Source organism: Biomphalaria glabrata, unplaced genomic scaffold (genome assembly GCF_947242115.1).
Source record: "Biomphalaria glabrata unplaced genomic scaffold, xgBioGlab47.1 scaffold_25, whole genome shotgun sequence".
Lineage (NCBI taxonomy): Eukaryota > Metazoa > Mollusca > Gastropoda > Planorbidae > Biomphalaria > Biomphalaria glabrata.
In genome coordinates this window covers 24,039-168,217 of record NW_026602917.1, presented here as the reverse complement: position 1 = coordinate 168,217, position 144,179 = coordinate 24,039, and the positions used below count along the sequence as shown (strand labels likewise).

Genomic DNA, 144,179 nt, shown 5'->3' with positions numbered 1-144,179 from the left:
CTTTCAGAGTATTTTATTAAATTTTGTTTTTGTATTTGAAGATTATGGTTCAGTGTTTTATGTATGATTGCTACTTTACTTTTGAGCCTTCTGTCCTGAAGACTTTCTAAATTTAGTGATTTTACTAAAGGTGTTACTCTAGTCAAATGTGAATATTTGTTTGTTATGAATCGCACTGCTCTATTTTGTGTCTGTTCTAGTTTCTTAATGTTTTCTTGAGTTGTGGGGTCCCAAACGGAGGATGCATATTCTATTATTGGCCTAACCAAAGTTTTAAATAACATTTTAGTTTTATGTTCTTATTTGATTTATAGAAATTTCTTTTAATAAATCCTAATGCTTTGTTTGATTTTTTTGTAGTTTCATCAATATGTGGATTCCATGACAGTTTTTCATTTATTATAACACCTAGGTATTTTGCATTTTTAGTCTGTGTTACTGGTTTGCCATGAATAAGATAAGTGGAATTAATTTGTTTTAGTTTTTTTGTTACTCTTAACAACTGACATTTTTCTGGGTGGAAAGACATGCTCCAATTTGATTCCCATTTCTGTAATTCATCTAATTCTCTTTGTAAAATATCTGTGTCTTGTGTTGTTTTTATTGTTCTATATATTATGCAATCGTCTGCAAATAATCTGACTTTTGTTCCTGAAGTAATGCAATTTGGTAAATCATTTATGTAAATTAAAAATAGTAGTGGACCCAAGACTGTTCCTTGAGGTACACCTGAGTTTACTATTATCGGTGTTGATTTAGAGCCATTTATTATTACAGTTTGTTCTCTCCCTATCAGAAAGTCCTTAATCCACTGATGCAGTGGACCATTAATGCCGAAATATTTTAATTTTTTAAGCAAACTATGGTGGTGAACTTTGTCAAAAGCCTTAGAAAAATCTAGTAAGATAGCATCTATTTGTTCACTATTATATTAAGCCAATCCTACACCCATACTACTTGTATACATAAAATTGGGTGGATCTAGAATTTTAGATCTAGATAGACTAGATTTTTATTAAAATTCTAGATCTTTTCTATTAAGTAATAAAAACCTTTAAAATGTATTTTAATATGGATGAAGCTGAACAGAAAGGATTGGAAAATAGTCGATGCCAACGCAGAGGCTCTTGTTCTCGTATGAGCCATAGTTGTCTATTGACTGAAGGTGGTGGAGATAATTCAACAAGATGATTTACAATGTAATTCAAGAGATCTGTCTAGGTTAGTTCATTATTTTTCTTGAAGATTTCTATGATCAAGTCTAGATTTTCTAGATCTAGCATCATATACAATAATTTCTAGAGATCTAGTGCTAAGTCCTATACATATGGGATCTAGATCTAATCAAGATCTATCTAAAATCAGAATAAAAATATGGAATGTCACACTAGATTTAGAATAGAATAGCAAAGTTTTACCAATATCTAGATTTTTAGTCCAGTAAATCAACTTATATAGATCAAAATATAAATTAAATTCACCTTTATCTATCCCTTAGTCTGATGGACTGTTAAGGCACCACACAAGGTTTGTCGACCATTCTTTTCCTCACCATCTTTTGAATGACTAATTCCTGAGAATAGTAAACCGTTATTGTTAAAGAATATACAGGTAATCAGTGCTTTTTTGTAAAGAAATAGGTGCCGGAGCTCAGTGATGGATTGCCTTTTAACAACTAATAAATAAATAATAAACTTTAAAATACAAAAGTAACTTTTTCGCTGCATTGAAAAAAGTGCCGGTACGCTGTACCAGTGCTTACTGTAATGCTGCTGACCTGAAAAATTGTAGTTAAACTAAATAATACAGTAATATTAAGCCCATACTAATTAGTCTTAGATATATAGATCTAGAAATTATATTGACATTGTGTAGATCTAGTCAATCTAGATTTCAAAGCAAAGAAAACAGAAGAACGGTAGACCATAAGGCAAAGACGATAGGATTGACATGGACCAAGCTGAAGAAATCCAGAATATTTATTGAAAATTTTAAGTTAGATCTAGACTAATAATCTAGAATACTAGGACTATAGTAATCTATACATTCTTTTCTAGACTCTACTAGACAAGCTCTAATGATGATTCTAATATTAAATATGTAGATCTAGAGCAGTGGTTCCCAAATTTTTTTGTCTCGTAGACCCCTTGCCATGTTTTCTGCTTTTCGGTAAAACCCCTGCTTAACTTATATTTTTTTTTTTTGTATTTTTTTTTTTAGATAAATTTTTTTTAATTTTTATTTTTATTTATTTTTTTATTTTTTTTAGATAATTTTTTTTTTTTTTTTTAATTTTTTTTTTTTTTGAGAATTGACTTTCCCGGTACTGACTTCACTGTAGACCAGTGGTTCCCAAACTTTTCTAAAAAAATTTTTATAATTTTTTTAAAAATTTTTTTTATTTTTTTTTTTTCCAAGAATTGACTATCTTGGGACTAACTTCACTGTAGACCAGAGGTTCCCAAAATTTTAGTAAAATTTTTTATTTTTTTTTGTTGTTTTTTTTTATAAAAAAAATTTTTTTTTAATTTTTTTTTTTCAATTTTTTTTTTTAGATAAATTTTTTTTTTGTAATTTCTTTAGATAAATTTTGTTTTAAATTTTTTTTTTTTTTTCTGAGAATTCACTATCCCAGGACTGATTTCACTGTAGACCAGTGGTTCCCAAACATTCAGTAAATTTTTTTTTTTTTTTTTTAGTAAATTTTTTTTTTTTTTTTTATAAAATTTTTTTTTTTAATTTTTTTTTTTTTTTTTTTAGTAAATTTTTTTTTTTTTTTCTTTTTTTTTTTTTTTAAATTTTTTTAGATAAATTTTGTTTTAAATTTTTTTTTTTTTTTTTTTTTTGAGAATTCACTATTGCGGGACTGACTTCACTGTAGACCAGTGGTTCCCAAACTTTTTTGTTTCGTAGACCCCTTGCCATATTTTCTGCTTTTTGGTAGACCCCCTGCTTATTTTATATTGCTTTTTTTTTTCAATTTATTTGAAAACTAATTTCTAATTTTAGTGAGTTGAAGAGTAAAATGCAATTTAAAAATACATATAAGTATTAAATAATAACTCATTTTTATTGATAAAATTCAAATTTAACCAATTTAATATGTATTGCTGGAATCATCAAACACACTGGAAATGTTTTTTTACCCAGGCTTATCATCTGTTCCAATGGATGTCATGTTTCATACATTCTATAAAGAAGACATTCAAACAATAAATATTAATTAATTAATTTGTTTTAAGTATCATTGTAAAAATTTTCGCAAAGAGTTTCTCGTGTATCTTTCACGTGTCCGCCGAACTGTTTTCACTAAAGGGGAAGGGACGAAGGCGAGTAACTGGCGCCTTAGCCGGTAGGCTTCAAGCAGAAGAGCTCATTAGCCACATAGCAGAAGGAAAACTGAATTTAAAAATCTGCTGCCTTGCAACTATTCCCAAACATGAGAAAGCTGTCGTGGGTCAACCCTGAGGAAAAATAAGGAGCTGGCAACCCCTAGGCAGTTTACAGCACACAGCGCTACACCCCATCAGAGCCTGTGACGCCACTGGTTCCAAACTGATCCCAAACTGTATATATTTCCTTTGCAAAGAATCACATAAGAAGCTTTTAATTTGATAACTCATGCCACCGATGTGCCCTTGAACTGTATTTTTGTTTAAAGAAATTCTTTTAATAATATCAGATGTAGGTGTGTGTAAAACAGTTTTCACAACTACAACGGCTGGTAAAATCAATGTTTTACCTATGTTTCCATATTTTGCTATAAGTAAAGAGATATTGTAAGATGCTCACAAACCAACATCTTCTCTCTATATATATGATGTTGAAGTGAGATTGTGTGGGTCTATTCTTAACTTTATCTTTGAGTGCTAGAAAATTTTTAAATCTTTATCTATTTTGTTAGGGTGACATTGTCTCAGATGATCCTCTAGCAATTGGTTTCGTATCATTATTTTAAAAAAGTCACTTAGGCACTTTGACAAGGAAGGAATGAATCCCAGTTTTAAATAATCAATGCTGGACAGTGTACATTTCTTTTCGTTAAACATTTGTTACATGCAGACAAAATTAAAATTTTTAAATAAGTATTGAGAAGATTCTTTGGTTTGATTAGCAGGATATATATTTAAATGATTTACCAAGATAAAAATCATATATTACTGTATAAAATAATTACATTAAATGAATGTAAAATTAAAAAAAGAGTGATTAAGTCCCTTAATGTAATTAACACCATTTTTTTTACAAAATACATTAAATTCTTACCATTACCTATCAATCAGTCTGTTGAACCATCGGGGCACCACACAAGATCTGTCAACAGCCCTTCTATATTCCTCTCTGTTCTTAGCCCTGGATAAACCATTTCATGGCAGACCTGCCCATTCTTTCATGTCTTCACATTGCTCTCTGTCTTTCATTCTTCATCCTGGAACTCAATGGTCAAAGGAGCATAACCCTGGTATTATTTTCTGGAAATAAAAAAAGACTGATTTAGTCCCTTAATGTAATTAACACAATTTTTTTTTAAAAATACATTAAATTCTTACCATTACCAATCAATTAGTCTGTTGAACCATGGGGGCACCACACAAGATCTGTCAACAGCCCTTCTATATTCCTCTCTGTACTTAGCCCTGGATAAACCATTTCTTGGCAGACCTGCCCATTCTTTGATGTCTTTCCATCTCTCTGTCTTCCTTCTTTGTACACAAATGGGGAAAAAATGGACCATAATTCTTAAAAAAGAAATTTAATATCATTAAATAAAATTTAATTTAATTTCTAATTATTAATAAAATATCTTACCAGAATGCTAGCCACAATTTCTAAAACTATGACCAGTGCCTTATTTAAATCTTGAATTATATTTCTAGTCTAGGAGTTCCAATCAATTTTGTTGTATACAAAGGCCATGATACTGATTATAGGAATATGCCAGATGTCTGTTTCAGCATCTGAGTAAATAAATTAATGAAACTCCTATGACTCTAAGTTAGGGTAATGTCATCTTTCATATCTGTATTAAAAAAACACAAAAAAAAACAAAAAAAAACTGGACATACATTCCTCATTATCAGTTCCCATCCTGTTTGTCATTTAAATATTTTGGACATTCCTTTTACATTCCAGCCAAGATCTTGCAGCGGACAGTAGAAAATGGCAGTTTGAACTTCAGATCATTGTGTCAACCGTCTCGTGCAAACCACAAAACCAGGCAGTGTAATCAAGATCTACCTAAGAATGAAAAATACTATCAGATACAATTTCACATTACATCTAAAAAAGGATAGCTATATTTAACTTGATCTAGTAGAAGATGTACAACTATCATACCCATATAATGTAGATTAACAAACTGATTCAAGATAAATACTATTATCTTCTTATCTTATATAATACAGACATTACTTCAAAAAAGAAGATGATTACGTCCTACGCGTCAAACATTTAGTCATGCATATTAACCAATGACTTAAATTCTGCCAAGTCACTGGTTTTCCTGGCTAGCTCAGGCAACCCATTCCATGCTCTAATAGCACTAGGGAAGAAGGAGTATTTGTACAAATTTGTCCTAGCATATGGGACGAGGAATGTGCCTTTATCTTTGTGTCTTTCAGAGTATTTTATTAAATTTTGTTTTTGTATTTGAAGATTATGGTTCAGTGTTTTATGTATGATTGCTACTTTACTTTTGAGCCTTCTGTCCTGAAGACTTTCTAAATTTAGTGATTTTACTAAAGGTGTTACTCTAGTCAAATGTGAATATTTGTTTGTTATGAATCGCACTGCTCTATTTTGTGTCTGTTCTAGTTTCTTAATGTTTTCTTGAGTTGTGGGGTCCCAAACGGAGGATGCATATTCTATTATTGGCCTAACCAAAGTTTTAAATAACATTTTAGTTTTATGTTCTTATTTGATTTATAGAAATTTCTTTTAATAAATCCTAATGCTTTGTTTGATTTTTTTGTAGTTTCATCAATATGTGGATTCCATGACAGTTTTTCATTTATTATAACACCTAGGTATTTTGCATTTTTAGTCTGTGTTACTGGTTTGCCATGAATAAGATAAGTGGAATTAATTTGTTTTAGTTTTTTTGTTACTCTTAACAACTGACATTTTTCTGGGTGGAAAGACATGCTCCAATTTGATTCCCATTTCTGTAATTCATCTAATTCTCTTTGTAAAATATCTGTGTCTTGTGTTGTTTTTATTGTTCTATATATTATGCAATCGTCTGCAAATAATCTGACTTTTGTTCCTGAAGTAATGCAATTTGGTAAATCATTTATGTAAATTAAAAATAGTAGTGGACCCAAGACTGTTCCTTGAGGTACACCTGAGTTTACTATTATCGGTGTTGATTTAGAGCCATTTATTATTACAGTTTGTTCTCTCCCTATCAGAAAGTCCTTAATCCACTGATGCAGTGGACCATTAATGCCGAAATATTTTAATTTTTTAAGCAAACTATGGTGGTGAACTTTGTCAAAAGCCTTAGAAAAATCTAGTAAGATAGCATCTATTTGTTCACTATTATATTAAGCCAATCCTACACCCATACTACTTGTATACATAAAATTGGGTGGATCTAGAATTTTAGATCTAGATAGACTAGATTTTTATTAAAATTCTAGATCTTTTCTATTAAGTAATAAAAACCTTTAAAATGTATTTTAATATGGATGAAGCTGAACAGAAAGGATTGGAAAATAGTCGATGCCAACGCAGAGGCTCTTGTTCTCGTATGAGCCATAGTTGTCTATTGACTGAAGGTGGTGGAGATAATTCAACAAGATGATTTACAATGTAATTCAAGAGATCTGTCTAGGTTAGTTCATTATTTTTCTTGAAGATTTCTATGATCAAGTCTAGATTTTCTAGATCTAGCATCATATACAATAATTTCTAGAGATCTAGTGCTAAGTCCTATACATATGGGATCTAGATCTAATCAAGATCTATCTAAAATCAGAATAAAAATATGGAATGTCACACTAGATTTAGAATAGAATAGCAAAGTTTTACCAATATCTAGATTTTTAGTCCAGTAAATCAACTTATATAGATCAAAATATAAATTAAATTCACCTTTATCTATCCCTTAGTCTGATGGACTGTTAAGGCACCACACAAGGTTTGTCGACCATTCTTTTCCTCACCATCTTTTGAATGACTAATTCCTGAGAATAGTAAACCGTTATTGTTAAAGAATATACAGGTAATCAGTGCTTTTTTGTAAAGAAATAGGTGCCGGAGCTCAGTGATGGATTGCCTTTTAACAACTAATAAATAAATAATAAACTTTAAAATACAAAAGTAACTTTTTCGCTGCATTGAAAAAAGTGCCGGTACGCTGTACCAGTGCTTACTGTAATGCTGCTGACCTGAAAAATTGTAGTTAAACTAAATAATACAGTAATATTAAGCCCATACTAATTAGTCTTAGATATATAGATCTAGAAATTATATTGACATTGTGTAGATCTAGTCAATCTAGATTTCAAAGCAAAGAAAACAGAAGAACGGTAGACCATAAGGCAAAGACGATAGGATTGACATGGACCAAGCTGAAGAAATCCAGAATATTTATTGAAAATTTTAAGTTAGATCTAGACTAATAATCTAGAATACTAGGACTATAGTAATCTATACATTCTTTTCTAGACTCTACTAGACAAGCTCTAATGATGATTCTAATATTAAATATGTAGATCTAGAGCAGTGGTTCCCAAATTTTTTTGTCTCGTAGACCCCTTGCCATGTTTTCTGCTTTTCGGTAAAACCCCTGCTTAACTTATATTTTTTTTTTTTGTATTTTTTTTTTTAGATAAATTTTTTTTAATTTTTATTTTTATTTATTTTTTTATTTTTTTTAGATAATTTTTTTTTTTTTTTTTAATTTTTTTTTTTTTTGAGAATTGACTTTCCCGGTACTGACTTCACTGTAGACCAGTGGTTCCCAAACATTTTTAAAAAAATTTTTATAATTTTTTTAAAAATTTTTTTTATTTTTTTTTTTTCCAAGAATTGACTATCTTGGGACTAACTTCACTGTAGACCAGAGGTTCCCAAAATTTTAGTAAAATTTTTTATTTTTTTTTGTTGTTTTTTTTTATAAAAAAAATTTTTTTTTAATTTTTTTTTTTCAATTTTTTTTTTTAGATAAATTTTTTTTTTGTAATTTCTTTAGATAAATTTTGTTTTAAATTTTTTTTTTTTTTTTGAGAATTCACTATCCCAGGACTGATTTCACTGTAGACCAGTGGTTCCCAAACATTCAGTAAATTTTTTTTTTTTTTTTTTAGTAAATTTTTTTTTTTTTTTTTATAAAATTTTTTTTTTTAATTTTTTTTTTTTTTTTTAGTAAATTTTTTTTTTTTTTCTTTTTTTTTTTTTTTTAAATTTTTTTAGATAAATTTTGTTTTAAATTTTTTTTTTTTTTTTTTTTTTGAGAATTCACTATTGCGGGACTGACTTCACTGTAGACCAGTGGTTCCCAAACTTTTTTGTTTCGTAGACCCCTTGCCATATTTTCTGCTTTTTGGTAGACCCCCTGCTTATTTTATATTGCTTTTTTTTTTCAATTTATTTGAAAACTAATTTCTAATTTTAGTGAGTTGAAGAGTAAAATGCAATTTAAAAATACATATAAGTATTAAATAATAACTCATTTTTATTGATAAAATTCAAATTTAACCAATTTAATATGTATTGCTGGAATCATCAAACACACTGGAAATGTTTTTTTACCCAGGCTTATCATCTGTTCCTATGGATGTCATGTTTCATACATTCTATAAAGAAGACATTCAAACAATAAATATTAATTAATTAATTTGTTTTAAGTATCATTGTAAAAATTTTCGCAAAGAGTTTCTCGTGTATCTTTCACGTGTCCGCCGAACTGTTTTCACTAAAGGGGAAGGGACGAAGGCGAGTAACTGGCGCCTTAGCCGGTAGGCTTCAAGCAGGAAGAGCTCATTAGCCACATAGCAGAAGGAAAACTGAATTTAAAAATCTGCTGCCTTGCAACTATTCCCAAACATGGGAAAGCTGTCGTGGGTCAACCCTGAGGAAAAATAAGGAGCTGGCAACCCCTAGGCAGTTTACAGCACACAGCGCTACACCCCATCAGAGCCTGTGACGCCACTGGTTCCAAACTGATCCCAAACTGTATATATTTCCTTTGCAAAGAATCACATAAGAAGCTTTTAATTTGATAACTCATGCCACCGATGTGCCCTTGAACTGTATTTTTGTTTAAAGAAATTCTTTTAATAATATCAGATGTAGGTGTGTGTAAAACAGTTTTCACAACTACAACGGCTGGTAAAATCAATGTTTTACCTATGTTTCCATATTTTGCTATAAGTAAAGAGATATTGTAAGATGCTCACAAACCAACATCTTCTCTATATATATATGATGTTGAAGTGAGATTGTGTGGGTCTATTCTTAACTTTATCTTTGAGTGCTAGAAAATTTTTAAATCTTTATCTATTTTGTTAGGGTGACATTGTCTCAGATGATCCTCTAGCAATTGGTTTCGTATCATTATTTTAAAAAAGTCACTTAGGCACTTTGACAAGGAAGGAATGAATCCCAGTTTTAAATAATCAATGCTGGACAGTGTACATTTCTTTTCGTTAAACATTTGTTACATGCAGACAAAATTAAAATTTTTAAATAAGTATTGAGAAGATTCTTTGGTTTGATTAGCAGGATATATATTTAAATGATTTACCAAGATAAAAATCATATATTACTGTATAAAATAATTACATTAAATGAATGTAAAAATTAAAAAAAGAGTGATTAAGTCCCTTAATGTAATTAACACCATTTTTTTTACAAAATACATTAAATTCTTACCATTACCTATCAATCAGTCTGTTGAACCATGGGGGCACCACACAAGATCTGTCAACAGCCCTTCTATATTCCTCTCTGTACTTAGCCCTGGATAAACCATTTCATGGCAGACCTGCCCATTCTTTCATGTCTTCACATTGCTCTCTGTCTTTCATTCTTCATCCTGGAACTCAATGGTCAAAGGAGCATAACCCTGGTATTATTTTCTGGAAATAAAAAAAGACTGATTTAGTCCCTTAATGTAATTAACACAATTTTTTTTTAAAAATACATTAAATTCTTACCATTACCAATCAATTAGTCTGTTGAACCATGGGGGCACCACACAAGATCTGTCAACAGCCCTTCTATATTCCTCTCTGTACTTAGCCCTGGATAAACCATTTCTTGGCAGACCTGCCCATTCTTTGATGTCTTTCCATCTCTCTGTCTTCCTTCTTTGTACACAAATGGGGAAAAAATGGACCATAATTCTTAAAAAAGAAATTTAATATCATTAAATAAAATTTAATTTAATTTCTAATTATTAATAAAATATCTTACCAGAATGCTAGCCACACTTTCTAAAACTATGACCAGTGCCTTATTTAAATCTTGAATTATATTTCTAGTCTAGGAGTTCCAATCAATTTTGTTGTATACAAAGGCCATGATACTGATTATAGGAATATGCCAGATGTCTGTTTCAGCATCTGAGTAAATAAATTAATGAAACTCCTATGACTCTAAGTTAGGGTAATGTCATCTTTCATATCTGTATTAAAAAAACACAAAAAAAAACAAAAAAAAACTGGACATACATTCCTCATTATCAGTTCCCATCCTGTTTGTCATTTAAATATTTTGGACATTCCTTTTACATTCCAGCCAAGATCTTGCAGCGGACAGTAGAAAATGGCAGTTTGAACTTCAGATCATTGTGTCAACCGTCTCGTGCAAACCACAAAACCAGGCAGTGTAATCAAGATCTACCTAAGAATGAAAAATACTATCAGATACAATTTCACATTACATCTAAAAAAGGATAGCTATATTTAACTTGATCTAGTAGAAGATGTACAACTATCATACCCATATAATGTAGATTAACAAACTGATTCAAGATAAATACTATTATCTTCTTATCTTATATAATACAGACATTACTTCAAAAAAGAAGATGATTACGTCCTACGCGTCAAACATTTAGTCATGCATATTAACCAATGACTTAAATTCTGCCAAGTCACTGGTTTTCCTGGCTAGCTCAGGCAACCCATTCCATGCTCTAATAGCACTAGGGAAGAAGGAGTATTTGTACAAATTTGTCCTAGCATATGGGACGAGGAATGTGCCTTTATCTTTGTGTCTTTCAGAGTATTTTATTAAATTTTGTTTTTGTATTTGAAGATTATGGTTCAGTGTTTTATGTATGATTGCTACTTTACTTTTGAGCCTTCTGTCCTGAAGACTTTCTAAATTTAGTGATTTTACTAAAGGTGTTACTCTAGTCAAATGTGAATATTTGTTTGTTATGAATCGCACTGCTCTATTTTGTGTCTGTTCTAGTTTCTTAATGTTTTCTTGAGTTGTGGGGTCCCAAACAGAGGATGCATATTCTATTATTGGCCTAACCAAAGTTTTAAATAACATTTTAGTTTTATGTTCTTATTTGATTTATAGAAATTTCTTTTAATAAATCCTAATGCTTTGTTTGATTTTTTTGTAGTTTCATCAATATGTGGATTCCATGACAGTTTTTCATTTATTATAACACCTAGGTATTTTGCATTTTTAGTCTGTGTTACTGGTTTGCCATGAATAAGATAAGTGGAATTAATTTGTTTTAGTTTTTTTGTTACTCTTAACAACTGACATTTTTCTGGGTGGAAAGACATGCTCCAATTTGATTCCCATTTCTGTAATTCATCTAATTCTCTTTGTAAAATATCTGTGTCTTGTGTTGTTTTTATTGTTCTATATATTATGCAATCGTCTGCAAATAATCTGACTTTTGTTCCTGAAGTAATGCAATTTGGTAAATCATTTATGTAAATTAAAAATAGTAGTGGACCCAAGACTGTTCCTTGAGGTACACCTGAGTTTACTATTATCGGTGTTGATTTAGAGCCATTTATTATTACAGTTTGTTCTCTCCCTATCAGAAAGTCCTTAATCCACTGATGCAGTGGACCATTAATGCCGAAATATTTTAATTTTTTAAGCAAACTATGGTGGTGAACTTTGTCAAAAGCCTTAGAAAAATCTAGTAAGATAGCATCTATTTGTTCACTATTATATTAAGCCAATCCTACACCCATACTACTTGTATACATAAAATTGGGTGGATCTAGAATTTTAGATCTAGATAGACTAGATTTTTATTAAAATTCTAGATCTTTTCTATTAAGTAATAAAAACCTTTAAAATGTATTTTAATATGGATGAAGCTGAACAGAAAGGATTGGAAAATAGTCGATGCCAACGCAGAGGCTCTTGTTCTCGTATGAGCCATAGTTGTCTATTGACTGAAGGTGGTGGAGATAATTCAACAAGATGATTTACAATGTAATTCAAGAGATCTGTCTAGGTTAGTTCATTATTTTTCTTGAAGATTTCTATGATCAAGTCTAGATTTTCTAGATCTAGCATCATATACAATAATTTCTAGAGATCTAGTGCTAAGTCCTATACATATGGGATCTAGATCTAATCAAGATCTATCTAAAATCAGAATAAAAATATGGAATGTCACACTAGATTTAGAATAGAATAGCAAAGTTTTACCAATATCTAGATTTTTAGTCCAGTAAATCAACTTATATAGATCAAAATATAAATTAAATTCACCTTTATCTATCCCTTAGTCTGATGGACTGTTAAGGCACCACACAAGGTTTGTCGACCATTCTTTTCCTCACCATCTTTTGAATGACTAATTCCTGAGAATAGTAAACCGTTATTGTTAAAGAATATACAGGTAATCAGTGCTTTTTTGTAAAGAAATAGGTGCCGGAGCTCAGTGATGGATTGCCTTTTAACAACTAATAAATAAATAATAAACTTTAAAATACAAAAGTAACTTTTTCGCTGCATTGAAAAAAGTGCCGGTACGCTGTACCAGTGCTTACTGTAATGCTGCTGACCTGAAAAATTGTAGTTAAACTAAATAATACAGTAATATTAAGCCCATACTAATTAGTCTTAGATATATAGATCTAGAAATTATATTGACATTGTGTAGATCTAGTCAATCTAGATTTCAAAGCAAAGAAAACAGAAGAACGGTAGACCATAAGGCAAAGACGATAGGATTGACATGGACCAAGCTGAAGAAATCCAGAATATTTATTGAAAATTTTAAGTTAGATCTAGACTAATAATCTAGAATACTAGGACTATAGTAATCTATACATTCTTTTCTAGACTCTACTAGACAAGCTCTAATGATGATTCTAATATTAAATATGTAGATCTAGAGCAGTGGTTCCCAAATTTTTTTGTCTCGTAGACCCCTTGCCATGTTTTCTGCTTTTCGGTAAAACCCCTGCTTAACTTATATTTTTTTTTTTTGTATTTTTTTTTTTAGATAAATTTTTTTTAATTTTTATTTTTATTTATTTTTTTATTTTTTTTAGATAATTTTTTTTTTTTTTTTTAATTTTTTTTTTTTTTGAGAATTGACTTTCCCGGTACTGACTTCACTGTAGACCAGTGGTTCCCAAACATTTTTAAAAAAATTTTTATAATTTTTTTAAAAATTTTTTTTATTTTTTTTTTTTCCAAGAATTGACTATCTTGGGACTAACTTCACTGTAGACCAGAGGTTCCCAAAATTTTAGTAAAATTTTTTATTTTTTTTTGTTGTTTTTTTTTATAAAAAAAATTTTTTTTTAATTTTTTTTTTTCAATTTTTTTTTTTAGATAAATTTTTTTTTTGTAATTTCTTTAGATAAATTTTGTTTTAAATTTTTTTTTTTTTTTTGAGAATTCACTATCCCAGGACTGATTTCACTGTAGACCAGTGGTTCCCAAACATTCAGTAAATTTTTTTTTTTTTTTTTTAGTAAATTTTTTTTTTTTTTTTTATAAAATTTTTTTTTTTAATTTTTTTTTTTTTTTTTAGTAAATTTTTTTTTTTTTTCTTTTTTTTTTTTTTTTAAATTTTTTTAGATAAATTTTGTTTTAAATTTTTTTTTTTTTTTTTTTTTGAGAATTCACTATTGCGGGACTGACTTCACTGTAGACCAGTGGTTCCCAAACTTTTTTGTTTCGTAGACCCCTTGCCATATTTTCTGCTTTTTGGTAGACCCCCTGCTTATTTTATATTGCTTTTTTTTTTCAATTTATTTGAAAACTAATTTCTAATTTTAGTGAGTTGAAGAGTAAAATGCAATTTAAAAATACATATAAGTATTAAATAATAACTCATTTTTATTGATAAAATTCAAATTTAACCAATTTAATATGTATTGCTGGAATCATCAAACACACTGGAAATGTTTTTTTACCCAGGCTTATCATCTGTTCCTATGGATGTCATGTTTCATACATTCTATAAAGAAGACATTCAAACAATAAATATTAATTAATTAATTTGTTTTAAGTATCATTGTAAAAATTTTCGCAAAGAGTTTCTCGTGTATCTTTCACGTGTCCGCCGAACTGTTTTCACTAAAGGGGAAGGGACGAAGGCGAGTAACTGGCGCCTTAGCCGGTAGGCTTCAAGCAGGAAGAGCTCATTAGCCACATAGCAGAAGGAAAACTGAATTTAAAAATCTGCTGCCTTGCAACTATTCCCAAACATGGGAAAGCTGTCGTGGGTCAACCCTGAGGAAAAATAAGGAGCTGGCAACCCCTAGGCAGTTTACAGCACACAGCGCTACACCCCATCAGAGCCTGTGACGCCACTGGTTCCAAACTGATCCCAAACTGTATATATTTCCTTTGCAAAGAATCACATAAGAAGCTTTTAATTTGATAACTCATGCCACCGATGTGCCCTTGAACTGTATTTTTGTTTAAAGAAATTCTTTTAATAATATCAGATGTAGGTGTGTGTAAAACAGTTTTCACAACTACAACGGCTGGTAAAATCAATGTTTTACCTATGTTTCCATATTTTGCTATAAGTAAAGAGATATTGTAAGATGCTCACAAACCAACATCTTCTCTATATATATATGATGTTGAAGTGAGATTGTGTGGGTCTATTCTTAACTTTATCTTTGAGTGCTAGAAAATTTTTAAATCTTTATCTATTTTGTTAGGGTGACATTGTCTCAGATGATCCTCTAGCAATTGGTTTCGTATCATTATTTTAAAAAAGTCACTTAGGCACTTTGACAAGGAAGGAATGAATCCCAGTTTTAAATAATCAATGCTGGACAGTGTACATTTCTTTTCGTTAAACATTTGTTACATGCAGACAAAATTAAAATTTTTAAATAAGTATTGAGAAGATTCTTTGGTTTGATTAGCAGGATATATATTTAAATGATTTACCAAGATAAAAATCATATATTACTGTATAAAATAATTACATTAAATGAATGTAAAAATTAAAAAAAGAGTGATTAAGTCCCTTAATGTAATTAACACCATTTTTTTTACAAAATACATTAAATTCTTACCATTACCTATCAATCAGTCTGTTGAACCATGGGGGCACCACACAAGATCTGTCAACAGCCCTTCTATATTCCTCTCTGTACTTAGCCCTGGATAAACCATTTCATGGCAGACCTGCCCATTCTTTCATGTCTTCACATTGCTCTCTGTCTTTCATTCTTCATCCTGGAACTCAATGGTCAAAGGAGCATAACCCTGGTATTATTTTCTGGAAATAAAAAAAGACTGATTTAGTCCCTTAATGTAATTAACACAATTTTTTTTTAAAAATACATTAAATTCTTACCATTACCAATCAATTAGTCTGTTGAACCATGGGGGCACCACACAAGATCTGTCAACAGCCCTTCTATATTCCTCTCTGTACTTAGCCCTGGATAAACCATTTCTTGGCAGACCTGCCCATTCTTTGATGTCTTTCCATCTCTCTGTCTTCCTTCTTTGTACACAAATGGGGAAAAAATGGACCATAATTCTTAAAAAAGAAATTTAATATCATTAAATAAAATTTAATTTAATTTCTAATTATTAATAAAATATCTTACCAGAATGCTAGCCACACTTTCTAAAACTATGACCAGTGCCTTATTTAAATCTTGAATTATATTTCTAGTCTAGGAGTTCCAATCAATTTTGTTGTATACAAAGGCCATGATACTGATTATAGGAATATGCCAGATGTCTGTTTCAGCATCTGAGTAAATAAATTAATGAAACTCCTATGACTCTAAGTTAGGGTAATGTCATCTTTCATATCTGTATTAAAAAAACACAAAAAAAAACAAAAAAAAACTGGACATACATTCCTCATTATCAGTTCCCATCCTGTTTGTCATTTAAATATTTTGGACATTCCTTTTACATTCCAGCCAAGATCTTGCAGCGGACAGTAGAAAATGGCAGTTTGAACTTCAGATCATTGTGTCAACCGTCTCGTGCAAACCACAAAACCAGGCAGTGTAATCAAGATCTACCTAAGAATGAAAAATACTATCAGATACAATTTCACATTACATCTAAAAAAGGATAGCTATATTTAACTTGATCTAGTAGAAGATGTACAACTATCATACCCATATAATGTAGATTAACAAACTGATTCAAGATAAATACTATTATCTTCTTATCTTATATAATACAGACATTACTTCAAAAAAGAAGATGATTACGTCCTACGCGTCAAACATTTAGTCATGCATATTAACCAATGACTTAAATTCTGCCAAGTCACTGGTTTTCCTGGCTAGCTCAGGCAACCCATTCCATGCTCTAATAGCACTAGGGAAGAAGGAGTATTTGTACAAATTTGTCCTAGCATATGGGACGAGGAATGTGCCTTTATCTTTGTGTCTTTCAGAGTATTTTATTAAATTTTGTTTTTGTATTTGAAGATTATGGTTCAGTGTTTTATGTATGATTGCTACTTTACTTTTGAGCCTTCTGTCCTGAAGACTTTCTAAATTTAGTGATTTTACTAAAGGTGTTACTCTAGTCAAATGTGAATATTCGTTTGTTATGAATCGCACTGCTCTATTTTGTGTCTGTTCTAGTTTCTTAATGTTTTCTTGAGTTGTGGGGTCCCAAACGGAGGATGCATATTCTATTATTGGCCTAACCAAAGTTTTAAATAACATTTTAGTTTTATGTTCTTATTTGATTTATAGAAATTTCTTTTAATAAATCCTAATGCTTTGTTTGATTTTTTTGTAGTTTCATCAATATGTGGATTCCATGACAGTTTTTCATTTATTATAACACCTAGGTATTTTGCGTTTTTAGTCTGTGTTACTGGTTTGCCATGAATAAGATAAGTGGAATTAATTTGTTTTAGTTTTTTTGTTACTCTTAACAACTGACATTTTTCTGGGTGGAAAGACATGCTCCAATTTGATTCCCATTTCTGTAATTCATCTAATTCTCTTTGTAAAATATCTGTGTCTTGTGTTGTTTTTATTGTTCTATATATTATGCAATCGTCTGCAAATAATCTGACTTTTGTTCCTGAAGTAATGCAATTTGGTAAATCATTTATGTAAATTAAAAATAGTAGTGGACCCAAGACTGTTCCTTGAGGTACACCTGAGTTTACTATTATCGGTGTTGATTTAGAGCCATTTATTATTACAGTTTGTTCTCTCCCTATCAGAAAGTCCTTAATCCACTGATGCAGTGGACCATTAATGCCGAAATATTTTAATTTTTTAAGCAAACTATGGTGGTGAACTTTGTCAAAAGCCTTAGAAAAATCTAGTAAGATAGCATCTATTTGTTCACTATTATATTAAGCCAATCCTACACCCATACTACTTGTATACATAAAATTGGGTGGATCTAGAATTTTAGATCTAGATAGACTAGATTTTTATTAAAATTCTAGATCTTTTCTATTAAGTAATAAAAACCTTTAAAATGTATTTTAATATGGATGAAGCTGAACAGAAAGGATTGGAAAATAGTCGATGCCAACGCAGAGGCTCTTGTTCTCGTATGAGCCATAGTTGTCTATTGACTGAAGGTGGTGGAGATAATTCAACAAGATGATTTACAATGTAATTCAAGAGATCTGTCTAGGTTAGTTCATTATTTTTCTTGAAGATTTCTATGATCAAGTCTAGATTTTCTAGATCTAGCATCATATACAATAATTTCTAGAGATCTAGTGCTAAGTCCTATACATATGGGATCTAGATCTAATCAAGATCTATCTAAAATCAGAATAAAAATATGGAATGTCACACTAGATTTAGAATAGAATAGCAAAGTTTTACCAATATCTAGATTTTTAGTCCAGTAAATCAACTTATATAGATCAAAATATAAATTAAATTCACCTTTATCTATCCCTTAGTCTGATGGACTGTTAAGGCACCACACAAGGTTTGTCGACCATTCTTTTCCTCACCATCTTTTGAATGACTAATTCCTGAGAATAGTAAACCGTTATTGTTAAAGAATATACAGGTAATCAGTGCTTTTTTGTAAAGAAATAGGTGCCGGAGCTCAGTGATGGATTGCCTTTTAACAACTAATAAATAAATAATAAACTTTAAAATACAAAAGTAACTTTTTCGCTGCATTGAAAAAAGTGCCGGTACGCTGTACCAGTGCTTACTGTAATGCTGCTGACCTGAAAAATTGTAGTTAAACTAAATAATACAGTAATATTAAGCCCATACTAATTAGTCTTAGATATATAGATCTAGAAATTATATTGACATTGTGTAGATCTAGTCAATCTAGATTTCAAAGCAAAGAAAACAGAAGAACGGTAGACCATAAGGCAAAGACGATAGGATTGACATGGACCAAGCTGAAGAAATCCAGAATATTTATTGAAAATTTTAAGTTAGATCTAGACTAATAATCTAGAATACTAGGACTATAGTAATCTATACATTCTTTTCTAGACTCTACTAGACAAGCTCTAATGATGATTCTAATATTAAATATGTAGATCTAGAGCAGTGGTTCCCAAATTTTTTTGTCTCGTAGACCCCTTGCCATGTTTTCTGCTTTTCGGTAAAACCCCTGCTTAACTTATATTTTTTTTTTTTGTATTTTTTTTTTTAGATAAATTTTTTTTAATTTTTATTTTTATTTATTTTTTTATTTTTTTTAGATAATTTTTTTTTTTTTTTTTAATTTTTTTTTTTTTTGAGAATTGACTTTCCCGGTACTGACTTCACTGTAGACCAGTGGTTCCCAAACTTTTATAAAAAAATTTTTATAATTTTTTTAAAAATTTTTTTTATTTTTTTTTTCAGAGAATTGACTATCTTGGGACTAACTTCACTGTAGACCAGTGGTTCCCAAATTTTTAGTAAAATTTTTTTTTTTTTTTGTTGTTTTTTTTATAAAAAAAAAATTTTTTTAATTTTTTTTTTTTCAATTTTTTTTTTTAGATAAATTTTTTTTTGTAATTTCTTTAGATAAATTTTGTTTTAAATTTTTTTTTTTTTTTTTGAGAATTCACTATCCCAGGACTGATTTCACTGTAGACCAGTGGTTCCCAAACATTCAGTAAATTTTTTTTTTTTTTTTTTTTTTTTAGTTAATTTTTTTTTTTTTTATTTATAAAATTTTTTTTTTTTTTTTTAGTAAATTTTTTTTTTTTCTTTTTTTTTTTTTTTTTTTTAAATTTTTTTAGATAAATTTTGTTTTAAATTTTTTTTTTTTTTTTTTTTGAGAATTCACTATTGCGGGACTGACTTTACTGTAGACCAGTGGTTCCCAAACTTTTTTGTTTCGTAGACCCCTTGCCATGTTTTCTGCTTTTTGGTAGACCCCCTGCTTAACTTATATTGCTTTTTTTTTTCAATTTATTTGAAAACTAATTTCTAATTTTAGTGAGTTGAAGAGTAAAATGCAATTTAAAAATACATATAAGTATTAAATAATAACTCATTTTTATTGATAAAATTCAAATTTAACCAATTTAATATGTATTGCTGGAATCATCAAACACACTGGAAATGTTTTTTTACCCAGGCTTATCATCTGTTCCTATGGATGTCATGTTTCATACATTCTATAAAGAAGACATTCAAACAATAAATATTAATTAATTAATTTGTTTTAAGTATCATTGTAAAAATTTTCGCAAAGAGTTTCTCGTGTATCTTTCACGTGTCCGCCGAACTGTTTTCACTAAAGGGGAAGGGACGAAGGCGAGTAACTGGCGCCTTAGCCGGTAGGCTTCAAGCAGGAAGAGCTCGTTAGCCACATAGCAGAAGGAAAACTGAATTTAAAAATCTGCTGCCTTGCAACTATTCCCAAACATGGGAAAGCTGTCGTGGGTCAACCCTGAGGAAAAATAAGGAGCTGGCAACCCCTAGGCAGTTTACAGCACACAGCGCTACACCCCATCAGAGCCTGTGACGCCACTGGTTCCAAACTGATCCCAAACTGTATATATTTCCTTTGCAAAGAATCACATAAGAAGCTTTTAATTTGATAACTCATGCCACCGATGTGCCCTTGAACTGTATTTTTGTTTAAAGAAATTCTTTTAATAATATCAGATGTAGGTGTGTGTAAAACAGTTTTCACAACTACAACGGCTGGTAAAATCAATGTTTTACCTATGTTTCCATATTTTGCTATAAGTAAAGAGATATTGTAAGATGCTCACAAACCAACATCTTCTCTCTATATATATGATGTTGAAGTGAGATTGTGTGGGTCTATTCTTAACTTTATCTTTGAGTGCTAGAAAATTTTTAAATCTTTATCTATTTTGTTAGGGTGACATTGTCTCAGATGATCCTCTAGCAATTGGTTTCGTATCATTATTTTAAAAAAGTCACTTAGGCACTTTGACAAGGAAGGAATGAATCCCAGTTTTAAATAATCAATGCTGGACAGTGTACATTTCTTTTCGTTAAACATTTGTTACATGCAGACAAAATTAAAATTTTTAAATAAGTATTGAGAAGATTCTTTGGTTTGATTAGCAGGATATATATTTAAATGATTTACCAAGATAAAAATCATATATTACTGTATAAAATAATTACATTAAATGAATGTAAAATTAAAAAAAGAGTGATTAAGTCCCTTAATGTAATTAACACCATTTTTTTTACAAAATACATTAAATTCTTACCATTACCTATCAATCAGTCTGTTGAACCATCGGGGCACCACACAAGATCTGTCAACAGCCCTTCTATATTCCTCTCTGTTCTTAGCCCTGGATAAACCATTTCATGGCAGACCTGCCCATTCTTTCATGTCTTCACATTGCTCTCTGTCTTTCATTCTTCATCCTGGAACTCAATGGTCAAAGGAGCATAACCCTGGTATTATTTTCTGGAAATAAAAAAAGACTGATTTAGTCCCTTAATGTAATTAACACAATTTTTTTTTTAAAATACATTAAATTCTTACCATTACCAATCAATTAGTCTGTTGAACCATGGGGGCACCACACAAGATCTGTCAACAGCCCTTCTATATTCCTCTCTGTACTTAGCCCTGGATAAACCATTTCTTGGCAGACCTGCCCATTCTTTGATGTCTTTCCATCTCTCTGTCTTCCTTCTTTGTACACAAATGGGGAAAAAATGGACCATAATTCTTAAAAAAGAAATTTAATATCATTAAATAAAATTTAATTTAATTTCTAATTATTAATAAAATATCTTACCAGAATGCTAGCCACAATTTCTAAAACTATGACCAGTGCCTTATTTAAATCTTGAATTATATTTCTAGTCTAGGAGTTCCAATCAATTTTGTTGTATACAAAGGCCATGATACTGATTATAGGAATATGCCAGATGTCTGTTTCAGCATCTGAGTAAATAAATTAATGAAACTCCTATGACTCTAAGTTAGGGTAATGTCATCTTTCATATCTGTATTAAAAAAACACAAAAAAAAAACAAAAAAAAAACTGGACATACATTCCTCATTATCAGTTCCCATCCTGTTTGTCATTTAAATATTTTGGACATTCCTTTTACATTCCAGCCAAGATCTTGCAGCGGACAGTAGAAAATGACAGTTTGAACTTCAGATCATTGTGTCAACCGTCTCGTGCAAACCACAAAACCAGGCAGTGTAATCAAGATCTACCTAAGAATGAAAAATACTATCAGATACAATTTCACATTACATCTAAAAAAGGATAGCTATATTTAACTTGATCTAGTAGAAGATGTACAACTATCATACCCATATAATGTAGATTAACAAACTGATTCAAGATAAATACTATTATCTTCTTATCTTATATAATACAGACGTTACTTCAAAAAAGAAGATGATTACGTCCTACGCGTCAAACATTTAGTCATGCATATTAACCAATGACTTAAATTCTGCCAAGTCACTGGTTTTCCTGGCTAGCTCAGGCAACCCATTCCATGCTCTAATAGCACTAGGGAAGAAGGAGTATTTGTACAAATTTGTCCTAGCATATGGGATGAGGAATGTGCCTTTATCTTTGTGTCTTTCAGAGTATTTTATTAAATTTTGTTTTTGTATTTGAAGATTATGGTTCAGTGTTTTATGTATGATTGCTACTTTACTTTTGAGCCTTCTGTCCTGAAGACTTTCTAAATTTAGTGATTTTACTAAAGGTGTTACTCTAGTCAAATGTGAATATTCGTTTGTTATGAATCGCACTGCTCTATTTTGTGTCTGTTCTAGTTTCTTAATGTTTTCTTGAGTTGTGGGGTCCCAAACGGAGGATGCATATTCTATTATTGGCCTAACCAAAGTTTTAAATAACATTTTAGTTTTATGTTCTTATTTGATTTATAGAAATTTCTTTTAATAAATCCTAATGCTTTGTTTGATTTTTTTGTAGTTTCATCAATATGTGGATTCCATGACAGTTTTTCATTTATTATAACACCTAGGTATTTTGCGTTTTTAGTCTGTGTTACTGGTTTGCCATGAATAAGATAAGTGGAATTAATTTGTTTTAGTTTTTTTGTTACTCTTAACAACTGACATTTTTCTGGGTGGAAAGACATGCTCCAATTTGATTCCCATTTCTGTAATTCATCTAATTCTCTTTGTAAAATATCTGTGTCTTGTGTTGTTTTTATTGTTCTATATATTATGCAATCGTCTGCAAATAATCTGACTTTTGTTCCTGAAGTAATGCAATTTGGTAAATCATTTATGTAAATTAAAAATAGTAGTGGACCCAAGACTGTTCCTTGAGGTACACCTGAGTTTACTATTATCGGTGTTGATTTAGAGCCATTTATTATTACAGTTTGTTCTCTCCCTATCAGAAAGTCCTTAATCCACTGATGCAGTGGACCATTAATGCCGAAATATTTTAATTTTTTAAGCAAACTATGGTGGTGAACTTTGTCAAAAGCCTTAGAAAAATCTAGTAAGATAGCATCTATTTGTTCACTATTATATTAAGCCAATCCTACACCCATACTACTTGTATACATAAAATTGGGTGGATCTAGAATTTTAGATCTAGATAGACTAGATTTTTATTAAAATTCTAGATCTTTTCTATTAAGTAATAAAAACCTTTAAAATGTATTTTAATATGGATGAAGCTGAACAGAAAGGATTGGAAAATAGTCGATGCCAACGCAGAGGCTCTTGTTCTCGTATGAGCCATAGTTGTCTATTGACTGAAGGTGGTGGAGATAATTCAACAAGATGATTTACAATGTAATTCAAGAGATCTGTCTAGGTTAGTTCATTATTTTTCTTGAAGATTTCTATGATCAAGTCTAGATTTTCTAGATCTAGCATCATATACAATAATTTCTAGAGATCTAGTGCTAAGTCCTATACATATGGGATCTAGATCTAATCAAGATCTATCTAAAATCAGAATAAAAAATATGGAATGTCACACTAGATTTAGAATAGAATAGCAAAGTTTTACCAATATCTAGATTTTTAGTCCAGTAAATCAACTTATATAGATCAAAATATAAATTAAATTCACCTTTATCTATCCCTTAGTCTGATGGACTGTTAAGGCACCACACAAGGTTTGTCGACCATTCTTTTCCTCACCGTCTTTTGAATGACTAATTCCTGAGAATAGTAAACCGTTATTGTTAAAGAATATACAGGTAATCAGTGCTTTTTTGTAAAGAAATAGGTGCCGGAGCTCAGTGATGGATTGCCTTTTAACAACTAATAAATAAATAATAAACTTTAAAATACAAAAGTAACTTTTTCGCTGCATTGAAAAAAGTGCCGGTACGCTGTACCAGTGCTTACTGTAATGCTGCTGACCTGAAAAATTGTAGTTAAACTAAATAATACAGTAATATTAAGCCCATACTAATTAGTCTTAGATATATAGATCTAGAAATTATATTGACATTGTGTAGATCTAGTCAATCTAGATTTCAAAGCAAAGAAAACAGAAGAACGGTAGACCATAAGGCAAAGACGATAGGATTGACATGGACCAAGCTGAAGAAATCCAGAATATTTATTGAAAATTTTAAGTTAGATCTAGACTAATAATCTAGAATACTAGGACTATAGTAATCTATACATTCTTTTCTAGACTCTACTAGACAAACTCTAATGATAATTCTAATATTAAATATGTAGATCTAGAGCAGTGGTTCCCAAATTTTTTTGTCTCGTAGACCCCTTGCCATGTTTTCTGCTTTTCGGTAAAACCCCTGCTTAACTTATATTTTTTTTTTTTGTATTTTTTTTTTTTAGATAATTTTTTTTAAATTTTTATTTTTATTTATTTTTTTTATTTTTTTTAGATAATTTTTTTTTTTTTTTTTTAATTTTTTTTTTTTTCCGAGAATTGACTTTCCCGGTACTGACTTCACTGTAGACCAGTGGTTCCCAAACTTTTATAAAAAAATTTTTATAATTTTTTAAAAATTTTTTTTTATTTTTTTTTTCAGAGAATTGACTATCTTGGGACTAACTTCACTGTAGACCAGTGGTTCCCAAAATTTTAGTAAAATTTTTTTTTTTTTTGTTGTTGTTTTTTTTATAAAAAAAAATTTTTTTTTAATTTTTTTTTTTCAATTTTTTTTTTTAGATAAATTTTTTTTTTGGTAATTTCTATAGATAAATTTTGTTTTAAATTTTTTTTTTTTTTTGAGAATTCACTATCCCAGGACTGATTTCACTGTAGACCAGTGGTTCCCAAACATTCAGTAAATTTTTTTTTTTTTTTTTTTTTTATAAAATTTTTTTTTTAATTTTTTTTTTTTAATTTTTATTTATTTTTTTTTTTTTTTTTTAGTAAATTTTTTTTTTTTTTTTTTTATAAAATTTTTTTTTTAATTTTTTTTTTTTTTTTTTTAGTAAATTTTTTTTTTTCTTTTTTTTTTTTTTTTTAAATTTTTTTAGATAAATTTTGTTTTAAATTTTGAGAATTCACTATTGCGGGACTGACTTCACTGTAGACCAGTGGTTCCCAAACTTTTTTGTTTTGTAGACCCCTTGCCATGTTTTCTGCTTTTTGGTAGACCCCCTGCTTATTTTATATTGCTTTTTTTTTTCAATTTATTTGAAAACTAATTTCTAATTTTAGTGAGTTGAAGAGTAAAATGCAATTTAAAAATACATATAAGTATTAAATAATAACTCATTTTTATTGATAAAATTCAAATTTAACCAATTTAATATGTATTGCTGGAATCATCAAACACACTGGAAATGTTTTTTTACCCAGGCTTATCATCTGTTCCTATGGATTTCATGTTTCATACATTCTATAAAGAAGACATTCAAACAATAAATATTAATTAATTAATTTGTTTTAAGTATCATTGTAAAAATTTTCACAAAGAGTTTCTCGTGTATCTTTCACGTGTCCGCCGAACTGTTTTCACTAAAGGGGAAGGGACGAAGGTGAGTAACTGGCGCCTTAGCCGGTAGGCTTCAAGCAGGAAGAGCTCATTAGCCACATAGCAGAAGGAAAACTGAATTTAAAAATCTGCTGCCTTGCAACTATTCCCAAACATGGGAAAGCTGTCGTGGGTCAACCCTGAGGAAAAATAAGGAGCTGGCAACCCCTAGGCAGTTTACAGCACACAGCGCTACACCCCATCAGAGCCTGTGACGCCACTGGTTCCAAACTGATCCCAAACTGTATATATTTCCTTTGCAAAGAATCACATAAGAAGCTTTTAATTTGATAACTCATGCCACCGATGTGCCCTTGAACTGTATTTTTGTTTAAAGAAATTCTTTTAATAATATCAGATGTAGGTGTGTGTAAAACAGTTTTCACAACTACAACGGCTGGTAAAATCAATGTTTTACCTATGTTTCCATATTTTGCTATAAGTAAAGAGATATTGTAAGATGCTCACAAACCAACATCTTCTCTCTATATATATGATGTTGAAGTGAGATTGTGTGGGTCTATTCTTAACTTTATCTTTGAGTGCTAGAAAATTTTTAAATCTTTATCTATTTTGTTAGGGTGACATTGTCTCAGATGATCCTCTAGCAATTGGTTTCGTATCATTATTTTAAAAAAGTCACTTAGGCACTTTGACAAGGAAGGAATGAATCCCAGTTTTAAATAATCAATGCTGGACAGTGTACATTTCTTTTCGTTAAACATTTGTTACATGCAGACAAAATTAAAATTTTTAAATAAGTATTGAGAAGATTCTTTGGTTTGATTAGCAGGATATATATTTAAATGATTTACCAAGATAAAAATCATATATTACTGTATAAAATAATTACATTAAATGAATGTAAAAATTAAAAAAAGAGTGATTAAGTCCCTTAATGTAATTAACACCATTTTTTTTACAAAATACATTAAATTCTTACCATTACCTATCAATCAGTCTGTTGAACCATGGGGGCACCACACAAGATCTGTCAACAGCCCTTCTATATTCCTCTCTGTACTTAGCCCTGGATAAACCATTTCATGGCAGACCTGCCCATTCTTTCATGTCTTCACATTGCTCTCTGTCTTTCATTCTTCATCCTGGAACTCAATGGTCAAAGGAGCATAACCCTGGTATTATTTTCTGGAAATAAAAAAAGACTGATTTAGTCCCTTAATGTAATTAACACAATTTTTTTTTAAAAATACATTAAATTCTTACCATTACCAATCAATTAGTCTGTTGAACCATGGGGGCACCACACAAGATCTGTCAACAGCCCTTCTATATTCCTCTCTGTACTTAGCCCTGGATAAACCATTTCTTGGCAGACCTGCCCATTCTTTGATGTCTTTCCATCTCTCTGTCTTCCTTCTTTGTACACAAATGGGGAAAAAATGGACCATAATTCTTAAAAAAGAAATTTAATATCATTAAATAAAATTTAATTTAATTTCTAATTATTAATAAAATATCTTACCAGAATGCTAGCCACACTTTCTAAAACTATGACCAGTGCCTTATTTAAATCTTGAATTATATTTCTAGTCTAGGAGTTCCAATCAATTTTGTTGTATACAAAGGCCATGATACTGATTATAGGAATATGCCAGATGTCTGTTTCAGCATCTGAGTAAATAAATTAATGAAACTCCTATGACTCTAAGTTAGGGTAATGTCATCTTTCATATCTGTATTAAAAAAACACAAAAAAAAACAAAAAAAAACTGGACATACATTCCTCATTATCAGTTCCCATCCTGTTTGTCATTTAAATATTTTGGACATTCCTTTTACATTCCAGCCAAGATCTTGCAGCGGACAGTAGAAAATGGCAGTTTGAACTTCAGATCATTGTGTCAACCGTCTCGTGCAAACCACAAAACCAGGCAGTGTAATCAAGATCTACCTAAGAATGAAAAATACTATCAGATACAATTTCACATTACATCTAAAAAAGGATAGCTATATTTAACTTGATCTAGTAGAAGATGTACAACTATCATACCCATATAATGTAGATTAACAAACTGATTCAAGATAAATACTATTATCTTCTTATCTTATATAATACAGACGTTACTTCAAAAAAGAAGATGATTACGTCCTACGCGTCAAACATTTAGTCATGCATATTAACCAATGACTTAAATTCTGCCAAGTCACTGGTTTTCCTGGCTAGCTCAGGCAACCCATTCCATGCTCTAATAGCACTAGGGAAGAAGGAGTATTTGTACAAATTTGTCCTAGCATATGGGACGAGGAATGTGCCTTTATCTTTGTGTCTTTCAGAGTATTTTATTAAATTTTGTTTTTGTATTTGAAGATTATGGTTCAGTGTTTTATGTATGATTGCTACTTTACTTTTGAGCCTTCTGTCCTGAAGACTTTCTAAATTTAGTGATTTTACTAAAGGTGTTACTCTAGTCAAATGTGAATATTCGTTTGTTATGAATCGCACTGCTCTATTTTGTGTCTGTTCTAGTTTCTTAATGTTTTCTTGAGTTGTGGGGTCCCAAACGGAGGATGCATATTCTATTATTGGCCTAACCAAAGTTTTAAATAACATTTTAGTTTTATGTTCTTATTTGATTTATAGAAATTTCTTTTAATAAATCCTAATGCTTTGTTTGATTTTTTTGTAGTTTCATCAATATGTGGATTCCATGACAGTTTTTCATTTATTATAACACCTAGGTATTTTGCGTTTTTAGTCTGTGTTACTGGTTTGCCATGAATAAGATAAGTGGAATTAATTTGTTTTAGTTTTTTTGTTACTCTTAACAACTGACATTTTTCTGGGTGGAAAGACATGCTCCAATTTGATTCCCATTTCTGTAATTCATCTAATTCTCTTTGTAAAATATCTGTGTCTTGTGTTGTTTTTATTGTTCTATATATTATGCAATCGTCTGCAAATAATCTGACTTTTGTTCCTGAAGTAATGCAATTTGGTAAATCATTTATGTAAATTAAAAATAGTAGTGGACCCAAGACTGTTCCTTGAGGTACACCTGAGTTTACTATTATCGGTGTTGATTTAGAGCCATTTATTATTACAGTTTGTTCTCTCCCTATCAGAAAGTCCTTAATCCACTGATGCAGTGGACCATTAATGCCGAAATATTTTAATTTTTTAAGCAAACTATGGTGGTGAACTTTGTCAAAAGCCTTAGAAAAATCTAGTAAGATAGCATCTATTTGTTCACTATTATATTAAGCCAATCCTACACCCATACTACTTGTATACATAAAATTGGGTGGATCTAGAATTTTAGATCTAGATAGACTAGATTTTTATTAAAATTCTAGATCTTTTCTATTAAGTAATAAAAACCTTTAAAATGTATTTTAATATGGATGAAGCTGAACAGAAAGGATTGGAAAATAGTCGACGCCAACGCAGAGGCTCTTGTTCTCGTATGAGCCATAGTTGTCTATTGACTGAAGGTGGTGGAGATAATTCAACAAGATGATTTACAATGTAATTCAAGAGATCTGTCTAGGTTAGTTCATTATTTTTCTTGAAGATTTCTATGATCAAGTCTAGATTTTCTAGATCTAGCATCATATACAATAATTTCTAGAGATCTAGTGCTAAGTCCTATACATATGGGATCTAGATCTAATCAAGATCTATCTAAAATCAGAATAAAAAATATGGAATGTCACACTAGATTTAGAATAGAATAGCAAAGTTTTACCAATATCTAGATTTTTAGTCCAGTAAATCAACTTATATAGATCAAAATATAAATTAAATTCACCTTTATCTATCCCTTAGTCTGATGGACTGTTAAGGCACCACACAAGGTTTGTCGACCATTCTTTTCCTCACCGTCTTTTGAATGACTAATTCCTGAGAATAGTAAACCATTATTGTTAAAGAATATACAAGTAATCAGTGCTTTTTTGTAAAGAAATAGGTGCCGGAGCTCAGTGATGGATTGCCTTTTAACAACTAATAAATAAATAATAAACTTTAAAATACAAAAGTAACTTTTTCGCTGCATTGAAAAAAGTGCCGGTACGCTGTACCAGTGCTTACTGTAATGCTGCTGACCTGAAAAATTGTAGTTAAACTAAATAATACAGTAATATTAAGCCCATACTAATTAGTCTTAGATATATAGATCTAGAAATTATATTGACATTGTGTAGATCTAGTCAATCTAGATTTCAAAGCAAAGAAAACAGAAGAACGGTAGACCATAAGGCAAAGACGATAGGATTGACATGGACCAAGCTGAAGAAATCCAGAATATTTATTGAAAATTTTAAGTTAGATCTAGACTAATAATCTAGAATACTAGGACTATAGTAATCTATACATTCTTTTCTAGACTCTACTAGACAAGCTCTAATGATGATTCTAATATTAAATATGTAGATCTAGAGCAGTGGTTCCCAAATTTTTTTGTCTCGTAGACCCCTTGCCATGTTTTCTGCTTTTCGGTAAAACCCCTGCTTAACTTATATTTTTTTTTTTTGTATTTTTTTTTTTAGATAAATTTTTTTTAATTTTTATTTTTATTTATTTTTTTATTTTTTTTAGATAATTTTTTTTTTTTTTTTTAATTTTTTTTTTTTTTTGAGAATTGACTTTCCCGGTACTGACTTCACTGTAGACCAGTGGTTCCCAAACTTTTATAAAAAAATTTTTATAATTTTTTTAAAAACTTTTTTTATTTTTTTTTTCAGAGAATTGACTATCTTGGGACTAACTTCACTGTAGACCAGTGGTTCCCAAATTTTTAGTAAAATTTTTTTTTTTTTGTTGTTTTTTTTATAAAAAAAAAATTTTTTTATTTTTTTTTTTTTCAATTTTTTTTTTTAGATAAATTTTTTTTTGTAATTTCTTTAGATAAATTTTGTTTTAAATTTTTTTTTTTTTTTTTTTGAGAATTCACTATCCCAGGACTGAATTCACTGTAGACCAGTGGTTCCCAAACATTCAGTAAATTTTTTTTTTTTTTTTTTTTTTTTAGTTAATTTTTTTTTTTTTTATTTATAAAATTTTTTTTTTTTTTTTTAGTAAATTTTTTTTTTTTTTTTTCTTTTTTTTAAATTTTTTTAGATAAATTTTGTTTTAAATTTTTTTTTTTTTTTTTTTTGAGAATTCACTATTGCGGGACTGACTTTACTGTAGACCAGTGGTTCCCAAACTTTTTTGTTTCGTAGACCCCTTGCCATGTTTTCTGCTTTTTGGTAGACCCCCTGCTTAACTTATATTGCTTTTTTTTTTCAATTTATTTGAAAACTAATTTCTAATTTTAGTGAGTTGAAGAGTAAAATGCAATTTAAAAATACATATAAGTATTAAATAATAACTCATTTTTATTGATAAAATTCAAATTTAACCAATTTAATATGTATTGCTGGAATCATCAAACACACTGGAAATGTTTTTTTACCCAGGCTTATCATCTGTTCCTATGGATGTCATGTTTCATACATTCTATAAAGAAGACATTCAAACAATAAATATTAATTAATTAATTTGTTTTAAGTATCATTGTAAAAATTTTCGCAAAGAGTTTCTCGTGTATCTTTCACGTGTCCGCCGAACTGTTTTCACTAAAGGGGAAGGGATGAAGGCGAGTAACTGGCGCCTTAGCCGGTAGGCTTCAAGCAGGAAGAGCTCGTTAGCCACATAGCAGAAGGAAAACTGAATTTAAAAATCTGCTGCCTTGCAACTATTCCCAAACATGGGAAAGCTGTCGTGGGTCAACCCTGAGGAAAAATAAGGAGCTGGCAACCCCTAGGCAGTTTACAGCACACAGCGCTACACCCCATCAGAGCCTGTGACGCCACTGGTTCCAAACTGATCCCAAACTGTATATATTTCCTTTGCAAAGAATCACATAAGAAGCTTTTAATTTGATAACTCATGCCACCGATATGCCCTTGAACTGTATTTTTGTTTAAAGAAATTCTTTTAATAATATCAGATGTAGGTGTGTGTAAAACAGTTTTCACAACTACAACGGCTGGTAAAATCAATGTTTTACCTATGTTTCCATATTTTGCTATAAGTAAAGAGATATTGTAAGATGCTCACAAACCAACATCTTCTCTATATATATATGATGTTGAAGTGAGATTGTGTGGGTCTATTCTTAACTTTATCTTTGAGTGCTAGAAAATTTTTAAATCTTTATCTATTTTGTTAGGGTGACATTGTCTCAGATGATCCTCTAGCAATTGGTTTCGTATCATTATTTTAAAAAAGTCACTTAGGCACTTTGACAAGGAAGGAATGAATCCCAGTTTTAAATAATCAATGCTGGACAGTGTACATTTCTTTTCGTTAAACATTTGTTACATGCAGACAAAATTAAAATTTTTAAATAAGTATTGAGAAGATTCTTTGGTTTGATTAGCAGGATATATATTTAAATGATTTACCAAGATAAAAATCATATATTACTGTATAAAATAATTACATTAAATGAATGTAAAATTAAAAGAAGAGTGATTAAGTCCCTTAATGTAATTAACACCATTTTTTTTACAAAATACATTAAATTCTTACCATTACCTATCAATCAGTCTGTTGAACCATGGGGGCACCACACAAGATCTGTCAACAGCCCTTCTATATTCCTCTCTGTACTTAGCCCTGGATAAACCATTTCATGGCAGACCTGCCCATTCTTTCATGTCTTCACATTGCTCTCTGTCTTTCATTCTTCATCCTGGAACTCAATGGTCAAAGGAGCATAACCCTGGTATTATTTTCTGGAAATAAAAAAAGACTGATTTAGTCCCTTAATGTAATTAACACAATTTTTTTTTAAAAATACATTAAATTCTTACCATTACCAATCAATTAGTCTGTTGAACCATGGGGGCACCACACAAGATCTGTCAACAGCCCTTCTATATTCCTCTCTGTACTTAGCCCTGGATAAACCATTTCTTGGCAGACCTGCCCATTCTTTGATGTCTTTCCATCTCTCTGTCTTCCTTCTTTGTACACAAATGGGGAAAAAATGGACCATAATTCTTAAAAAAGAAATTTAATATCATTAAATAAAATTTAATTTAATTTCTAATTATTAATAAAATATCTTACCAGAATGCTAGCCACACTTTCTAAAACTATGACCAGTGCCTTATTTAAATCTTGAATTATATTTCTAGTCTAGGAGTTCCAATCAATTTTGTTGTATACAAAGGCCATGATACTGATTATAGGAATATGCCAGATGTCTGTTTCAGCATCTGAGTAAATAAATTAATGAAACTCCTATGACTCTAAGTTAGGGTAATGTCATCTTTCATATCTGTATTAAAAAAACACAAAAAAAAACAAAAAAAAACTGGACATACATTCCTCATTATCAGTTCCCATCCTGTTTGTCATTTAAATATTTTGGACATTCCTTTTACATTCCAGCCAAGATCTTGCAGCGGACAGTAGAAAATGGCAGTTTGAACTTCAGATCATTGTGTCAACCGTCTCGTGCAAACCACAAAACCAGGCAGTGTAATCAAGATCTACCTAAGAATGAAAAATACTATCAGATACAATTTCACATTACATCTAAAAAAGGATAGCTATATTTAACTTGATCTAGTAGAAGATGTACAACTATCATACCCATATAATGTAGATTAACAAACTGATTCAAGATAAATACTATTATCTTCTTATCTTATATAATACAGACGTTACTTCAAAAAAGAAGATGATTACGTCCTACGCGTCAAACATTTAGTCATGCATATTAACCAATGACTTAAATTCTGCCAAGTCACTGGTTTTCCTGGCTAGCTCAGGCAACCCATTCCATGCTCTAATAGCACTAGGGAAGAAGGAGTATTTGTACAAATTTGTCCTAGCATATGGGACGAGGAATGTGCCTTTATCTTTGTGTCTTTCAGAGTATTTTATTAAATTTTGTTTTTGTATTTGAAGATTATGGTTCAGTGTTTTATGTATGATTGCTACTTTACTTTTGAGCCTTCTGTCCTGAAGACTTTCTAAATTTAGTGATTTTACTAAAGGTGTTACTCTAGTCAAATGTGAATATTCGTTTGTTATGAATCGCACTGCTCTATTTTGTGTCTGTTCTAGTTTCTTAATGTTTTCTTGAGTTGTGGGGTCCCAAACGGAGGATGCATATTCTATTATTGGCCTAACCAAAGTTTTAAATAACATTTTAGTTTTATGTTCTTATTTGATTTATAGAAATTTCTTTTAATAAATCCTAATGCTTTGTTTGATTTTTTTGTAGTTTCATCAATATGTGGATTCCATGACAGTTTTTCATTTATTATAACACCTAGGTATTTTGCGTTTTTAGTCTGTGTTACTGGTTTGCCATGAATAAGATAAGTGGAATTAATTTGTTTTAGTTTTTTTGTTACTCTTAACAACTGACATTTTTCTGGGTGGAAAGACATGCTCCAATTTGATTCCCATTTCTGTAATTCATCTAATTCTCTTTGTAAAATATCTGTGTCTTGTGTTGTTTTTATTGTTCTATATATTATGCAATCGTCTGCAAATAATCTGACTTTTGTTCCTGAAGTAATGCAATTTGGTAAATCATTTATGTAAATTAAAAATAGTAGTGGACCCAAGACTGTTCCTTGAGGTACACCTGAGTTTACTATTATCGGTGTTGATTTAGAGCCATTTATTATTACAGTTTGTTCTCTCCCTATCAGAAAGTCCTTAATCCACTGATGCAGTGGACCATTAATGCCGAAATATTTTAATTTTTTAAGCAAACTATGGTGGTGAACTTTGTCAAAAGCCTTAGAAAAATCTAGTAAGATAGCATCTATTTGTTCACTATTATATTAAGCCAATCCTACACCCATACTACTTGTATACATAAAATTGGGTGGATCTAGAATTTTAGATCTAGATAGACTAGATTTTTATTAAAATTCTAGATCTTTTCTATTAAGTAATAAAAACCTTTAAAATGTATTTTAATATGGATGAAGCTGAACAGAAAGGATTGGAAAATAGTCGATGCCAACGCAGAGGCTCTTGTTCTCGTATGAGCCATAGTTGTCTATTGACTGAAGGTGGTGGAGATAATTCAACAAGATGATTTACAATGTAATTCAAGAGATCTGTCTAGGTTAGTTCATTATTTTTCTTGAAGATTTCTATGATCAAGTCTAGATTTTCTAGATCTAGCATCATATACAATAATTTCTAGAGATCTAGTGCTAAGTCCTATACATATGGGATCTAGATCTAATCAAGATCTATCTAAAATCAGAATAAAAAATATGGAATGTCACACTAGATTTAGAATAGAATAGCAAAGTTTTACCAATATCTAGATTTTTAGTCCAGTAAATCAACTTATATAGATCAAAATATAAATTAAATTCACCTTTATCTATCCCTTAGTCTGATGGACTGTTAAGGCACCACACAAGGTTTGTCGACCATTCTTTTCCTCACTGTCTTTTGAATGACTAATTCCTGAGAATAGTAAACCGTTATTGTTAAAGAATATACAGGTAATCAGTGCTTTTTTGTAAAGAAATAGGTGCCGGAGCTCAGTGATGGATTGCCTTTTAACAACTAATAAATAAATAATAAACTTTAAAATACAAAAGTAACTTTTTCGCTGCATTGAAAAAAGTGCCGGTACGCTGTACCAGTGCTTACTGTAATGCTGCTGACCTGAAAAATTGTAGTTAAACTAAATAATACAGTAATATTAAGCCCATACTAATTAGTCTTAGATATATAGATCTAGAAATTATATTGACATTGTGTAGATCTAGTCAATCTAGATTTCAAAGCAAAGAAAACAGAAGAACGGTAGACCATAAGGCAAAGACGATAGGATTGACATGGACCAAGCTGAAGAAATCCAGAATATTTATTGAAAATTTTAAGTTAGATCTAGACTAATAATCTAGAATACTAGGACTATAGTAATCTATACATTCTTTTCTAGACTCTACTAGACAAGCTCTAATGATGATTCTAATATTAAATATGTAGATCTAGAGCAGTGGTTCCCAAATTTTTTTGTCTCGTAGACCCCTTGCCATGTTTTCTGCTTTTCGGTAAAACCCCTGCTTAACTTATATTTTTTTTTTTTGTATTTTTTTTTTTAGATAAATTTTTTTTAATTTTTATTTTTATTTATTTTTTTATTTTTTTTAGATAATTTTTTTTTTTTTTTTTAATTTTTTTTTTTTTTGAGAATTGACTTTCCCGGTACTGACTTCACTGTAGACCAGTGGTTCCCAAACTTTTATAAAAAAATTTTTATAATTTTTTAAAAAATTTTTTTTATTTTTTTTTTTCCAAGAATTGACTATCTTGGGACTAACTTCACTGTAGACCAGAGGTTCCCAAAATTTTAGTAAAATTTTTTATTTTTTTTTTGTTGTTTTTTTTATAAAAAAAAATTTTTTTTTTTCAATTTTTTTTTTTAGATAAATTTTTTTTTTGTAATTTCTTTAGATAAATTTTGTTTTAAATTTTTTTTTTTTTTTTGAGAATTCACTATCCCAGGACTGATTTCACTGTAGACCAGTGGTTCCCAAACATTCAGTAAATTTTTTTTTTTTTTTTTTTTAGTAAATTTTTTTTTTTTTTTTTATAAAATTTTTTTTTTTAATTTTTTTTTTTTTTTTTTAGTAAATTTTTTTTTTTTTCTTTTTTTTTTTTTTTTAAATTTTTTTAGATAAATTTTGTTTTAATTTTTTTTTTTTTTTTTTTTTTTTTTTTTTTTTTTTTTTGAGAATTCACTATTGCGGGACTGACTTCACTGTAGACCAGTGGTTCCCAAACTTTTTTGTTTTGTAGACCCCTTGCCATGTTTTCTGCTTTTTGGTAGACCCCCTGCTTAACTTATATTGCTTTTTTTTTTCAATTTATTTGAAAACTAATTTCTAATTTTAGTGAGTTGAAGAGTAAAATGCAATTTAAAAATACATATAAGTATTAAATAATAACTCATTTTTATTGATAAAATTCAAATTTAACCAATTTAATATGTATTGCTGGAATCATCAAACACACTGGAAATGTTTTTTTACCCAGGCTTATCATCTGTTCCTATGGATGTCATGTTTCATACATTCTATAAAGAAGACATTCAAACAATAAATATTAATTAATTAATTTGTTTTAAGTATCATTGTAAAAATTTTCGCAAAGAGTTTCTCGTGTATCTTTCACGTGTCCGCCGAACTGTTTTCACTAAAGGGGAAGGGACGAAGGCGAGTAACTGGCGCCTTAGCTGGTAGGCTTCAAGCAGGAAGAGCTCATTAGCCACATAGCAGAAGGAAAACTGAATTTAAAAATCTGCTGCCTTGCAACTATTCCCAAACATGGGAAAGCTGTCGTGGGTCAACCCTGAGGAAAAATAAGGAGCTGGCAACCCCTAGGCAGTTTACAGCACACAGCGCTACACCCCATCAGAGCCTGTGACGCCACTGGTTCCAAACTGATCCCAAACTGTATATATTTCCTTTGCAAAGAATCACATAAGAAGCTTTTAATTTGATAACTCATGCCACCGATGTGCCCTTGAACTGTATTTTTGTTTAAAGAAATTCTTTTAATAATATCAGATGTAGGTGTGTGTAAAACAGTTTTCACAACTACAACGGCTGGTAAAATCAATGTTTTACCTATGTTTCCATATTTTGCTATAAGTAAAGAGATATTGTAAGATGCTCACAAACCAACATCTTCTCTCTATATATATGATGTTGAAGTGAGATTGTGTGGGTCTATTCTTAACTTTATCTTTGAGTGCTAGAAAATTTTTAAATCTTTATCTATTTTGTTAGGGTGACATTGTCTCAGATGATCCTCTAGCAATTGGTTTCGTATCATTATTTTAAAAAAGTCACTTAGGCACTTTGACAAGGAAGGAATGAATCCCAGTTTTAAATAATCAATGCTGGACAGTGTACATTTCTTTTCGTTAAACATTTGTTACATGCAGACAAAATTAAAATTTTTAAATAAGTATTGAGAAGATTCTTTGGTTTGATTAGCAGGATATATATTTAAATGATTTACCAAGATAAAAATCATATATTACTGTATAAAATAATTACATTAAATGAATGTAAAAATTAAAAAAAGAGTGATTAAGTCCCTTAATGTAATTAACACCATTTTTTTTACAAAATACATTAAATTCTTACCATTACCTATCAATCAGTCTGTTGAACCATGGGGGCACCACACAAGATCTGTCAACAGCCCTTCTATATTCCTCTCTGTACTTAGCCCTGGATAAACCATTTCATGGCAGACCTGCCCATTCTTTCATGTCTTCACATTGCTCTCTGTCTTTCATTCTTCATCCTGGAACTCAATGGTCAAAGGAGCATAACCCTGGTATTATTTTCTGGAAATAAAAAAAGACTGATTTAGTCCCTTAATGTAATTAACACAATTTTTTTTAAAAAATACATTAAATTCTTACCATTACCAATCAATTAGTCTGTTGAACCATGGGGGCACCACACAAGATCTGTCAACAGCCCTTCTATATTCCTCTCTGTACTTAGCCCTGGATAAACCATTTCTTGGCAGACCTGCCCATTCTTTGATGTCTTTCCATCTCTCTGTCTTCCTTCTTTGTACACAAATGGGGAAAAAATGGACCATAATTCTTAAAAAAGAAATTTAATATCATTAAATAAAATTTAATTTAATTTCTAATTATTAATAAAATATCTTACCAGAATGCTAGCCACAATTTCTAAAACTATGACCAGTGCCTTATTTAAATCTTGAATTATATTTCTAGTCTAGGAGTTCCAATCAATTTTGTTGTATACAAAGGCCATGATACTGATTATAGGAATATGCCAGATGTCTGTTTCAGCATCTGAGTAAATAAATTAATGAAACTCCTATGACTCTAAGTTAGGGTAATGTCATCTTTCATATCTGTATTAAAAAAACACACAAAAAAACAAAAAAAAACTGGACATACATTCCTCATTATCAGTTCCCATCCTGTTTGTCATTTAAATATTTTGGACATTCCTTTTACATTCCAGCCAAGATCTTGCAGCGGACAGTAGAAAATGGCAGTTTGAACTTCAGATCATTGTGTCAACCGTCTCGTGCAAACCACAAAACCAGGCAGTGTAATCAAGATCTACCTAAGAATGAAAAATACTATCAGATACAATTTCACATTACATCTAAAAAAGGATAGCTATATTTAACTTGATCTAGTAGAAGATGTACAACTATCATACCCATATAATGTAGATTAACAAACTGATTCAAGATAAATACTATTATCTTCTTATCTTATATAATACAGACGTTACTTCAAAAAAGAAGATGATTACGTCCTACGCGTCAAACATTTAGTCATGCATATTAACCAATGACTTAAATTCTGCCAAGTCACTGGTTTTCCTGGCTAGCTCAGGCAACCCATTCCATGCTCTAATAGCACTAGGGAAGAAGGAGTATTTGTACAAATTTGTCCTAGCATATGGGACGAGGAATGTGCCTTTATCTTTGTGTCTTTCAGAGTATTTTATTAAATTTTGTTTTTGTATTTGAAGATTATGGTTCAGTGTTTTATGTATGATTGCTACTTTACTTTTGAGCCTTCTGTCCTGAAGACTTTCTAAATTTAGTGATTTTACTAAAGGTGTTACTCTAGTCAAATGTGAATATTCGTTTGTTATGAATCGCACTGCTCTATTTTGTGTCTGTTCTAGTTTCTTAATGTTTTCTTGAGTTGTGGGGTCCCAAACGGAGGATGCATATTCTATTATTGGCCTAACCAAAGTTTTAAATAACATTTTAGTTTTATGTTCTTATTTGATTTATAGAAATTTCTTTTAATAAATCCTAATGCTTTGTTTGATTTTTTTGTAGTTTCATCAATATGTGGATTCCATGACAGTTTTTCATTTATTATAACACCTAGGTATTTTGCGTTTTTAGTCTGTGTTACTGGTTTGCCATGAATAAGATAAGTGGAATTAATTTGTTTTAGTTTTTTTGTTACTCTTAACAACTGACATTTTTCTGGGTGGAAAGACATGCTCCAATTTGATTCCCATTTCTGTAATTCATCTAATTCTCTTTGTAAAATATCTGTGTCTTGTGTTGTTTTTATTGTTCTATATATTATGCAATCGTCTGCAAATAATCTGACTTTTGTTCCTGAAGTAATGCAATTTGGTAAATCATTTATGTAAATTAAAAATAGTAGTGGACCCAAGACTGTTCCTTGAGGTACACCTGAGTTTACTATTATCGGTGTTGATTTAGAGCCATTTATTATTACAGTTTGTTCTCTCCCTATCAGAAAGTCCTTAATCCACTGATGCAGTGGACCATTAATGCCGAAATATTTTAATTTTTTAAGCAAACTATGGTGGTGAACTTTGTCAAAAGCCTTAGAAAAATCTAGTAAGATAGCATCTATTTGTTCACTATTATATTAAGCCAATCCTACACCCATACTACTTGTATACATAAAATTGGGTGGATCTAGAATTTTAGATCTAGATAGACTAGATTTTTATTAAAATTCTAGATCTTTTCTATTAAGTAATAAAAACCTTTAAAATGTATTTTAATATGGATGAAGCTGAACAGAAAGGATTGGAAAATAGTCGACGCCAACGCAGAGGCTCTTGTTCTCGTATGAGCCATAGTTGTCTATTGACTGAAGGTGGTGGAGATAATTCAACAAGATGATTTACAATGTAATTCAAGAGATCTGTCTAGGTTAGTTCATTATTTTTCTTGAAGATTTCTATGATCAAGTCTAGATTTTCTAGATCTAGCATCATATACAATAATTTCTAGAGATCTAGTGCTAAGTCCTATACATATGGGATCTAGATCTAATCAAGATCTATCTAAAATCAGAATAAAAATATGGAATGTCACACTAGATTTAGAATAGAATAGCAAAGTTTTACCAATATCTAGATTTTTAGTCCAGTAAATCAACTTATATAGATCAAAATATAAATTAAATTCACCTTTATCTATCCCTTAGTCTGATGGACTGTTAAGGCACCACACAAGGTTTGTCGACCATTCTTTTCCTCACCGTCTTTTGAATGACTAATTCCTGAGAATAGTAAACCGTTATTGTTAAAGAATATACAGGTAACCATCCTTTTTTGTAAAGAAATAGGTGCCGGAGCTCAGTGATGGATTGCCTTTTAACAACTAATAAATAAATAATAAACTTTAAAATACAAAAGTAACTTTTTCGCTGCATTGTAAAAAGTGCCGGTACGCTGTACCAGTGCTTACTGTAATGCTGCTGACCTGAAAAATTGTAGTTAAACTAAATAATACAGTAATATTAAGCCCATACTAATTAGTCTTAGATATATAGATCTAGAAATTATATTGACATTGTGTAGATCTAGTCAATCTAGATTTCAAAGCAAAGAAAACAGAAGAACGGTAGACCATAAGGCAAAGACGATAGGATTGACATGGACCAAGCTGAAGAAATCCAGAACATTTATTGAAAATTTTAAGTTAGATCTAGACTAATAATCTAGAATACTAGGACTATAGTAATCTATACATTCTTTTCTAGACTCTACTAGACAAGCTCTAATGATGATTCTAATATTAAATATGTAGATCTAGAGCAGTGGTTCCCAAATTTTTTTGTCTCGTAGACCCCTTGCCATGTTTTCTGCTTTTCGGTAAAACCCCTGCTTAACTTATATTTTTTTTTTTGTATTTTTTTTTTTAGATAAATTTTTTTTAATTTTTATTTTTATTTATTTTTTTATTTTTTTTAGATAATTTTTTTTTTTTTTCTTAATTTTTTTTTTTTTTGAGAATTGACTTTCCCGGTACTGACTTCACTGTAGACCAGTGGTTCCCAAACTTTTATAAAAAAATTTTTATAATTTTTTAAAAATTTTTTTTTATTTTTTTTTTTCCAAGAATTGACTATCTTGGGACTAACTTCACTGTAGACCAGAGGTTCCCAAAATTTTAGTAAAATTTTTTATTTTTTTTTTGTTGTTTTTTTTTATAAAAAAAAATTTTTTTTAATTTTTTTTTTTCAATTTTTTTTTTTAGATAAATTTTTTTTTTGTAATTTCTTTAGATAAATTTTGTTTTAAATTTTTTTTTTTTTTTTGAGAATTCACTATCCCAGGACTGATTTCACTGTAGACCAGTGGTTCCCAAACATTCAGTAAATTTTTTTTTTTTTTTTTTTTTTTTTTTTTTTTTTAGTAAATTTTTTTTTTTTTTTTTTATAAAATTTTTTTTTTTAATTTTTTTTTTTTTTTTTTTAGTAAATTTTTTTTTTTTCTTTTTTTTTTTTTTTAAATTTTTTTAGATAAATTTTGTTTTAAATTTTTTTTTTTTTTTTTTTTTTTTTTGAGAATTCACTATTGCGGGACTGACTTCACTGTAGACCAGTGTTTCCCAAACTTTTTTGTTTCGTAGACCCCTTGCCATGTTTTCTGCTTTTTGGTAGACCCCCTGCTTAACTTATATTGCTTTTTTTTTTCAATTTATTTGAAAACTAATTTCTAATTTTAGTGAGTTGAAGAGTAAAATGCAATTTAAAAATACATATAAGTATTAAATAATAACTCATTTTTATTGATAAAATTCAAATTTAACCAATTTAATATGTATTGCTGGAATCATCAAACACACTGGAAATGTTTTTTTACCCAGGCTTATCATCTGTTCCTATGGATGTCATGTTTCATACATTCTATAAAGAAGACATTCAAACAATAAATATTAATTAATTAATTTGTTTTAAGTATCATTGTAAAAATTTTCGCAAAGAGTTTCTCGTGTATCTTTCACGTGTCCGCCGAACTGTTTTCACTAAAGGGGAAGGGACGAAGGTGAGTAACTGGCGCCTTAGCTGGTAGGCTTCAAGCAGGAAGAGCTCATTAGCCACATAGCAGAAGGAAAACTGAATTTAAAAATCTGCTGCCTTGCAACTATTCCCAAACATGGGAAAGCTGTCGTGGGTCAACCCTGAGGAAAAATAAGGAGCTGGCAACCCCTAGGCAGTTTACAGCACACAGCGCTACACCCCATCAGAGCCTGTGACGCCACTGGTTCCAAACTGATCCCAAACTGTATATATTTCCTTTGCAAAGAATCACATAAGAAGCTTTTAATTTGATAACTCATGCCACCGATGTGCCCTTGAACTGTATTTTTGTTTAAAGAAATTCTTTTAATAATATCAGATGTAGGTGTGTGTAAAACAGTTTTCACAACTACAACGGCTGGTAAAATCAATGTTTTACCTATGTTTCCATATTTTGCTATAAGTAAAGAGATATTGTAAGATGCTCACAAACCAACATCTTCTCTATATATATATGATGTTGAAGTGAGATTGTGTGGGTCTATTCTTAACTTTATCTTTGAGTGCTAGAAAATTTTTAAATCTTTATCTATTTTGTTAGGGTGACATTGTCTCAGATGATCCTCTAGCAATTGGTTTCGTATCATTATTTTAAAAAAGTCACTTAGGCACTTTGACAAGGAAGGAATGAATCCCAGTTTTAAATAATCAATGCTGGACAGTGTACATTTCTTTTCGTTAAACATTTGTTACATGCAGACAAAATTAAAATTTTTAAATAAGTATTGAGAAGATTCTTTGGTTTGATTAGCAGGATATATATTTAAATGATTTACCAAGATAAAAATCATATATTACTGTATAAAATAATTACATTAAATGAATGTAAAAATTAAAAAAAGAGTGATTAAGTCCCTTAATGTAATTAACACCATTTTTTTTACAAAATACATTAAATTCTTACCATTACCTATCAATCAGTCTGTTGAACCATGGGGGCACCACACAAGATCTGTCAACAGCCCTTCTATATTCCTCTCTGTACTTAGCCCTGGATAAACCATTTCATGGCAGACCTGCCCATTCTTTCATGTCTTCACATTGCTCTCTGTCTTTCATTCTTCATCCTGGAACTCAATGGTCAAAGGAGCATAACCCTGGTATTATTTTCTGGAAATAAAAAAAGACTGATTTAGTCCCTTAATGTAATTAACACAATTTTTTTTTAAAAATACATTAAATTCTTACCATTACCAATCAATTAGTCTGTTGAACCATGGGGGCACCACACAAGATCTGTCAACAGCCCTTCTATATTCCTCTCTGTACTTAGCCCTGGATAAACCATTTCTTGGCAGACCTGCCCATTCTTTGATGTCTTTCCATCTCTCTGTCTTCCTTCTTTGTACACAAATGGGGAAAAAATGGACCATAATTCTTAAAAAAGAAATTTAATATCATTAAATAAAATTTAATTTAATTTCTAATTATTAATAAAATATCTTACCAGAATGCTAGCCACACTTTCTAAAACTATGACCAGTGCCTTATTTAAATCTTGAATTATATTTCTAGTCTAGGAGTTCCAATCAATTTTGTTGTATACAAAGGCCATGATACTGATTATAGGAATATGCCAGATGTCTGTTTCAGCATCTGAGTAAATAAATTAATGAAACTCCTATGACTCTAAGTTAGGGTAATGTCATCTTTCATATCTGTATTAAAAAAACACAAAAAAAAACAAAAAAAAACTGGACATACATTCCTCATTATCAGTTCCCATCCTGTTTGTCATTTAAATATTTTGGACATTCCTTTTACATTCCAGCCAAGATCTTGCAGCGGACAGTAGAAAATGGCAGTTTGAACTTCAGATCATTGTGTCAACCGTCTCGTGCAAACCACAAAACCAGGCAGTGTAATCAAGATCTACCTAAGAATGAAAAATACTATCAGATACAATTTCACATTACATCTAAAAAAGGATAGCTATATTTAACTTGATCTAGTAGAAGATGTACAACTATCATACCCATATAATGTAGATTAACAAACTGATTCAAGATAAATACTATTATCTTCTTATCTTATATAATACAGACGTTACTTCAAAAAAGAAGATGATTACGTCCTACGCGTCAAACATTTAGTCATGCATATTAACCAATGACTTAAATTCTGCCAAGTCACTGGTTTTCCTGGCTAGCTCAGGCAACCCATTCCATGCTCTAATAGCACTAGGGAAGAAGGAGTATTTGTACAAATTTGTCCTAGCATATGGGACGAGGAATGTGCCTTTATCTTTGTGTCTTTCAGAGTATTTTATTAAATTTTGTTTTTGTATTTGAAGATTATGGTTCAGTGTTTTATGTATGATTGCTACTTTACTTTTGAGCCTTCTGTCCTGAAGACTTTCTAAATTTAGTGATTTTACTAAAGGTGTTACTCTAGTCAAATGTGAATATTCGTTTGTTATGAATCGCACTGCTCTATTTTGTGTCTGTTCTAGTTTCTTAATGTTTTCTTGAGTTGTGGGGTCCCAAACGGAGGATGCATATTCTATTATTGGCCTAACCAAAGTTTTAAATAACATTTTAGTTTTATGTTCTTATTTGATTTATAGAAATTTCTTTTAATAAATCCTAATGCTTTGTTTGATTTTTTTGTAGTTTCATCAATATGTGGATTCCATGACAGTTTTTCATTTATTATAACACCTAGGTATTTTGCGTTTTTAGTCTGTGTTACTGGTTTGCCATGAATAAGATAAGTGGAATTAATTTGTTTTAGTTTTTTTGTTACTCTTAACAACTGACATTTTTCTGGGTGGAAAGACATGCTCCAATTTGATTCCCATTTCTGTAATTCATCTAATTCTCTTTGTAAAATATCTGTGTCTTGTGTTGTTTTTATTGTTCTATATATTATGCAATCGTCTGCAAATAATCTGACTTTTGTTCCTGAAGTAATGCAATTTGGTAAATCATTTATGTAAATTAAAAATAGTAGTGGACCCAAGACTGTTCCTTGAGGTACACCTGAGTTTACTATTATCGGTGTTGATTTAGAGCCATTTATTATTACAGTTTGTTCTCTCCCTATCAGAAAGTCCTTAATCCACTGATGCAGTGGACCATTAATGCCGAAATATTTTAATTTTTTAAGCAAACTATGGTGGTGAACTTTGTCAAAAGCCTTAGAAAAATCTAGTAAGATAGCATCTATTTGTTCACTATTATATTAAGCCAATCCTACACCCATACTACTTGTATACATAAAATTGGGTGGATCTAGAATTTTAGATCTAGATAGACTAGATTTTTATTAAAATTCTAGATCTTTTCTATTAAGTAATAAAAACCTTTAAAATGTATTTTAATATGGATGAAGCTGAACAGAAAGGATTGGAAAATAGTCGATGCCAACGCAGAGGCTCTTGTTCTCGTATGAGCCATAGTTGTCTATTGACTGAAGGTGGTGGAGATAATTCAACAAGATGATTTACAATGTAATTCAAGAGATCTGTCTAGGTTAGTTCATTATTTTTCTTGAAGATTTCTATGATCAAGTCTAGATTTTCTAGATCTAGCATCATATACAATAATTTCTAGAGATCTAGTGCTAAGTCCTATACATATGGGATCTAGATCTAATCAAGATCTATCTAAAATCAGAATAAAAAATATGGAATGTCACACTAGATTTAGAATAGAATAGCAAAGTTTTACCAATATCTAGATTTTTAGTCCAGTAAATCAACTTATATAGATCAAAATATAAATTAAATTCACCTTTCTCTATCCCTTAGTCTGATGGACTGTTAAGGCACCACACAAGGTTTGTCGACCATTCTTTTCCTCACCGTCTTTTGAATGACTAATTCCTGAGAATAGTAAACCGTTATTGTTAAAGAATATACAGGTAATCAGTGCTTTTTTGTAAAGAAATAGGTGCCGGAGCTCAGTGATGGATTGCCTTTTAACAACTAATAAATAAATAATAAACTTTAAAATACAAAAGTAACTTTTTCGCTGCATTGAAAAAAGTGCCGGTACGCTGTACCAGTGCTTACTGTAATGCTGCTGACCTGAAAAATTGTAGTTAAACTAAATAATACAGTAATATTAAGCCCATACTAATTAGTCTTAGATATATAGATCTAGAAATTATATTGACATTGTGTAGATCTAGTCAATCTAGATTTCAAAGCAAAGAAAACAGAAGAACGGTAGACCATAAGGCAAAGACGATAGGATTGACATGGACCAAGCTGAAGAAATCCAGAATATTTATTGAAAATTTTAAGTTAGATCTAGACTAATAATCTAGAATACTAGGACTATAGTAATCTATACATTCTTTTCTAGACTCTACTAGACAAGCTCTAATGATGATTCTAATATTAAATATGTAGATCTAGAGCAGTGGTTCCCAAATTTTTTTGTCTCGTAGACCCCTTGCCATGTTTTCTGCTTTTCGGTAAAACCCCTGCTTAACTTATATTTTTTTTTTTGTATTTTTTTTTTTAGATAAATTTTTTTTAATTTTTATTTTTATTTATTTTTTTATTTTTTTTAGATAATTTTTTTTTTTTTTTTTAATTTTTTTTTTTTTTTGAGAATTGACTTTCCCGGTACTGACTTCACTGTAGACCAGTGGTTCCCAAACTTTTATAAAAAAATTTTTATAATTTTTTTTTAAATTTTTTTTATTTTTTTTTTTTCCGAGAATTGACTATCTTGGGACTAACTTCACTGTAGACCAGAGGTTCCCAAAATTTTAGTAAAATTTTTTATTTTTTTTTTTGTTGTTTTTTTTATAAAAAAAAATTTTTTTTTTTCAATTTTTTTTTTAGATAAATTTTTTTTTTTGTAATTTCTTTAGATAAATTTTGTTTTAAATTTTTTTTTTTTTTTTGAGAATTCACTATCCCAGGACTGATTTCACTGTAGACCAGTGGTTCCCAAACATTCAGTAAATTTTTTTTTTTTTTTTTTATAAAATTTTTTTTTTTTTTTTTATAAAATTTTTTTTTTTAATTTTTTTTTTTTTTTTAGTAAATTTTTTTTTTTTCTTTTTTTTTTTTTTTAAATTTTTTTAGATAAATTTTGTTTTAAATTTTTTTTTTTTTTTTTTTTTTTGAGAATTCACTATTGCGGGACTGACTTCACTGTAGACCAGTGGTTCCCAAACTTTTTTGTTTCGTAGACCCCTTGCCATGTTTTCTGCTTTTTGGTAGACCCCCTGCTTATTTTATATTGCTTTTTTTTTTCAATTTATTTGAAAACTAATTTCTAATTTTAGTGAGTTGAAGAGTAAAATGCAATTTAAAAATACATATAAGTATTAAATAATAACTCATTTTTATTGATAAAATTCAAATTTAACCAATTTAATATGTATTGCTGGAATCATCAAACACACTGGAAATGTTTTTTTACCCAGGCTTATCATCTGTTCCTATGGATGTCATGTTTCATACATTCTATAAAGAAGACATTCAAACAATAAATATTAATTAATTAATTTGTTTTAAGTATCATTGTAAAAATTTTCGCAAAGAGTTTCTCGTGTATCTTTCACGTGTCCGCCGAACTGTTTTCACTAAAGGGGAAGGGACGAAGGCGAGTAACTGGCGCCTTAGCCGGTAGGCTTCAAGCAGGAAGAGCTCATTAGCCACATAGCAGAAGGAAAACTGAATTTAAAAATCTGCTGCCTTGCAACTATTCCCAAACATGGGAAAGCTGTCGTGGGTCAACCCTGAGGAAAAATAAGGAGCTGGCAACCCCTAGGCAGTTTACAGCACACAGCGCTACACCCCATCAGAGCCTGTGACGCCACTGGTTCCAAACTGATCCCAAACTGTATATATTTCCTTTGCAAAGAATCACATAAGAAGCTTTTAATTTGATAACTCATGCCACCGATGTGCCCTTGAACTGTATTTTTGTTTAAAGAAATTCTTTTAATAATATCAGATGTAGGTGTGTGTAAAACAGTTTTCACAACTACAACGGCTGGTAAAATCAATGTTTTACCTATGTTTCCATATTTTGCTATAAGTAAAGAGATATTGTAAGATGCTCACAAACCAACATCTTCTCTCTATATATATGATGTTGAAGTGAGATTGTGTGGGTCTATTCTTAACTTTATCTTTGAGTGCTAGAAAATTTTTAAATCTTTATCTATTTTGTTAGGGTGACATTGTCTCAGATGATCCTCTAGCAATTGGTTTCGTATCATTATTTTAAAAAAGTCACTTAGGCACTTTGACAAGGAAGGAATGAATCCCAGTTTTAAATAATCAATGCTGGACAGTGTACATTTCTTTTCGTTAAACATTTGTTACATGCAGACAAAATTAAAATTTTTAAATAAGTATTGAGAAGATTCTTTGGTTTGATTAGCAGGATATATATTTAAATGATTTACCAAGATAAAAATCATATATTACTGTATAAAATAATTACATTAAATGAATGTAAAAATTAAAAAAAGAGTGATTAAGTCCCTTAATGTAATTAACACCATTTTTTTTACAAAATACATTAAATTCTTACCATTACCTATCAATCAGTCTGTTGAACCATGGGGGCACCACACAAGATCTGTCAACAGCCCTTCTATATTCCTCTCTGTACTTAGCCCTGGATAAACCATTTCATGGCAGACCTGCCCATTCTTTCATGTCTTCACATTGCTCTCTGTCTTTCATTCTTCATCCTGGAACTCAATGGTCAAAGGAGCATAACCCTGGTATTATTTTCTGGAAATAAAAAAAGACTGATTTAGTCCCTTAATGTAATTAACACAATTTTTTTTAAAAAATACATTAAATTCTTACCATTACCAATCAATTAGTCTGTTGAACCATGGGGGCACCACACAAGATCTGTCAACAGCCCTTCTATATTCCTCTCTGTACTTAGCCCTGGATAAACCATTTCTTGGCAGACCTGCCCATTCTTTGATGTCTTTCCATCTCTCTGTCTTCCTTCTTTGTACACAAATGGGGAAAAAATGGACCATAATTCTTAAAAAAGAAATTTAATATCATTAAATAAAATTTAATTTAATTTCTAATTATTAATAAAATATCTTACCAGAATGCTAGCCACACTTTCTAAAACTATGACCAGTGCCTTATTTAAATCTTGAATTATATTTCTAGTCTAGGAGTTCCAATCAATTTTGTTGTATACAAAGGCCATGATACTGATTATAGGAATATGCCAGATGTCTGTTTCAGCATCTGAGTAAATAAATTAATGAAACTCCTATGACTCTAAGTTAGGGTAATGTCATCTTTCATATCTGTATTAAAAAAACACAAAAAAAAACAAAAAAAAAACTGGACATACATTCCTCATTATCAGTTCCCATCCTGTTTGTCATTTAAATATTTTGGACATTCCTTTTACATTCCAGCCAAGATCTTGCAGCGGACAGTAGAAAATGGCAGTTTGAACTTCAGATCATTGTGTCAACCGTCTCGTGCAAACCACAAAACCAGGCAGTGTAATCAAGATCTACCTAAGAATGAAAAATACTATCAGATACAATTTCACATTACATCTAAAAAAGGATAGCTATATTTAACTTGATCTAGTAGAAGATGTACAACTATCATACCCATATAATGTAGATTAACAAACTGATTCAAGATAAATACTATTATCTTCTTATCTTATATAATACAGACGTTACTTCAAAAAAGAAGATGATTACGTCCTACGTGTCAAACATTTAGTCATGCATATTAACCAATGACTTAAATTCTGCCAAGTCACTGGTTTTCCTGGCTAGCTCAGGCAACCCATTCCATGCTCTAATAGCACTAGGGAAGAAGGAGTATTTGTACAAATTTGTCCTAGCATATGGGACGAGGAATGTGCCTTTATCTTTGTGTCTTTCAGAGTATTTTATTAAATTTTGTTTTTGTATTTGAAGATTATGGTTCAGTGTTTTATGTATGATTGCTACTTTACTTTTGAGCCTTCTGTCCTGAAGACTTTCTAAATTTAGTGATTTTACTAAAGGTGTTACTCTAGTCAAATGTGAATATTCGTTTGTTATGAATCGCACTGCTCTATTTTGTGTCTGTTCTAGTTTCTTAATGTTTTCTTGAGTTGTGGGGTCCCAAACGGAGGATGCATATTCTATTATTGGCCTAACCAAAGTTTTAAATAACATTTTAGTTTTATGTTCTTATTTGATTTATAGAAATTTCTTTTAATAAATCCTAATGCTTTGTTTGATTTTTTTGTAGTTTCATCAATATGTGGATTCCATGACAGTTTTTCATTTATTATAACACCTAGGTATTTTGCGTTTTTAGTCTGTGTTACTGGTTTGCCATGAATAAGATAAGTGGAATTAATTTGTTTTAGTTTTTTTGTTACTCTTAACAACTGACATTTTTCTGGGTGGAAAGACATGCTCCAATTTGATTCCCATTTCTGTAATTCATCTAATTCTCTTTGTAAAATATCTGTGTCTTGTGTTGTTTTTATTGTTCTATATATTATGCAATCGTCTGCAAATAATCTGACTTTTGTTCCTGAAGTAATGCAATTTGGTAAATCATTTATGTAAATTAAAAATAGTAGTGGACCCAAGACTGTTCCTTGAGGTACACCTGAGTTTACTATTATCGGTGTTGATTTAGAGCCATTTATTATTACAGTTTGTTCTCTCCCTATCAGAAAGTCCTTAATCCACTGATGCAGTGGACCATTAATGCCGAAATATTTTAATTTTTTAAGCAAACTATGGTGGTGAACTTTGTCAAAAGCCTTAGAAAAATCTAGTAAGATAGCATCTATTTGTTCACTATTATATTAAGCCAATCCTACACCCATACTACTTGTATACATAAAATTGGGTGGATCTAGAATTTTAGATCTAGATAGACTAGATTTTTATTAAAATTCTAGATCTTTTCTATTAAGTAATAAAAACCTTTAAAATGTATTTTAATATGGATGAAGCTGAACAGAAAGGATTGGAAAATAGTCGATGCCAACGCAGAGGCTCTTGTTCTCGTATGAGCCATAGTTGTCTATTGACTGAAGGTGGTGGAGATAATTCAACAAGATGATTTACAATGTAATTCAAGAGATCTGTCTAGGTTAGTTCATTATTTTTCTTGAAGATTTCTATGATCAAGTCTAGATTTTCTAGATCTAGCATCATATACAATAATTTCTAGAGATCTAGTGCTAAGTCCTATACATATGGGATCTAGATCTAATCAAGATCTATCTAAAATCAGAATAAAAAATATGGAATGTCACACTAGATTTAGAATAGAATAGCAAAGTTTTACCAATATCTAGATTTTTAGTCCAGTAAATCAACTTATATAGATCAAAATATAAATTAAATTCACCTTTATCTATCCCTTAGTCTGATGGACTGTTAAGGCACCACACAAGGTTTGTCGACCATTCTTTTCCTCACTGTCTTTTGAATGACTAATTCCTGAGAATAGTAAACCGTTATTGTTAAAGAATATACAGGTAATCAGTGCTTTTTTGTAAAGAAATAGGTGCCGGAGCTCAGTGATGGATTGCCTTTTAACAACTAATAAATAAATAATAAACTTTAAAATACAAAAGTAACTTTTTCGCTGCATTGAAAAAAGTGCCGGTACGCTGTACCAGTGCTTACTGTAATGCTGCTGACCTGAAAAATTGTAGTTAAACTAAATAATACAGTAATATTAAGCCCATACTAATTAGTCTTAGATATATAGATCTAGAAATTATATTGACATTGTGTAGATCTAGTCAATCTAGATTTCAAAGCAAAGAAAACAGAAGAACGGTAGACCATAAGGCAAAGACGATAGGATTGACATGGACCAAGCTGAAGAAATCCAGAATATTTATTGAAAATTTTAAGTTAGATCTAGACTAATAATCTAGAATACTAGGACTATAGTAATCTATACATTCTTTTCTAGACTCTACTAGACAAGCTCTAATGATGATTCTAATATTAAATATGTAGATCTAGAGCAGTGGTTCCCAAATTTTTTTGTCTCGTAGACCCCTTGCCATGTTTTCTGCTTTTCGGTAAAACCCCTGCTTAACTTATATTTTTTTTTTTTGTATTTTTTTTTTTAGATAAATTTTTTTTAATTTTTTTTTTTTATTTATTTTTTTATTTTTTTTAGATAATTTTTTTTTTTTTTTTAATTTTTTTTTTTTTTTGAGAATTGACTTTCCCGGTACTGACTTCACTGTAGACCAGTGGTTCCCAAACTTTTATAAAAAAATTTTTATAATTTTTTTAAAAATTTTTTTTATTTTTTTTTTTTCCGAGAATTGACTATCTTGGGACTAACTTCACTGTAGACCAGAGGTTCCCAAAATTTTAGTAAAATTTTTTATTTTTTTTTGTTGTTTTTTTTTATAAAAAAAAATTTTTTTTAATTTTTTTTTTTCAATTTTTTTTTTTAGATAAATTTTTTTTTTGTAATTTCTTTAGATAAATTTTGTTTTAAATTTTTTTTTTTTTTTTTGAGAATTCACTATCCCAGGACTGATTTCACTGTAGACCAGTGGTTCCCAAACATTCAGTAAATTTTTTTTTTTTTTTTTTTAGTAAATTTTTTTTCTTTTTTTTTTTATAAAATTTTTTTTTTTAATTTTTTTTTTTTTTTTTAGTAAATTTTTTTTTTTTTCTTTTTTTTTTTTTTTTAAATTTTTTTAGATAAATTTTGTTTTAAATTTTTTTTTTTTTTTTTTTTTTTTTTTTTTTTTTTTTTGAGAATTCACTATTGCGGGACTGACTTCACTGTAGACCAGTGGTTCCCAAACTTTTTTGTTTCGTAGACCCCTTGCCATGTTTTCTGCTTTTTGGTAGACCCCCTGCTTAACTTATATTGCTTTTTTTTTTCAATTTATTTGAAAACTAATTTCTAATTTTAGTGAGTTGAAGAGTAAAATGCAATTTAAAAATACATATAAGTATTAAATAATAACTCATTTTTATTGATAAAATTCAAATTTAACCAATTTAATATGTATTGCTGGAATCATCAAACACACTGGAAATGTTTTTTTACCCAGGCTTATCATCTGTTCCTATGGATGTCATGTTTCATACATTCTATAAAGAAGACATTCAAACAATAAATATTAATTAATTAATTTGTTTTAAGTATCATTGTAAAAATTTTCGCAAAGAGTTTCTCGTGTATCTTTCACGTGTCCGCCGAACTGTTTTCACTAAAGGGGAAGGGACGAAGGCGAGTAACTGGCGCCTTAGCCGGTATGCTTCAAGCAGGAAGAGCTCATTAGCCACATAGCAGAAGGAAAACTGAATTTAAAAATCTGCTGCCTTGCAACTATTCCCAAACATGGGAAAGCTGTCGTGGGTCAACCCTGAGGAAAAATAAGGAGCTGGCAACCCCTAGGCAGTTTACAGCACACAGCGCTACACCCCATCAGAGCCTGTGACGCCACTGGTTCCAAACTGATCCCAAACTGTATATATTTCCTTTGCAAAGAATCACATAAGAAGCTTTTAATTTGATAACTCATGCCACCGATGTGCCCTTGAACTGTATTTTTGTTTAAAGAAATTCTTTTAATAATATCAGATGTAGGTGTGTGTAAAACAGTTTTCACAACTACAACGGCTGGTAAAATCAATGTTTTACCTATGTTTCCATATTTTGCTATAAGTAAAGAGATATTGTAAGATGCTCACAAACCAACATCTTCTCTCTATATATATGATGTTGAAGTGAGATTGTGTGGGTCTATTCTTAACTTTATCTTTGAGTGCTAGAAAATTTTTAAATCTTTATCTATTTTGTTAGGGTGACATTGTCTCAGATGATCCTCTAGCAATTGGTTTCGTATCATTATTTTAAAAAAGTCACTTAGGCACTTTGACAAGGAAGGAATGAATCCCAGTTTTAAATAATCAATGCTGGACAGTGTACATTTCTTTTCGTTAAACATTTGTTACATGCAGACAAAATTAAAATTTTTAAATAAGTATTGAGAAGATTCTTTGGTTTGATTAGCAGGATATATATTTAAATGATTTACCAAGATAAAAATCATATATTACTGTATAAAATAATTACATTAAATGAATGTAAAAATTAAAAAAAGAGTGATTAAGTCCCTTAATGTAATTAACACCATTTTTTTTACAAAATACATTAAATTCTTACCATTACCTATCAATCAGTCTGTTGAACCATGGGGGCACCACACAAGATCTGTCAACAGCCCTTCTATATTCCTCTCTGTACTTAGCCCTGGATAAACCATTTCATGGCAGACCTGCCCATTCTTTCATGTCTTCACATTGCTCTCTGTCTTTCATTCTTCATCCTGGAACTCAATGGTCAAAGGAGCATAACCCTGGTATTATTTTCTGGAAATAAAAAAAGACTGATTTAGTCCCTTAATGTAATTAACACAATTTTTTTTAAAAAATACATTAAATTCTTACCATTACCAATCAATTAGTCTGTTGAACCATGGGGGCACCACACAAGATCTGTCAACAGCCCTTCTATATTCCTCTCTGTACTTAGCCCTGGATAAACCATTTCTTGGCAGACCTGCCCATTCTTTGATGTCTTTCCATCTCTCTGTCTTCCTTCTTTGTACACAAATGGGGAAAAAATGGACCATAATTCTTAAAAAAGAAATTTAATATCATTAAATAAAATTTAATTTAATTTCTAATTATTAATAAAATATCTTACCAGAATGCTAGCCACACTTTCTAAAACTATGACCAGTGCCTTATTTAAATCTTGAATTATATTTCTAGTCTAGGAGTTCCAATCAATTTTGTTGTATACAAAGGCCATGATACTGATTATAGGAATATGCCAGATGTCTGTTTCAGCATCTGAGTAAATAAATTAATGAAACTCCTATGACTCTAAGTTAGGGTAATGTCATCTTTCATATCTGTATTAAAAAAACACAAAAAAAAACAAAAAAAAACTGGACATACATTCCTCATTATCAGTTCCCATCCTGTTTGTCATTTAAATATTTTGGACATTCCTTTTACATTCCAGCCAAGATCTTGCAGCGGACAGTAGAAAATGGCAGTTTGAACTTCAGATCATTGTGTCAACCGTCTCGTGCAAACCACAAAACCAGGCAGTGTAATCAAGATCTACCTAAGAATGAAAAATACTATCAGATACAATTTCACATTACATCTAAAAAAGGATAGCTATATTTAACTTGATCTAGTAGAAGATGTACAACTATCATACCCATATAATGTAGATTAACAAACTGATTCAAGATAAATACTATTATCTTCTTATCTTATATAATACAGACGTTACTTCAAAAAAGAAGATGATTACGTCCTACGCGTCAAACATTTAGTCATGCATATTAACCAATGACTTAAATTCTGCCAAGTCACTGGTTTTCCTGGCTAGCTCAGGCAACCCATTCCATGCTCTAATAGCACTAGGGAAGAAGGAGTATTTGTACAAATTTGTCCTAGCATATGGGACGAGGAATGTGCCTTTATCTTTGTGTCTTTCAGAGTATTTTATTAAATTTTGTTTTTGTATTTGAAGATTATGGTTCAGTGTTTTATGTATGATTGCTACTTTACTTTTGAGCCTTCTGTCCTGAAGACTTTCTAAATTTAGTGATTTTACTAAAGGTGTTACTCTAGTCAAATGTGAATATTCGTTTGTTATGAATCGCACTGCTCTATTTTGTGTCTGTTCTAGTTTCTTAATGTTTTCTTGAGTTGTGGGGTCCCAAACGGAGGATGCATATTCTATTATTGGCCTAACCAAAGTTTTAAATAACATTTTAGTTTTATGTTCTTATTTGATTTATAGAAATTTCTTTTAATAAATCCTAATGCTTTGTTTGATTTTTTTGTAGTTTCATCAATATGTGGATTCCATGACAGTTTTTCATTTATTATAACACCTAGGTATTTTGCGTTTTTAGTCTGTGTTACTGGTTTGCCATGAATAAGATAAGTGGAATTAATTTGTTTTAGTTTTTTTGTTACTCTTAACAACTGACATTTTTCTGGGTGGAAAGACATGCTCCAATTTGATTCCCATTTCTGTAATTCATCTAATTCTCTTTGTAAAATATCTGTGTCTTGTGTTGTTTTTATTGTTCTATATATTATGCAATCGTCTGCAAATAATCTGACTTTTGTTCCTGAAGTAATGCAATTTGGTAAATCATTTATGTAAATTAAAAATAGTAGTGGACCCAAGACTGTTCCTTGAGGTACACCTGAGTTTACTATTATCGGTGTTGATTTAGAGCCATTTATTATTACAGTTTGTTCTCTCCCTATCAGAAAGTCCTTAATCCACTGATGCAGTGGACCATTAATGCCGAAATATTTTAATTTTTTAAGCAAACTATGGTGGTGAACTTTGTCAAAAGCCTTAGAAAAATCTAGTAAGATAGCATCTATTTGTTCACTATTATATTAAGCCAATCCTACACCCATACTACTTGTAAACATAAAATTGGGTGGATCTAGAATTTTAGATCTAGATAGACTAGATTTTTATTAAAATTCTAGATCTTTTCTATTAAGTAATAAAAACCTTTAAAATGTATTTTAATATGGATGAAGCTGAACAGAAAGGATTGGAAAATAGTCGATGCCAACGCAGAGGCTCTTGTTCTCGTATGAGCCATAGTTGTCTATTGACTGAAGGTGGTGGAGATAATTCAACAAGATGATTTACAATGTAATTCAAGAGATCTGTCTAGGTTAGTTCATTATTTTTCTTGAAGATTTCTATGATCAAGTCTAGATTTTCTAGATCTAGCATCATATACAATAATTTCTAGAGATCTAGTGCTAAGTCCTATACATATGGGATCTAGATCTAATCAAGATCTATCTAAAATCAGAATAAAAAATATGGAATGTCACACTAGATTTAGAATAGAATAGCAAAGTTTTACCAATATCTAGATTTTTAGTCCAGTAAATCAACTTATATAGATCAAAATATAAATTAAATTCACCTTTATCTATCCCTTAGTCTGATGGACTGTTAAGGCACCACACAAGGTTTGTCGACCATTCTTTTCCTCACCGTCTTTTGAATGACTAATTCCTGAGAATAGTAAACCGTTATTGTTAAAGAATATACAGGTAATCAGTGCTTTTTTGTAAAGAAATAGGTGCCGGAGCTCAGTGATGGATTGCCTTTTAACAACTAATAAATAAATAATAAACTTTAAAATACAAAAGTAACTTTTTCGCTGCATTGAAAAAAGTGCCGGTACGCTGTACCAGTGCTTACTGTAATGCTGCTGACCTGAAAAATTGTAGTTAAACTAAATAATACAGTAATATTAAGCCCATACTAATTAGTCTTAGATATATAGATCTAGAAATTATATTGACATTGTGTAGATCTAGTCAATCTAGATTTCAAAGCAAAGAAAACAGAAGAACGGTAGACCATAAGGCAAAGACGATAGGATTGACATGGACCAAGCTGAAGAAATCCAGAATATTTATTGAAAATTTTAAGTTAGATCTAGACTAATAATCTAGAATACTAGGACTATAGTAATCTATACATTCTTTTCTAGACTCTACTAGACAAGCTCTAATGATGATTCTAATATTAAATATGTAGATCTAGAGCAGTGGTTCCCAAATTTTTTTGTCTCGTAGACCCCTTGCCATGTTTTCTGCTTTTCGGTAAAACCCCTGCTTAACTTATATTTTTTTTTTTTGTATTTTTTTTTTTAGATAAATTTTTTTTAATTTTTATTTTTATTTATTTTTTTATATTTTTAGATAATTTTTTTTTTTTTTTTTAATTTTTTTTTTTTTTTTGAGAATTGACTTTCCCGGTACTGACTTCACTGTAGACCAGTGGTTCCCAAACTTTTATAAAAAAATTTTTATAATTTTTAAAAAAATTTTTTTTTTTTTTTTTTTTTCCGAGAATTGACTATCTTGGGACTAACTTCACTGTAGACCAGAGGTTCCCAAAATTTTAGTAAAATTTTTTATTTATTTTTTTTTGTTGTTTTTTTTATAAAAAAAAATTTTTTTTTTCAATTTTTTTTTTTAGATAAATTTTTTTTTTGTAATTTCTTTAGATAAATTTTGTTTTAAATTTTTTTTTTTTTTTTGAGAATTCACTATCCCAGGACTGATTTCACTGTAGACCAGTGGTTCCCAAACATTCAGTAAATTTTTTTTTTTTTTTTTTAGTAAATTTTTTTTTTTTTTTTTTATAAAATTTTTTTTTTTAATTTTTTTTTTTTTTTTTTTAGTAAATTTTTTTTTTTCTTTTTTAAATTTTTTTAGATAAATTTTGTTTTAAATTTTTTTTTTTTTTTTTTTTTTTTTTTGAGAATTCACTATTGCGGGACTGACTTCACTGTAGACCAGTGGTTCCCAAACTTTTTTGTTTCGTAGACCCCTTGCCATGTTTTCTGCTTTTTGGTAGACCCCCTGCTTAACTTATATTGCTTTTTTTTTCAATTTATTTGAAAACTAATTTCTAATTTTAGTGAGTTGAAGAGTAAAATGCAATTTAAAAATACATATAAGTATTAAATAATAACTCATTTTTATTGATAAAATTCAAATTTAACCAATTTAATATGTATTGCTGGAATCATCAAACACACTGGAAATGTTTTTTTACCCAGGCTTATCATCTGTTCCTATGGATGTCATGTTTCATACATTCTATAAAGAAGACATTCAAACAATAAATATTAATTAATTAATTTGTTTTAAGTATCATTGTAAAAATTTTCGCAAAGAGTTTCTCGTGTATCTTTCACGTGTCCGCCGAACTGTTTTCACAGCACACAGCGCTACACCCCATCAGAGCCTGTGACGCCACTGGTTCCAAACTGATCCCAAACTGTATATATTTCCTTTGCAAAGAATCACATAAGAAACTCAAAGATAAAGTTAAGAATAGACCCACACAATCTCACTTCAACATCATATATATAGAGAGAAGATGTTGGTTTGTGAGCATCTTACAATATCTCTTTACTTATAGCAAAATATGGAAACATAGGTAAAACATTGATTTTACCAGCCGTTGTAGTTGTGAAAACTGTTTTACACACACCTACATCTGATATTATTAAAAGAATTTCTTTAAACAAAAATACAGTTCAAGGGCACATCGGTGGCATGAGTTATTAAATTAAAAGCTTCTTATGTGATTCTTTTATACATACTTACATACATACTTATACATATGACATTAAACAACTCAAAAAGCAAAGTCATAATACAAGGAGAACACTCACGGAAATTTAGGATTAAACGAGGATTAAGACAAGGAGACTTTCCTGCATGCTTTTCAACTTAACACTGGAGAGAGTTATAAGAAATATACACATAAACACAAGGGGAACTATTACTAACTACTTCAGGAGAGAAAACATGGGTCCACAACCAACAGGGACGATATACAGCCAACCTCTACAATACCTTGCTTATGCCGATGACATTGCCTTATTGGGTAAAGAAACCTCTGACATCGCTAGAGCCTTCATACAACTAGAAGAAGCATCTCGACCAGCAGGACTTGAGGTCAATGACAGTAAAACCAAGTACATCACAATGACAAGAGACAATCAAACAGAGGGACAAAATATCAAAATCAAAGACCACGAATTTGAAAACGTCCAAACTTTCAAATATCTAGGAAGTACTATTAATTTCAAAAATGACCTACTAACAGAAATAAAGGAAAGAATAGCAGCAGGCAACAGGGCATTTTATAGCACCCACCATCTACTTAAGAGCAAAATGATTTCAAGTAAAACCAAGAAAATAATATACAAAACTATAATAAGACCAGCAGCAATGTATGGAAGTGAGACCTGGACACTGACAAAGACATCTGAAAATTTACTTAACACTTGGGAAAGAAAAATCCTTAGGAAAATCTATGGTGCCATACAGGATGAAACAGGGTGGAGGACACGCACTAACCATGAGTTATATCAATTATATGAAGACCCACCAATAGTGAATAATAAAAGAACAGACTACGTTGGGCAGGTCACCTTGAAAGAATGTCAGACAACAGAGGGGCGAAAATCGTATACAGGCAAAAACCAAAAGGCAGGCGACTCAAAGGCAGACCCCGAATGCGATGGATAGATGACGTGGAAGCAGATCTGAAGCAGCTTGGGGTTAGGGCGTGGAGACGAAAGGCCCATGAGAGATCTGAATGGAAGGATGTGTTAAAGCAGGCCAGAGCCCTCCATGGGCTGTAGCGCCACTTGGATGGATGGATGATTTTTATAAAAGTTTGGGAACCACTGGTCTACAGTGAAGTCAGTACCGGGATAGTCAATTCTCGAAAAAAAAAAAAAAAATTAAAAAAAAAAAAAAAAAAATTATCTAAAAAAAAATAAAAAAAAAATAAAAATTTAAAAAAATTTATCTAAAAAAAAAATACAAAAAAAAAATATAAGTTAAGCAGGGGTTCTACCGAAAAGCAGAAAACATGGCAAGGGGTCTACGAGACAAAAAAGTTTGGGAACCACTGCTCTAGATCTACATATTTAATATTAGAATCATCATTAGAGTTTGTGTAGTAGGGTCTAGAAAAGAATGTATAGATTACTATAGTCCTATAATTCTAGATTATTAGTCTAGATCTAACTAAAAATTTTCAATAAATATTCTGGATTTCTTCAGCTTGGTCCATGTCGATCCTATCGTCTTTGCCTTATGGTCCACCGTTCTTCTGTTTTCTTTGCTTTGAAATCTAGATTGACTAGATCTACACAATGTCAATATAATTTCTAGATCTATATATCTAAGACTAATTAGTATGGGCTTAATATTACTGTATTATTTAGTTTAACTACAATTTTTCAGGTCAGCAGCATTACAGTAAGCACTGGTACAGCGTACCGGCACTTTTTTCAATGCAGCGAAAAAGTTACTTTTGTATTTTAAAGTTTATTATTTATTTATTAGTTGTTAAAAGGCAATCCATCACTGAGCTCCGGCACCTATTTCTTTACAAAAAAGCACTGATTACCTGTATATTCTTTAACAATAACGGTTTACTATTCTCAGGAATTAGTCATTCAAACAACGGTGAGGAAAAGAATGGTCGACAAACCTTGTGTGGTGCCTTAACAGTCCAACAGACTAAGGGATAGATAAAGGTGAATTTAATTTATATCTTGATCTATATAAGTTGATTTACTGGACTAAAAATCTAGATATTGGTAAAACTTTGCTATTCTATTCTAAATCTAGTGTGACATTCCATATTTTTTATTCTGATTTTAGATAGATCTTGATTAGATCTAGATCCCATATGTATAGGACTTAGCACTAGATCTCTAGAAATTATTGTATATGATGCTAGATCTAGAAAATCTAGACTTGATCATAGAAATCTTCAAGAAAAATAATGAACTAACCTAGACAGATCTCTTGAATTACATTGTAAATCATCTTGTTGAATTATCTCCACCACCTTCAGTCAATAGACAACTATGGCTCATACGAGAACAAGAGCCTCTGCGTTGGCATCGACTATTTTCCAATCATTTCTGTTAAACTTCATCCATATTAAAATACATTTTAAAGATTTTTATTACTTAATAGAAAAGATCTAGAATTTTAATAAGAATCTAGTCTATCTAGATCTAAAATTCTAGATCCACCCAATTTTATGTATACAAGTAGTATGGGTGTAGGATTGGCTTAATAGTATTTATCTTGAATCAGTTTGTTAATCTACATTATATGGGTATGATAGTTGTACATCTTCTACTAGATCAAGTTAAATATAGCTATCCTTTTCTAGATGTAATGTGAAATTGTATCTTATAGTATTTTTCATTCTTAGGTGGATCTTGATTAAACTGCCTGGTTTTGTGGTTTGCACGAGACGGTTGACACAATGATCTGAAGTTTAAACTGCCATATTCTACTGTCCGCTGCAAGATCTTGGCTGGAATGTAAAAGGAATATCCAAAATATTTAAATGACAAACAGGATGGGAACTGATTATGAGGAATGTATGTCCAGTTTTTTTTTTTTTTTTTTTTTTTTTTTTGTTTTTTTTAAATACAGATATGAAAGATGACATTACCCCAACTTAGAGTCATAGGAGTTTCATTAATTTATTTACTCAGATGCTGAAACAGACATCTGGCATATTCCTATAATCAGTATCATGGCCTTTGTATACAACAAAATTGATTGGAACTCCTAGACTAGAAATATAATTCAAGATTTAAATAAGGCACTGGTCATAGTTTTAGAAAGTGTGGCTAGCATTCTGGTAAGATATTTTATTGATAATTAGAAATTAAATTAAATTTTATTTAATGATTTTAAATTTCTTTTTTAAGAATTATGGTCCATTTTTTCCCCATTTGTGTACAAAGAAGGAAGACAGAGAGATGGGAAGACATCAAAGAATGGACAGGTCTGCCATGAAATGGTTTATCCAGGGCTAAGAACAGAGAGGAATATAGAAGGGCTGTTGACAGATCTTGTGTGGTGCCCCCAAGGTTCAACAGACTGATTGATAGGTAATGGTAAGAATTTAATGTATTTTGTAAAAAAATGGTGTTAATTACATAAAGGGACTTAATCAGTCTTTTTTTATTTCCAGAAAATAATACCAGGGTTATGCTCCTTTCACCATTGAGTTCCAGGATGAAGAATGAAAGACAAGAGAGCAATGTGAAGACATGAAAGAATGGGCAGGTCTGCCATGAAATGGTTTATCCAGGGCTAAGTACAGAGAGGAATATAGAAGGGCTGTTGACAGATCTTGTGTGGTGCCCCCATGGTTCAACAGACTGATTGATAGGTAATGGTAAGAATTTAAAGTATTTGTAAAACATTTTCTAGCTATGGTTATAATTACATTATAACAAGGGTAATCAACTTGTAGCTTAATTTTGTTGTTTTTTTTTAAGTAGAAATGAAATTTAATTTTTTTAAGAAGCGGCTTAATCTCTATATTCCCTTTTCAAGAAAATAAAACCAGGATTATGGTCCTTTTACCATAGAGTTCCAGAAGGAAGAATGAAAGAAAGACAGAGCAATGGGAAGGCTTCAAAGAATTGGCAGGTCTGACATTAAATGAAGTTTTATCCAAGGCCAAGTAAAGAGAGGAATAAAGAAGGATGGTTGACAGAACTTGTGTGGTGCCCCAATGGTTCAACAGATTAGGTAAAGGTAAGAAAATAATGTATTTTGTAAAATATTTTGTAGTCATGGTGATCATTTCATAAATACTAAAGTAATTTAAATTGTGGAATTAAACTATTTTCGAAATTGCATTTTGTATTGTGTTGCTATTTTGATTTGGAGCTTTGTTTTTGTTGTGCCGCTTTTTTTAATCTGTGCATTTTTTTGGTGGCTATTTTTAATCTGGCATGTTAATATTGAGGCTGTTTAGAATCGACTTGGGATTAGTTTTGTTAACCAGTTATTTTGAATCGGACTTGTCCATTTTGTGTGTATTATTTAGCAACGACTTCCTTTTTTTTAATTTTTTTTTTTTATGTTGGCTATTTGGAATCGACTTGCAATGGCTGTAGCTGTTTGATTCTTACTTGTCATTTTTGTGATTAATGCTCGGAATAGAACTTGTACATTTAAAAAAAAATTTTATGTGGTTATTTAGAATTGGCATTCAAGTTTTTCGTAGTCGCTGTTTGAATCGACATATGCTTTTTTGTGATTGCTGTTTGGAATCAAACTAGTGCATTCATTTTATGGTTATTTAGAATGGACATTTTTTAATTTTTTTTTGTAACTGATGTTCGACATCGGACTTGTGTTGTTTTTTTTTTTTTTTTTTTTTAGAATCAACGTGTTTTGTATAGTGGCTGTTTGAAAAGAAATTTGCTTTTTTCGTGATGGCTGTTTGGAATGAAATAGTCCTTTTTTGTAATGGCTGATTGGAATCGGACTTGTGTGATTATGTTATTGATGTTCAGAATTGGACTTGTGTCTTTTTATGATCAGTAATATAAATCCGACTTGCGCATTTTTTTTTTGGTGGTTATTAAAATTTTTGTGATGGGTGTTTTTAATCATACTTATTTTTTGTGTGGGCTGTTTGAAAAAGACTTGTGTTTTTCTGTGATGGATATTCACATTCCGAGTTGTGCATTTACTTTGTGTTTTTTTAGAATGGCATTTTTATTTGTTTATTTTATGTGATGGCTGTTAGAAGTCTGACTTATGCCTCCTTTTTAAGATCGGTGTGGAGTTCGAAACTGGACTTGGTGGGTTTTTTTTGTGATCAATGTTCGGCATAAGACTTGTTTTGTTTTTTTTTAAATCAACTGCTTTTTTTAGTAGTGGCTGATTGAATTGACATTTGGGTCTTTATTGATGGCAGTTTGGACATGTGTTTTTTTAATTGATGTTCTTTATCAGATTTGTTAGTTTTTCTTTTATCAATGTTTTAAATTGGACTTGTGCATTTTTGTGATCAATGTTCTGCATTAGACTTGTGGGCTTTTTTTTTTGTGATGGCTTTTTATGAGCTCTGTTTGAAATTAGACTTGTGTGTTTTTTGTGATCATTGTTCAGTAGCGGATTTTTTTTTTTTTTTTTTTTTAAGAATCATGTGCTTTTTTTAGTAGCTGAATGAATTGACATTTTCTTCTTTGGAGATGGCTGTTTGGAATCAGACATGTGTATATTACTTAAGCTCTTCATCGGATTTGTGTGTTTTTATGATCAATGTCTGATATGGTGTTTTTCGTAGTGGTTGTTTAAATTAATTGCTTTTTTTTTGTGATGGCTGTTTAGAATCAGACTTTTGCATTTTTTTGTTTGTTTGTTTGTTGTTATTTAGAATTAACTTGATTATTTTTTGGCAGTTAATATTTGGAATCTACTTGATAACTTTTCTTTATGACTGCTTGGAATCGACTTTTGTGTTATTTGTAGTGGCTGTCTGGAATTATCTTGTATTATTTTGTTATGGCCTTTCAGAATCAAACTTATATTTTATCTTTTTTAGGTTATTTAGATTTTATTTTTATTTTTTTGCTTTAGCTATTATAATCCAAATTTGCTTTTTTGTGATGACTTTTCATATTGACACTGGTTGAATAAAAATTTAATTATTTTTTATTTCACATGATGCAAGTTTACCTTTTATTTTGCAGTAATTAGATTCATTGTGAAGATGTGTGCACTGGGCTGGAACATTTCCAGAGAAAGCTGGACTAGCCATGCATCAGGTAATTATTTACTATTACTGAATGTTATTAAGGTATTATCTTACACCTATCTTTTCCTCAACTGATCTTAGGTACCCATTAGAGTTGGGTTGACTTGGAATTATCATAAATATCCTGGAATTCAAAACCCCAGTCTTTATGATGTTGTAACCTTCAGCCACCTAATCATCTAGTTAGTAGGTGAAAGAAGTGTATACCAAAAAATGGATGCAAAAACTATTATCTAACATAGAGAACATAAATTTAGATCTCTACTCATCTATCATGATCTAGTCAATCTTGATTAGAGTTTATAATAATTTTAGATTCTAGATCTAAAGCTAAATAATATATTCTATTTCTATATTTTTCAATAGACTCTAGACTAGATTGTCACTAGATCTTGTTAGTCATCTAGACAATCTCATCTTATTTCTCAGTTTACTCAAGACTATGGTCTCTAGCAAAGGTTAGAATTTTTTTTTAATTCAGGAATTAAAAGGGCGCCTCGGAGTAACCCACCCAACTCTAATGGGTACCTGACATTAGTTGGGGAAAAGTATTTGCATATGGCCATTGTGCTGGCAGTGCTGGCCTTTGGGGATTGGATGCCATAGGCAAGGTGAATTTGGTGGCCCTTAATTAAAAAGAAATTGTGAAAAGTTAAAAATAAGGCTATTTCAATTGTTTGGTTGAAATAATCAATGCTGGCGAGTAACAAAATATTATAATGTCATTTAATTAAGCCCTTAGTTTTCAATTTTTTTTTTTTTAGATCTTGATATATGTATTACATACTTTTTATTTTTATATGTTATGGATTTAGTTTATTTATAAAGCAGTTTAATAAATATTCTTTTCAAATAATTTCCAGCATACTAGCCAAGATTGATACCTCTCCACAAATCAACAAAGACATCAACGAAGCTTTGTTAAAGCTAGTGACAATTTACATATGTTTTCTTATGTGGCTTAATTATAATAATGTCAAGAAAGTTAATTAAATAAGAACTATACATTTTATTGTTAGGCTTATGTTAGTCTTAACTATTTCTGTAATTCTTCATTATGGGGGGCATTATGAATCTTAGATAGTTTTCAATGGACCTCATTCACCAATTGTAAACAAACAACATTTAGCCACGTGGTGCTTTATCTCTTCTATATAATTTACGATCTCATGTTTAATTTATGATGGTTGTCACGAGACAGTTTTTTTCATTGTTTTATCAATAAGATCACGTGACTAAATGTTGGTGAATGAGGTCCATTCTAAGATAAGTTAATTTTTATTGATCCAATCAAATGGATATTCAGTTTGACTACAATTTTGCTTATAAAAAGCTCAATCATATAGTTTTGTATTAAATAATAGTTTAATTGCGTTTTAGGTACTGATAGTTAGTATGCTATGTAATATTTAAATGCAGTTTTTTATTATTAAAAATCATTGTTATGTAAAGAATGATTTTCTGTAATATTAGACATAATTGTAGGTCTTTCTGTGTAGCAACTATACTGCACACTTTTTTTTCATTCCTACGAGTAGATAATATAATTTATTCAATGATAATAAAGAGCTTTGAAATAAATGTCTTTATAATTCTGTACTTATTTCATAATAAAGTAATTTTTACTATCCAAGAAGAAATGCATTTAGAATTTCTATGTGAGAATGATATTTAAATATGTACAGTAGCATGACAAAAGAGCTTTTACATTATATTCTAAAAAGATGTATTACTCTTGCTTATAGCTATAACAATATTTGTCTTGATCTTTTGCAAAAATCAATTTTAAGATAAAACTTAAAATTCTGAAAATCACTATAACCCAAAATAGTGTACTATTCTGTTCATGCGTCATGGTCCCTCTCTCAACCTTGCTGATGAGATCCAAAAGAACGCTTCGAGTTACATTTGGCACCAACATAGTTGCAGAAGCTGCTGGAGGAAATTTCACGGTTTATACTCCTAACGCCTAAGGGGCTTCACTCCTGATTATTCCTTGAGGTTGTTACCGCAATGCAGCGTGGGTTTGAAATCACAGTACCCCTAGATGAATTGCCTAACTAGGCTGACGAGCTCCATCTACCCGAAGCTCCCGGTTTTGTGGCGCCAAGTATCCGCCTTTACCTGTTAGTAAGAGCAGTTTTGCCGGGCTTAGTATCTAAGCCACACGAGAAGGCCAGGTGCTGGACTTGGTTGTCAGAGGCTATCTGAGACGCTTGCCTTTAGGAGTATTTTATATACAATGGAAGCTTATCCCCACTGACACCCCCGGCCATGACAACCACATTAAGGTGCACAATACTTTGGTATCTAACTGTGCATTGTACCTGACTTAGTACACTCTGATAAAATTTATAAGATTGAAAAAGGTAACAAAAACTATTACCTTAAAATGCATCAATGCATTTCTATATGTTTTATTCTTATTCTCTTCCTATCAGTTATAATCTGGCGATATAAATCTATTATTTCTGTTGTTGTTGTTTTTTTCCATATCAGTTTTAAGCTGGCGATATTAAAAATCCACTAGGTTATTCCCCCCTTGGAAACTACTTTTAGTCTTGATCCAGCGCCTAGACAACGCAAAAAATCTGGCCAGTGGTAGCAAGGTCTACTTAGAGACATAAATAGTTCTGTGAAGTTATAATTTGATTAAAATTTAAGGTGCTATTGACATGTATTATTATGAAGATAAAGTTGAAATAAATATTGAATTAAAATAGATCTAGGCTTATATCTAGTCGAATAGTAAAATTAGAAAATAGATCTGCGAAGTTATATTTTGATTTATGATGCTGTCAACATGTAATATTTTTAAGATAAGGTGGAAATTGATATCGATCTTTTTTTTCTTTTAGCCTTTATTATTAAAGGGAAACTCCGATGACTTTGACAATTTTTGATATAATATGTGTTTTGATTTACAGATAATGAATATATGATTCTTTTTTTTTTATTTGCAATAATAACTTAGTAATTGATGTTTTTCTGACGTAATTTTTCTGCGCATCCAAAACAGTCAGACTTTCACCGGGTTTCTATGTGACGTCACAAAGGTGTTTTAATCTATTGACTATTGAAAGTATAACAGGAGACCATACAGCAAAGTTTACATTCTCGTAAAAGAAATATATCTTTGTCTATGCAGTTAGATCTAGGATCTTGTAAGCAAAGAAAAAATGCGTATTAAAAGTAGATTTACATGCTTGACTAATCACGGCAGTGTGTATTTTCTCGCCAGACCACTCAACACACAACAAACACTATCGCTCGGTTGTCTTGTCATGACCGACTACACGTAGTCTAGACTAGTCTTACACTGACCAGTTTGTTCGAATCATTCAGACACACGATCTATTTACTTCTTGGGATAGGGAGAGGCTTAGATGAAAATGTTACTTTTTTCTGGAGTTAGTTATCCTAATGCTTTTGGATCTATCTATACATGTTTATATAAATAACTGTATCATAGCTCTGGACTAGGCCGTCACTAAGCCTAACAGCCTAATAGCTACTGTAAGAATGAAGCGATACGATTGGTTAAAGTTTCAAGTTTCTCTTTCAGTATTGTTTAGGGAAGTGACGCATGAAATAACTTAAAACAAAATCTCACAGAACCCCGTTTTTTGGGGGGCGTGGAGAATTTTCTGTCTAATTTATTAAATATAAAATTTTCTGAGCATTTAAATAACAAATGATATAATGTTTACTATTACAACTTTTTACGCAGAATTTAAATAAGTCAATAACTAAAATTTGAAAAACTATCGGAGTTTCCCTTTAATGCCTTTAATAGATAATATTTGGAATCTTTTTTTTTTCTGTCAATGATGGGTGGGTGCATTGGTGGATTTATTTATTTTTTTGCACTACCACCCAATCTTCAATTAAAAAGTGATGCATCTTAGTAATCTTACTTTTTTTTTCTCGCTTATTTATAATCCCTCACACAGTGTCACACACATACATACACACACACATTGGCAGACTGGCTGCATGGAGCAGCACATAATCCCCCAGCATCCTCATGAGATCCTGCTGTCGTGTATGGGACGCCACTATATGTAAGCATTCATTCACTAAAGCCCCGTGCTGCACGCATTTTACTTAATGATTACATTGAAAAATATTATTTTTTTATGTAAAAATGCATTTAATAATGGTCACCTTGTCATATAAGAGCTGAAAATGACCAAAAGATTCATTGTTTTTACTTGATATTCATACACAATGGTTAAAGGGAGCCCGCCATGTTTGGTCTCATCGTTTGTTGTTTTTTTTTAAGGTCATACTATAAAAAGACATCCAATGAAAATTAATGATTTAAGTTTGAAGTTTCTTCCCTCCTATATAAATGCGTTTCTTGACTATAAAAAGAACTGCTAAGACATATATATATATATATATATATATATATATATATATATATATATATATATATATCTTCTGTTTACAGACAAGAATAATCCGATTGGTTCGCGTGATTTTTTTTCTCTTATATGATTGGTTGTCAATGGACGCTTTAACACAGGCTCACAGCTGAAGTGAACTTATTAGTCCTACGTAGATAAGAATCTAGAGATCTATAACTTTGCTTAATTCTTTTTAAAGTTTAATTTTATCCAACAATTTCTTAAATCAAATAATGTTTTTAAAGAATCGTCATCGTGTAGACTTCGTAGATCTAGAAATTAAAATTGGTTTAAACAAGGAAATTACTCTGGCAACAGAAGCCGAAAGAGTCACAAGTCTATATTCTAGATATTAAGATAGATATGTAAGAGTAAGAGTATGATCTACTTGATTTAGAAAATCGCGATCTAACTTATCTAAGCATAGGTTGGTGAATGCTACAATCCCGAAGTAGACATATTATAGATCTAGATCTAGAATTTTACAATATGGATTTAGATCTACGTAAGAGATCTAGAAATGTATATCTAGCCAATCTAGGTCTAGAATACTCTAGAACTAGATACTAGGATATCAAATCTACACTAATAAGACGGCCACGTCAACGACAAGTTGTCGTTTATTGGACCGCGCCAGGTTTCGTAAACACATTTGACTGAAGTATATGTGGCTTAAAGATTCAAACCTTCTTCGCAGCTTTCAAAAATATTGCAAAACAAAATGCAATGAGTGTTTAAATAACTCTATATATCCATATGACTTTTATTTTTATATTTTTATTTTAATTGCGAAAAAAAATGTTCATGACATTCATGACCCCTCCCCCTCCCTTTTTCCTGGCGATGTCTAGATCTAATTCTAAGGTACAGGATCTGATTAATTTGTGTTATAATCATGTCCCAATAAAAATAATGGCTTAAATCAAAAGTATAATTAAATAAATACAGGTTGGGAGCCTTGTAATTTAGGTCAATAAGTTTTCAATTGTCTATCAGTACGCTGACGAAATGGCATGACCCAACAGCGCACACCTATCTCTCTTTCTCCACTTGTTTAGCCGAAAAAAAGTATGGTGTTCTGCACTGATCATTTATGTTAAAACTAATTTTATTTATGTATATCTAAAGAAAGAAATAAAGAAGTTTTGTGTTGTTGTTATTTTTTTGTTCCTTTTTAATTATGTTTATAGATGTTTAGATTTTTTTAAAATTCTTAGTTCATTGTTTACTTTATAGTGAAAATATACAATAGGCATATAAATACATTTAAAAAACTATTTTAAAATTCTCAAAGCTATTCTCATTTAAAAATCTTTTTACCAATGTTTTGCAAACGCGTAGATGAGTGTAAAAGACAATGACTTTTCAATGAACCATCTCTCCTTATATAAATTTTTATTACTTCTATAGCTGCCATTCTGTCTAGCATTCAACTAGGTGTTAACTAGAGTATCCAGCTTTAATAAGTACATAAAAAAGGGGGATTTATAGGCAGAGGAAGGCCCTAAAGAGTGTTAACCATAAGGCATAATTAAACATCTGGACCACTCTTAAGAAGATAAGCAAATGTGGGTGGGTTGAACAAGACTACATGACGGATATGAGTGTAAAAGAAGCCTACATGATGAAAGTAAAAAAAAAATGTTGCCTATAGTTAGGATTAGTTAGTTGCAATGTCGGCAACTTCACCACTGTCTGGTTCCAAGTCCGGAATGCGAAAGAGGAGGGACGAGCATCTCTTCATATAAATTTAACTAGTAAACTAGAATAAATTTAAATTAAAAGTGATGAATTGCTACACATTATGAAATATGGCCAAAATAGAATACCATACGTTTTGTAAACAGTGAAAGACAAACAAAAAAAGCAAAAAAAACACATACACAATACCTTTCGTGAAGTCACAAAAAAAAGTTAAAAAAACAACAACATTTATTTGAAATACACAATAAACATGAGATATAGATCTATTAAATATTAAATACAATCGACCTACATTACATTGATTATTTATTCTAGATTAAAGACAGCGCTACATCATTATTTCTTTCTATGGCTAAATTAAATTAATCACAATTAAAGAAAATTTCATTTGACCCATTTGTATAACCGATAGGGCCCTGTCACGTGACCAACTAGTGAAATCGCGAATGACGCAAATGTATAAAAAAAAAAAAAGGCTGAACGAGTGATTGGATTGGATGGTGTTCTTGCGCTGGAGTAAAAAGAAAATGATTTCATTGTGAAAATTAAAAGATTAAAAATGTTTTAGATATATTACTAGTTGTAATCCTTGCGACTGCTGTTAAATTACTGTCAGTCAGCATCGACCAGTTCTTACAGTAATATTAGAACATAAAACACTCCAGCGGGCCACTTGTGGCCAGGGGGGTCGTTATTTGCTCAGCCCTGCTCTAGATCTAGAACTAGATATACAAGATTTAGAAGTTCAGACGCCCAGATAACTAGATCTATTCCGCCCACCATGTTGTTTTTAAGCATATTAATCTCCTTTATCTATATTGAACTTCAAATAACATGTTTTAAAGAGAGTGTTTTGTTCTTATGCGTTCAACTATGTTTTTTTTATTTACTCAAATGAAGGTCTAAATAAAATGTTAATAATCATTTGATGAACAACTTGTTATTTCTTCTTTTTTTCTATTTAAGAAATTATCAGCAACAAAATATATATTAACAATTAGATTTATATTTTATCTATTAAGTCACCAAGCAAAGCGAAATATTGATAAAATAAAACAAAAATATACACGAACATAATGAAACACGCATCTATATCTACACGATATGTTTAATTATTTTTCTTTTCAACAAAAGTATGCATTGTGAGTAAGTGATCTATACTATATAGAGCAATGACATTAAATTATAAAGATCTAGTACGGGAAACGTATTACTATAAGAAATAAGCATTTTATTATAGAAGATTAACAGTATCTTAAAACTTTAATTTTTATCTGTTTATGATTAAGACTACACCACGAAGAGAAAAAATTGTATTGAGCTGACACAGATCTAGTGACGACGTAACCCCTTTCTCGCTCGCCGTTAGGTCTTCTCAGTCCGTGATTATAATACTTACCACTACCCCTGGCCCACCTCTCGGGGGGGGGGGAGGAATATGTAGAGTGTAAGAAAATCTTTGTTAAACGAAACATAATATAGCACCTGTTAATCTGTTATGTTTCACACTCCGAATTATAGTTTGGGTAGCACGGGGAACATAAGCCTATGTTTAAGAAACAGATAAATAATAAATAAGCATATACACTACATACACACTGCCTAAATTTCCAGACACCACTATTTAGTTGTACAACATAATATTATGTGTTCATAAGATTTCGTGGATAAATGTGCTTTATGTCATCAGCATTAATTTGTGATCTTTAAGGGAATTTAAATAGCTTTTTCAGGTGATATACACTGTTACTTGACTCCAAGAAGAAGTTATTGGTGTTGTGATGAAAAGATCAACATCTAGCAGAAGTCTGACAATCCTGGAGAAAGAAATGAGATGAATAACAGCCACTGATCTTTTTACCATTAAAATTCATTATATTGATATGAATTCAGACATGAATTAAATACCAAACAAAAGACTTTCTTTTTTTTAAACATATACCAACATTAAATCTTAATTATAAATTGAAAACATTGTTTAGAACAAACATTTAATGTAACTTTTGGATAATGCTCAACTGACCAGAGATATACTTATTCTAAAGGAATTATTATTTGATATCACTTTGATGCATTTGTAACTGTATTTCTATATGTGGATTATGTTTGTGTAACAGCTATGAAGGATATCCAGCATTTTCTCATTCAACCAGTGATTTGTAACTGAATGCTTGAAGTTACAGTATATTATTATTATTAAAATTGGACTCAAGTCAGTGTGTACTATTTATATTTGTTACATGCTAAGTGTAGGTCCGGGACACAATAACACAGACCATTCTACATTTTGATGACCAGCAAGTCAGTGTGTACCATTTATCTTGGTTACATTACAGGTGTTACTAGTTGTTCTTAGCTAGATATCAAATTCATACTTTCATAGTGCAAAACCTATCAGTTTTGAAAAATATAAATTAAATTCTCAAAGATATGCCTTTTGAGGTCTGAATTTTCTTGAGCTGTATAGAGGAGACTCTTGCATTACTAACCATTGCTTTGACATCAGCATTTTTTCATTCATAATACAACTCAGGTTGTTGACAGACTGTAACAGACATCCATCCAAAGTAATAGATTGTCTACTAGGCATTTTATTATCATAATCTGGTTTAGTAGCCTGCTAGCCCAATTTTAGACTGACATTTTTAAAAATGAAATAGAAGCTAAATATCATCAGCAAAATTCAAATCCTCTAAGTTTAATAAATCAATTAAGATAATTTTTAGCAGAATTCCTTTAAAGAGCTAAAATTAAATCAATTTTATAAGAAAATGATCAATATGCCTATTTTACATAAGGGGGATGTACTGTGAAATTTAAATTTTTTTATATAACTTTATAGTTAAGAAGATAGGCTTTAGGCATGTCTAGTCTAGTCTTTTGGGTCTCTATGGAGATGGTGGCCATCTAAAAAATAAACACAATGTTTAAAAAAAACTTTTTTTATATATATTTTTAATTAGTACAAATTTTATTAATTTTTTTCTAACTTCTATCACAGTCCCAAACATTGACAATGTGATAAAGTGACCCCCCCCCATTATGTTTGCCTTTTTTTTCATTTCTTTGGTTGGATTTTAAGTACATAACTTTGGATTGTTGTACTTTTCAAATAGAGTGGTCTCTAATTTTTCTGCTTTTTTTCTAGTTAAATCAGCTAACCCATTTTTTTTACCACAGGTTATGTTGTGTCAACTAGTTTCTGTATATTTCAGTTGGTATTGTTTGTAGTTTGCTCATAGCCTGAGCAAATACTGATTTCCTAAGTTTATTATAAGTGTAAAAAAAAAAGGTAAGAAAGTGAAGCAAATCAGCTAAACCTTACAAAAAAGAAGAGTAATATATTTACTTTATTTTTTTTTATTTGTTAGAGGGACATTTTTTTAAACAGAATAAGTACATGTACATTTTTTAATGACGGTCAACTCTCCACAATGTGCTCTTTTTATTTTAACATTTGTTAAGTCAAATCTTTACACTCTAACAAGTGTCAAGATGTGAGGCCAACATCTTAAAATATCTTTGAACAGTGTCCTAAAAAAAGAGCAAAAATACACAAGTTAATAAAAAGGTAAAAATTATGAGTAAGAAATAAAAACAAAAATACGCAAGTTAATAAAAAGGTAAAATTAAGAGTAAGAATAGACAATCTCTAAACTTGTGACAAAGTTTCAGACATGATTTTAATCTAACCAAAGCCATTTAAATCAAATTTAGTATTTCAAAAAAATTTGAATATAGACATTATTCAACATTATTTACAGAAATGTATTGGTGACCTTCAAGAAAGGAAATATGAACAAGTTCTGAACTCCTATTGGGCTGTCAAATGAAAAATGAACAAATTGCAGAATCTTAATGAACTGTCAAGGAGATATGAACAAGTTCCATACACCTAATAAGTTCTCTAAGGAAACATGAATAGGTTCTTAACTCCTAATGAGCTGTCTAAGTAAACATGAACATGTTGCAGACTCTAGTTGTCAAGGAATTATGAATGAATTTCAAACTCCTTATAAGTTGTATAATAAAATATAAACAAGTTGCAAACTCCTAATGAGCTATATATTATGAAATATGAACAAGTTGCAAACTCTTAGTTAGTTCTCTAAGGCATTATTTTTCTTAATGGAACACTTCACACATTTTGAGTCATTAGCGAAACATTTTTTTTTTACAGAGATAAATTTATGTTGTGGTTACTAGTTAAATAGGGTTCTACAGAACACAGTTTGGGAAACACTGATCTATGAAAATATGAACAAGATGCAAACTCCTGATGAGCTAAGAAAATGTTAACAAGTTGCAAACTCCTAATGAGTTCTCAAAGTAAGTATCAACCAGTTGACAACTCCTTGTAGTGTATGGTTGTTGACCTGAAGCACCAAACTGCTGGTACACAATTAAACTACTAAAGGTATATTACATCTTAACTTGAAATTACTTATTGATTTTTTATGATTAATACTAAATAGAACTGGATGGCTGCCTGGTCATGTGGTTTGCGCGCTGGACTGTCGTTCAGATTTATCGATGGTCCAGGGTTCAAACCCTGCCCGCTCCCATCCCCTGTCGTCCTGCGGGAGGTTAGGACTAGGAAGTAATTATCTTCAACTCTGAAGGAACATCCGAAACATGTAAAACATTTTACAACAAACAAAACAGAACTTGAATTACATTATAAAGAAAATCAAGTTTAAATGAAATGAATAACTGTAATCTATCCTGGGGGAAAGCCTAAATGTAATAAACTTAGTAATAATGAAAAAATTGTATTCCAAAGAAAATCTAACTCACTAAAAAAATGTACTTTCAAATAGGCATTCTGGAGTCAAGAACACTAATGACAAGGCGGCTTATCTTGCATCATTCTCATTGCATAACTAACCCTAATCATAAAACACACACACACATATCAATGATACCATAACACTCCTAAAAAGTTGTCATAGGAAAGGGTTCCATACTCCTAATGAGCTGTCTAAGAAATTAAAAAGAAGTTCAGAAATACTAATGAGTTCAAAAAGGAAATATGAACAAGCTGCAAACCACTAACAAATCCAGAACCTTTAATAAGGAGACATGACAAACTGCTTGTTAACTGTAGGCCACAAAAACAGATTTATAACCTTAATATCAACTTTCCTATAGATTACAAGGACTGAAAAGGGAACTTTTTTTTAGACTTCTATAAGATAAGCATAGGTGATAAGAATGTTTTACTAGATTTTTATGCGCTAAAAAGATTTGATCAGATTGTTTCACCAGACATCTATGAACTTTACAAAGTTTGATCAAAATGTTTCACTAGACTTTTATGCATATTACAAAGTTGGGTCACAATTTTTCACTACACTCATATGAACTAAACAAAGTTTTATCAGAATTTTTCACTAGACATTTATGCACTAAACAAAGTTTAATCATAACGTTTTACTAGACTATATTAAAAAATCATAGTTTGATTACAATGTTTCACTAGACATTTAAGATCCATTTAATTTAAAGTTTAGTAAAAATGTGTCATTAGACTCCTATGTGCTTTAGATAGTTTCATAGTTACCTGACTTTGGTTCGAAAAGTAAAGGCTGTTGGTCATTGTGCTGGTCATATGACACACTGCTTGTTAACAATAGTGTGCTCCCAGATTCTGAAGGCCTTTCAGGACTTGTCCCAAACAAAGAAACCACTTTTTCATTTTGTTTTTGGATTGTTGCTAAAGCATGATGGAAACTCTCTTCAGTAGGTGATGTTAGCTCTGCATGGTGCTGCTTCATATGTAGATCATTAGATGAACTGTGAATGCTGATAATATGCTGTGTAAATCATTAGATGAACTTGGTATAAAAATGTGATTGATCATTACATGTTTATTTATTATGCAATAGTAAATCAATAGCAGAACTAAGAACACTGATCTGTAAGCAGTCAGAAACTTTTTCTATATCAGCAGCATGTACATTCCTTTGATCTAAAAAAAAAAAAGTTGATAAAATATTGCAGCAAAAATTACATTTTAAAATGCAAAATTTAAAATATAAAAAGTGTAATGCATAAGTTAAATGTATTATAATGATGGTATCCTTATCTTGAGTCCACTTCCTCATTAATGTTTTGTCAGCACTCACTAAAAGAGAAAACTAAGCTGTTTTGAGTACCATTTTATAAAGTTCTTCAGAAGGTATTGGTTGTAATTTGACAAGATGCTTTCAAAGGTTTCTAAACTTATTTAAGTTTCAGTACTCAAGCAACATTGTTCTGATGAAGGGCTGCACTGTATTGCTGTGAAACATCATTTACTAGACAAAAATGACAGTGCCTAACATTTGGCTTGGCAGTTTTTTTGGTACTGCTGCCAAGGTGGCTGATGACATTTCTCATCACAAACTATTAGGATGGTTCAACATTGATTTTTTTCCATTACATTGTCAAAGTTTAGTTAGCCTTTCCATTTTTTTATCTTTTCTAGAAGTCAGAATCTTTTTATATTTCTATAAATATGGGTGAACAGACTTCAGACAGATCTTTTTGGAGACAGCTTGCCACTCAATGCACCAAACAGAGGGGGAGGATCTAAGTCTAAAAGTATGGTTATTGTTTATTTAGTTTTTTTTTGGCTGCTATACTTGCAAGCATGCACCTTGTATCAGTGGGTTGAAATCAATCACAATTGAATTTAATGTCCAGCTTTGTTTTAAAAACAAATTATTCCAATACAATGCATAAATTTAAATAACATACCTGATGTTTCTGAAGAGGGATCACCAAATCAAATCCTGTAAACATATATATATATATATATATATTCTGCGGCATTTTACATCTGGAGAGACGATCTTTTACCTTCGCAACTTCTTGTGTGACTAAAGAGGCCAATCCTTGATACACTGCTGCGATCGCAGGTTGGGTATATATAATCACCAGGCGCCGTTGCATTTTTACCCTTCTTTCTGCTTCTGTTGTGTATGACATCTGCAATCCGTGACCATTCCTTTATGCTCTCTCTCCATATATATATATATATATATATCTGAAAAAATATTATAAACTATGATAATGAATAATGTTTAGTAGTCTAAATAAAGATCTTTTAAAACCATCTATTTTTAGAAATGAAAAGTAAAGTGTTAGCAGGTCAGGAGGCCCTGACTCCGGCTCCAAGTCAGGTCTGGGCCTTTCTGCTAACTAGAATTTATATCACAGTCTGTAGGCAGATGGTAGCACTACTGGGTGGGTTTGATCTGTACATCTCAGTCTGTGACCAAGGAGCTAGAGTTGCCTAAACAACCAGACAGCACAACTAAACTAATTAATCAAATGATGCACATGGGGATGCATTGGGCACACAATGGGAAGAACAGCAGACAACATTGCAAGACTAGACTGGAACCCAGAGAGGAAGAAACAAAACAAATAGAAATAATAGGAATACATAGGGAATTGGGGAGGGGGGAGAGTAATATTATTCTCAAATTAAAATGACAACAATAACATGATAAAGCGTAAATCTAGGTATACATTTTTTTATGTTATCAAAATTGAATTTAAATAGATTTAGGACTACATATGATGGAATTATTGTATAGATCTATGAAATTATATTTTAAATGTTTTGATGAAGATTTAAGGTGCTGACAACTTGAAACATTTTTCAATAAAGCTGAATTGAATGTTGAATTTAAATAGATCTAAGCCTAAATCTAGTGGACTAGTCTAGTGTAATGTTGTGTGTTATGAGACTTGTTGCATAGTATCTAGTATGTGCCGGTGGATACACGCAATAAATAACTTAGGTTTTTATAGAAAAGAATTTTATTTATAAATATTTATTATTTAATAGAAATATACGAGGTACAAGGAATGTGACTAGGTAACCAAGGTCACTGAAGCTGACTGACAGGTTCAAGAAATGGATGAAACTGCGGAAGCGGGCTGGGAGGGAGTCAGGGGGTGGGGTGAAACTGCGGGAGCGGGCAGGGTGAGGGGTGGGGGCGTAGAGCTGGATGCGTGAACAACAGATTGACCAGAGAATGATGACTTCCAGGTGTGAATCTTACTGTAACAGGGGCCAGATGCGTTGCGGAATCAAACAGGTACTCTTCTCGCTGTAGGCCAATGAAGATATGCTTTGACGTGACTATCAGTGCTTGCTAACAGGGAAATGCATATGCACAAAGTGATTGGGGCGAAAGACTTAGGCTAAAAGCTCACTATAATATAGCTCTTTCATCATAGCAAAAGCTTTTTTTATTAATCGATATTTTTTTTTATTTAATTACCATCAGTAATCTAATTACCATTGATGTAACCTGATAGTTCTGTTGCTTACTTCAGTATGCTTAGTCTCTGTTTTGTCAAAGACAGACATTGTCCTGATTATAATACCAATATTACAGTTGGTCTTTTCGGAATAAAATGCGCTAAAAAATCAATTTTCTTCTAAATTAAGTCTCTATTGAAGAGTGCCTAATTTTCCGCCTTGTCAAAAAGTGCCCGATTTCCCGGTTCCTAAATTTCCGGGTGACTAAATTACTGGGAGCTTAAATTTCCAGACACCAGTCGATTGTGAGTCAAAAAGAATAAAATCATATTTTAGTATTACATCACATATGCTAATAGAAGAGCTGATTTTGTCACCCAGTCCATCTCCTTTAAACACAAACCCTTTTTCATTCATTGGACCAAGACAGACTCAACTCGGGTCACAGAGGTCGCTTCCCTCCCCTTGTCTCTGCTAAAGCAAAGAGGGACATCCAGGAGCCGCTAGCAGCCATCGTCTGGATGTGATGTCATCCTGGGCGTCTTAGATAACTTCTGTCCCCCCCCCTTTCCCTTTTTACTATTAAGACTTAGTTTTCTTTCCCCAATTTCTCTTCCCTCCCCTCCTCTTGACATTCTTTCATTTTCTCCCCCTATTACTCCCCTCCACTCTTGTGAACGGTGATTGGTGTGCGTGTGTGACGTATCGTATGAGTTTGACTTACATAACGCACCTGTGGTGTATTGCTCCAGTGGTAAAAATGGGACGCCTAGTAAGTCAGGTATGTCTTTGCTGGTTGTGAGGTATGAACAATATAGGTATTTGGCGCAGTAGAAAGAGAAAGTGGGCGCTGTTTTCTTGTTGAACTTCCAGACCGCCGAGCAGCAACATTAGAACAGAATTAGAAGAGTACACATTTTGTATTTATCACCAACTACCAGGATCCACTTGTCCAGGTACTACGTAATGTTGTAGTTATCTTCGACTTAACTCTTGCGTTTTGACACAAAAAGTCAGCTCTGCAAGAGTTTATAGTGCTTTGTTAACAGCGCTTAATAAATTGAATTATTATTTTATAGTTATTTGCAGGAGCTTGCAACCCTATCCTAACCCTAAGAGTACTTAAACCGTTAATATGAACATTATGCCTATATTTAGAGGCAAAATGTCGATTTCGCACATTAACGTAACCGATAGCTAATCAGTTAATGAGCAGATCAGCTAGCTTAAATATATAGCTCCTCCTTCGTAACTTAAGATGAGATAATTTCCCATTTTCTATGAATTTGAAGATGGCTATGGAGTCCAATTTTTTACTTTAAAAAAGCCGACCTCCTAGACGGCATTGGTAACTTGGGTTTGCTGCAGATATGCCTGCTTCTTTTCTCACTTTCCGTTTTTTTTATTCTTAGATCTACGTTTTTTGTTGATTACCGAGCTCCTTGCCTTATATCATGAAACACGACACTCACGGCCTCAGGCAATGAGAAAGGATCGTTTCCCTCACACACCTTGAGAGAACTCTTAAGGGTATCTTTGTAATTTTTTGTTGACCCTCCAACGTTATTGCTGCTGTGGCATGGATACTGTTTATCTGTGACAACTCAAGGATTTCAACGTATGTTATGTGGTCAAGCCAATAAACCAAATGGATTATTCTCTAATGCAACTCTAATGTTTGCTTATGCACCAACTATGTCCAACCCAATTCAAAGATTAGCTAGGTAATGTGAACATTTACGGATTTTAAGCTTTAGCGGGCTTGCAATTGTCTCCTCTACCACCTTAAAATCATTTTCAAAACTAAAATGTACTAAAATGCTGGTACAGGTTAATCTACTTTTGTCTGGTCCCCTGTCTGGCTGTGATGTATTTGATATTAAACTGTTTTTTAGCCCTGAGTTGTCACATTCTTTTAATTAGTTGTGTCGTGTGGTGCAGTTTGCAGAGTGCCTGGGTAGTGAGAAACGTTACAATATATATATATATATATATATATAAATATATATATATATATAAATATCTTTGCCAGTGCTACAAAGCCAAGCAGCGTAATGATTTATACGTAGATTACCAGTGTATAATAGAGATATTGAGAAACAAGGTAGACTTAGACCAAACCTAATTTAATGATCCAGATATAGTTCATTTTTTGTTTGTTTTCAAGACTTTGCAGCCATCTTCGTGTACATATAAGATTACATTGTGCAAAAGTTTGAATATTGAGTCTTAAGAAAAGGGGAATATGTTTATCTTCATGCATAGTGAAAACGAGATTGAATGAATTCTTGTGAATACAATCACATTGTGCTTTTTTTTAGTCAAATTATCAAATCTTTGGTCACGAAGTAACATTTTGTTTACACTACATATGATTATATTGTGATTCGTCTCCTTTAACCATGTTTGTTTGACTCATATAAAATAATTGATTTAATAGAGAAAACTTTTTCAAAGTGTTATTATAAAAATTAAAGTGAGTTTACTACTTAGAGTACTTAGTAGTTGGGCTTCTAAGATTGTAATTGGTTAACTTATAATCCTTTTTTAATTGCTCTTTTTATGGTCACTAATAGAAGTTATTGTAAACTGGTATGCTCCTCCTGACATCCTCCAAAACTTAGTCATCATTGAGACTAAAACATTACCATTCTACATCTAATCATTGACACTAACACATAACCATTCTCAGTCTAATCATTGACACTAACACAATACCATTTTCAATCTTATCATTGACACTAACACATTACCATTCTCAATGTAATCATTGACACTAAGTCATTACCATTCTTAATCTTATCATTGTCACTAAGACATTATATTCTAAATCTAATCATTGACATAACATTCTCAATGTAATCATTGACACTAACACATTATCATTCTCAATGTAATCATTGACACTAAAACATTACCATTCCTAATCTAATCATTGACACTAAGACATTATCATTCTCAATGTAATCATTGACACTAAGTCATTAACATTCTTAATCTAATTATTGACACTAAGTCATTACCATTCTTAATCAAATCATTGACACTAAGTAATTACCATTCTCAATCTAATCATTGACGCTAAGGCATTACCATTCTCAATGTAATCATTGACACTAACACATTACCATTTTCAAAGTCATCATTGACACTAAAATTTTACCATTCTTAATCTAATCATTGACACTAACACATTATAATTCTCTATCTAAAAATTTACACTAAGACATTACCATTCTCAATCTAATCATTGACACTAAGACATTACAATTCTCAATGAAATATTGACACTAACACATTACCATTTTCAAAGTCATCGTTGACACTAAAACTTTACCATTCATAATCTTTTCATTGACACTAACACATTATAATTCTCAATCTAATCATTGACACTAAGACATTACCATTCTCAATGTAATCATTGACACTAACACATTATCATTTTCAAAGTCATCATTGACACTAAAACTTTACCATTCTTAATCTAATCACTGACACTAAGTCATTACCATTCTTAATCTAATCATTGACTTAACATTCTTAATGTAATCATTGACACTTAGACATTACCATTCTGAATGTAATCATTGACACTAAAGCATTACCATTCTCAATGTAATCACTGACACTAAAACATTACCATTCTTAATCTAATCATTGACACTAAGACATTACCATTCTCAATGTAATCACTGACAAAATGACATTACTATTCTCAATGTAATCATTGACACTAAGTCATTACCATTCTTAATCTAATCATTGACATAACATTCTTAATGTAATCATTGTCACTTAGACTTTACCATTGTCAATGTAATAATTGACACTAAGTCATTACCATTCTCAATCTAATTATTGACACTAAAACATTACCATTCTCAATCTCATCATTGACACAAAATTATTACCATTCTAATGTAATCATTGACACTAAGTCATTACCATTCTTAATCTAATCATTGACTTAACATTCTTAATATAATCATTGACACTAAGACATTACCATTCTCAATCTAATCATTGACATTAGGTCATTACCATTCTTAATCTAATCATTGACACTAAGACATTACCATTCTCAATCTAATCATTGACACTAAGACATTACCATTCTCAAAGTAATCATTGACATAACATTCTCAATGTAATCATTGACACTAACACATTACTATTCTCAAAGTCATCATTGACACTAAGACATTACCATTCTCATTGTCATCATTGGCACTAAGACATTACTATTTTCAAAGTAATCATTGACACCAAGACATTACCATTCTCAATCTAATCATTGACACTAGGTCATTACCATTCTTAATCTAATCATTGACACTAAGACATTACCATTCTCACTGTCATCATTGGCACTAAGACATTACCATTCTCAATGTAATTATTGACAATAAAACATTAACATTCTTAATCTAATCATTGACATAACATTCTTAACATAACCATTGACACTTAGACATTACCATTCTTAATGTAATTATTAATACTAAGACATTACCAGTGTCAATGAAATAATTGACAATAAGAAATTACCATTCTCAATCTAATCATTAACACTAAGACAATACTATTCTTAATCTAATGATTGACACAAACACATTACCATTCTCAATCTAATCATTGACACTAAGACATTTTCATTCTCAATCAAATCATTGACACTAAGACATTACCATTCTCAATGTAATCATTGACACTAACATATTACTATTTTCAAAGTCATCATTGACACTAAAACTTTACCATTCTTAATCTAATCATTGACACTAACACATTATAATTCTCTATCTAAAAATTGACACTAAGACATTACCATTCTCAATGTAATCATTGACACTAAGACATTACCATTCTCAATGTAATCATTGACACTAACACATTACCATTTTCAAAGTCATCATTGACACTAAAACTTTACCATTCTTAATCTAATCATTGACACTAAGTCATTACCATTCTTAATCTAATCATTGACTTAACATTCTTAATGTAATCATTGACACTAAGACATTACCATTCTCAATGTAATCATTGACACTAACACATTACCATTCTCAAAGTAATCATTGACATAGCATTCTTAATGTAATCATTGACAATAAGACATTACCATTCTCAATGTAATCATAGACACTAAAACATTACCATTCTCAATCTAATCATTGACAGTAACACATTATCATTTTCAATGTTTTCATTGACACTAAGTCATTACCATTCTCATTCTAATCATTGACACTAACACATTACCATTCTCCGTCTAATCATTGACACTAACACATTACCATTCTCAATGTAATCATTGACACTAAAACATTACCATTCTTAATGTAATCATTGACACTAAGACATTATTATTCTCAATGTAATCATTAACACTAAAACATTACAATCCTTAATCTAATCTTTGACACTAAGACATTACCATTCTCAATGTAATCATAGACAATAAGATCTTACCATTCTCAATGTAATTATTGACACTAAGTTCTTACCATTCTTAATCTAATCATTGACATAACATTCTCAATGTAATTATTGACACTTAGACATTAACATTCTTAATGTAATCATTGACACTAAAACATTACCACTCTTAATCTAATCATTGACACTAAGACATTATAATTCTCAATGTAATCATTGACACTAAGTCATTAACATTCTTAATCTAATTATTGACACTAAGTCATTACCATTCTTAATCAAATCATGACACTAAGACATTACCATTCTCAATCTAATCATTGACGCTAAGGCATTACCATTCTCAATCTAATCATTAACAATAATAAATTACCATTCTTAATCTAATCATTGATATAACATTATTAATGTAATTGTTGACACTAAGACATTACCATTCTAAATTCATCATTGACACTTAAACATTATCATTCTCAATCTCATCATTGACACTAAGATATTATTATTTTCAATCTAATCATTTACAAAATACATTACCAATCTCAATGTAATCATTGACACTAAGTAATTACCATTCTCAATCTAATCATTGACACTAAGAAATTACCATTCTATATCTAATCATTGACACTAAGACATTACCATTTTCAATCTAATCATTGACACTAACACATAACCATTTTCAAAGCCATCATTGACACTAAAACTTTACCATTCTTAATCTAATCATTGACACTAACACATTACCATTCTCAGTCTAATCATTTACACTAACACAATACCATTCTCAATCTTATTATTGACACAAACACATTACCATTCATAATCTTTTCATTGACACTAACACATTAAAATTCTCAATCTAATCATTGACACTAAGACATTACCATTCTCAATGTAATCATTGACACTAACACATTACCATTCTCAAAGTAATCATTGACATAGCATTCTTAATGTAATCATTGACAATAAGACATTACCATTCTCAATGTAATCATTGACACTAAAACATTACCATTCTCAATGTAATCATTGACACTTAGTCATTACCATTCTTAATCTAATCATTGACATATTATTCTTAATGTAATCATTGTCACTTAGACATTACCATTGTCAATGTAATAATTGACACTAAGTCATTACCATTCTCAATCTAATTATTGACACTAAAACATTACCATTCTCAATCTCATCATTGACACTAAAACATTACCATTCTAAATCTAATCATAAAACACTCTTATAGCAGAAGAAATTACCTTACCTAACTCAAAAAATATAGAATCAACATTTTGTAAAATTAATACCCCTCAACATCCCTAATAATAGGCAGCATTTACAGACCACCAAATTCTAGTTTAGAATACATGCAGGAACTATGTAATCAGATTACGACACTTAAAGAGACAAATAAAAATGCAGTTTTTTGGATTATGGGTGATTTCAACCTACCTGATATAAATTGGAAAACACTAACCATAGATAAACACCAAAACCTTAAGTACATAAATGAGCTTTTCATAGAAACTTTACACAACCTAAGTTTAGATCAAATCATTAAAAAGCCAACTAGATTAAACAACACATTAGATCTCTTCTTAACCAACAGACCTGGATTAGTAGTTGATTATGATATTATCCCTGGTCTATCAGACCATGAGATCATAAAAATACACAGTCAGATAAAAGCAGTAGCCAATATAAAACCCAAAATAAAAATCTTACTCTGGAATAAATGTAACCTAACACAACTACACCAAGCTGCATTAAACTTTCAACAAACATTCTTATTAGAAAAAGACATTAACCAACCAGTCGATGACCTCTGGAATTTCATTAAAAACCATCTTAAAAGCATTATAGAAAATCAAATACCAACTAAATACACATCAAACAAAATAAATAAATGCTGGTTTAATAATAGACTAAAGAAGCTTTGTAAACAGAAGGAAAACCTATATAGAAAATTTAAAGAAACTAAGGCAGAAAGAGTTTACAAAAAGTATATAAAAATTAAACACTTAACCCAAAAAGTAAGCAGACAGCTGCAGAGTGAATACATAAACAATGTAATATCTAAAGACAACAACAAAAACCTATGGTCATACATTAAGTCTAAGAAAATGGAAACAACAGGCGTAGCGCCATTAAAAGATGAACATAACATAATACATAATGATAATGAAACTAAAGCAAACATTCTAAACAAATACTTTGCATCAGCATTCTCAGCCCCAAGAGACAAAGACATATTACTGAATTTGAACCAAGTAGACAACATAGAAGATATAGTAGTACAAGAAAATGGAATTCAAAAACTATTAGCCAACACCAAACCAAATAAAGCTTCTGGACCTGATGGTATTCCAGCTAGATTACTCAAAGAACTAAGTAATGAGCTAGCCCCAGTGTTCAAAATACTCTTTCAGGCTTCACTTAACCAGGGCAGAGTACCAAATGACTGGAAAGAAGCTAATGTCACCCCCCTATTTAAAAAAGGAGAAAAATCTGACCCAGGAAACTACAGACCAGTATCACTTACCAGCATCACATGTAAAATCCTAGAACACATAATATGTAGCAACATCATAAACCACTTAGACAAACAAAATGTCCTCACACCATACCAACATGGCTTTAGGAAATATAGATCATGTGAAACACAACTAATAGGACTAATTGATGATTTTTCAAAAGGTTTAGATAATAGCGAACAAATAGATGCTATCTTACTAGATTTTTCTAAGGCTTTTGACAAAGTTCACCACCATAGTTTGCTTAAAAAATTAAAATATTCCGGCATTAATGGTCCACTGCATCAGTGGATTAAAGACTTTCTGATAGGGAGAGAACAAACTGTAATAATAAATGGCTCTAAATCAACACCGATAACAGTAAACTCGGGTGTACCTCAAGGAACAGTCTTGGGTCCACTACTATTTTTAATTTACATAAATGATTTACCAAATTGCATTACTTCAGGAACAAAAGTCAGATTATTTTCAGACGATTGCATAATATATAGAACAATAAAAACAACACAAGACACAGATATTTTACAAAGAGAATTAGATGAATTACAGAAATGGGAATCAAATTGGAGCATGTCTTTCCACCCAGAAAAATGTCAGTTGTTAAGAGTAACAAAAAAACTAAAACAAATTAATTCCACTTATCTTATTCATGGCAAACCAGTAACACAGACTAAAAACGCAAAATACCTAGGTGTTATAATAAATGAAAAACTGTCATGGAATCCACATATTGATGAAACTACAAAATAATCAAACAAAGCATTAGGATTTATTAAAAGAAATTTCTATAAATCAAATAAGAACATAAAACTAAAATGTTATTTAACCTTGGTTAGGCCAATAATAGAATATGCCTCCTCTGTTTGGGACCCCTCAACTCAAGAAAACATTAAGAAACTAGAACAGACACAAAATAGAGCAGTGCGATTCATAACAAACGAATATTCACATTTGACTAGAGTAACACCTTTAGTAAAATCACTAAATTTAGAAAGCCTTCAGGACAGAAGGCTCAAAAGTAAAGTAGCAATAATACATAAAACACTGAACCATAATCTTCAAATACAAAAACAAAATTTAATAAAATACTCTGAAAGACACAAAGATAAAGGCACATTCCTCGTCCCATATGCTAGGACAAATTTGTACAAATACTCCTTCTTCCCTAGTGCTATTAGAGCATGGAATGGGTTGCCTGAGCTAGCCAGGCAAACCAGTGACTTGGCAGAATTTAAGTCATTGGTTAATATGCATGACTAAATGCATGACGCGTAGGACGTAATCATCTTCTTTTTTGAAGTAACGTCTGTATTATATAAGATAAGATAAGATAGACACTAAGTCATTACCATTTTCAATCTTATCTTTAAAACTAACACATAACCATTCTCAATGTAATCATTGACACTAAAACATTACCATTCTTAATCTAATCATTGACACTAAGACATTACCATTCTTACTGTCATTATTGGCACTATTACATTACCATTCCCAATGTAAACATTGACTTTAAGACATTACCATTCTCACTGTTATCATTGACACTAAGACATTACCATTCTTAATATAATCATTGATACTAAGACATTACCAGTGTCAATGAAATAATTGACAATAAGAAATTACAATTCTCAATCTAATCATTGACACTAAGACAATACTATTCTCAATCTAATGATTGACACAAACACATTACCATTCTCAATCTAATCATTGACACTAAGACATTTTCATTCTCAATCTAATCATTGACACTAAGACATTACCATTCTCAATGTAATCATTGACACTAACACATTACCATTTTCAATGTCATCATTGACACTAAAACTTTACCATTCTTAATCTAATCATTGACACTAACACATTATAATTCTCTATCTAAACATTGACACTAAGACATTACCATTCTCAATCTCATCATTGACACTAAAACATTACCATTCTAAATCTAATCATAGACACTAAGTCATTACCATTTTCAATCTTATCATTGAAACTAAGACATTACCATTCTCAATATAATCATTGACACTAAATTATTACTATTCTCAATGTAATCATTACCACTAAAACATTACCATTCTTAATCTAATCATTGACACAAAGACATTACCATTCTCAATCTAATCATTGACACTAAGACATTACCATTCTTAATGTCATTATTGGCACTAGGACATTACCATTCCCAATGTAAACATTGACTTTAAGACATTACCATTCTCACTGTTATCATTGACACTAAGACATTACCATTCTTAATATAATCATTGATACTAAGACATTACCAGTGTCAATGAAATAATTGACAATAAGAAATTAAAATTCTCAATCTAATCATTGACACTAAGAAAATACTATTCTCAATCTAATGATTGACACAAACACATTACCATTCTCAATCTAATCATTGACACTAAGACATTACCATTCTCAATGTAATCATTGACACTAACACATTATCATTTTCAAAGTCATCATTGACACTAAAACTTTACCATTCTTAATCTAATCACTGACACTAAGTCATTACCATTCTTAATCTAATCATTGACTTAACATTCTTAATGTAATCATTGACACTTAGACATTACCATTCTGAGTGTAATCACTGACACTAAAACATTACCATTCTTAATCTAATCATTGACACTAAGACATTACCATTCTCAATGTAATCACTGACAAAATGACATTACTATTCTCAATGTAATCATTGACACTAAGTCATTACCATTCTTAATCTAATCATTAACATAACATTCTTAATGTAATCATTGTCACTTAGACTTTACCATTGTCAATGTAGTAATTGACACTAAGTCATTACCATTCTCAATCTAATTATTGACACTAAAACATTACCATTCTTAATCTCATCATTGACACAAAATTATTACCATTCTAATGTAATCATTGACACTAAGTCATTACCATTCTTAATCTAATCATTGACACTAACACATTATAATTCTCTATCTAAAAATTGACACTAAGACATTACCATTCTCAATGTAATCATTGACACTAACACATTACCATTTTCAAAGTCATCATTGACACTAAAACTTTATCATTCATAATCTTTTCAATGACACTAACACATTATAATTCTCAATCTAATCATTGACACTAAGACATTACCATTCTCAATGTAATCATTGACACTAAAACATTACCATTTTCAAAGTCATCATTGTCACTAAATCTTTACCATTCTTAATCTAATCATTGACACTAAATCATTACCATTCTTAATCTAATCATTGACTTAACATTCTTAATGTAATAATTGACACTAAGACATTACCATTCTCAATCTAATTATTGACACTAGGTCACTACCATTCTTAATCTAATCATTGACACTAAGACATTACCATTCTCAATCTAATCATTGACACTAAGACATTACCATTCTCAATCTAATCATTGACACTAACACATTACCATTCTCAAAGTAATCATTGACATAGCATTCTCAATGTAATCATTGACAATAAGACATTAACATTCTCAATGTTATCATTGACACTAAAACATTACCATTCTCAATCTAATCATTGACACTAACACATTTCCATTTTCAATGTTATCATTGACACTAAGTCATTACCATTCTTAATCTAATCATTGATACTAAGACATTACCATTCTCAATGTAATCACTGACAAAATGACATTACTATTCTCAATGTAATCATTGACACTAAGTCATTACCATTCTTAATCTAATCATTTACATAACATTCTCAATGTAATCATTGACACTTAGACATTACCATTCTCAATGTAATCATTGACACTAAAGCATTACCATTCTCAATGTAATTATTGACACTAAAACATTACCATTCTTAATCTAATCATTGATACTAAGTCATTACCATTCTCAATGTAATCACTGACAAAATGACATTACTATTCTCAATGTAATCATTGACACTAAGTCATTACCATTCTTAATCTAATCATTGACATAACATTTTTAATGTAATCATTGTCACTTAGACATTACCATTGTCAATGTAATCATTGACACTAAGTCATTATCATTCTCAATCTAAGTATTGACACTAAAACATTACCATTCTCAATCTCATCATTGACACTAAGTCATTACCATTCTTAATCTAATCATTGACTTAACATTTTTAATGTAATCATTGACACTAAGACATTACCATTCTCAATGTAATCATTGACACTAGGTCATAACCATCCTTAATCTAATCATTGACACTAAGACATTACCATTCTCAATCTAATCATTGACACTAAGACATTACCATTATCAAAGTAATCATTGACATAGCATTCTCAATGTAATCATTGACACTAACACATTACTACTCTCAAAGTCATCATTGACACTAAGACATTACCATTCTCAATCTAATCATTGACACTAAGACATTACAATTCTCAATGAAATATTGACACTAACACATTACCATTTTCAAAGTCATCGTTGACACTAAAACTTTACCATTCATAATCTTTTCATTGACACTAACACATTATAATTCTCAATCTAATCATTGACACTAAGACATTACCATTCTCAATCTAATCATTGACACTAAGACAATACCATTCTCAAAGTAATCATTGACATAGCATTCTTAATGTAATCATTAACACTAACACATTACTATTCTCAAAGTCATCATTGACACTAAGATATTACCATTCTCAATCTAATCATTGACACTAACACATTACCATTTTTGTTGTTTTTATTGAAATTAATTTATTACCATTCTCAATCCAATCAATAACACTAAGTCATTACCATTCTCAATGTAATCATTGACACTAACTTATTACCATTTTCAATGTTTTCATAGACATAAGTCATTACCATGGTCAATCTAATCATTGACACTAAGACATTACAGAAAGTAAAAATCCCAGTCTTCACCAGAATTCAAACCTGAAACCCCTGGTTCAGAAGCTAACAACTTTACCACTCGGCCACCACACCTCCTACCTAATTTGATATTCTTTCTGATAATTAAGTAATAAAATGTATTCTTTGTCACAATTGGTCATAGCTAGAAGTTAGGCCTTTCTTAAAATTAGACAGTTTTTGTCTGACATGGTAGTTATCTTCTAATTCTTTTTTTTTTTTTGGTGTCATTAATGTACTTAGTTTGTAGCTCCTTCTTTTCCATATTTCATTGACCTCAGTAGATATCATGCAGAATGTCAAACTTTTTTTAGGTGGCATGCAATACAATAAAAAGCTATAGTATAATGATCTTGGCACAAACATTTTTTTTTTGTTTTAATTTTCTAAAAGGTCAATAGCAAATATTCTTTTTTTTTATGCTTTGCTAAGCCTACTTAGCATACTTTATAAAAGTTCATAATTTGACTATGGTGAGTAATGCTTATAATATTAGCTTTTTCTTGCATCAAAGTAAATCAGAAATTATTTTTTTTAAATCAAATGTTGATTTAACATGATCATCAATTTAGTTGCTCAGAAAAGAAAAAATGTCTTTGAATGAAAAAATGGTTAGAATTTTTAGAATAGTTAGGGATTAAAATGTAAAAAGAATGCCTTTTAGAATTTGCAATCTATATGGCAGATGATGTAAATGTCATCTGTTTCTGTGGCCTACTGTTATAAAGGTATCATATGGCCAGCACCATGACCAACCTTCTTTACTTTCCCCAACTAATGTCAGATACCCATTAGAATTGCACTGACCCAAGGCATTCTAAAATCCTGAAATTCAAAAGCAATCTTCAACAAGATTTGAACCTGAAAACCCTTAGCTCTAAAGCAACCGCACTTAACCACTTAGCAACCCCCCCCCCCTCAACCACCCATGATTAAAAATGTCAAATGTTCTATTATGAATCAGCACATCATCATTTGCAGAGAGAATTGCTGCCAATCTTTTGCCTATACAGGAAATAGCTAGCCAAAGTAAAATAGAGATGACTTTATCCAGAATTTTAAACTTTGGCTGTATTTCTTGGCCAATGTGCATTGTAACAAGCTAATTCAGGAACTGGCTTATACTGTATACTTATATATATATATGAAAAAAGAATAGGACAACACAATCTTCATATCTTCTATATTACAGGCATTACTTCAAAAGAGAATATAATTATCTCCTATGCATTTCATGATCAAGCTAGTCATGCATGTTAATAAGTTTATTAAACTCTACTTAGTCATTGTTTTTCCTGGCTGATTCAGGCATCCCATTGTATATATATGTTTCTATCTCATCATCACTAGCTTTTGCAAAAGAAACGTAACCAACATACCCAATAGCATAAAATAGATTAGCTAATTTTTTATCTTTTAAAATGTCATGAGCAATATCCCATCCTCCATCATGTGCTATAATTAAAATGTTTTTGAAAGCCATTTAAATCTAATGCATTTCTTAAAGTCTGCAAAGAGAGAGAAAACACAGATGTGTAATAAATGTTGTATGCAGGCCTTCTAACAGAACAAAAAATTTCAAAAACAAAAATAGAGTTTTTGCACATTTTCTTCAAAACTTTGTTTGTTATTCATTTCTGTATGAAATATGGATCGTTTGTGTATTCTAATATAGGCCAGTGGTCTCCATTAGATTCTTGACCATATCGCTAGTGTTTTATATCAGATCCCATATGTATTATAGGCTAAGTTTCTGTATTTTTCATTTTCTGTATTGCCAGTAGTTGCTAACAGTGGTTTAGACAAGAACCTGTTTGATGTCTGTTGAAAACAGAGATGTGGGGCTGAATCAAAAGGCAAATACTTCTAAAAAAAAACATGGACTGCAGCAGTAAATAGGATAATATTAAAGGAAAGCAACTTGGCAGAGTACAAGTATTATCAGATGCCCGATGAAGCTGAAATAGTAATAAAAAACATTTCTAGGAGACTAGATGCTCTTTGGTGGTACAAAAAAAAGGGGGCTAATGAAACTTGTAGATGATGTAGCTAAAAAGAACAGCCTCTATCATGCCTTGTTTGAGCAGTGAGATTGCAGCTATATAGTCTTTTATATTAAGTTGCCTGTAGTTCTGCTAATGCGCCCTTTTGGTGCCAGTTACTTATATTGGCTTTTTAAGTATGAAGTTTCAGTATTTCACATAACAGCTACACAGTCCCAGCTGTGACCTACATATAATGTTACATTCAGCAGACATAACAATGGTTCAGCTGTTATCACTTTAGGTTCTTATTCGCCCGCTATGTCTTGTCTTAAATTTTCTTTTGGTTTCAAATGTGTAATTTCAGTACTAGTTTATAATTATTGATTTTCATTCAAACTGAGATGTAGTTATAAAGTATTTAGATCAGTGCAGTACATCCCTCATAGTAATGTGCTGGCTGAGAAGTTATGGAACAATCTCAGTATTTCTTAACTTAAAACTTAATCTATTCAACACAAGAAAATATATTAACAAGCAAAACTATAATCCTGGACATGTCAGTCCATTTATTCAATGATCAACATAGTCAACCAAGGTCACTTAGACCCTTAATTTGAAGCAAACATAAATACATGAAATCTGTGTGTACAGCAACAATGGTCTTATTTTAGAGTTCACTTCCAGTAGATCCCACAGGACTGGAAGCAATGCTTGCCACTAACACTAAGACTTTGAACTAGGACTGGATAGGATTTCAATTGAACAAGTGAAACGATCAACTCAACACCTTGGTCCATAAGTTGAACTGTTTTGAACCTGGAGAAATGACTCAATATAATTTGACCAGAAGGCAGATCTGTTTTAACAAAAGCCTGAGTTCTAATTCATAAGTCAACAATATAAAGAAAAAAAAAGGGTCACTTTGTAATTTTACAGAACCAACTGAATGGCCAGAGTCTAATGTACATGATATCACACATTCACCCACACTAGATCTACAGATATACATATGTTACTATCTAAAAATGTTTGAGAAATATATAAATCAATGTTTAAAAAGGGAAAACAAAAGGTTTAAAAAGCTGCACATTGCCATCCAACTAACAATAGTCAACAAGAGACTGCAGTCTGGAAACATCCAGATCAAACTGGTTTTATTTTTTCTGTTTTTTGGAACATGTGAGAAGAAGTTAAGGAAATTATACACTTTCAATCAGATTACTAACTTAAGTACTAAGAGGCAACATTATCTATTTCTAGGCTCTAATTAGTAATATGATCACTAATATACCAAGACCCCCCTCCATAATGACGGAAATAAAAAAGGAACAGATTACGCTGGGCAGGTCACCTTGAAAGAATGTCAGAGAACAGAGGAGCAGCAAAGATTGTTCACAAAACAAGCAAAAAGCAGGCACCTCAAAGGTAGGCCACAGTACAGTGGCTTGACGATGTAGAGGCAGATCTAGAACAGCAGGATAGATCAGAATGAAAAGTTGTGCTATAGTAGGTCAGGGCCCTCCAAGGGCTGTAGTCCCACCGGGATGGATGAACATAATGACTATTTTAAAGTTAAACTGCCATTATTACAAACTATTGAATTCAAACATGAGAAGGACCAACTGATTTTTATGGTTTTTTTTAAAGTGACTGGATTTTTTTTCTACCTTTCCCAATTGAAATGTTTAATATACACACCTCACTCATGTATCTAGCAATGGAAAGATGACTAGAAACTTTAAGACCAGAAAGTGTTTACCATAAAGACTAAATAATTAAGCCCCAGCTGATTACATAATCAAGTCTCAGTCCCTAGATCAAGGATATGATTTGTCTCTCTTTTCTTTCATCTTCAGTTTTGGAGATCCATCTGTTTCATTAAACTGTTCCTGGAGAAAAGGAAAAAATCAAACAAGTCAAAACTTAAGACATAGAGAGGTATAGAGAATTATTAAATAAATTCTCTAATTCAAAGCAAATGAAAAAAAAATTAAAGAAATGTGCACCCATATAAAGCAATAGAACACTGCAAGTCAGACATGGTCATGCCTTATTACTGTTACACAAAAACTAACACCTGAATTGTATTACCAGCTTCAGATAAGTAAGATACTATACAACTATTGTAAATTAAAAACACACATGTTTAACATGGCTTTACAAATAGATTGATGCTTACTTAATTTGAAGAAGAAAAAAAAAACTTTGTTTTTCTATTACTTGATTTCTAAATCAAAAGTGTATGTTATTAGTGGACTGTAAGTAATCTATGTACATTGTTGTGGTACTACTAATAGCATTGAATATACAATTAATTTAGTTACATTTTAGTATTTAAAAAATGGTTTAGATGTATGTGTATAAAATAATTTGAAAACAAAAACTTTTAGACCATGTTTATTTATGTCAATTATTTCACATGTGAAGAATGGTTCTTAGTGAATATAACAAAACCAAAAAATCAGTTTTCTGTCAATAAATGTTTACCTCTGTAAAATAACACAAATTAAAACTTTATGGCAATATCAGGTCCTCAGTGCTTGCAAAACTCTGCTCCAGGGAACAGCACCAGGATTTTATTTATTTATTTATTTATTTTTTTTTTTTTTTAATTTTTTTTTTATAATTTTTTTTTAAATTTTGTTTTTGTTATTTTTGTTTATTTTTTTATTTTTTTTTTTTTAATTTTTTTTATAATTTTTTTTTTGTTATTTTTGTTTATTTTTTTTATTTTTTTGTTTATTTTTTTTTTTTTTATTTTTTTTAATTTTTTTTTTTAATTTTTTTAATTTTTTTTTTTTATATTTTTAAAATTTTTTTTTTAATTTTTTTTTTTATATTTTTAAATTTTTTTTTTAATTTTTTTTTTGTTATTTTTTTTTTTTGTTATTTTTTATTTTTAATTTTTTTTTTTTTATTTTTTTTTTTTTTAAATTTTTTTTTTATTTTTAAATTTTTTAAAATTTTTTTTTTATATTTTTTTAATTTTTTTTTTTATTTTTTTTTTTATTTTTTTTTTGTTATTTTTTATTTTTAATTTTTTTTTAAATTTTTTAAAAATTTTTTTTAATTTTTTTTTTTTAATTTTTTTTATTTTTTATTTCTATTTCTTTTTTTTGTTATTTTTTTAATTTTTTTTTTTATTTTTTTTATTTTTTTTTTTTATTTATTTTTTTTTGTTATTTTTTTTATATTTTTAAAATTTTTTTTAAAATTTTTTTCTATATTTTTTTAATTTTTTTTTTAAATTTTTTTTTTTAATTTTTTTTTTGTTATTTTTTATTTTTAATTTTTTTTTAAATTTTTTTTAATTTTTTTTTTTTATTTTTTTTTTATTTTTTTTTTTTATTTTTTTTTGTTGTTATTTTTTTATTATTTTTTTATTTTTTTTTTTAATTTTTTTTTTGTTATTTTTTATTTTTAATTTTTTTTTTAATTTTTTTTATTTTTTTTTTTATTTTTTTTTTGTTGTTATTTTTTTTATTATTTTTTTATTTTTTTATTTTTTTTTTATTTATTTATTTTTTTTTTGTTATTTTTTTTGTTTTTTTTTAATTTTTTAATTTTTTTTTTTATTTTTTTTTTATTTTTTTTATTATTTTTTATAAAAATTTTTGTTTAATTTTTTTTTGTTATTTTTTTTTTTTAATTTTTTTTAATTTTTTTTTTTTGTTATTTTTTTTTTATTTTTTTTAAATATTTTTTTAAATTTTTTTTTTTTTTTTTGTTATTTTTTTTTTTAATTTTTTTTTTTTAATTTTTTTTAATTTTTTTATTTTTATTTTTTTTTTATTTTTTTTTTTATTATTTTTTTTGTTGTTATTTTTTTTTTTTATTTTTTTATTTTTTTTTTTTTTTTTTTATTTATTTTTTTTTTTTTTTTGTTATTTTTTTTGTTTTTTTTTTTTAAATTTTTTTAAATTTTTTTTTTTGTTATTTTTTTTAATTTTTTTAATTATTTTTTTTTTTATATTTTTTTAAATTTTTTTTTTTTGTTATTTTTTTTTTTAATTTTTTTTTTTTTATATATTTTTTTTTATTTTATTTTTTGATTATTTTTTTTTTTTTTTTTTTCTTTTTTTATTATTTTTTAAAATTTTTTTTAAATTGTTTTTTTTTTTACTTAATGTCCAGGAGATCTAACCATGAGAACTAACTGGCTACTTAATGTCCAAGTTAGTCACAAGATTCCATCCCACTAAAGAAATGATGGAGGGCTAGCCCAAAAATAAATTGGTCAGTAAGAAGTTCACAGGAAGAGAAAGTTAAAAAAAAAGGTAGATGAATTATAAACTTTCCTAACTGATCCTGAACTATTGATATTACAGTTGACTTTGTACCTTTTTCCTCCAAATGTTTGGGTGATAGCTCAGCACTATGTCTTTGGGAGGATGAGCTCAAGTTGTGGCTTGCACTGCTCCCTTCGTAGTCTTTCACCCTGGATGAATGTCTCTCTTCCTCCTTGGCGAAGGCTTCACGTTCTTTCCTCTCCCGCTTCTCTTCTTTGGCTTTCTCTTTGGCCAAAAAAAACTTGGCTAAATTCAGATCAAAACTGTATGAAATATTTTGAATGTGACAAAATTAATTTAAAAAATGTTAAAAACAAGTATATGATACCAACAAACATAGATAGAATGGAAGAATGATGCAGTACCTAGAGCAGGTAGAAGTAGTCTGGGAAATAAAAGTCACTTGATGTCAGTTTACCAGTGTAGATTCTCTTATTAGTATGTATTACTTACAAGTTTCCATTGTTTTCTGGTGCATTGCTTGATCTGACTTTAGCTTCCTTCTTTTCTCTGGCTTCTTTTTTCTCTGCTGCTCTCTTCTCTCTTTCACTTTCTGTAGCTCTCTTCTCTTCTCTTGAACTGAGTTCAGGTTTGACATCTTTGGAGCATCCTGTTCAACATAAGACAAATATCACAAATGAATAAAAAAGATCAGAAGAATCATTGATCCTAAAAATATTTGACAAGTTTTAAACAGGTTAAAGCCTGCCTTACCACCTATGTCTCAATGGATCACTGATCTTAAAAATATTTCACAAGGCTTAAACCATCTTTCTCAATCACTGATCCTAAAAATATTTGACAAGTTTTATACAAGTTTAAGCCTGCCTATGTTTCATTACTTTCACACCGGGTAGATAAAAAATGTATTTTAAATAGTTCATTCATTGGTCTATGTATATAGTAAAACTGTAGAAAGCATTGTTATATTTTTTTAAATAAAATTAATGTTGTAAATGTGCATACAGTTTGACAACAGACTCACTTCTTTTATATGGAATTCCGTTTCTTGTACCCAAGTTGGTTTCTTGCTCTTTAACTGTCCAGCATACCTAGCATAGCATTACATAAACATTTGTGAAGGTAGGCAAATATACATATACAAAGGCTTTTATAAAATTAGACTAAACTATCAGGCAACTCATGTCTAGTTTTAGCTATAATAGATTGTTCTTTCTTACCCTATAACTAATGCATAAATATCTGGTCTTTTATCCTTCTCTTTACTAAGTTTATCCACTTGTCTTTCTATGGCCATTCCAATCTGAGTCATTCTTGGAAAGTGAGGCAAAATCTGAGAGAAAACAAAATGTCATGTCACACAACTATATGTAAAGTAGAACAGCTGATAAGTTATTTACAAGACAATGTAAGGCAAGTGAATAAAGAAATGACCAATGTTGGGATTGTTAAAACAGATACAAAGTTAGGGCTAATACTGTGTAGTGAATATTGGTAACTCAGTATGCACACAATGATGTGAACATGGTCATCATTTTTTTTTTAAATACCAGCAGATAATTAGTGAGAACTAAATGAAAACAGTTCACCAGATCAAACTGTCTCCAGTACAAGATCTGACAGGAGAAACCAATTAGATACTCAGTACAAGATCTGACAGGAGAAAACAATTTGATACTGGGCCACAAAGGGACATCTTTTCTGTATCAAACAAAACTTGATTCAGCCCATACAGTAACAGTTGCTTTGACAAACAAGCAAATAATAACCTGAAAGAGAAGTTCAAGTCCAACAATTTTTTTGTTTCACCTGAAGCAGCATTTACTTTCAAAAACTATTAGCTGCTGAAATTGTGTCTTTATTTTCTTTTACAGACTTCTGCAAGCAGGTATTTTCTTGTCTGAAAATAAAACTAGCCTGACCTTGTTGAAGACTAGTCTTTAAGACTATTGAATGAATCTTTCATTCTAGACACATCTACAAAACTATTAAATTGGGTTGAATTCTAATAGTTAGCTTCTCAATTTTTGATGACAATCTATCATCACCATCAACAATTACCTATAATAATCATTTGATACAAAAATAATCTCAGAATCTTCATTATCTTGTTATCTTGTTGAACAAAAGAAGGGAAGGGTATCAGTCCCCAAAAGTCCACACTCTAACCCTAAACCTAAACGCAAAGACATTTGATTTTAAAGTCTTCACCTTAGTTAGCCTAAAATGCCATTTATGACAAACATGTCTGTAATTCTCATAATCAAGTCTGTTCATTTTGTTATTCATATCAGTTCCTTTACGGAAGACTGTTAGAAAACCTGGAAAGTTGAAGCACTCCTGAAAGTAAAAAAAAAAGTATAAAGTGAATAACTGGCCTAGAAAAATGTTAGCACATCTTAGCATGTCTTATCAGAGAGAAAGATTGTTCACATTTTCATAGATAGCTGGACTGCTGTGCCACCTCATGACAGTCTCTAAAGCACTGCACAGAAATCTGCCATAATGTCAAGCCTCATTCTCAGTACAGCTAGTCACTGTGTAAGTAATGTCATTGAAGACCTGAAGAAAAGCACTTCAGAAATAAATATATAAGAATCCTGGGTTGAAACAGCAACAAAGACATTAAAATCTCACACTTTATAGTTTGAGCTGAGACACAGTGGGTGTGCAAAGTAAAAAAAAAGACAAAAACAATTTACAAAAAGTTTCAGGCTCTAAAGAAATCTAAAATTAGAAAAAAAAATCAATCTGGATTGAACAGGTTAGGTTTTTTTCATGATTACCCGACATCTACATATCTTAAAACAACAGTATGGGGTGGAGTTTATGTATTTAAAATACTGGTGCAAACATATATAAATATATTGTAATTTGAATGAATTCCAACTACAAATATTGTAGATAGAACGTGCCCAATACTTACCCTATCATAAGTAATAAGAGTGGAAAAATTGGGTGTTTTTAAATTATGAAGAACTTGTATAAAATGACCACAGTATATGGCATCACTGGCAGTGAAACAACAGCGTGGAAACAAGCAATACTGAAGTAGATTGGTGGTCATCTCAGACTTGAGAGTCCCTGGGAAACCAGTGTTAGAACAAGATTAGATATGAGTACAAATGTATCAATGTATGTATATGTGTGTGTGCATGTGTGAGCACCTGTGGGAAACCAAGAATGTTTCTCCTCTTCTAGTCTCTCCATCACTCTCTGGACATGCTCCACCTGCCTCCTAGCTTCATCTTTCAATCTGTCAATTAAGATCTTGCATCTTTCTTGCTCTTTACGTTTCTTGCTGACAGGCTGCAAGAATTGAATATCATAACCAGGTTGTTATTGATTTCCAAAGAAACTATTATACAGAATCAAATCCCAGGCCATCATATAGAATACATTGACTTCAAAAAGATCGGTCCAAAAATACTTGCATTGGAACTGGGCAATTACATCAACATGTTTTCTATAGACCATAAATGTCTAAATAGATCACAATTCTTTTTTTTTATTTAAATCATAGTTGTGGCTTTGCTTTTCAACATACAATTATACAGAAGACAAGCAATCAAGGACAGACTAAACAAGGTGACTGAGAGATAAAGTGCTTGACTTTCAAACAAGTACAGACTAAACAAGGTGACAGAGATAAAGTGCTTGACTTTCAAACAAGGACAGACTAAACAAGGTGACTGAGAGATAAAGTGCTTGACTTTCAAACAAGGACAGACTAAACAAGGTGACTGAGAGATAAAGTGCTTGACTTTCAAACAAGGACAGACTAAACAAGGTGACAGAGATAAAGTGCTTGACTTTCAAACAAGGACAGACTAAACAAGGTGACTGAGAGATAAAGTGCTTGACTTTCAAACAAGGACAGACTAAACAAGGTGACTGAGAGATAAAGTGCTTGACTTTCAAACAAGGAGTTCCTGTTTCAAATCTATGTGAATACTGGGATTTTTAATTTTGGGACTTGGTTGGTTGTTGTGCTGGCTGTGGGCCATAGAAACAGATGATAATTACATCATCTGCCCTTCAGATTGCAGTCTGAAAAGGGAACTTACTTATTTTTTAAACGAGGTGGCAATTAATTTAAATGTCTGGCTAACTTTTATTTGCTGCCAACACAAATGGTTAGAATGATAAAGGAATGATAATGTGAAATGTGTTTAATGTTCTTGAAGTATACAGAATTAATAACATTATATCACATCTAGTCTACGTACCATGTCTTTGTTAGCTTCCACTGTACTGATTTGATTTTCCTGCAGAAGATCTGTTTCTCATAAGCACCTTTAGGAACATACAAGTCATACATGGACAGTGACCAGAAAGTGATGTAGAACTGTGGCCTGGAACAAGGAAACATTCATTGGGTTTCACAAGGGAATCAATCATTCATTCTTGAATCAAGCTGGGCTGCTATGTAAGACTTACATCAGGTCATCCCAAATTTTAGATGAAAACACTGGCTTGATGGCTTCAACCACTGGTCCCATAACCTCTTTGTAAGCATTAATGTAGCAAATGGTCTAGAATCAATGAGAGACACAAAAAAATGTTTTATGTAAAAAGAAAATGAGTAGAAAAAGACAAAAGATTGAACAATATACTAAAAGCTACCTTATGATTCTTTTTGTCCTTCAACTTTTTCAGTTCATCATATTTGACCTGTAATGAGATGTAGAGACTTGGGTTCACTCTCTTAAGTATTGCACAACAGTCATTAGTATATTAAACTTTTTTTTTAAAACAAAAAGTGAAAGTTAAAGACTCCATGGTAAATGATGATGCAGTGTGGCTTAGCACAATGACCTTGACTTCACCAGCTGTAGCTGCATACCCATCTAGAGTAAAAAACCATAATGCTTCACCAAGACCCAATCTGTGACTTTTGATTCAAAAGGCTCAACACTTTATCAATCAACTACCCTGCCAAACTTAAAAATGGAGTACTTAAGAATAATTATAAGAACAATTTAAAGATGAAAAGAATTATTTGCTTTTCAAAGATAAAAATTAAGAAACATATTGTTATACTAAATCTGGGCAGACAATTCAATTTGAAGCTTACATTGATAGCATGTGCATAGAGAAGTTTGGAGAGAAAGAAGGCAGCTGAATGTGGGATATGGTAGGTTGATAACAAGACATCAATGGGAGGTAATCTCTTCACAAACTCTTCTGTACTGAGTTGCATGAAGAGGAAACTTTCTTGTCACATTTTCCACTGTCACTAACAACTAAGATGGGCTGTGAGGTTGAGTGGCATGAACTGCTTGGACATGTAACAAGGGGCATAAGTTTGAATCTCAATGTACATCAGGAAATTTTTATATTGACATGTGATCGAGTTGTGTTTGCTGAGCGCCCAAATAAAAAGGAAGCACAAAACTTTCTCCCAGACACCCTCTTTTTTTTTAAATTCTTTTTACTTGGCTACAATGTCAAAATAATTACAAGTGCAGGAAAAGATTAATAAGGAAGTGTGGTCAAGAGGCTAAGTACGCTTGAACTTGGCCTGGCTACCTATGAAGGGGGCTCGAGGTTCAAAACCAGACTAAAGGCAGCATAGAAAAACCTTCTCCCAGATACCCCCATCCCCTCCCACTGGTCCACAAATGAAATTGGACCATAGCACTCTGAGCCTGCTATATAGCATGAAAGTAGCACTATATAAAAGCTATAATTTTACATAGAAAAAGAATTATATACAGACAAATGAACACATTTGATGAAGTTAATGAAAATGTGTGCCATTGCCTACCTGATCATAGAGTTTTCCAACTAGTTTTAAATGTTTCTTGACATCTTCAGCAAATACAGTGCTGTCTCTCTGCTGAGACATCAACAAGCACAAAGATAGGCAAGGTCGTGCTCTAACAATGTGTCTTTTAAGCGAGTAGAAGATTTTTTTGTGTTCCGAATTTGAGAAAAGTTGCTGCCCTGTAAAGTACACAAAATGCATGAGTATAATAAGATTGTACATTCTGCATGTTCAACGACACTATTACTTGAGATGAACTGTACCTCTTGTCTGACCAGCTCTCCACCAGCCATTGCTTCCAACTGATCATCTGTGACTTCTTCAGAGATTTCCACCCCAGCCATTTTTCGCACCACCTCTCTCAAGAGCAGTAGATCAATGCTAGAAATACAATGTATAGCATACAATGTATAGCTGTGTCAATAATTCTTTTACAAATTTACATTCAAGTGATGCTAGGGATGATGCTCCAAAAAATATTTCATTAAAACTAGTTTTTACCTTTTGCCTGCTTTAAGTTGATTGGCCACATACTGCAAGATACCTGTCAACTCTACTTGGTATTTATGACAAATAGCTCCAGCAAAGTTGGCAAGACCTGACATTGGAATGAAAACATTAAACATTAAGGTTTATTCTTGAGGTTAATATTATGAGAACACAAGTTATTGAATGTTAATTTATAATGAAAAAAACTATTAAGACAATTTAAAAATAACTAAATGTATTACTTTGGAGCCAGAGTGAGATATTCATGTTATCTGTTTTCATCCTGTCTTTCTCTGGATTAGCAATGGCTTCAATGATACAAACTTTTTCTAATGTAAGGATCATTAAGTATTATCTATTATTCATGTTTAATTGTTTGACATTTTTAAAATAGAATGTATGCATTATTTTCACCAAACAGAATAAATAAACTCATAAAATGGAAAACTAGAGATTATTCCATGTCATAATAATAGGGAAAAATATTTTAAAGAACAGTATTGTAACAACACTTTTTTCTCTGTAAAATAAATTGAAAAAAAATTAAAAAATCAGGAAATTCAATACATCTAGGGGAAAAATTTATGCAACAATTGAAAGCCCTGTTCAAGAGACAAAAAGGTTTATACAGTTTTAAGATATTCTTTTCAAATTATTGTAGTAAATGACTACAACATTAAATTACACTTGAAGAGTTAAAGAACATCCAGACCACTTTAAAGGATACATGTTAACATGTCATAAGAAATAGTTGTCAGGTACTTGAGGGAGTCAACTACTGGACCAATCAAGTTATCATACCGCTGGATCTGGTTCAAAATCTAAAGATAGTGATCACAAATTAGTAGAACATTTACTCAATCAAAAAATCTAAAAGATATTTTACAATGGATATGATGATCCTTACACAGCGACAAATAAATTGTAAGAAAAAAATATACATGCATATACTCACATATTCAAATACAATGCCAGGATTACTATGACTCAACTTGCCTAACTGTTGACCAGAGGGTTTCACCGTCTCTTTAGAAAGACGCCTACAGAAAAAAAAAGGAGATTGTTTAAAAACGTGTCTACCCTAACTTTATGATTTATGAATTTTCGAATTAAGTATCTCAATTTAATTGAGAATCCTATTTATAAACACAAACTATAGGCAGTTCATGGCAGTGTTAGGATTAAATACAAGAGAAAGCAAGGGCAATAATTGTCTAAACATCTCAGGACACAAGTTTTAGACTTACTTCATGATGTATTGGGCTCTATCCAGACAATCTGCTCTTGTACTGATAAGTATTGGATACAAGAAAAAACTCTCATTTTTCCATGTCCCATAGAGATGATATCTGAATTGTAAAAGAAAGTTGTGTTTTTTTTGCTTTCATTAAGCCTCTAAGTGGGCAACACATTTTCTAGGTAGGGCAACAAGAAAAATGTTATTGCTAAAGGGAGGCACACACAAAAATCTAAAAGATGACGCCCACTTCGATAAAAACAAGTGTCCATGATCATAAGATAATTACAGATGTAGCAACATTAGCTCTCTCACCTTATCTCATATGGATACACACTCAGGCTATAACTGTATGCAGCGTTAGCTTGGTTTAAAAAGTGTTGAAAAGTAATTTTTCATTTAATCTATTCATGATCTTTATATTTAAAAGTTTTTAATAACCCATTGTAACAGAATGTTGTACTATTCATTTCAGTTCTAAACATGGGGTCCACATTTTATGAGAGAAATTAGTGAATTATTTAAACAAAATAAGGGACTGTAACAACCAGGGCAATAACCAGTAACCCCAGAAACAGCTTTTATATATGTAATATGTTTGCATCATTCAGTTTTGAAGTGAGACTGCAATTTGTGTGGTCAGTTAACCAGGAGATTATTGCAAGCTTTATTTAAAGACCAATGTCTGAGTACCACTCATGGAATCAAATGTTCAGACAGTCTTACGTACATGAGGTTGAGTGAAGAAACATGAAGTCAATCTTAAAAAGAAATTTAAAACAAAAATCTAACATAAAATGGAAAAAAAAATCTTACAGTCTGTGATTTGTCTTGTGTTAAACGAACAGCCAAAAGAAGAAAGCAAAAGCTTCACGACACCACATCAGGTCCACATCTTTTAGTGCTCATCCCTTGATGTATATAACTTTATTACACCACTAGTAGATGACTTGCTTTCTGGTTTCCAACTCACAGGGACACAGCAGAATTACATCTCTATTTTTGAAAAAAAAAGGTATATAAGGCTAAGCATTCTGATAGCTGAATGAAACATTTTTAAGTTTCTTGGGTTAAATTTTTTCTTTACAACTAATCAAGTTTTCAGTCCAATTTCTTTTGAAATATGGACAATCTTCTGTACAATGACTCCCAAGCTGAGGCAACCTCATCCTATCTGTAGCAGTTTTGTTATTTTATGAGAGGCTCAATGAACTCAATGCTTTTAGTGGTGCAACGTTTCTCCCTCAAAAGCTACGGTCTGCTGGATTTTTCAGTGCACAGACCAAAGGTTTGGAACTCACTCCCCATTGATCTCAGACAGACAACATGCTATACCACTTTTAAGAAGAACATTAAGACCTACTTGTTTAAAATTTTTTTAGATTAGTTTTTTATTGTAATTGTCGTGTTTGTGTTTGTAATGTTATTACAGCGCCTTGAGCCTACATTTTGTTTGTTAACAGTGCTTTATAAATAAATTATTATTATTACAACTCTTTTAAAGTTCTATTTATTATACACTGGTTGTATGTTTAAGCAATGGCCTTACCTCTAAGTTAGGATTACCATAAAACTCATTCAGGAACTCTATCAGACTGTCAGGGGCTAAGCTTGTAGCACATACAATTACATGCTTCTTGTTGTTAGATAGACACAGACTGTAGTCTTTACCTCAGTCAACTCTTTGTATGTGGCTAAGATTTCCTGAATCTAGAATGGCAAGAAAAGATTTATAACATTGTATTTCAATGAACCAGTTAGAAGAAATGACTTAAAATGTTTAATTTTAATTAGCATGTTTATAGTAAAGTACCCCTTTTCAGATCTTGTGATTTATGAGGACAGATGATGTTAAGGTCATTTGTTTCTTTGACCTGTGGTTAACAAGGGTGTCATGAAAACAGAAAAAAGCAAACACCACTTATGCTTTCCCCAACCTATATCTTATTTTATATATGAGTGTTTCTCAAGTACTGGTGACAAATAGGTATTGGTTCACTATAAAGTCTATAACTAAAAAAATTCGAATAAAAATGTCACTATTTTCTTTTCATTGCAATTAGAAATGGTTAATTTATAAATTGTGATATTTTGAGATTGAAAATCTAATAGTGGAATTTTAAAATTGTAGAAAATGTGTGAAAAAGTACATAAAATGGCCTATTTTGATGTAACACGGAACACCTGTGTTAGGTTGAAGTAATATTAGCTGTCTTTTTATGTAAGAAAAAAGAATTTCAAATGTCTACATCAGGTTTTTTTTTTTTATGTTACCCAGATGACTTTACCTCTTCCTAGGATTAAGAGAATATTTTTTTGGTTGGCTAAGTCTAGTCTATGCTAATGAGCCCGGCAATACTTATTCTGTTTTTGGAGCTATTTTATTTGATTCATAAGCCAAGTTGTTTTATTTTATACAACAAAAATAATAGGGTGTTTGAATTAAATTACAATTTTCTTACCCAAATTTATTTCAGACAGCCAGTTTTGGACATCAATGTTAATGATCTTATATTATATTTGTTTGTTTGTTGTTATTTTTTTATAGAAAATAAATGGGCAAATGTTTGTAGTGAGCTTGGTACATTGAATGTAGTTAAATGCCTAGATCTAGACCTACTAGATAGATTTATAGAGAGAGAATATAGAGGATTCAGCTTTTTAGGCAAGAATGGCTATCCTAACCTGTACTATTCTACAAAAGATCATCTGTATTAGAAATGTATTAAATTAATAAACAAAAAACAAAATTTTAGTTAATATTAATGCCTAAATATAGAGACTGTCTGAAATAAATTATGGTCTCCGGAATAAAACAATGTGAGTCAAATTTGTCTGCATTAAATGAAAACACATGGCCTCTTTGCCCTTAAATATAATAACAAATATAGGTTAGGGGTACAAATATAAGTAGTCATCCTTATTCTCCTTAAACTTAAACTAAAGAAGATTTTGATACTTATTTCTTTTCTAAGTCAAACCATTGTCAAATAATGAGCTGTCAAAGTCAAACTTTGAAATTTTGGCCTATAGGTGTCCGAATAGCATAAACTACTCTAGATCTAGATTATAACAGATCTATTGTAATTTATTATTATATAAAATATATTACTATAGATCTAGAAAATCACAATAGTCATTATTATCATAATCATTATACTAATAATACTATGACTATCTCACACTATCTGTCTATACTATTATCTGAGTATAGTCACTATAGACTAGTTACTAGACTATACTTAATTATAATACTAAAATAGTATCTATCTCACACTATCTGAGTATCTGTCTATACTATTTGTCTGACAATACCGTCACTATAGACTAGTCACTAGACTATACTTAATTAAAATACTACTATTTTATACTATATTTTTTTCATACTAAATAAAATTATAATATAGTTAATGGACCTCATTCACCAATCGTAAACAAACAACATTTAACCACGTGATTATCTATATCTTCTATACAAAGTACATGCCATCTATAGTGGCTGTCACCTGATACATATTTTTTATTGTTTTATCAATATTATGCCGTGGCTAAATGTGTTTATTTACGATTGGTGAATGAGGTCCATTAATATTATTTATACTATATTTTTATATTATATAATTACAATAATATAAGTTATATAGTACTTATACTACTTATAGAGTCCATACTTTATTAAATTATTATAGTATTAAATTATAGTTACACTACTAACTAGTTATAGATCTAGACAATATAGTCATCTAGTCAGTAGATCTATGTTATACACATTATAAATAGTATTATACCATTTAGTCAGTTTAGTATAGATTTCTATAGATCTAGATCTATAATCTATTTAATCTAATCTATCTCTAGAGATCTATACATTATTATATTATACTAATTATAGATCTATTTTATATTAACCTTTTCACCACTAAACAGTTGTCAGAAACTATCTATCCCTAAGACAGGCTAAGAGAAGGGATATATATATATATAACTCTGTATCAGATATTTAAAAAAAATCAATTTTATGACTAAATTCACAGGAAAAAAATAATTAGATCTAATAAAACATAGCAAAAATGTCAAAAACATTCCATAACTGAAGAGCTCAAAAACATTAAAATATCACGTCATATAATTTAGATTATTTTAGATTAGATCTAGATCTAGTTGCCTTCCAATCTCCCATTTCACTAGATCTATTCTAACATATATTCAATACTGGATCTACTCATCTAGCATCAATTTTTTTATTCATTTTCACTACTAAAAAAAATTGGTCTCAAATTTGTCAAATGTTAATGAGACAAATTCAACAAATTTATACAAATTGCTACCCAAATCGCTACTAGAAACTCTATATTAGTCTAGTTAACTCTAGTAACTAGTTCTAGATTTTTTCTAGATCTAGATATAGACTCTAGACTCTACTGTCTCTACTAGAAATCTAGATCTACTATGATGATCTAGATTCTAGTTTGTCTAGTTTACTCGTCTCTAGAGCTAGTATAGTGACAGTCTAGATCTTGAATCTTCATCTAAATCTAGTCTATATCTATAGTCTATTATTTATTTATTATATAGTAATAGAGATGTACTTATTATAGACATCTATACTCTATAGTTCTATAGGAGTCTAGTAGTCTAGTCATGGAACTATACTAATGGAACACCAGCTTCGAGTTTTTTACAAAGACAAAGAGAGTCGAAGTGCCGTCGCGCATCTTTTTCGCGCACCATACCTTTTTGAAAAATCGATGAGGATGCCAAAGAAGAAATTTACTCCGAGAGCCACTTGGATTGACCTTCATTGAGAGTAAAACTTCCCCACACTATATTTTATTAGATCTGTAAAAACTTTATCCATTTTCTGACTATCTGATAAAATAGATACAATTTCCCTGAATAAGAGATCGTCACTAAAGTGTTTTTTTTCGATCACCCTATAAAATGCCACTTATTTTCCAAAAAATAGAATCTAAATTCCGAAAATACAATCTTTCAGTGTTTCTGTGTTTGGTTTATTTACACTAAATCTGGATGAAGACATGTCTACCGTTCCGCCAAATGCGTATTTGTTACGATATACTAAATTGCACGAAATAAAAATAGGAGGCCTAATACAGTTTTGACACTCCAAGCTACGTATTTTTTTATTATCGAAAGGACTAGGCTATAGGCATACACGTCTCGTGGGAAACAAAGAAAAAGTTAATCTTGATAATATTGTAGCCTAAATAAAATGACAAAAAAAAACAACAACAAAACAACTATAGCCTAATCTAAAATGAAATAGATCTAGAGCTAGATTTTCTTGGACGAGTGATATAAAATAAGTATAAATAATAAGTCATATGAATCTGATAGATCTAAAACAAATACTGATAGAGTCATTCATTAATTAATTATTAGAATTACTTGACTACCAACTGGGTATTTTTATTGCCAAAATACAATGTATTTTAAGTGCATTTATTAAAAACAACAACCAAAAATTAAGCGTTTGACGCAACTAGATCTAATATTAGTAATATATAGATTCTAGTTCTAGATCCAGAACGCTACTTCTCTAATTCAGTTTTCTAGTTTAATTCTAGTTAGATCTAGATGTCTAGACCACTAGATCTAAATCTAGCCAGGGTTTTGTCATGGAATAGATTTATAAAACTTCAGCCACCTACTGATCACGATATGACAGATAGGAGTTAGATCTAGTACTAGTAGATCACTACATTTGACTAGAGATGATTACTAGATGATAGATCACAGTAAAATTCAATGTGTACTTCCGACTTTAGCTCAACAAACAAGTCTACTCCAAAGTATAGATCTACTAGTAAAGTCACAAAGTGTAAAGGATCATTATATATTCACATAAAAAAAAATTATAGGCCTAAAATGAATCGAATAATCAGTCACTAATTTGACTAATCAGTAATCAAAATTGTTGTTTTTTTTTTAAATGGCAAGTGTTATTGATGACTTCTGACTTGTAAACCAGTTGCAGAGATTCTAGTTTTTATTTTGATGACATGTTACGATATATCAATGATATTTAGATAAACCTATAATAGTGGAACAGACAGAAGGACCATTTAATATAAGGCAAAGAAGTAAGATATTTATAATTTATCAAACTCACAGAGGACTTGTGTCATTTGTGACGGCATTTCATGCATTTACAGAAGCTACAAACTATTCTACAAAAATGATAGGCTTGTCTTTGATTCCGAAGACTTATGAGGAATGCTATGTTTCCAGCCCCAGCTGTGACCTACATATTATGCCACACTGAGCACAGGCATAACCATTGTCAACCTGTGGTAGAATCAGTTGTTTTTTTTCTTTTTGCCGTCTACCTTCGGCAATTAATTTTCATTGGTGTATACCACACCTTTGTAAGTGACCTCCAGCTGTCTCGCTCTGAAGCTGTATGCAACCAGGTGCTCTCTTATTCTATGTCAGTTAAAGCAAGTTGGCGCCTAAGCTTGTCTTTAAAGCATTTCTGTGGTACCTCTTTATGTGCATATGACATGTTAGGCAAATAGGTTTTACCTATCGGAAGGCCATTTCGGAATATATAGGTGTTTAAAATGAAACTCCAAACATCTGGACTTCCAGTAACCAAGAAAATAAGCTTAGGATTCAAAGAGACGACACTGGCATTTCAGCTAAGACAATCAGTAAAATTAATAGCAACTTTAATTGCAGTCCACCAAACAAGATTATATATATAAAAAGAAACAAGTGTGGCTTCAATAGCATTGATGATATTTAGTTTACTTTTATCTCATTTACTAGTATTACTATTTCATTGACTAAGGTTTTTTATTGTCAAATATGCATAAGTACATGTACTAGTTCCTGCAATTTGATGAAAAATAATAATTAAATTGTGTGTAGTCTATATACAAATGTTTATAAGAGATCACAGCTTAGCTTAATTTCAAAACTATGATTTTGTGTTCTGACTCTACTCTAAATTATATTTTATTTTAAGAATGCAAAGTTGGAAATTCTGTTCTGATGAAAAAAAAATTATTAAAATAAAGTAGATGTTTATGGTTTCTTTGTATTTATTTTTAAATTATTTATTCATTAAAAATTAATTGTTCATTAACATTTACTTGAAGTAAAGATCAAAAACAAATTCAATTCATGCAGATCACAGCCCATCACTTAAATGTATTTACTGTCAATTCTACACACTATTCATTTCAAAATGTTGCTTTAAATTGTTATATGACATAATCAAAGTACTGGTACCTCACATTGATGTAGGCCTAAAGCACCTGAAATAATGACAAATTTTCATTCAATAACTTGTACTGTCATTTATTATCAGACGTGTTAAAACTAATGACCTGTATCATCATCATTGGCCTCCTTCAGTCATAGAAATAGAAAGACTAAGGTTTCATCTCAGAGCACACTTCCTCATGTGGCTGTGGAGCCCTATTTCGGAGAGACACTCCCATCCACAGATAGTGCAGGTTAAGGTGGTTTTTGCTTCGGTGGTAGAGGAGCTGGCCGTTTTTCGGATTGTACGTTTTTCTTCCTGAGCTGAGACCTATGTACTTTCACTGTCCATAGCTTTCTTGGTCACTGTCTCTCCATCTGTTGCGGTCTAAAGCTATGTCTTCCCAATTGTTAGTATTGATGTTCACTGATTTGAGGTCACGTTTTATTACATCTATGTAATGGAAGTGGGGGCGACCAGTTTTTCTTGTGTCAGTAGTGTGTTAAAACTAATGACCTGTGTATATAATTTATTAAGCAGGAGCATCAACAAATCTTGAACAATAATTGTCTACAGAAAAACTTTATTCTTATCCAAACAATATACATTGTCAATGTATTTAAGCAAGTTAATTTATATTTATACAAATCTATATGGCCTAAAGATTATAGCGTATTTTGATGTGTGAATACCAAGTTACATTATTACATGAAAATAGTGTACTCATTTTTTAAATATTCTGGGTAATAAAAATAAAAAACTAATGATACAATAAAATTGAAGCATTAGTCAAAAAAAGAAAAATTTCACTCAAGATCTATGTGAACTCTGCTTGAAAATTAATTAATTAATTAATTTTGAAATTAATTTAAAAAAAAATTATGGTTCTTTAGTCAATGGAATGATAGCAGCAATTATTTAACAATTTCATGATTATCCAATCATTTCAATATACTTATAATAACTGAAAAATAATTCATAAGGTTTAGATACAACCATTTGAAATAATGATTATAATTTTTTTCTTAATTTGCTTACTTCAAATCTAATATAAACAAGATTTCCTCTGTCAAGAAACTTATGAGGGAACAACATGCATGTTCTTCTCAGTAAGTTTTGCAAAGGGAATTAAGAATATTTAATTGATGTTGCTTTTTTTTTTGCCAACATTTTAAACCTTTGCACCAGGTTTTAGTTTTAAGGAGAATGCACCATATTTTATATGTTTACTTTTGTTAGATTCTTATTTTAATTTTAAAAAAGTAAAATTTCCCTTACCACTCATCCACTGCACTCCCTCTTGTTTTAATGGGGCTCAGATTAATAGTTTTCAAGTACAATATGAAACAGATTTAAAGAAATACTAAATCCAAACCTGTTGGCTGAATGACAGGATATACATAAATATGTATACAGCTTACAGTATAATATATATATATCTTAAATTAAAATTGGTCCAAGACTTTTATTTTGCAACATGATGGGATTTTCCTTTCTGGTGGTGCTATGCAGGGGTCCAAGAATCTCATCTTTTCTCATAACAGAAAGTTATCTAGTTATAAAAATAAATAAAAGGATTTTTTAAAAAATTAAAAAATATGTGTGACATATGTGTTGACCATGCTAAAAGTATATATGTTATTAATTATAGTTATATAATTTTGCCATTCTAAAAATAGTCTGTACCTAAAAGGAGCTACTGCGTTAATGTGTAGACATGGCCCTGACTTTAATAGTTATGAATTATTACTATAGGTGAAGGCAGATGTTCAGTTAATTTGATGCACATTGAACTAATCTAAAAGCAACTATAACATATATATATTATGATTTACATTTTCATGGAAAACTAGTTTTTCAAAAATACAAGTACTTCAGCTTATGAGAAAAGTACATGGGAAAAATTGCACTACCTTACCTTTAAGAGGTGCAACCAATCATTGACTTTTCAGGAATGCATGCCTTTTTCTTGCATTTCCAAACATAACTGTAATTATACAATTAGGCATATTGGTTAATTTCTTTTGAAAACATTACAATAAAAAAATAATAATATTAAATTGAAAACGTTGTATCAAACATACAAATTATCAGACAATTTTGCCTAATTTCATCTAACAGTTTATTGTAAAGGAATGGCCTGCACAACAGCCAAGGTATATTAGGCATTCATGAAAGATGAATGTGCTTAAGAGTGTTATAAATAAAAAATTAAAAAACTTAGAGAAAAATGTTAAATTCCATCCCAGATATTTGGATGTTGCTTGACCATGAAAATCACACAATTCATAAAACATCTATTAGATAACTAAAATAAAAATTGTATAGTAGTACTTACATTAAATATTGAATGGATGCCCAGAGAGTAGAAATAGTATAAGTATGATCCTTGAGCCATTCTGGTACATCATCAGAACTGGTTGCCATGGTTCTACTTGTTAATAACTGAAACATTACAAACATTTTTTTTTATTTATAATTTATCACAGACTAGAATAGAAATGTTGCCAGGAAAAATACCAATGGTTAGAATACACCTGATGCTACTTTTGTAGCCTTATTACTGGTTAAAATGCACCAAAACTTCATTAATTAAATCTGATAAGAAACATATATGTATCACACAAGTCCAAGTTTATCAGAGTGTCAGCAAATAATTAACTAGATATGTGAGTTTTATATTAAAGTACTGAATTTCAGGGGATAGATCCAACTTGACACCACATCATTTATTATTTCATGAACTCATGGGTATGGCATGGAATGGAAACTAATATATATGGGGTGTAGGCAAGGCATGGATTATAAATTGTCTTGTATAGATTAGATTGGGTAAAACTGCCAATCGAAGGTAACTTTTACTGATAGATCTGGATCAATTATAAATTTATGGGACCTAGGCCTGCATAAATTTTATCTTTTATTTATATATTTTATGTACATATATAACTAGTCTAGAATCTATAAGTATATCTTAATAATAATTTTTGTAGATAGATGTCATATAATATCTAACATATTAAGTATAGATCAGTAGATTTAGAATTTTAGCTAGTGGAATATTTTTATATCCTAATCTGAACTGGATCTATATATCTAGAATTTAGATCAGTAGATTTAGTATTTTAGGTAGTAAAAACTTTTATACTCTAAATCTAAACTGGATCTAGATCTAATTATTCTAGAAGCTCAGATCTAGAAGACTAGTTGTCAAGATTTGACTACACTATGGCTAATGCACTAGCTTAGTAGGCCTACTAGATAGATCAAGAGACAGAGTACTAATAGACTCGTCTTGCCTCGTTGGGCCTCTCAAATCAGCTATAGACTTTAGAGACAATTTAGGAAGGTGAATATCGATCCCATTCAAACATCTACAATCTACATGTTAGAGTCTAGCTATAGATGCTAGATCTAGTCTAGAAGGCTTATCAATAAAAAATAAAATCAATCATTTCTAAAGTTTGTAAAATTATATGTAGATCTAATCTATCTATTTATAATATAATAAAAATCTATGTCTACTTTTTAAATATTTAAAATGATATGGCTGGTGATATTAATTATTTTAATTGAGACATTGACATACTGTCACATACAAAGTAACAAAATAATTAGATCTTATACTAACTCATAGACTCATACCATATTGTATTAAACCCTCGAGTTTACGTTCCACTACCTTGACTTGACTATATTGACTAAATAAAGGGCACTATGATTATAGATGTAGATTATTATCTATGATGATGATGTTTATCAACTGGTAGATCTATAAGTAGTATTGTCACTTTAAGTATAAATGTGATGTGAAAGTGAAGTCTAGATTTAGAATAATTTAGATAGAATTGATAGATTATAGATCTACTATTAAAAAGTATTAACTATACTAAGTAACTAACTGTCTATAGTGTCTATACTATAGTATAGCCAGTATGACTCGTATGAGTATACTCATATACTGTAAAAGTGTAGGCCTATAATAGTAAGTATAGCTATAGACAGACTAGATCATAGATGATCGATAGATCTAGATCTAGAATCTTCAATCTAGATTCTGGACTAGAGTCACTAGATTTGACTATGACTAGATCTATAAATATTCATATTAATATTGACAATTATTGATCTCATGTATGGTCTAGATCTAGATAAAATAGAGTGGATCTCATGACTGTCTATATTAGATCTATTGATTTTTTTTTAAAACGTTAAATAAATCTAGACCTTTGTCTTTAACTTTAGTCTAGGCCTAGGTGTTGTAGATCTATATTATTCTAGATATTATACAAGAGATCTAGATCAATATAAGTCCGGTTTTTTTAAAATTCGCATTCGAAATTTTAAATACCCAGATTTAAGTATTTATATACCCATATTGGTAGGTCCGAGTTAATCATTTATTAGATCTATTAAAGTATGTCTATATAATTATAAAAGATTATTATTTTAAAAATATATTATTATATAAAAGATATAGTTATGAATATTTACTTTAAAAAATTAAAGAAAATGAATTTTTCACTTTTGCCAATTAACACTCTGGCTAGCAAAAAGTATGACTCCTCAATACTGTGAAAAGACGATAACTGCATGAGTTGGTTTGGAATTGTATTTTGTAAGACTAATTTTCAAAACATATCCTTCATGAAAGAGAACGAAAAAAGGTTGTCAAAAAAAAAAAGCTGGCTGGACTACGCAAATAATGGACCAGCCTCTCTCTCTTGATATCTTGTTAAGAACATTGGTGACCGGGAAAAGTGGATGGTTTGGTTGCGCGGGACAGATGATAAAAATGACATGTACATAAAAAAAATCCAGATTTTGTGTAAAATACCCAAATGAGGAAGTACTGGAAACACCTATTTTAATGAAGTGGCCTTAAAAAAAAATCTTTTGTGACGATCCATTATTCAGGGAAATTGTATCTATTTTATCAGATAGTCAGAAAATGGATAAAGTTTTTACAGATCTAATAAAATATAGTGTGGGGAAGTTTTACTCTCAATGAAGGTCAATCCAAGTGGCTCTCGGAGTAAATTTCTTCTTTGGCATCCTCATCGATTTTTCAAATTGGTATGGTGCGCGAAAAAAGATGCGCGACGGCACTCTGATCATAAAATCTCGAAGCTGGTGTTCCATTAGTATAGTTCCATGGTCTAGTGTGCTAGTCAGAGTCAGACTAGAGTAACTTACATCTATCGAACACCTTCGTTTTAAGGTACTTATCGAACACCCCATTGTATTTTTTAAAATTCACCTTTATTTCGATGATTATAAAGAAACTAGTCCATTCTTATTGTGCATCGTCCATTTCTTTATAGTTAAGTTATAATTAGTTTTATTTTCACCCGATGATCATTTTTTTACTTATATTCAAAGTGCATTGGTAATATTGGTATAAAAATTTCACATTTTTTTAACTCTTGGGAAGAGTGGAGTGAGTCTCGGGTTAAGGGTATTTTTTAATGCTAATGATGCTTCAGCTCAAAAAAACTATATAATACGCTTCTAATTAGGCTGAGAAATATTTACAACTATTTATTTGAAAGTGTCCTTTGTTACCTAAACATGAAAATTGAGGTTTAAAAAGGGGGTGTTCGATAATAGCAGTTTTTATATAAGCAATCTCAGCTTCGTAAGATATCGAACGCCATTTTAATGTTAAAAATAAACATCAAAGGGATATAACCCAAAGAAGACAAAATATTTAAATTATATATTTTTTAATTGTTATTTTTTTAAATAATGTAATGCAAAGTACAGATATAAATTAATCATATGTTACAATTTGTATCAGTTATTTGTGGTTTACCGTAAATGTGCTACATTTTTTTAAGTAAATAGATTTACATCGATATATGCACTAATTGTACCCATTTTAAAAGCTTGATTTTATGACACATATATTATAGCTAGATGCTAATAGTATAAATGCCCCATGTCAGGGTGGAACACAGTGGAATGTATTCTGTTGTTGTTTCTTTTTCAGATGCCCCATTCTATTAACTTCTGAATTTGCCCCATTCTATTAACTTCTGAATTATGTGTTATAAACCAATACCTAGCGCATGTGCTTGATGTGAAGAGATATTAATAAAACGAAAGGGCAAAGGGGGAGGTATAGAATGCAGATATGGTATTTTGAAATAAAAATGTCTTGGGCAGGTAAAAAAAAAAGGTCGGGGGGGGGGAGAGAAACAGTCAAGACACTGTATCCAGAGATCATCAATAATTGATCGACCATTAGAATGTGACGTCAGCCTCAAATACATAGAGTCAGTTGTGCTTCTCGATCTAGACGTGTGGCGCCGGGTCTATAAAATTATTTATATATATATATATATATATATATATATATATATATTAATGCGCTACAAAGACACTCCTTTGAAACATCACAAATACACAAAAATAATAACAATAACGCATTTAACCACTCTCTTATTCTGCCTACACCCCCTTACCCGCGCTTCCACTCTCCAACATTCACACTTTTTCAGTGCAAAGTAACAACGTAAATTTCAAGACTCAATCCAAACGCAGCCACCAGACTAACACACAACAAAAAAAAATGGTCAGTGATAGCGTAACACACAGGTGTAAACCAGGCCATTCACTATCGCTCTTCTAGGTCAGAGTTAGTAAAGGTATAGACGTCTAAATAGTTATTTAAAAACTAGCAGTGCGTGCGTAAACGAAACAACCCAAAATCGGCGACTCTAATCGGCGCCTTCGACATAGCGGTCACGCTCTAGTTGTCTACCTACAGTGAAGTCCAGAAGGGCGTCGGCGCCGTAGGCGCCATTATCCCATTGGTGGTTAGAAAGGCTTTTATCTAACTACCAGGCCTGGACGTAGGGCTCTTCACCTCTGTCCTGTCTGAGGCAGGGGCGTAGCTAGGAATTTTTCATCGATTGGGGGCCCGGGGGCTTGGCCTCTTTGGGGGCCCCTGCAGTTGCTTAATATTAAACTTTCAATGTAAAAAAACACTAATTTGGGGGACCCCCTCAAGTAGGGACCCGGGGGGATTTTGAAATGCTCCCCTCTCCTACCCCCACTTTAGCTACGCCACTGGTCTGAGGGCTCCCAACGGTAGACGGCCATATCAATTGACTGGGCCAGACCGGACCGTGACGTGTACACAGCGCACCGTCCCCGTTCCTGGGCCCCACTCGTTACAAGTGGCCGAGAACAGTGCTAACTTGGGGAGCTTGTCTCATATTCCTATACTGTAACCGCCACTGTTCCGTGCAAGGACCGCCACTCCAGCTAACGGGACACTGATGACGGCCCCCTTGTGGAACGGCGTGACGGACTTTTGGACTGGGTTCCGGGCGTTTTTTTCCATCCCAACCCCGAGTGAGAGAAAAAAACAAACAAAAGCTCACCCAGGGAAGCCCGGCCGGGCCTGGTTCGCTACACGTACTTAGACTGTCTAGTTTCCATCACTAGACGTTTCCACCGGAGGGCCACGCTGAGGCGACGGGTAGCTGGAATTTCCTCCGGCTAGTTGACTACCAGTAGCGGCGTATCCCGGCCACTCTAGTTGTCAAATGGTTAAATATTGACTCTATAGCTGTCATGTTTGTGTTTCAGACGTCAATAAGATAAACTTCTTGCGGAAGTAATCTTTTTTGTAATTCATATTTATAATTTTAAGTTCTCACTTTCTGGTCTTCGCTTTAAATGCTCTAAATTTTAAATGATCTCGAATTATGTAATTTGAGATCGATCTAAATAAGAAGGAATACTAATAAAACAAATATTGATCAATAGTCTAGGCCAGGCCCTAGACTATGCTGACATAGTTTGAACGTAGAATTTGTGTACGCTATTAACTTACCCACATTTTAACATGTTCAGATGATTCGTTTAAAAAGGATTTTTCATTGAAAAAATCATTGTGATAGATAAATAGATAAACTTAGATACAGGAATTTAAGTTTGTAATGAACATATTGGTTTTCAGAATACGCACATAGATTTTTTTGAGTGATCTTGCTCCTCGTCAGCAATGCAAATTACCTGGAACAAAAAGGTCTTTCAGAAGTACTGGATACACTATCTGGACAAGAATCATCATCATCATCACTCCTTTGAGTTCCTCATGGAACATAGGGCCTCGACAAAAACACGCCACTCTCCACGGTCTCTTGCTAGCTTTTTGATGGTGTCCCAGCTCTTCCCGGTCTTCTCTGCTTCTTCAAGTACACTGTGTCGCCATGTTCTTTTTGGTCTTCCTCTGCGTCTTGTTCCCTGGGGGTTCCACTCTAAGGCCTGCCTAACTCTGTTGCTGGTATCTTTTCTAAGGGTGTGACCAATCCATCTCCACTTCCTCTCTAAGATCTGCACTTCTATATTTTTCTGTCCACTCATCTCCCACAGTTTGGTGTTTTCTACTTTGTCATACCAGTGTATTTTTAGGATATTTCTCAGGCATCTGTTGATGAAGGTCTGTATTTTTTTTGTTGTGGCTTCAGTTGTTCTCCATGTTTCAGAACCATACAGTAGAACAGCCTTGACATTAGAGTTAAAGATTCTTAATTTAGTCTTGTTTGAGATGTAAGGAGATTTCCAGGTTGGTTTTAGCTGTGTAAATGTCTGACATGCTAGATTTATACGGCGTTTAATGTCTTCATCTGTTCCACCTGATATACTGACTACACTCCCAAGGTATATAAAATTTTCTACTTGGTCTATTGTCTGAGAATCCAAAACTATGTCTCCACTTTGTTTATTGTTTACTTTAAGTACTTTAGTTTTTTTGGTGGTTTATTTTGAGGCCTACTCTTTTTTCCTACTTCGCTTAAAGCTGTGACCTTTTCTTGCATATCCTGTAGTCTGTGTGATAATAGGGCTATGTCATCAGCGAATTCCAGATCTTCCAGCTTTTGTGTGAGAGTCCATTGGATTCCTTTCCCTGCGTTAGAGTAGGCTTCTTTTGTGACCCAATCCAGTACTAGAAGGAACAGGAGTGGTGAAAGAAGACATCACTGTTTGACTCCTGTTGTGACTGGAAATTACTCTGACAGCTTGCCACAGTGGGTTACTTGGCAGGTGAAACCATCATAAGGGTTCTTGATTATGGTTATTATTTTATTGGGGATCCCATAATGTCTCATTACAGTCCAGATAGATTCTCTGTCGACACTATCAAAAGCTTTACACTATCTGGACAAGAATAGGAACATAAAAAAGGCAAAATATGAAAATACTTTTAAAAAGCTTTTCTAGGGTATGGGGAAGAACTCCACATTCGCAACTATAAATTTCAATATTGTAAAAGGAAATTTTCCCTTTCAGACCTTGCGATCTATGGGGCAGATGATGTTAAGGTCATCTGTTTCTATGGCCAACTTTTAACGAGCAGGGTGTCATGTGGCCAGCACAACGACCAACCGCCTTTACTTTCCCAAATTTAGTCAGGTCACCATTAGATTTGGGTGGACCGAAATTCAAAATCCCAGTCTTCACAAAGCCGAGCGCTTAACCAATATGCCACCACGCCCCCCTCCCCAGTACAAATTTGTTATTGATTCATGTATTTTCTTCGCCAAAGAATAATTGTGCTAAAGTTTCAACTTGATCCAAGAATGGGAATGGGAGAAATGTGTTCAAACTTTTTACCAGACAGACAAGATTTGGTATACGCTTTGTAAAAAAACAGGTCTATTGTGTAAGTGATGTGGGTTTTTTTTTAAAGTTTCGGACACTTCTTTCGAAATGAAGATCATTCATTCCAGGCCAAACCTCATGCGTGACGTCGGGGGATGACGTCATTGACGACGAGCATTGAAGTGCATATCGCTCGAACAGGCGGCCACCAGGGGCGTAGCTAGGAATTTTTCATCGTTGGGGGGCCCAGGGCTTGGCCTCTTTTGAGGCCTCCGCATTTTGCGTAATATTTATTTTTTTTTATATAAAAAAAACACACTAATTTGGGTGCCCTCCCAATGGGGGGGGGTCTGTGGGGATTTTCAAATACTCCCCCTCCCCTTCCCCAATGGACCTCATTCACCAATCGTAAACAAACAACATTTAGTCACGTGATCTTATTGATAAAACAACGGAAAAAACTGTCACGTGCCAACCATCATGAATTAAACATGAGATCGTAAATTATATAGAAGAGATAGAGCGACACGTGCTAAATGTTGTTTGTTTACGATTGGTGAATGAGGTCTATTGTTTTTACAAAGCTTATATCAACTCTGTCTGTCTGGTCAAAAAGTTTGTAGTTTTTTTTTTTAAAAAGTATTCATATATTAATTTTTAAGCGATGGGAATTTCAAGTCACTGTCCACTGAAAGAAAACCTAGATAAAAGTCAGCGCTATTGTGTCTCTAGTGCAGTGTTTCCCAAACTTTTTCCTTAAAGGAACACTTCGCACGTTCTGAGTATTTAGCGAAACTTTTCGCTTATTTTGTTTTGACTTGGTGGCCTTAATATGGATTGTGTATGTGTGTGTGTGTTTATATTGTTACGATCTTCTCTATCAGGCCTTTTGCAAACACTGCCAACAACACAACACATCTAAAACAACTTGACTACAAAAGCTTCAATAAACAAAGTGGCGGTTTAATGACAAATTACATCAACAACAGCCAATAAACACAATTGGCTACACTAATTGAAATGCTTTTCTTCACAACAGAACTGCCTAACTAATCCCTACAAGTCTCTCTAGCTCGCACAGCTACATCTTCGAGGACTCTCAAGGTACTGCGCAGTTTTTCTCTTGCTGTCCTGGACTCAACTGTCCTTTCTTTACACACCGAGTCTCTCCCCGTAAAGGCTATCTGTCACATGACCTCAGCACAGGTCACACTTCCGTGCACTAGCAGTACTGTCCCCTTATTCAACAGCCCTAGACCTGTGTGATTGGCTAAAGTCTCATGTATCAGTAGGCCGCACACACATTAACCCTTTCAGTCCGCCACTGAAGTTACTACAATATGGTGACGGTGGAAAGAGTTTAGCGGATGCTCCTAATTAACATGCGTAACTAGATTAACACAAGTATTTGATTAGGACGTAATTATATTTTTGAGAAACGTCTGTAATTCATAATATAAAATAAGAAGTATTTTTATAGCAACCCAGTTCATTATAGTAGAAGTAAACAAGAGATTGTTACATAAGACTTAATACTTTGGTCCTTTATTATAAGATAATTGAGTATGATATTTTTTTTTAAAATATGTCTGGCTACTGCCGGCTTGATTAGGGTCACTATATACATGCAATCCCTAGGAGCACAGAAAGAAGGACAAAGCCTTAAAAAGGAGGACAATGAAAATAAAACTTTATAGTTTTGGAACTTAGTTAATGAAACGTGTCATTCAATCTTAAATTGCAAAACAACTAATAGGTAGCCTACCCATTTCAGACCTTGCTATTGATAGAGAGGTGTAGATGATGTTAAAGCTCATCTATTTCAATGGCCGACTGTTTCAACGAGGGTTTTATATGACCAATACAACGGTATACCGCCTTTACCTTCCCCAACTAATGTTAGGCACCCATTAGAGTTGGGTGGACTCAGCAGGGGCGTCCTAAGAATCCACGTAGAATGCAATTTTTCTGTTCTCTAAATGATTTGTGTAGCTTTGGTCACACAAATGATTATCATTTACATCCATCTCCCATTCAATTCATCATTAGTGAGTGAGTTTATGTGATTAAAGTAGAAGATGTAAAGCAGTTGTTCCCAAACTTTTTTTTTGTCTCGTAGACCCCTTGCCATGTTTTCTGGTTTTCGGTAGACCCCCTGCTTAACTTGCAAATTTTTATAAATTCAAAAACATTTTAAAAAATCAACAAATTTCTAAATGTAGTAAGTGGAAGAGTGAAAAGTAATTTAAAACTACATGTTAAGTTATCAATAAACTATCTTTTTTATTGATAAAATTCAAATTTAAACCAATTAAAATAGCAATAAATATGTATTGCTGGAATCATCAAACACACTTGGAATTTTTATTTTTTTTCAGGTTTATCATCCGTTGCTATGAATATTATGATTTATATAGGAATTAGTTGTTCTATGAAGTAGTCCTTCAAATATTATTACATAAATTGCAGTATTAGCCTAGGCGCCCGAGTACTATGTGTATGGGTGTATTTACTATTTTGTTATCGGTTTTAATGAGATACTTGTATATGTGAATATCCATTGGGGAGTGTTGATATAGTCGTCTTTCACATTCAAGCAATCTAGAATGGTCAACCTATGTACCATCTCTTTCACATGTATATGTACTAACCGCTATCAGAATCATACTCTTTATCCAGTGTGTTGTTGCATTCATCCACACAAAGCCATTTGTCTACACATCCGCATCTTTACACACACTTTAAGGACCAGCACCCAAATTGCTCTTTCTTTTTAAAAGATGAAACGAAGTTTAAATAAATAAAAACATTTGTAATACATGAAATGTCATTATATGTTTGGAGAAAATATCTAGCAACATTTAAGAAGGCCTTTTGTTTGGGTATGACATTCGACAAATATAATAAACTAGTCGACCGGCTGCATAGCATACGCCGCTATTTTGCAGGGCCGGTCTTAGGCCACTGCAACCTATATGACCGAAGGATCCGCACTTTAATGGAACCCGCGCTAATTCAAGGTGTATAAATTATTAAATTAAACCATTTTATAACTTAAAACAGATATCCCGCTCACTCCTGTCGATTTACCATGAGCTCCTGGAAATCTCCCGAAATTGCAAAATATACGAAAAAGTCCTTAAAATATACGGAAATACATTGAAAAAAAAAAGTCATTTTGGGGTGTCATTCAATATGGAAAACGTCAATCCTACGCGCTATTAATAACAACGGCATTATGCATTAGTCATAATTGTGTAATCAGGTAAAAATAGCTTCTCGCGCCTCAAACTATTGAAGAATTACTTGAGGTCAACAATTCTCAAAGATAGATTGAAACATTTGGTAATTCTTGCTATTGAACGGGATCTTTGTGGGAAACAGAATTATTATGATATACTGTATGACTTTGCTACACGCAAGGCTCGTAAAGTAATTCTGTACGTAGTAAAGAATGAATAAAATGCATAGACGAATTTATTTTCTAATACAAACTCTTAAATTTGACTTATTAACCGCTTCCCTACCCACACTTGGCTCCGCGAAATCCGTTTCGAATAGGGCCCCAAAATGCATAAGTCCGGCCCTGCTATTTAGTGTTTGTAAAATGTTTCACATGTTTCGGATGTTCCTTCAGAGCTGACGATAGTTTACTTCCTAGTCCAAACCTCCCACATGGGATGGGAGCGGGCAGGGTTTGACAGTCCAGCGCGCAGCCATCCGTAGCGAGCTCTGAAAACGTGTTCTCTCCCCCCCCCCTCTTGTTTTTTTTTCGCGGGGTGACTATCCGCAGAAATAAGAGAGTGATCTTTCCTTTACTTCTTGTTTGACCTTTTTAATGGAAGAAGAGAATTATATATATATATATAGATAATACAATAGATCTATAATTTTCATATGGGGAAAGTTCTATTTTAGAGTTCAAACCAAGTTTCTTTTATTTTTTTTTAACAGAGTATGACGTGGATAAATCAAAAGAGACTCGATCGGATAGGCAATTATCTAATTGTGAACAAGAAGAGGCACTAAAAATAGCATGTGTTAAATGAAAAGGGCTTTTGTTTGACTTATTGTTATAAAACTTTTTTTGCTGTTGGTGTACTTGGTGAAGGTCTTGGCTACCACACTGACAGCGTGCTTGGCCAACTCACCAGGAAGGAGGAGACGGGCCGCAGTCTGGATCTCAGAGATGTGATGTGTTTGTTGCGGTGCGCCAAAGAGGTCATTGAGTTCATGAGGAGATATAATTTTTTATTACTTCATTCTTACGGTGGCTGTTTAGCTTTGTCACGGCCTAGTCCATAGCTATATGACAGTCACTGGTACAGCTATATAGATCTAAAAGCATTAGGATAACTAAGTCGAGAAAAAAGTAAAATTTTCATTTACTCTCTGTCCCAATAAGTAAATAGATCGTGTGTCCGACTGATTCTAACAAACTGGTCAGTGTAAGGCTAGCCTAGAACTTTAGTAGGCTACGTGTAGACGGTCATAGCAAGACGACCACGCGATAGTGTTTGTTGCTAGTAGTCATTGCAGGCGACACACACTGACATGATTAGTCAAGCATGTAGATCTATTCTTAACAGATTTTAATCTAAGGGAGCAAAAATAAATGTATATAAATACTAAATACATTTTTTTTATTGTGCAACGATGCTAGTAACACACATCTTTGCATAGATATGTGGTGTTGTGCCGAAACATATATAATTAATCTATGTCTACACCTACAATCATTTAGATATCATTACATTATAAGAACTAACTCTAGGGGGAAAAAGACATTTTCATCCTTACCCCTCCCTGCCGAAATAGTAAATAGACTGCGAGTCCGACTGATGTTAAAACCTGGTCAGATATAGATCTACGTAGGCTAAGCATTCTCACGTTGGCTTGAGCATGTTTTTTTTTTATTAAGTGGGACATTTTTTAAATGGTTAATTTAATTTTATTAATTTATGACTATATAGGCCTGCTATATTCAGTGAGGTCTTGTCTTCAGTTGTTTGCCTTTATCTGTGCCAATGGAAAATCTGTTACCAAAATGTGAAACACAAACACACACATATATATATGCAATAAACAATATATCACATTTATTATTGCGCAGTGTGAGCTATGAAACTACGGATGGCTGCCTGGTCGTGGGATATTGTCTAGTGATATGTGGTCTCGAAAAACCCGGGTTCAAACCTTTCCTGGCATCCCGTGGGAGTTTTGTTAATCCTTAATATAAAAATTAGGGAAGGTAAGATTTTTAACTGGGACCATGAATCACCTTCTTTTATGCGAAGACCGGAGGCCAAGCCAGGACACTCCATATTTCTATTATATTCAATAAGTTATGTAGTCATGAATGCATCAATTGAAGTCTCTATACAGTATCCTGTTCACCAAGGCTAACTAGCCCTTTCAACCTGAAGCTTACTAGTTTGTGTGATCTATAATAATATTATCGAAGAGTCGACTTCTGTGTCATCTCCTTCAAGTTGAATATAAACAGATATAAAAATATTTATACTTAAAATGACCAGAATAAAATAAATATTGATGCTTTAAATTAACAGTACTCATTGCTCTATACGTTTAGTATCACACCCATAATTGAGCCACACATGAATTAGACTGGTTGTCAAAGGCTGTTTGAGATATATGCCATTAGGAAGCAATTATAGGTAGTGGATTGCTTATATCCATTACCACTTCCAACAATTACAACCTTGCAAACCTTGAGAATAATTTATTGCTTAACTGCAATGTGATTCTGACTGAATGAGAGTGGAGTTGAAAGCCTGGATCATATGATTTCTACTGTATAGATACATAGGCTCATATTATTTTCTTTCATGTGTCAGAGTAGCTCAATGTATAAAAATTGTATTTTTATTATGGTATCTTTATTATGACTAAATAGAAATGGAGAAATAACATTTTAGCACCTGATAAAAATTGTTTAGGAAAAAAAGAATAATTTTGACTTTTTCCATATTTCCATTATATGTTTCATATCATTTATAGCAACAAAGGTAAATTAATTAAAGCATATTTTTAATGGTTTTAAAAACACAATTTCATAATGAAAAAGTTCTGTTCAAACCTAGTTCTATCATTTCCTAGTCAAAACAATTTTAGTAGGATGTTAGTAGGAATACTTAAATATTTGCCTAGCTCCATGAAAAAAAATGTTTTAATGTCTGGATAAATTTTAGAAAGAATTTTCTACATTAAATTTATTACATTTTATAGTGGTAAAACATAATTATCTTCAAGTAGTTAAAGACTTTATTTTAGTGATATGCACATAACATGTTCTGGATAGTGATCAGAGAAGAAAGTTGCTCACAAACATATCAAATGTTGTTTGAGCCTACAAACAAACAGTGAACAAACACAAAGTAGTAACTAGAGAACAACTTTTATTGGACATTGCTTTTATTGTTTAATGCTTTACAATTTATCTGTAATCAAAATTTATCAGAAATTTGACATAAGAGTGCTGCACCTTTGGCTATCCAGTAATCTTGTATGTTGCTAGAAATAAGATAGGTAGCTACAACAAAGTTAGAATGTCCTGCCAAATAAACAAACAAGGAAAGCTATGTCAAAACAGTGGAGTACAAATATTTATAGATCATACTATACACCTAGGGTGCTGTAGCTAAAAAACTTTTTAAAAATAATCTTTGAAATGTGAATATAATGGACTAGGGCAGAGGCTCCTAACATTGCATCAAGAATTTACTGCCTGTTATTATAAAACTACATCTATAGGGTCATTATTTATTTCTTCATCTCCAACTCAAAACACAAGAACTTGGATGAAATCTAAGCGTGAAGCTATGGTCTTGGTTAGAAGCCCCTCACCTGGCAGCTGCTAGTTCCAAAGGAATGACCAAAAGGATTTCTGCCAACGCAATATAACCAACTTAAAGAACTTGAAAACTCAGGCTCCAAATAATGTAACACTTTAATGTCTAATAAATACACAGCCAATACTGAATACTGAACAAATGGCAACATGTGCAAATACTTCCCAGTAGATAACTGTCACATATCATTATCAAACATATTATTTAAATTAATAATTATTAAATAATAACTTAGGTCAAGGTTGAGATTTAATTCTAGGTCATTGGAAATTCAAATGATGTTGTGACACACGTCAATCTACCAAGAGAAGCGCTTGTCACCTGATAGTAAATTTTAATTTGATTGGGAGCGGCACCAGAAGTAGGCGGAGAGATGCTAGCGGGAGAACAAAGACGCTGAATATAGATTATTAATTCTTCAAATGTGGAGTGAATTGGTTAGAGAGAAGTCATGGATCAGATTTAGTAAAGTCGATCTAGAGATATTCATAGTGTGTAGACATATTATTTTGAGTTAGAATTGAGTAGTTATTTGAATATTTTATATTTCTTGATACAGTTCACTTTGTAAATGCTGTATTATACATTTAGTGTTTTCAAGTTAGGAATTAAAGTTCTTGTATTTAAATCAAAAGGATCTTCTTCATTGAATCTACTAGTAAATTATTAAGATCATATTAGCAGCTGACAAATTCAAGTAAAGAATCCTCGGCATCACGGTTACAAGATTTCAGCACTCCCGACAAAGGCAAAAGATAATTAAAGATCCCCTCAAGATCATATTCACCATGATATCTGGCATCATCCAAAAAAAAACATTAGAGAACTTCTTGACCGTGACAATAACTGTACTGCTGTATAAACTCTGTACTGCTGTACCAAACTTTATTGGCCTTTCCACCTCATTCTGTATTCAACTGTTTCTAATTGCCTTCACAATGAATCGTGAGACCCTCAGTTGTGAATCATCTTGACTGACACCTTTGTTCTTTATATAGGGTTCTCAAAGACCTTCTAGAAAGTGATTGATGATCATAAGACCATCATCATAAATTGCATATGTAGTATTCAGAATACAGATCATTCCTGAAGTGTCATCCCTCATCACAGTAGACCACTCACCGAGTTCAGGCCTGTGCTGTCAGTGTCAGCTGATTACACACACAATTACCCCTACCTGAATCAGTTATAACAATATACTAAAACACAACTACACCTCTAGATATAAATGAAAAGCTACATGTATCTTAGAATTCCAATACTGACATAATTAAGAAGCCAAACAAGGGACTATAGTTTATCATAAATGTTTGCAAAACAGACAGTAATAGAAAAACAAAATGCTATTTAACCTTAAACAAATACACAGATTTGCATCTTAATAGGGGAATCCTTCAACTAAAGAAACTAAAAGATGTAATATAGTGCAATGAGGCATATCATAAATGAATACTCACATTAAACTAAATTAGCACCTTTGGAAATATCACTTAACATTTAGAGGACTTTGCAAGTACAATAACATTACCTAATATAATAAATACTCAGAGACACAAAGATAAAGACACATTTCTTATTCAGTATGCTAGGGCAAATTCATATAAATAATCTTTCTTTCCAAGCACTATTTGAGAATGAAAAGGGTTGCCTGAATCAGCAAGGAAAAGGAAAACCAATGAGTTAAAAGAATTTTAAGCTATATTTTAACATGAGCAACTGGGTAACAGGATGAATACAGGTTGGACATAATTATCTTCATTTTGAACTAAAATTATATAAGTGAAGCTGGCTTTAATTTGAAGCTTCCAATAAAATGTGTGAAGTTTTTAGAAAAAATAAAACTAAAATTTAACAGATATATCTAAGTTCATTCTAAATGTTAACAATATATTACTTACATGGTTATTTAAAAATGCACTGTATACATTCTCTAATTCCTCACTCATCACTACAAAACCTTTGATTGCTTTTTTCAGTTTTTTCTAATGATGCCTATAGGAGAACAAGTAAAATAAAAATTTAAAAACTTGTAATAAAACAACAAGGTTTGTGGAACCAAATTATCTCTTGAAATGAAGCTCTGACTTGCTATCATTTCACTAATATCATGAGAATTCTAACAGTTATTGCTGGGTATTTTCCATTCTGTTTGTGTCACTGTCATGTTCAAAATTTCCATAAAAAATACAGCCCAAGTATTTTGAAAACTTTGTAATGTAATGAAATACAACAGATCTCATAGATGGATCTAGATTTAGTTATTTAATGGTCTCAATGGTCCTGAGTTTGAACCCTGCCTGCTGCCATCCGTCACCCTGCAGGATGTTTGAACTAGTATGTAATTATCTTCAAATGTGAAGGAACATCCAAAACGTGTAAAACATTATACAAACATAGTTTTATAGTTATCAAAATCTAGACTGTATTATTGACTGAAAAAAAATGCTAAAATAATCATAAATCGCTAAAAATTTTATAAGCGAATAGTAAAAAAAAAAATTTGAAATATATTGTATTTTTTTTTAGTCAGTAAGATGATTTTAACTGTAAATTTATTGTAAATCTTGGATATGGATCAAAATAAATAAAAATTTACAATTTATAATGAGATGATGTACATAACACAATTTTATTGAAATAACATCAGCATTATAAATGCTTTAAAAAAAAGAGTTAATAAATAGGGGTAGGAAATGGATCAGAAAAACAAAGTTGAAAGGCTTATTTTTTATCAGGTTTTAAGTTCCAGTTTGAACTTTCAAATTGCATCTGGTAGTATAGATTCACCTGAATGTATTTCTGTGGCTTGGGCTTACAATCTCGCTAGAGAGACTGTTATACTTGAAAGCTACTTGAAAGTAGGTCATTGTGCTTGCCTCATGATATCCTGCTTGTTAACCATTGGCCAAAGAAACAGATGACCTTTAACATCATCTGTTCTATAAATTGCAAAGTCTGAAAGGCATGAAATCAATCTATACTTCAGATTTCTTGTACATTAAACCTTTTATAACATCATTTGTATATTGCATTTGTATTTGTATCTTTGTATACAATAATATAAAGACTTACTTAAAAGATCTGTCACTGGCAATATCTGACAATTATATAAATCCTACTCATTAATTATTCAATATTTAAATCTTATTAACATGCACCTTGATTATTAGAAGCTGTTTATTGAATCTTTCAGTTTCTTGCATCAATACAATGGTTAAAGAGTTTATGTGATCTTTGATGTCAGGCTACTGAATTAACAGAACAATACTTGATAATTAATTTGTCAATTACTACTAAGCATATCTAATATTACAAAAAGGAAACATGGTTTTTGATATTTTAAAAAGGGTTTAAAAATATTGTATGCACTATTATGTTTTTTTTCTTTAAATAAGAAGCTTTTAATAATGTAGTAAATTTCACATTCAGCCAGATGTAAGACTGACTTTTAACAATTTTGTTTCACTCAAATGTCTTAAGATGTAAATAATAAAACAATGACTTAAATTTTTTCACTGTTTGATACAAACAGAAACAGTAACATGATTTAAAATGTTTACTGACAGAACTCAATATATTTCCTCTTTCCATATATTTGAGAAGATTGTTTTCTAAGCTTTTAATATTTTCTACACAGCTATGTCTATAACTAGTTTTGCTTCTCCTTTCATTGTGTGTATTCCTTGCAGCTACTGAGTGTAGAAGCTCAAGAATTACATTTCTATGTTAATGCATCTAGTATTTAAAATGTGTCCCAACTGGCAAGCATTAAAGCAATGTACAATAGGACGAACAGAATGTGGCTTTTACATGGCTGTATTATTAGAGTCATTGTATTTATGTTTTTCAAAGCAGTTAAAATAACTGAAAACAATGCTGGGAAATCAACTGGTATATCTTAATGTTATTGTTAATCTATATACTCTGTTTGTGTATTTAAAGTCATGGATATTTTTTTCTTCCTTTTTCAAGAATACTATTTTTGTAAACTATCACAAGGCTTATAGATATATATTAAAAAATTAATCTTGCTTAATACAAAATAATGGCCATACTACAGGTTTCTTTTTTTACAGGTTTTTCTATGATTAGCTTAACAGAGCTATGATTCTATTAGTTAGCTTGTCTATCAAAACTTGCATATTTTAAGACTAGTCCTTCTAAATAGGGAAGATAGTAACATTCTACATATGCATCACACATTTCGACATATTTCTTAAATGCAAATAGGGCTTAGTTTATTTTTTTCCATTTTTTAAATTTTATTTTGAGTAATGGTGCATCTTTTTTGTCTAGTTATTGTCAACATTCCAGTACAACAGAGACTCATATCCACAAGTTGTACAGAAGTGCTACATCAAAACAATCTCACTCGTACAACAGCAATCTAGAAACTAAGCAAAGTTCAGAACTATGACAATAAATGTCACACTAAGAACTTTGGCATATTAAGAACAAAGAAAGCAATCTATTATGTTAGGTATTATTGCATGCTAAGAACTACTACTATATAAAGCTAGACACTAAAGCATCACAAGAACTAAAAGACTATCATGTAATACTAGGAACTATGGAATGATAGGATCACTAACAATATTAGAAACAGAAAGGCCTACTAAGAATTAAAAGGATGGCCCAATAAATGGGAATATGGAAATCCATTGTTGGTGGCCCATACTTAAATAGGGGTGATGGACTGTAAGTAAATTAAGTACTAAGAATTGAAAACTACCATTTTTACTTTGAACTAATAATAGTACATACTGTTAACACTCTTTCAATATCCAGTTTGTCAATCCAGGACAGCCTCAGCAAGTTCATAAGTAATATCATCATTTGGACATCCCACCGTCAGCTGCTATGATTCTCAACTGAACATCAAGTATTTTAGCTAGATAAATATTAATTTTACTCTTTTAGTTGTTATGAACACAAATTTAGCTTAAATTCCAAACATCTCACCTTTTTTTGTTAATTTATTTGAATACAAAGAATCATTTGATTTATTAGTGCTGCTAACAAACAGTAGGCTCAAGGTAATAGGAGAAAAGAACAGATATAGAAAGCAAGAGTTAAAGTAATCTCAAGTTTTGATCTGGTTTTAATGTTCTTCTTGAACATAATCATATGTGGTTCTCCTGAACTCAACAAAAAGCAAGTTCCAAATCTCAGGCTCTTGTAATGAAGTGGCCCACAATCTGTATCTTTTTAGAGAAAAAAGTGGCACAACTAGAAGAAAGGAGTCCATAGAGCACAAGACTTACTGATGGCTACAATGTTGTAAGCCATAATAAAGCAGTGTAAAAAAGACTATATGACAATGAATTATTTTCTAAACTAAAGTATTTCAGAACAAAGCCAGTGTAAGTGTGTGTGTATTATAATATAGCAGTAAAGTGCGCCTGTTTATGTTTCTATACTAGCATTAGCAAAACAAACATAGACTTACCAAGTAAAGCATTGGTTTCATTCAACTGAAAGGCTATGTTTGCATTCTCATGGAGCCCAAACATTTCTGGCTCATCTAAAAGTGGTAGAGATTCAATGTAAGACTTGACAGTAGCCAATGTTTTCACAACAGGTGGATAGTATATACTTTTAAAAAAAGTTTAAATTTAAAAAATTACCTTCAAAGCACATACAGGAGATTTAGTAATAAACAACAATTATTTTTTTCTTTAAGACTTTCTTTCTTATGGGGCTGATGACTTTTTGTAAAAGCAATTACTTAACTACTGATAATAATTTTTTTAAAAAGGAACAATTTTTACCTGCCCCAAGATGGATGGCTGCTTGGTTGTGCGGTTTGCGCACTAAACTGTCGTTCAGATTTATCAATGGTCCCGGGTTCAAACCCTGTCCGCTCCTATCCCCGTCGTCCTTTGGGAGGTTTGAACTAGGAAGTAATTATCTTCAGCTCTGAAGGAACATCTGAAACATGTAAAACATTTTACAAACAAACATGAATACATGCAGGAATACTTGCTGTTGCATGTGTATTCACGATAAGATTATCTAGACATCCAGACCAAATTTAATTGTAAGATATTTATATTTTGAAAAATTATAAAGGTCAAACCAGAGTTTTCAAGTGCGCTAATTAGCTGGTTATACTTTTCCCCAAGTTATACTTAAACTGTATAATTTCTTAGAAAATTGATAAAGCATTTTCAAGATGTGTAAACCCAATTTTTTGTTTTCTTTACCCTATGAAGAATTTGCAAGCTGATAATTATGAACTAAAACCTTTCTCACCCTGACAGACACAACCAAATCAGTCTTATTCAAATCTACTTTTACTATGTTAAATCTTTGCTCAAGTTGCAAAGGATTCTTAAGTCAGATTAGAATGGATTTATTCTAATTTGTTATAACAACTTCAATTCTGTAACTGGTTATAATTTATGTATGTTTGTTTTTGCATATTTTGAAAATAAACTTAGCTTTGATCACTATTTTAAAATGCATGTTAGATTACATCCCTCTCTATGACACGCATCTTACAACTTGATCAGTTTTAGCCTTTCTAAGCCCTGCATCATTTCTACAATCTATATATAATGTTGATGTGCCAAAAACTATTGACTATAATAGTACCTTATCATTATCTAATCCCTTTACAAAATATCACTAGAATATTTTTCTAACTTACTGATGAGAAATCAATTTGGAATATTTGTATTTTACATCAAAATATGTTGATCTGTGTTAAGGACAATGTGTGTATGTGTGTGTACTGACTGGAGTAATACTTGTAAGAAGTCTAAGATGCTACTTTGGATCACAGATATGGTGTATAAAAAGAAAGTCACTACTGTTGAAAAAAGGAAACCGGTCCATAATTTAGTCCTAGTTTGCAATCTGCTAATACACATTGACATATGCATCCAATAAATTAAATTGGACATAACTTCAAAACATACTTTATTTTGAATATACATTACAATTACCTGATTCCGAGTACTTATATTTTGGTTTTAGGTTTCAGGTTTGAAAAAAAAAATTGTCCTTAAGACATCTTTGATCTTGGGCATCTGAAAAAAAAGTTTTTAAAAATTCAATTAATTGTGTTTTATACTGAAAAAAAAACAACACATAAATATCAGCAATCTAAAATTTGGAAATTATTGAATATTGATAAACTATTAAGTCTTTGATGGATGTGTATAGTTTTAAAATTGTAGTGGTATTTTATTTTAAAATTTTATTTTTTTTTGGTTGCATTTTAAGAAAATGTGATAATCATTCTTACTTCTTATAAATAATTAAATGTGGGCCACCTTTGGTCTAATGACAAAAAAAGTTTAGTCTAGCTGTATATTATTATGCAATAAAAAAAAGTTTATGGATAGAGTGCTGATGAAAGATTGAGACAACAATATTTGAATTATTAAAGCTGTATTTAGTGTGGTCTTGCCAATGTATGTCCATGATGAGTGCCAACATATTTGGTGAAAGCGTTCAAGAAGTCTTAGTTGCTTTCTGTATAGTACCCATTTCTCAGATTTTTATAGAAGAGTTGAGAGAACTAAACTTCTGCTTGGTAGACTGATTTTTGAAAGCAGGTGAAACAATTTATTCTACAACAGCCCACCAGACAGTTATCAACTTCCCTAAAAAGCAATGCATTATTTGATACCATGCTTCCCAGATATCATATGATATGTGAAGTAGTCTAGCACATTAAACCAGAAGAGGTGGCAATGTATGTGAGTTGGAGATCAGAAAGGTGACTAATGTGTCTAATCTGGTCTTTGGTCCCACACGAAGCTGCTTGAGAATGGATAAGAACCTAGGTGGGCAAATGAGCCTGGTCGATTTCAATGACTAAATTATTCATTCAGTTATCTCAAACTATCACAATCATTCTCTTTAAAGTTACTCTAATTACATGCTTATTACAAAACCTAGAAGAGTAAAGATAAATATTTTTGGCTTAAAGTTTTATAAAGAAATTAAATATAACACACAACATTCTACCTCTGCTGTTATATAAACCAGTGTCTCCCAAGAGATGTAACCATCTTTACAAAACATTTCCATGTTGAGCGATGCACACTTTCTGTCACTATCACTAAAAGTGTATAAAAATAAAAATAGATACAGCTTATTTATAAGAAGAATTGTGAATAAGCAATTTTTTTTTCTAAAAAAAAAATATTTTGAAATGAATTACTTTAGAAAACCGTTGGTGTGACACACTCCAAGAAGAACATCCTTGGGATAAATGTGATCATCCAAAAAGGGCAGGTGACATTCAGAGACCCTATTTTATGAGAGAGAGTGGCAAAGTCAAGACCTCTGGTACAGTAGAATCCAGTCCAAATTCAGAAGAAGAGAGTCCAGTACAGGTTCAGTATAGTATAAATTAAGGAGAAATTTAGTGTTGCCAATTGTACAGTATTTTGTAGTCAACTCATTAGACTCAATAAAGTATAACCCAATTTGGAACCTGAGTTGCAATGTTCTCCCAATTGGTGGCAGCTGTTGTAATTTCAATCAAGAAACAAAGAAACAAACACAACAATATCATTATTTTAAACTACAACAATATCATTATTTTAAACTATGTTTTAGGTTTCATACTCTAATTTAGTGGGGGGTTTTGTTGGCCTAATCAAGGTTAAATAACATTTTAGTTTTAAGTTCTTATTTGATTTATAGAAATTTCTTTTAATAAACCCTAATGCTTTGTTTGATTTTTTTAAGCAAATCCACTGATGCAATGGACCATCAATGCCAAAGTATTTTAATTTTTTAAGCAAACTATGGTGGTGAACTTTGTCAAAATCTAGTAAGATAGCATATATTTGCTCACTGTTATCTAAACCTTTTTGAAAAATCATCAATTAGTCCTATTAGTTGTGTTTCACATGATCTATATTTCCTAAAGCCATGTTGGTATGACTATGGAGTAAGGACATTATGACATAATGTTTGTCTAAGTAGTTAAATTTATGATGTTGCTACATATTATGTGTTCTAGGATTTAACATGTAATGCTGGTAAGTGATACTGGTCTGTAGTTTCCTGGGTCAGATTTTTCTCCAGTTTTAAATAGGGGGGTGACATTAGCTACTTTCAAGTCCCTTGGTACTTTGCTCTGGTTAAGAGATGCCTGAAAAAAGTATTTTGAACACTGGTGCTAGCTCATTGCTTAGTTGTTTTCTTTTTAGTACTTTTACTTACTATCATGCAATGATTTTAACGTATTTTAAATCATTTTCCTTTTCTTAGAAACAGGTTAGATTACTGTTAGATCTAGATTATAGATCTAGTCAATCTAGAATCTAGATGGTAGATCTAGAATAATCTAGAATCCAGCTAGATGGTAGATCTAGAATAATCTAGAATCTAGCTAGATGGTAGATCTAGAATCTAGAATAATCTAGATCTAGATAGACTAGACAGTCTAATATAATATAAGATTATAAGATCGATCTAATTATCTGAAAAAAAAACTAAAAAGCTATGATAGCTTGTGAACTGTGTTACCTATACATCTAAATCTAGATAAATTCCGCCTTCTCCAAGCCACCTAGTTGACCAAAAAAAAACGTATCGTAAAGCACCCTCAGTGCCTGTCGCACACACATACAAAAAGCATCAACGTACTAGATCTAGCATGCTTAGTGTTTGTGACCTAATTAACGGTTTGACCGTAGCTACTTGGTCGATCAATAATTGGCTCCTCCCCCTTTTCTCTCAACATTGTTGTCAATAAAACTAGAGCAATGTTTTGGGGCTGTGTAGATGGCCTGGTTTACACTTGTGTGTTGTGCTATCACTGAACTTTTTTCTAGTGTATGTTGGTCTGATGGCTGTGCTGAGATTGAGTCTTGAGATTTGTTACTTTACACTGAAAATGTTGGAAAGTGGAATTGTGTAAGGAGAGAGCCCGGGGAAGGGGGTGTAAACAGAATAATGGAGTGACGTATTGTGTTTGAGTGTATTTTATCCATTTGTTTCAAAGGAGTGTCTTTGCAACACATTGCGCTTTGTGGCAAAATGTATATTGAGAGAGAGAGAGCAGCGCCACATGTCTAGTCTAGATCTAGAAGCACAGTATTCTTAACTGACTCTGTATTTGAAGCCGACGTCACATTTTACTGGTCACTCAATTATTGATGATCTCTTGATAGTGTCTTCCTCTCACCCAAAGAAATTTTAATTTTAAAATACCATATCTACATTCTATATCCCCCCTTTCCTTTTATTAACATTTTAAACTAATTTAAAAAGAGAGAACTATAGATATTTGGATATAATTACTATTATATTGATTATAAAATAAATACAAGATTCTTTATTAATGTATTAACATATAAAAACCGAGATCTATTGTTATAGGCTTATAGCGATAACAACGATTGGTCTTGTTTAAACCTCTATGCGTCATGCATTTATTCTGCAACCCATTCCATGCTCTAATATCACTAGGGAAGCAGGAGCATTTGTAGAAATTCGGCCTAGGAATGTGCCTCTTTTGTATCTAGATCTAATTATAAACTACTGTAAGGTGTAGAGATTCGAAGTAATGAGCAATGATGATTTGAATATGATCTCTTAGAATTTTGGCCGCAAATAATAGACATTAACTACACGTGCTTCTAGAGTCTGCCTAACTTGAAAGCCTAGGAAGATTTGATTCGTTAGTCCGTGAAACACGCCTTCCGATTTAGCAAAAACATCACAAGGTGTTTTGTGCATTTTAACGCGGAATACGGCAACTTTTTACTCCGCCCCACTGTGTAGTCAACTATGCTGGTAGGAGGTGCTAACATAGGGAAAATGCGTGGTCTTTTTTTCAGGACACAAAGTTTTTTTTTAATGCGTATTTTATTTTTTAAATCAGTTATAATTATACAGTTTAATAATAAATAATTATCTTATAGTCAATATTAGAGCGGTATTATTAATAGCTTATATTAGAATAGTCACTAGTAGATCTTAAATTTACAAAAATCCTACACACACGTAACTGCTGGTGCACGCTAGATCCATTTTTCAAAAAAAAAAAAAAATGGTGGGGTAAGACACATTTGACCTGTGTAAAAGTGTTGGCCTCATTCAGTCGTACAACGACTAAGGTTAATCTCGCAGAACACTTTTTCATGTATATAACTGTGGAGCCCTATTGTGGAGAGACACTCCCGTCCACATTTCACGCATGTTAAGGTGGCCTATTTCGCTTTGTTGGTCTATCTAGATGAGCCGGACATTTTTCGTATAGCACGCTTTTCTTCCAGAGCTGAGGTCCGTGATTTTTCACTGTCCATACATTTCTTGGTCACCATCTTTGTGTCAGGATTTCGTGATTTTACCATCACAAAAGAGATACAAGACACCGATAGCAAAGACAAACAGACACAAACACTCTTTTGTTCCCCTGGCAATCAAATCATTAAATAAGAACAATCTGGTATAAACTTTGTCACATGTAAATTATGAGTGAGTCTGGTGTGAATGTACACTTTGGTTTCTTATAGTTATAATGTTTTTTGTTTGGTGTAGTGCACTCATTATAAGACAAATTTCCTTACGGATAATAAAGATTATTATTATTATTATTATTATCTCTCTCCGCGTAGTGCGTTCTAGGGCTATGTCTTCCCAGTATCAATGTTCACTGTTTTGAGGTACCGTTTTATCTTATAAAATACAGACGTTACTTCATGCATATTAACCAATGACCTAAATTCTGCCAAGTCACTGGTTTTCCTGGCTAGCTCAGGCAACCGTTTTATAACATCCAGATCTAGATTTTTCCTTGACAGATGTGTTATTTGATCGCTAGACAACACAACCCTATTAGTATTACGCACAAAGAAAAATACAAGGCAGTCTTTTCATCCTTTATAACAACTAGTCGACATATTGAGACATCGACTGTACACGCTAGGCCTATCTGACTAATCCAACACACTAATGGTCTACTATCCAACTTTTACTGTTCAGTTTAGGGCAGAGAGGGAGGGATGTGGATGGAAGGGTTACATTTTTTTCCCCAGGGTTGATTACCTGAATGCTCTAAGCATATAACTGTCAGTGTAAATCAAGAAATCTAGATGACCCTATATCAATGCGGCTAACTACAGGATCTATAGACCAACGCTACCGAACCATCTATCAAATGTTTAGGCCTATCTATAATATATCTGTTTAAGTTGAAACTATAAAAACAAAGATATCTAGATTATCCTGTTAGTAATAAAGTATAGTTTGGTGCTAATTAATTACTTAAAACCTATAAATATTTTGTGGGAGCGATTGCGAGTCGATTTATTAATAAAGAATCCTGACAAATAAAGACCGCGAACAAATACCAAGAATTTAACGGAGTTGCTTTAAAAGATTCACCAACCACACTTTTAATTATTTTATTTTTTTATACTCGCCTTGTAATTGTTTTAATTGCATTCTTCTTTCAAGCAACATTTCCTTCACTACTGCTAGCAAGCACTTATATAAACGCATTCCCCTGAATATAGATCAAAATTTGAGTAACTCGGTAGCATGCTCATATCGCGGCTTTGTAAAATTCTCAAATCTCTAACTTATTGACGTAACTTGGAAATATTTTCCTTGTAGCCTGGATCAAGAATGCCGCTTCACTTTGTTGTGTTTCATATTATCGTTTAATGTTATTGTATAGTTCCTTAAAAATAGACACACTTTCTCTGCAAATAAAAAATGTCGGGTCAACCCACACATGCTTAAATTAAGAGCATGGTTCCACCCGAGTGGCTAAGAAGACTGCCCACAATGCAGATAGAAGTTGACTGTGCCACATTTGATGTCAAGGACACAAGGCGGGAGAGAAAATTTCCGAAACTTAAAAAAAAACTGATTAGTCCCTTTTGAATCTTTTGGAAACGTAATTACCACAGAATGAAAACCACGAATAAAGAATCGAGATGTCCCATTTTGACATGCTGATGTTCGATTTAATGTTCGGTTTCGTTCGGATCTAAAGTTCGGTTTCAGGTTTGGTTCTATTTTATGAAATTAAGCTATAGCAAAACTAAGTAATTGGGTTCAATGCAATTTATTTGTTAAAAAACTTGAACTTGAAACTTCACACATACATTGATAAAACAAAACAAAAAAAAAGTACAACACACTAGCTATAGCAAACCCGAAATATTCAAATTGCTGCAGTCAAAGTAGGCTACACATAGCTTCGAAGCAGTAAAATGGAAGACTATTGATATAAAGTAGCTAATTAGTCTACTGTCAGTTTATCAATCAGGGCTGCATGTTGTATTTGAGAAATATCACTATTTTTACTAAGCCTTCGCTCACTGATCGTCAATGTACATTGAAAATACACTTCCACTGGCAGTAGTCAACAATTTTTCAGCAATCAACTCAAGAAAACATTAAGATAGGCCCAGCGGTTCTCAACATTTTAAGCTCGGCGACTCCCTTTTTACAATCTCACTCTTCAGCGACCCCCATTCACACGCAATAGAAGAATAGACAAAAACAATCCATATTTTCGATGGTCTTAGGCGACCCCTGGCAATTTGGGTCGCGACCCACAGGTTGAGAATG

At 31.2% G+C, this 144,179-nt stretch overlaps 1 protein-coding gene, 2 long non-coding RNA genes and 1 pseudogene across 10 annotated transcripts; all 4 read right to left on the bottom strand.

Moving 5' to 3' along the window:
• Window positions 1-73,018: 73,018 nt before the first annotated feature.
• Window positions 73,019-78,993, bottom strand: LOC129924101 (uncharacterized). Of its 3 annotated transcripts, XR_008776008.1 has the most exons (4): window positions 78,749-78,991; window positions 77,571-77,978; window positions 75,414-75,541; window positions 73,019-73,824 (listed from the first exon to the last, which is right to left on the bottom strand). XR_008776008.1 is itself a non-coding variant. In XM_056017907.1 (3 exons), the coding sequence occupies exons 1-3, from the start codon at window positions 78,977-78,979 to the stop codon at window positions 73,805-73,807; spliced, it is 504 nt and encodes a 167-aa protein (XP_055873882.1). In that variant the 5' UTR covers window positions 78,980-78,993; the 3' UTR covers window positions 73,019-73,804. The 3 variants fall into 3 exon arrangements, 1 of the variants encoding a protein (XP_055873882.1); XR_008776007.1 differs by lacking the exon at window positions 78,749-78,991 and having other exon boundaries at window positions 77,571-78,017; XM_056017907.1 differs by lacking the exon at window positions 75,414-75,541 and having other exon boundaries at window positions 77,571-77,823; window positions 78,749-78,993.
• A 16,852-nt stretch (window positions 78,994-95,845) lies between these two features.
• LOC106067620 (THO complex subunit 2-like) lies at window positions 95,846-107,371 on the bottom strand (annotated as a pseudogene).
• Window positions 107,372-115,090: 7,719 nt separating this feature from the next.
• Window positions 115,091-117,518, bottom strand: LOC129924100 (uncharacterized). The gene is made up of 3 exons (XR_008776006.1): window positions 116,471-117,518; window positions 116,051-116,119; window positions 115,091-115,684 (listed from the first exon to the last, which is right to left on the bottom strand). It is a non-coding gene; the product is annotated as an uncharacterized LOC129924100 (long non-coding RNA).
• A 12,649-nt stretch (window positions 117,519-130,167) lies between these two features.
• LOC129924099 (uncharacterized) lies at window positions 130,168-140,420 on the bottom strand. Of its 6 annotated transcripts, none has more exons than XR_008776003.1 (7): window positions 140,118-140,420; window positions 138,799-138,888; window positions 138,603-138,696; window positions 135,387-135,513; window positions 133,410-133,577; window positions 132,521-132,614; window positions 130,168-130,324 (listed from the first exon to the last, which is right to left on the bottom strand). It is a non-coding gene; the product is annotated as an uncharacterized LOC129924099 (long non-coding RNA). The 6 variants fall into 6 exon arrangements; XR_008776005.1 differs by lacking the exon at window positions 140,118-140,420 and adding an exon at window positions 133,781-133,870 and having other exon boundaries at window positions 138,799-139,121; XR_008776004.1 differs by lacking the exon at window positions 140,118-140,420 and adding an exon at window positions 133,781-133,867 and having other exon boundaries at window positions 138,799-139,120.
• Window positions 140,421-144,179: the final 3,759 nt, after the last annotated feature.

Bases quoted from the DNA above. Each gene is read 5' to 3' on its own strand.
- LOC129924101 (XM_056017907.1), bottom strand. From the start codon at position 78,979: ATGTCATACACAACAGAAGCAGAAAGAAGGGTAAAAATGCAACGGCGC. The intron at 77,824-78,748 runs GTATGTTATTTA...TGATTTACACAG, and splicing joins TCCCTCTTCAGAAACATCAG to CATATTATCAGCATTCACAG. The intron at 73,825-77,570 runs GTAACTATGAAA...TTCTTTCTCCAG, and splicing joins ACTTTTCGAACCAAAGTCAG to GATTGTCAGACTTCTGCTAG.